This window comes from Spermophilus citellus (genome assembly GCF_964194105.1).
Source record: "Spermophilus citellus genome assembly, chromosome: 8".
NCBI classification, from domain to species: domain Eukaryota; kingdom Metazoa; phylum Chordata; class Mammalia; order Rodentia; family Sciuridae; genus Spermophilus; species Spermophilus citellus.
This window is the reverse complement of record NC_138189.1, coordinates 80,693,057-80,837,235: the sequence shown is the minus strand read 5'-3', so window position 1 is coordinate 80,837,235 and position 144,179 is coordinate 80,693,057.

The window sequence follows — 144,179 nt, the reverse complement described above, 5'->3', positions numbered from 1 at the left end:
TTTTCACCCAAAATGGATGATACTTTCAGATAATGATCAGTACACTAAGGAGACTTGGTTTTCCAAATTTCGTTCTTAAATGTTGAAGCGTTCGTTTCCAGTAACAGTTTGAATTTTTAGGTTTCACTCTGTTTACTCCTATATTGATAGATGTATTTGGAACTCTAAATCCAACACGGTTTGTGCTAGCTTCTTGAAACTTGACACAGTACTGTAGTTTCACGTTCTCTCTCTATGTTTTGTTTCCTCTTGATGTAGCCCTAAGCAGTGACTGGCGAGAAACACTTTCATGGAAAGGGGTTGCCAAGCTTCCAAAAATTACGAATCTCCAGAAATCTCAGCAAATACTTTTTCACCCAAACTGGATGATACTTTCAGGTAATGATCAGTACACTAATGCGACTTGGTTTCCCAAATTTCATTCTTCTATGTTGAAGCGTTCGTTTCAAGTAACAGTTTGAATTTTTAGGTTTCACTCTGTTTACTCCTATATTGATAGATGTATTTGGAACTCTAAATCCAACACGGTTTGTGCTAGCTTCTTGAAACTTGACACAGTACAGTAGTTTCACGTTCTATCTCTATGTTTTGTTTCCTCTTGATGTAGCCCTAAGCAGTGACTGGCGAGAAACACTTTCATGGAAAGGGGTTGCCAAGCTTCCAAAAATTACGAATCTCCAGAAATCTCAGCAAATACTTTTTCACCCAAACTGGATGATACTTTCAGGTAATGATCAGTACACTAAGGCGACTTGGTTTCCCAAATTTCGTTATTCTATGTTGAAGCGTTCGTTTCCAGTAACAGTTTGAATTTTTAGGTTTCACTCTGTTTTCTCCTATATTGATAGATGTATTTGGAACTCTAAATCCAACACGGTTTGTGCTAGCTTCTTGAAACGTGACACAATAAAGTAGTTTCACGTTCTTTCTCTATGATTTGTTTCCTCTTGCTGTAGCCCTAAGCAGTGACTGGCGAGAAACACTTTCATGGAAAGGGGTTGCCAAGCTTCCAAAAATTACGAGTCTCCAGAAATCTCAGCAAATATTTTTTCACCCAAACTGGATGATACTTTCAGGTAATGATCAGAACACTAAGGCGACTTGGTTCCCCACATTTCGTTCTTCTACGTTGAAGCGTTCGTTTCCAGTAACAGTTTGAATTTTTAGGTTTCACTCTGTTTACTCCTATATTGATAGATGTATTTGGAACTCTAAATCCAACACGGTTTGTGCTAGCTTCTTGAAACTTGACACAGTACAGTAGTTTCACGTTCTATCTCTATGTTTTGTTTCCTCTTGATGTAGCCCTAAGCAGTGACTGGCGAGAAACACTTTCATGGAAAGGGGTTGCCAAGCTTCCAAAAATTACGAATCTCCAGAAATCTCAGCAAATACTTTTTCACCCAAACTGGATGATACTTTCAGGTAATGATCAGTACACTAAGGCGACTTGGTTCCCAAAATTTCGTTCTTCTATGTTGAAGCATTCGTTTCCAGTAACAGTTTGAATTTTTAGGTTTCACTCTGTTTTCTCCTATATTGATAGATGTATTTGGAACTCTAAATCCAAAACGGTTTGTGCTAGCTTCTTGAAACTTGACACAATAAAGTAGTTTCACGTTCTATCACTATGTTTTGTTTCCTCTTGATGTAGCCCTAAGCAGTGACTGGCGAGAAACACTTTCATGGAAAGGGGTTGCCAAGCTTCCAAAAATTACGTATCTCCAGAAATCTCAGCAAATACTTTTTCACCCAAAATGGATGATACTTTCAGGTAATGATCAGTACACTAAGGCGACTTGGTTCCCAAAATTTCGTTCTTCTATGTTGAAGCATTCGTTTCCAGTAACAGTTTGAATTTTTAGGTTTCACTCTGTTTTCTCCTATATTGATAGATGTATTTGGAACTCTAAATCCAACACGGTTTGTGCTAGCTTCTTGAAACTTGACACAATAAAGTAGTTTCACGTTCTATCTCTATGTTTTGTTTCCTCTTGCTGTAGCCCTAAGCAGTGACTGGCGAGAAACACTTTCATGGAAAGGGGTTGCCAAGCTTCCAAAAATTACGAATCTCCAGAAATCTCAGCAAATACTTTTTCACCCAAACTGGATGATACTTTCAGGTAATGATCAGTACACTAAGGCGACTTGGTTTCCCAAATTTCGTTCTTCTATGTTGAAGCGTTCGTTTCCAGTAACAGTTTGAATTTTTAGGTTTCACTCTGTTTACTCCTATATTGATAGATGTATTTGGAACTCTAAATCCATCACGGTTTGTGCTAGCTTCTTGAAACTTGACACAGTACAGTAGTTTCACGTTCTATCTCTATGTTTTGTTTCCTCTTGATGTAGCCCTAAGCAGTGACTGGCGAGAAACACTTTCATGGAAAGGGGTTGCCAAGCTTCCAAAAATTACGAATCTCCAGAAATCTCAGCAAATACTTTTTCATCCAAAATGGATGATACTTTCAGGTAATGATCAGTACACTAAAGCGACTTGGTTTCCCAAATTTCGTTCTTCTATGTTGAAGCGTTCGTTTCAAGTAACAGTTTGAATTTTTAGGTTTCACTCTGTTTACTCCTATATTGATAGATGTATTTGGAACTCTAAATCCAACACGGTTTGTGCTAGCTTCTTGAAACTTGACACAGTACAGTAGTTTCACGTTCTATCTCTATGTTTTGTTTCCTCTTGATGTAGCCCTAAGCAGTGACTGGCGAGAAACACTTTCATGGAAAGGGGTTGCCAAGGTTCCAAAAATTACGAATCTCCAGAAATCTCAGCAAATACTTTTTCATCCAAACTGGATGATACTTTCAGGTAATGATCAGTACACTAAGCCCACTTGCTTCACAAAATTTCGTTCTTCTACGTTGAAGCGATCGTTTCCAGTAACAGTTTGAATTTTTCGGTTTCACTCTGTTTTCTCCTATTTTGATTGATGTATTTGGAACTCTAAATCCAACACGGTTTGTGCTAGCTTCTTGAAACTTGACACAGTACAGTAGTTTCACGTTCTATCTCTATGTTTTGTTTCCTCTTGATGTAGCCCTAAGCAGTGACTGGCGAGAAACACTTTCATGGAAAGGGGTTGCCAAGCTTCCAAAAATTACGAATCTCCAGAAATCTCAGCAAATACTTTTTCACCCAAAATGGATGATACTTTCAGGTAATGATCAGTACACTAAGGCGACTTGGTTCCCAAAATTTCGTTCTTCTATGTTGAAGCATTCGTTTCCAGTAACAGTTTGAATTTTTAGGTTTCACTCTGTTTTCTCCTATATTGATAGATGTATTTGGAACTCTAAATCCAAAACGGTTTGTGCTAGCTTCTTGAAACTTGACACAATAAAGTAGTTTCACGTTCTATCACTATGTTTTGTTTCCTCTTGATGTAGCCCTAAGCAGTGACTGGCGAGAAACACTTTCATGGAAAGGGGTTGCCAAGCTTCCAAAAATTACGAATCTCCAGAAATCTCAGCAAATACTTTTTCACCCAAACTGGTTGATACTTTCAGGTAATGATCAGTACACTAAGGCGACTTGGTTTCCCAAATTTCGTTCTTCTATGTTGAAGCGTTCGTTTCCAGTAACAGTTTGAATTTTTAGGTTTCACTCTGTTTACTCCTATATTGACAGATGTATTTGGAACTCTAAATCCAACACGGTTTGTGCTAGCTTCTTGAAACTTGACACAGTACAGTAGTTTCACGTTCTATCTCTATGTTTTGTTTCCTCTTGATGTAGCCCTAAGCAGTGACTGGCGAGAAACACTTTCATGGAAAGGGGTTGCCAAGCTTCCAAAAATTACGAATCTCCAGAAATCTCAGCAAATACTTTTTCACCCAAACTGGATGATACTTTCAGGTAATGATCAGTACACTAAGGCGACTTGGTTTCCCAAATTTCGTTCTTCTATGTTGAAGCGTTCGTTTCAAGTAACAGTTTGAATTTTTAGGTTTCACTCTGTTTACTCCTATATTGATAGATGTATTTGGAACTCTAAATCCAACACGGTTTGTGCTAGCTTCTTGAAACTTGACACAGTACAGTAGTTTCACGTTCTATCTCTATGTTTTGTTTCCTCTTGATGTAGCCCTAAGCAGTGACTGGCGAGAAACACTTTCATGGAAAGGGGTTGCCAAGCTTCCAAAAATTACGAATCTCCAGAAATCTCAGCAAATACTTTTTCACCCAAACTGGATGATACTTTCAGGTAATGATCAGTACACTAAGGCGACTTGGTTTCCCAAATTTCGTTATTCTATGTTGAAGCGTTCGTTTCCAGTAACAGTTTGAATTTTTAGGTTTCACTCTGTTTTCTCCTATATTGATAGATGTATTTGGAACTCTAAATCCAACACGGTTTGTGCTAGCTTCTTGAAACGTGACACAATAAAGTAGTTTCACGTTCTTTCTCTATGATTTGTTTCCTCTTGCTGTAGCCCTAAGCAGTGACTGGCGAGAAACACTTTCATGGAAAGGGGTTGCCAAGCTTCCAAAAATTACGAGTCTCCAGAAATCTCAGCAAATATTTTTTCACCCAAACTGGATGATACTTTCAGGTAATGATCAGAACACTAAGGCGACTTGGTTCCCCACATTTCGTTCTTCTACGTTGAAGCGTTCGTTTCCAGTAACAGTTTGAATTTTTAGGTTTCACTCTGTTTACTCCTATATTGATAGATGTATTTGGAACTCTAAATCCAACACGGTTTGTGCTAGCTTCTTGAAACTTGACACAGTACAGTAGTTTCACGTTCTATCTCTATGTTTTGTTTCCTCTTGATGTAGCCCTAAGCAGTGACTGGCGAGAAACACTTTCATGGAAAGGGGTTGCCAAGCTTCCAAAAATTACGAATCTCCAGAAATCTCAGGAAATACTTTTTCACCCAAACTGGATGATACTTTCAGGTAATGATCAGTACACTAAGGCGACTTGGTTCCCAAAATTTCGTTCTTCTATGTTGAAGCATTCGTTTCCAGTAACAGTTTGAATTTTTAGGTTTCACTCTGTTTTCTCCTATATTGATAGATGTATTTGGAACTCTAAATCCAAAACGGTTTGTGCTAGCTTCTTGAAACTTGACACAATAAAGTAGTTTCACGTTCTATCACTATGTTTTGTTTCCTCTTGATGTAGCCCTAAGCAGTGACTGGCGAGAAACACTTTCATGGAAAGGGGTTGCCAAGCTTCCAAAAATTACGTATCTCCAGAAATCTCAGCAAATACTTTTTCACCCAAAATGGATGATACTTTCAGGTAATGATCAGTACACTAAGGCGACTTGGTTCCCAAAATTTCGTTCTTCTATGTTGAAGCATTCGTTTCCAGTAACAGTTTGAATTTTTAGGTTTCACTCTGTTTTCTCCTATATTGATAGATGTATTTGGAACTCTAAATCCAACACGGTTTGTGCTAGCTTCTTGAAACTTGACACAATAAAGTAGTTTCACGTTCTATCTCTATGTTTTGTTTCCTCTTGCTGTAGCCCTAAGCAGTGACTGGCGAGAAACACTTTCATGGAAAGGGGTTGCCAAGCTTCCAAAAATTACGAATCTCCAGAAATCTCAGCAAATACTTTTTCACCCAAACTGGATGATACTTTCAGGTAATGATCAGTACACTAAGGCGACTTGGTTTCCCAAATTTCGTTCTTCTATGTTGAAGCGTTCGTTTCCAGTAACAGTTTGAATTTTTAGGTTTCACTCTGTTTACTCCTATATTGATAGATGTATTTGGAACTCTAAATCCATCACGGTTTGTGCTAGCTTCTTGAAACTTGACACAGTACAGTAGTTTCACGTTCTATCTCTATGTTTTGTTTCCTCTTGATGTAGCCCTAAGCAGTGACTGGCGAGAAACACTTTCATGGAAAGGGGTTGCCAAGCTTCCAAAAATTACGAATCTCCAGAAATCTCAGCAAATACTTTTTCATCCAAAATGGATGATACTTTCAGGTAATGATCAGTACACTAAAGCGACTTGGTTTCCCAAATTTCGTTCTTCTATGTTGAAGCGTTCGTTTCAAGTAACAGTTTGAATTTTTAGGTTTCACTCTGTTTACTCCTATATTGATAGATGTATTTGGAACTCTAAATCCAACACGGTTTGTGCTAGCTTCTTGAAACTTGACACAATAAAGTAGTTTCACGTTCTATCACTATGTTTTGTTTCCTCTTGATGTAGCCCTAAGCAGTGACTGGCGAGAAACACTTTCATGGAAAGGGGTTGCCAAGCTTCCAAAAATTACGAATCTCCAGAAATCTCAGCAAATACTTTTTCATCCAAACTTGATGATACTTTCAGGTAATGATCAGTACACTAAGCCCACTTGCTTCACAAAATTTCGTTCTTCTACGTTGAAGCGATCGTTTCCAGTAACAGTTTGAATTTTTCGGTTTCACTCTGTTTTCTCCTATATTGATAGATGTATTTGGAACTCTAAATCCAACACGGTTTGTGCTAGCTTCTTGAAACTTGACACAATAAAGTAGGTTCACGTTCTATCTCTATGTTTTGTTTCCTCTTGATGTAGCCCTAAGCAGTGACTGGCGAGAAACATTTTCATGGAAAGGGGTTGCCAAGCTTCCAAAAAATACGAATCTCCAGAAATCTCAGCAAATACTTTTTCACCCAAACTGGATGATACTTTCAGGTAATGATCAGTACACTAAGGCGACTTCGTTTCCCAAATTTCGTTCTTCTATGTTGAAGCGTTCGTTTCCAGTAACAGTTTGAATTTTTAGGTTTCACTCTGTTTACTCCTATATTGATAGATGTATTTGGAACTCTAAATCCAACACGGTTTGTGCTAGCTTCTTGAAACTTGACACAGTACAGTAGTTTCACGTTCTATCTCTATGTTTTGTTTCCTCTTGATGTAGCCCTAAGCAGTGACTGGCGAGAAACACTTTCATGGAAAGGGGTTGCCAAGCTTCCAAAAATTACGAATCTCCAGAAATCTCAGCAAATACTTTTTCACCCAAAATGGATGATACTTTCAGGTAATGATCAGTACACTAAGGCGACTTGGTTCCCAAAATTTCGTTCTTCTATGTTGAAGCATTCGTTTCCAGTAACAGTTTGAATTTTAAGTTTCACTCTGTTTTCTCCTATATTGATAGATGTATTTGGAACTCTAAATCCAAAACGGTTTGTGCTAGCTTCTTGAAACTTGACACAATAAAGTAGTTTCACGTTCTATCACTATGTTTTGTTTCCTCTTGATGTAGCCCTAAGCAGTGACTGGCGAGAAACACTTTCATGGAAAGGGGTTGCCAAGCTTCCAAAAATTACGAATCTCCAGAAATCTCAGCAAATACTTTTTCATCCAAACTTGATGATACTTTCAGGTAATGATCAGTACACTAAGCCCACTTGCTTCACAAAATTTCGTTCTTCTACGTTGAAGCGATCGTTTCCAGTAACAGTTTGAATTTTTCGGTTTCACTCTGTTTTCTCCTATATTGATAGATGTATTTGGAACTCTAAATCCAACACGGTTTGTGCTAGCTTCTTGAAACTTGACACAGTACAGTAGTTTCACGTTCTCTCTCTATGTTTTGTTTCCTCTTGATGTAGCCCTAAGCAGTGACTGGCGAGAAACACTTTCATGAAAAGGGGTTGCCAAGCTTCCAAAAATTACGAATCTCCAGAAATCTCAGCAAATACTTTTTCACCCAAACTGGATGATACTTTCAGGTAATGATCAGTACACTAAGGCGACTTGGTTCCCAAAATTTCGTTCTTCTATGTTGAAGCATTCGTTTCCAGTAACAGTTTGAATTTTTAGGTTTCACTCTGTTTTCTCCTATATTGATAGATGTATTTGGAACTCTAAATCCAAAACGGTTTGTGCTAGCTTCTTGAAACTTGACACAATAAAGTAGTTTCACGTTCTATCACTATGTTTTGTTTCCTCTTGATGTAGCCCGAAGCAGTGACTGGCGAGAAACACTTTCATGGAAAGGGGTTGCCAAGCTTCCAAAAATTACGAATCTCCAGAAATCTCAGCAAATACTTTTTCACCCAAAATGGATGATACTTTCAGATAATGATCAGTACACTAAGGAGACTTGGTTTTCCAAATTTCGTTCTTAAATGTTGAAGCGTTCGTTTCCAGTAACAGTTTGAATTTTTAGGTTTCACTCTGTTTACTCCTATATTGATAGATGTATTTGGAACTCTAAATCCAACACGGTTTGTGCTAGCTTCTTGAAACTTGACACAGTACTGTAGTTTCACGTTCTCTCTCTATGTTTTGTTTCCTCTTGATGTAGCCCTAAGCAGTGACTGGCGAGAAACACTTTCATGGAAAGGGGTTGCCAAGCTTCCAAAAATTACGAATCTCCAGAAATCTCAGCAAATACTTTTTCACCCAAACTGGATGATACTTTCAGGTAATGATCAGTACACTAATGCGACTTGGTTTCCCAAATTTCATTCTTCTATGTTGAAGCGTTCGTTTCAAGTAACAGTTTGAATTTTTAGGTTTCACTCTGTTTACTCCTATATTGATAGATGTATTTGGAACTCTAAATCCAACACGGTTTGTGCTAGCTTCTTGAAACTTGACACAGTACAGTAGTTTCACGTTCTATCTCTATGTTTTGTTTCCTCTTGATGTAGCCCTAAGCAGTGACTGGCGAGAAACACTTTCATGGAAAGGGGTTGCCAAGCTTCCAAAAATTACGAATCTCCAGAAATCTCAGCAAATACTTTTTCACCCAAACTGGATGATACTTTCAGGTAATGATCAGTACACTAAGGCGACTTGGTTTCCCAAATTTCGTTATTCTATGTTGAAGCGTTCGTTTCCAGTAACAGTTTGAATTTTTAGGTTTCACTCTGTTTTCTCCTATATTGATAGATGTATTTGGAACTCTAAATCCAACACGGTTTGTGCTAGCTTCTTGAAACGTGACACAATAAAGTAGTTTCACGTTCTTTCTCTATGATTTGTTTCCTCTTGCTGTAGCCCTAAGCAGTGACTGGCGAGAAACACTTTCATGGAAAGGGGTTGCCAAGCTTCCAAAAATTACGAGTCTCCAGAAATCTCAGCAAATATTTTTTCACCCAAACTGGATGATACTTTCAGGTAATGATCAGTACACTAAGGAGACTTGGTTCCCCACATTTCGTTCTTCTACATTGAAGCGTTCGTTTCCAGTAACAGTTTGAATTTTTAGGTTTCACTCTGTTTACTCCTATATTGATAGATGTATTTGGAACTCTAAATCCAACACGGTTTGTGCTAGCTTCTTGAAACTTGACACAGTACAGTAGTTTCACGTTCTATCTCTATGTTTTGTTTCCTCTTGATGTAGCCCTAAGCAGTGACTGGCGAGAAACACTTTCATGGAAAGGGGTTGCCAAGCTTCCAAAAATTACGAATCTCCAGAAATCTCAGCAAATACTTTTTCACCCAAACTGGATGATACTTTCAGGTAATGATCAGTACACTAAGGCGACTTGGTTCCCAAAATTTCGTTCTTCTATGTTGAAGCATTCGTTTCCAGTAACAGTTTGAATTTTTAGGTTTCACTCTGTTTTCTCCTATATTGATAGATGTATTTGGAACTCTAAATCCAAAACGGTTTGTGCTAGCTTCTTGAAACTTGACACAATAAAGTAGTTTCACGTTCTATCACTATGTTTTGTTTCCTCTTGATGTAGCCCTAAGCAGTGACTGGCGAGAAACACTTTCATGGAAAGGGGTTGCCAAGCTTCCAAAAATTACGTATCTCCAGAAATCTCAGCAAATACTTTTTCACCCAAAATGGATGATACTTTCAGGTAATGATCAGTACACTAAGGCGACTTGGTTCCCAAAATTTCGTTCTTCTATGTTGAAGCATTCGTTTCCAGTAACAGTTTGAATTTTTAGGTTTCACTCTGTTTTCTCCTATATTGATAGATGTATTTGGAACTCTAAATCCAACACGGTTTGTGCTAGCTTCTTGAAACTTGACACAATAAAGTAGTTTCACGTTCTATCTCTATGTTTTGTTTCCTCTTGCTGTAGCCCTAAGCAGTGACTGGCGAGAAACACTTTCATGGAAAGGGGTTGCCAAGCTTCCAAAAATTACGAATCTCCAGAAATCTCAGCAAATACTTTTTCACCCAAACTGGATGATACTTTCAGGTAATGATCAGTACACTAAGGCGACTTGGTTTCCCAAATTTCGTTCTTCTATGTTGAAGCGTTCGTTTCCAGTAACAGTTTGAATTTTTAGGTTTCACTCTGTTTACTCCTATATTGATAGATGTATTTGGAACTCTAAATCCATCACGGTTTGTGCTAGCTTCTTGAAACTTGACACAGTACAGTAGTTTCACGTTCTATCTCTATGTTTTGTTTCCTCTTGATGTAGCCCTAAGCAGTGACTGGCGAGAAACACTTTCATGGAAAGGGGTTGCCAAGCTTCCAAAAATTACGAATCTCCAGAAATCTCAGCAAATACTTTTTCATCCAAAATGGATGATACTTTCAGGTAATGATCAGTACACTAAAGCGACTTGGTTTCCCAAATTTCGTTCTTCTATGTTGAAGCGTTCGTTTCAAGTAACAGTTTGAATTTTTAGGTTTCACTCTGTTTACTCCTATATTGATAGATGTATTTGGAACTCTAAATCCAACACGGTTTGTGCTAGCTTCTTGAAACTTGACACAGTACAGTAGTTTCACGTTCTATCTCTATGTTTTGTTTCCTCTTGATGTAGCCCTAAGCAGTGACTGGCGAGAAACACTTTCATGGAAAGGGGTTGCCAAGGTTCCAAAAATTACGAATCTCCAGAAATCTCAGCAAATACTTTTTCATCCAAACTGGATGATACTTTCAGGTAATGATCAGTACACTAAGCCCACTTGCTTCACAAAATTTCGTTCTTCTACGTTGAAGCGATCGTTTCCAGTAACAGTTTGAATTTTTCGGTTTCACTCTGTTTTCTCCTATTTTGATTGATGTATTTGGAACTCTAAATCCAACACGGTTTGTGCTAGCTTCTTGAAACTTGACACAGTACAGTAGTTTCACGTTCTATCTCTATGTTTTGTTTCCTCTTGATGTAGCCCTAAGCAGTGACTGGCGAGAAACACTTTCATGGAAAGGGGTTGCCAAGCTTCCAAAAATTACGAATCTCCAGAAATCTCAGCAAATACTTTTTCACCCAAAATGGATGATACTTTCAGGTAATGATCAGTACACTAAGGCGACTTGGTTCCCAAAATTTCGTTCTTCTATGTTGAAGCATTCGTTTCCAGTAACAGTTTGAATTTTTAGGTTTCACTCTGTTTTCTCCTATATTGATAGATGTATTTGGAACTCTAAATCCAAAACGGTTTGTGCTAGCTTCTTGAAACTTGACACAATAAAGTAGTTTCACGTTCTATCACTATGTTTTGTTTCCTCTTGATGTAGCCCTAAGCAGTGACTGGCGAGAAACACTTTCATGGAAAGGGGTTGCCAAGCTTCCAAAAATTACGAATCTCCAGAAATCTCAGCAAATACTTTTTCACCCAAACTGGTTGATACTTTCAGGTAATGATCAGTACACTAAGGCGACTTGGTTTCCCAAATTTCGTTCTTCTATGTTGAAGCGTTCGTTTCCAGTAACAGTTTGAATTTTTAGGTTTCACTCTGTTTACTCCTATATTGACAGATGTATTTGGAACTCTAAATCCAACACGGTTTGTGCTAGCTTCTTGAAACTTGACACAGTACAGTAGTTTCACGTTCTATCTCTATGTTTTGTTTCCTCTTGATGTAGCCCTAAGCAGTGACTGGCGAGAAACACTTTCATGGAAAGGGGTTGCCAAGCTTCCAAAAATTACGAATCTCCAGAAATCTCAGCAAATACTTTTTCACCCAAACTGGATGATACTTTCAGGTAATGATCAGTACACTAAGGCGACTTGGTTTCCCAAATTTCGTTCTTCTATGTTGAAGCGTTCGTTTCAAGTAACAGTTTGAATTTTTAGGTTTCACTCTGTTTACTCCTATATTGATAGATGTATTTGGAACTCTAAATCCAACACGGTTTGTGCTAGCTTCTTGAAACTTGACACAGTACAGTAGTTTCACGTTCTATCTCTATGTTTTGTTTCCTCTTGATGTAGCCCTAAGCAGTGACTGGCGAGAAACACTTTCATGGAAAGGGGTTGCCAAGCTTCCAAAAATTACGAATCTCCAGAAATCTCAGCAAATACTTTTTCACCCAAACTGGATGATACTTTCAGGTAATGATCAGTACACTAAGGCGACTTGGTTTCCCAAATTTCGTTATTCTATGTTGAAGCGTTCGTTTCCAGTAACAGTTTGAATTTTTAGGTTTCACTCTGTTTTCTCCTATATTGATAGATGTATTTGGAACTCTAAATCCAACACGGTTTGTGCTAGCTTCTTGAAACGTGACACAATAAAGTAGTTTCACGTTCTTTCTCTATGATTTGTTTCCTCTTGCTGTAGCCCTAAGCAGTGACTGGCGAGAAACACTTTCATGGAAAGGGGTTGCCAAGCTTCCAAAAATTACGAGTCTCCAGAAATCTCAGCAAATATTTTTTCACCCAAACTGGATGATACTTTCAGGTAATGATCAGAACACTAAGGCGACTTGGTTCCCCACATTTCGTTCTTCTACGTTGAAGCGTTCGTTTCCAGTAACAGTTTGAATTTTTAGGTTTCACTCTGTTTACTCCTATATTGATAGATGTATTTGGAACTCTAAATCCAACACGGTTTGTGCTAGCTTCTTGAAACTTGACACAGTACAGTAGTTTCACGTTCTATCTCTATGTTTTGTTTCCTCTTGATGTAGCCCTAAGCAGTGACTGGCGAGAAACACTTTCATGGAAAGGGGTTGCCAAGCTTCCAAAAATTACGAATCTCCAGAAATCTCAGGAAATACTTTTTCACCCAAACTGGATGATACTTTCAGGTAATGATCAGTACACTAAGGCGACTTGGTTCCCAAAATTTCGTTCTTCTATGTTGAAGCATTCGTTTCCAGTAACAGTTTGAATTTTTAGGTTTCACTCTGTTTTCTCCTATATTGATAGATGTATTTGGAACTCTAAATCCAAAACGGTTTGTGCTAGCTTCTTGAAACTTGACACAATAAAGTAGTTTCACGTTCTATCACTATGTTTTGTTTCCTCTTGATGTAGCCCTAAGCAGTGACTGGCGAGAAACACTTTCATGGAAAGGGGTTGCCAAGCTTCCAAAAATTACGTATCTCCAGAAATCTCAGCAAATACTTTTTCACCCAAAATGGATGATACTTTCAGGTAATGATCAGTACACTAAGGCGACTTGGTTCCCAAAATTTCGTTCTTCTATGTTGAAGCATTCGTTTCCAGTAACAGTTTGAATTTTTAGGTTTCACTCTGTTTTCTCCTATATTGATAGATGTATTTGGAACTCTAAATCCAACACGGTTTGTGCTAGCTTCTTGAAACTTGACACAATAAAGTAGTTTCACGTTCTATCTCTATGTTTTGTTTCCTCTTGCTGTAGCCCTAAGCAGTGACTGGCGAGAAACACTTTCATGGAAAGGGGTTGCCAAGCTTCCAAAAATTACGAATCTCCAGAAATCTCAGCAAATACTTTTTCACCCAAACTGGATGATACTTTCAGGTAATGATCAGTACACTAAGGCGACTTGGTTTCCCAAATTTCGTTCTTCTATGTTGAAGCGTTCGTTTCCAGTAACAGTTTGAATTTTTAGGTTTCACTCTGTTTACTCCTATATTGATAGATGTATTTGGAACTCTAAATCCATCACGGTTTGTGCTAGCTTCTTGAAACTTGACACAGTACAGTAGTTTCACGTTCTATCTCTATGTTTTGTTTCCTCTTGATGTAGCCCTAAGCAGTGACTGGCGAGAAACACTTTCATGGAAAGGGGTTGCCAAGCTTCCAAAAATTACGAATCTCCAGAAATCTCAGCAAATACTTTTTCATCCAAAATGGATGATACTTTCAGGTAATGATCAGTACACTAAAGCGACTTGGTTTCCCAAATTTCGTTCTTCTATGTTGAAGCGTTCGTTTCAAGTAACAGTTTGAATTTTTAGGTTTCACTCTGTTTACTCCTATATTGATAGATGTATTTGGAACTCTAAATCCAACACGGTTTGTGCTAGCTTCTTGAAACTTGACACAATAAAGTAGTTTCACGTTCTATCACTATGTTTTGTTTCCTCTTGATGTAGCCCTAAGCAGTGACTGGCGAGAAACACTTTCATGGAAAGGGGTTGCCAAGCTTCCAAAAATTACGAATCTCCAGAAATCTCAGCAAATACTTTTTCATCCAAACTTGATGATACTTTCAGGTAATGATCAGTACACTAAGCCCACTTGCTTCACAAAATTTCGTTCTTCTACGTTGAAGCGATCGTTTCCAGTAACAGTTTGAATTTTTCGGTTTCACTCTGTTTTCTCCTATATTGATAGATGTATTTGGAACTCTAAATCCAACACGGTTTGTGCTAGCTTCTTGAAACTTGACACAATAAAGTAGGTTCACGTTCTATCTCTATGTTTTGTTTCCTCTTGATGTAGCCCTAAGCAGTGACTGGCGAGAAACATTTTCATGGAAAGGGGTTGCCAAGCTTCCAAAAAATACGAATCTCCAGAAATCTCAGCAAATACTTTTTCACCCAAACTGGATGATACTTTCAGGTAATGATCAGTACACTAAGGCGACTTCGTTTCCCAAATTTCGTTCTTCTATGTTGAAGCGTTCGTTTCCAGTAACAGTTTGAATTTTTAGGTTTCACTCTGTTTACTCCTATATTGATAGATGTATTTGGAACTCTAAATCCAACACGGTTTGTGCTAGCTTCTTGAAACTTGACACAGTACAGTAGTTTCACGTTCTATCTCTATGTTTTGTTTCCTCTTGATGTAGCCCTAAGCAGTGACTGGCGAGAAACACTTTCATGGAAAGGGGTTGCCAAGCTTCCAAAAATTACGAATCTCCAGAAATCTCAGCAAATACTTTTTCACCCAAAATGGATGATACTTTCAGGTAATGATCAGTACACTAAGGCGACTTGGTTCCCAAAATTTCGTTCTTCTATGTTGAAGCATTCGTTTCCAGTAACAGTTTGAATTTTTAGGTTTCACTCTGTTTTCTCCTATATTGATAGATGTATTTGGAACTCTAAATCCAAAACGGTTTGTGCTAGCTTCTTGAAACTTGACACAATAAAGTAGTTTCACGTTCTATCACTATGTTTTGTTTCCTCTTGATGTAGCCCTAAGCAGTGACTGGCGAGAAACACTTTCATGGAAAGGGGTTGCCAAGCTTCCAAAAATTACGAATCTCCAGAAATCTCAGCAAATACTTTTTCATCCAAACTTGATGATACTTTCAGGTAATGATCAGTACACTAAGCCCACTTGCTTCACAAAATTTCGTTCTTCTACGTTGAAGCGATCGTTTCCAGTAACAGTTTGAATTTTTCGGTTTCACTCTGTTTTCTCCTATATTGATAGATGTATTTGGAACTCTAAATCCAACACGGTTTGTGCTAGCTTCTTGAAACTTGACACAATAAAGTAGGTTCACGTTCTATCTCTATGTTTTGTTTCCTCTGATGTAGCCCTAAGCAGTGACTGGCGAGAAACACTTTCATGGAAAGGGGTTGCCAAGCTTCCAAAAACTACAAATCTCCAGAAATCTCAGCAAAGAGTTTTTCGCCCAAACTGGATGATACTTTCAGGTAATGATCAGTACACTAAGGCGACTTGGATTCCCAAATTTCGTTCTTCTATGTTGAAGCGTTCGTTTCCAGTAACAGTTTGAATTTTTAGGTTTCACTCTGTTTACTCCTATATTGATAGAGGTATTTGGAACTCTAAATCCAACACGGTTTATGCTAGCTTCTTGAAACTTGACACAGTACAGTAGTTTCACGTTCTATCTCTATGTTTTGTTTCCTCTTGATGTAGCCCTAAGCAGTGACTGGCGAGAAACACTTTCATGGAAAGGGGTTGCCAAGCTTCCAAAAATTACGAATCTCCAGAAATCTCAGCAAATACTTTTTCACCCAAACTGGATGATACTTTCAGGTAATGATCAGTACACTAAGGCGACTTGGTTTCCCAAATTTCGTTCTTCTATGTTGAAGCGTTCGTTTCAAGTAACAGTTTGAATTTTTAGGTTTCACTCTGTTTACTCCTATATTGATAGATGTATTTGGAACTCTAAATCCAACACGGTTTGTGCTAGCTTCTTGAAACTTGACACAGTACAGTAGTTTCACGTTCTCTCTCTATGTTTTGTTTCCTCTTGATGTAGCCCTAAGCAGTGACTGGCGAGAAACACTTTCATGGAAAGGGGTTGCCAAGCTTCCAAAAATTACGAATCTCCAGAAATCTCAGCAAATACTTTTTCACCCAAACTGGATGATACTTTCAGGTAATGATCAGTACACTAAGGCGACTTGGTTCCCAAAATTTCGTTCTTCTATGTTGAAGCATTCGTTTCCAGTAACAGTTTGAATTTTTAGGTTTCACTCTGTTTTCTCCTATATTGATAGATGTATTTGGAACTCTAAATCCAAAACGGTTTGTGCTAGCTTCTTGAAACTTGACACAATAAAGTAGTTTCACGTTCTATCACTATGTTTTGTTTCCTCTTGATGTAGCCCGAAGCAGTGACTGGCGAGAAACACTTTCATGGAAAGGGGTTGCCAAGCTTCCAAAAATTACGAATCTCCAGAAATCTCAGCAAATACTTTTTCACCCAAAATGGATGATACTTTCAGATAATGATCAGTACACTAAGGAGACTTGGTTTTCCAAATTTCGTTCTTAAATGTTGAAGCGTTCGTTTCCAGTAACAGTTTGAATTTTTAGGTTTCACTCTGTTTACTCCTATATTGATAGATGTATTTGGAACTCTAAATCCAACACGGTTTGTGCTAGCTTCTTGAAACTTGACACAGTACTGTAGTTTCACGTTCTCTCTCTATGTTTTGTTTCCTCTTGATGTAGCCCTAAGCAGTGACTGGCGAGAAACACTTTCATGGAAAGGGGTTGCCAAGCTTCCAAAAATTACGAATCTCCAGAAATCTCAGCAAATATTATTTCAACCAAACTGGATGATACTTTCAGGTAATGATCAGTAAACTAAAGCGACTTGGTTCCCCACATTTCGTTCTTCTACGTTGAAGCGTTCGTTTCCAGTAACAGTTTGAATTTTTAGGTTTCACTCTGTTTTCTCCTATATTGATAGATGTATTTGGAACTCTAAATCCAAAACGGTTTGTGCTAGCTTCTTGAAACTTGACACAATAAAGTAGTTTCACGTTCTATCACTATGTTTTGTTTCCTCTTGATTTAGCCCGAAGCAGTGACTGGCGAGAAACACTTTCATGGAAAGGGGTTGCCAAGCTTCCAAAAATTACGAATCTCCAGAAATCTCAGCAAATACTTTTTCACCCAAACTGGATGATACTTTCAGATAATGATCAGTACACTAAGGAGACTTGGTTTTCCAAATTTCGTTCTTAAATGTTGAAGCGTTCGTTTCCAGTAACAGTTTGAATTTTTAGGTTTCACTCTGTTTACTCCTATATTGATAGATGTATTTGGAACTCTATCCAACACGGTTTGTGCTAGCTTCTTGAAACTTGGCACAATAAAGTAGTTTCACGTTCTATCTCTATGTTTTGTTTCCTCTTGATGTAGAGCTAAGCAGTGACTGGCGAGAAACACTTTCATGGAAAGGGGTTGCCAAGCTTCCAAAAATTACGAATCTCCAGAAATCTCAGCAAACATTTTTTCACCCAAACTGGATGATACTTTCAGGTAATGATCAGAACACTAAGGCGACTTGGTTCCCCACATTTCGTTCTTCTACGTTGAGGCGTTCGTTTCCAGTAACAGTTTGAATTTTTAGGTTTCACTCTGTTTTCTCCTATATTGATAGATGTATTTGGAACTCTAAATCCAACACGGTTTGTGCTAGCTTCTTGAAACTTGACACAATAAAGTAGTTTCACGTTCTCTCTCTATGTTTTGTTTCCTCTTGATGTAGAGCTAAGCAGTGACTGGCGAGAAACACTTTCATGGAAAGGGGTTGCCAAGCTTCCAAAAATTACGAATTTCCAGAAATCTCAGCAAATACTTTTTCACCCAAACTGGATGATACTTTCAGGTAATGATCAGTACACTAAGGCGACTTGGTTTCCCAAATTTCGTTCTTCTATGTTGAAGCATTCGTTTCCAGTAACAGTTTGAATTTTTAGGTTTCACTCTGTTTACTCCTATATTGATAGATGTATTTGGAACTCTAAATCCAACACGGTTTGTGCTAGCTTCTTGAAACTTGACACAATAAAGTAGTTTCACGTTCTATCTCTATGTTTTGTTTCCTCTTGATGTAGCCCTAAGCAGTGACTGGCGAGAAACACTTTCATGGAAAGGGGTTGCCAAGGTTCCAAAAATTACGAATCTCCAGAAATCTCAGCAAATACTTTTTCATCCAAACTGGATGATACTTTCAGGTAATGATCAGTACACTAAGCCCACTTGCTTCACAAAATTTCGTTCTTCTACGTTGAAGCGATCGTTTCCAGTAACAGTTTGAATTTTTCGGTTTCACTCTGTTTTCTCCTATTTTGATAGATGTATTTGGAACTCTAAATCCAACACGGTTTGTGCTAGCTTCTTGAAACTTGACACAGTACAGTAGTTTCACGTTCTATCTCTATGTTTTGTTTCCTCTTGATGTAGCCCTAAGCAGTGACTGGCGAGAAACACTTTCATGGAAAGGGGTTGCCAAGCTTCCAAAAATTACGAATCTCCAGAAATCTCAGCAAATACTTTTTCACCCAAAATGGATGATACTTTCAGGTAATGATCAGTACACTAAGGCGACTTGGTTCCCAAAATTTCGTTCTTTTATGTTGAAGCATTCGTTTCCAGTAACAGTTTGAATTTTTAGGTTTCACTCTGTTTTCTCCTATATTGATAGATGTATTTGGAACTCTAAATCCAAAACGGTTTGTGCTAGCTTCTTGAAACTTGACACAATAAAGTAGTTTCACGTTCTATCACTATGTTTTGTTTCCTCTTGATGTAGCCCTAAGCAGTGACTGGCGAGAAACACTTTCATGGAAAGGGGTTGCCAAGCTTCCAAAAATTACGAATCTCCAGAAATCTCAGCAAATACTTTTTCATCCAAACTGGATGATACTTTCAGGTAATGATCAGTACACTAAGCCCACTTGCTTCACAAAATTTCGTTCTTCTACGTTGAAGCGATCGTTTCCAGTAACAGTTTGAATTTTTCGGTTTCACTCTGTTTTCTCCTATATTGATAGATGTATTTGGAACTCTAAATCCAACACGGTTTGTGCTAGCTTCTTGAAACTTGACACAATAAAGTAGGTTCACGTTCTATCTCTATGTTTTGTTTCCTCTGATGTAGCCCTAAGCAGTGACTGGCGAGAAACACTTTCATGGAAAGGGGTTGCCAAGCTTCCAAAAACTACAAATCTCCAGAAATCTCAGCAAAGAGTTTTTCGCCCAAACTGGATGATACTTTCAGGTAATGATCAGTACACTAAGGCGACTTGGATTCCCAAATTTCGTTCTTCTATGTTGAAGCGTTCGTTTCCAGTAACAGTTTGAATTTTTAGGTTTCACTCTGTTTACTCCTATATTGATAGATGTATTTGGAACTCTAAATCCAACACGGTTTATGCTAGCTTCTTGAAACTTGACACAGTACAGTAGTTTCACGTTCTATCTCTATGTTTTGTTTCCTCTTGATGTAGCCCTAAGCAGTGACTGGCGAGAAACACTTTCATGGAAAGGGGTTGCCAAGCTTCCAAAAATTACGAATCTCCAGAAATCTCAGCAAATACTTTTTCACCCAAACTGGATGATACTTTCAGGTAATGATCAGTACACTAAGGCGACTTGGTTTCCCAAATTTCGTTCTTCTATGTTGAAGCGTTCGTTTCCTTTAACAGTTTGAATTTTTAGGTTTCACTCTGTTTACTCCTATATTGATAGATGTATTTGGAACTCTAAATCCAACACGGTTTGTGCTAGCTTCTTGAAACTTGACACAGTACAGTAGTTTCACGTTCTCTCTCTATGTTTTGTTTCCTCTTGATGTAGCCCTAAGCAGTGACTGGCGAGAAACACTTTCATGGAAAGGGGTTGCCAAGCTTCCAAAAATTACGAATCTCCAGAAATCTCAGCAAATACTTTTTCACCCAAACTGGATGATACTTTCAGGTAATGATCAGTACACTAAGGCGACTTGGTTCCCAAAATTTCGTTCTTCTATGTTGAAGCATTCGTTTCCAGTAACAGTTTGAATTTTTAGGTTTCACTCTGTTTTCTCCTATATTGATAGATGTATTTGGAACTCTAAATCCAAAACGGTTTGTGCTAGCTTCTTGAAACTTGACACAATAAAGTAGTTTCACGTTCTATCACTATGTTTTGTTTCCTCTTGATGTAGCCCGAAGCAGTGACTGGCGAGAAACACTTTCATGGAAAGGGGTTGCCAAGCTTCCAAAAATTACGAATCTCCAGAAATCTCAGCAAATACTTTTTCACCCAAAATGGATGATACTTTCAGATAATGATCAGTACACTAAGGAGACTTGGTTTTCCAAATTTCGTTCTTAAATGTTGAAGCGTTCGTTTCCAGTAACAGTTTGAATTTTTAGGTTTCACTCTGTTTACTCCTATATTGATAGATGTATTTGGAACTCTAAATCCAACACGGTTTGTGCTAGCTTCTTGAAACTTGACACAGTACTGTAGTTTCACGTTCTCTCTCTATGTTTTGTTTCCTCTTGATGTAGCCCTAAGCAGTGACTGGCGAGAAACACTTTCATGGAAAGGGGTTGCCAAGCTTCCAAAAATTACGAATCTCCAGAAATCTCAGCAAATATTATTTCAACCAAACTGGATGATACTTTCAGGTAATGATCAGTACACTAAAGCGACTTGGTTCCCCACATTTCGTTCTTCTACGTTGAAGCGTTCGTTTCCAGTAACAGTTTGAATTTTTAGGTTTCACTCTGTTTTCTCCTATATTGATAGATGTATTTGGAACTCTAAATCCAAAACGGTTTGTGCTAGCTTCTTGAAACTTGACACAATAAAGTAGTTTCACGTTCTATCACTATGTTTTGTTTCCTCTTGATTTAGCCCGAAGCAGTGACTGGCGAGAAACACTTTCATGGAAAGGGGTTGCCAAGCTTCCAAAAATTACGAATCTCCAGAAATCTCAGCAAATACTTTTTCACCCAAACTGGATGATACTTTCAGATAATGATCAGTACACTAAGGAGACTTGGTTTTCCAAATTTCGTTCTTAAATGTTGAAGCGTTCGTTTCCAGTAACAGTTTGAATTTTTAGGTTTCACTCTGTTTACTCCTATATTGATAGATGTATTTGGAACTCTATCCAACACGGTTTGTGCTAGCTTCTTGAAACTTGGCACAATAAAGTAGTTTCACGTTCTATCTCTATGTTTTGTTTCCTCTTGATGTAGAGCTAAGCAGTGACTGGCGAGAAACACTTTCATGGAAAGGGGTTGCCAAGCTTCCAAAAATTACGAATCTCCAGAAATCTCAGCAAATATTTTTTCACCCAAACTGGATGATACTTTCAGGTAATGATCAGAACACTAAGGCGACTTGGTTCCCCACATTTCGTTCTTCTACGTTGAGGCGTTCGTTTCCAGTAACAGTTTGAATTTTTAGGTTTCACTCTGTTTTCTCCTATATTGATAGATGTATTTGGAACTCTAAATCCAACACGGTTTGTGCTAGCTTCTTGAAACTTGACACAATAAAGTAGTTTCACGTTCTCTCTCTATGTTTTGTTTCCTCTTGATGTAGAGCTAAGCAGTGACTGGCGAGAAACACTTTCATGGAAAGGGGTTGCCAAGCTTCCAAAAATTACGAATCTCCAGAAATCTCAGCAAATACTTTTTCACCCAAACTGGATGATACTTTCAGGTAATGATCAGTACACTAAGGCGACTTGGTTTCCCAAATTTCGTTCTTCTATGTTGAAGCATTCGTTTCCAGTAACAGTTTGAATTTTTAGGTTTCACTCTGTTTACTCCTATATTGATAGATGTATTTGGAACTCTAAATCCAACACGGTTTGTGCTAGCTTCTTGAAACTTGACACAATAAAGTAGTTTCACGTTCTATCTCTATGTTTTGTTTCCTCTTGATGTAGCCCTAAGCAGTGACTGGCGAGAAACACTTTCATGGAAAGGGGTTGCCAAGGTTCCAAAAATTACGAATCTCCAGAAATCTCAGCAAATACTTTTTCATCCAAACTGGATGATACTTTCAGGTAATGATCAGTACACTAAGCCCACTTGCTTCACAAAATTTCGTTCTTCTACGTTGAAGCGATCGTTTCCAGTAACAGTTTGAATTTTTCGGTTTCACTCTGTTTTCTCCTATTTTGATAGATGTATTTGGAACTCTAAATCCAACACGGTTTGTGCTAGCTTCTTGAAACTTGACACAGTACAGTAGTTTCACGTTCTATCTCTATGTTTTGTTTCCTCTTGATGTAGCCCTAAGCAGTGACTGGCGAGAAACACTTTCATGGAAAGGGGTTGCCAAGCTTCCAAAAATTATGAATCTCCAGAAATCTCAGCAAATACTTTTTCACCCAAAATGGATGATACTTTCAGGTAATGATCAGTACACTAAGGCGACTTCGTTTCCCAAATTTCGTTATTCTATGTTGAAGCGTTCGTTTCCAGTAACAGTTTGAATTTTTAGGTTTCACTCTGTTTTCTCCTATATTGATAGATGTATTTGGAACTCTAAATCCAACACGGTTTGTGCTAGCTTCTTGAAACGTGACACAATAAAGTAGTTTCACGTTCTTTCTCTATGTTTTGTTTCCTCTTGCTGTAGCCCTAAGCAGTGACTGCCGAGAAACACTTTCATGGAAAGGGGTTGCCAAGCTTCCAAAAATTACGAATCTCCAGAAATCTCAGCAAATATTTTTTCACCCAAACTGGATGATACTTTCAGGTAATGATCAGTACACTAAGGCGACTTGGTTCCCCACATTTCGTTCTTCTACGTTGAAGCGTTCGTTTCCAGTAACAGTTTGAATTTTTAGGTTTCACTCTGTTTACTCCTATATTGATAGATGTATTTGGAACTCTAAATCCAACACGGTTTGTGCTAGCTTCTTGAAACTTGACACAGTACAGTAGTTTCACGTTCTATCTCTATGTTTTGTTTCCTCTTGATGTAGCCCTAAGCAGTGACTGGCGAGAAACACTTTCATGGAAAGGGGTTGCCAAGCTTCCAAAAATTACGAATCTCCAGAAATCTCAGCAAATACTTTTTCACCCAAAATGGATGATACTTTCAGGTAATGATCAGTACACTAAGGCGACTTCTTTTCCCAAATTTTGTTCTTCTATGTTGAAGCGTTCGTTTCCAGTAACAGTTTGAATTTTTAGGTTTCACTCTGTTTACTCCTATATTGATAGATGTATTTGGAACTCTAAATCCAACACGGTTTGTGCTAGCTTCTTGAAACTTGACACAGTACAGTAGTTTCACGTTCTATCTCTATGTTTTGTTTCCTCTTGATGTAGCCCTAAGCAGTGACTGGCGAGAAACACTTTCATGGAAAGGGGTTGCCAAGCTTCCAAAAATTACGAATCTCCAGAAATCTCAGCAAATACTTTTTCACTCAAAATGGATGATACTTTCAGGTAATGATCAGTACACTAAGGCGACTTGGTTCCCCACATTTCGTTCTTCTACGTTGAAGCGTTCGTTTCCAGTAACAGTTTGAATTTTTAGGTTTCACTCTGTTTTCTCCTATATTGATAGATGTATTTGGAACTCTAAATCCAACACGGTTTGTGCTAGCTTCTTGAAACTTGACACAATAATGTAGTTTCACGTTCTATCTCTATGTTTTGTTTCCTCTTGATGTAGCCCTAAGCAGTGACTGGCGAGAAACATTTTCATGGAAAGGGGTTGCCAAGCTTCCAAAAATTACGAATCTCCAGAAATCTCAGCAAATACTTTTTCACCCAAACTGGATGATACTTTCAGGTAATGATCAGTACACTAAGGCGACTTCGTTTCCCAAATTTCGTTCTTCTATGTTGAAGCGTTCGTTTCCAGTAACAGTTTGAATTTTTAGGTTTCACTCTGTTTACTCCTATATTGATAGATGTATTTGGAACTCTAAATCCAACACGGTTTGTGCTAGCTTCTTGAAACTTGACACAGTACAGTAGTTTCACGTTCTATCTCTATGTTTTGTTTCCTCTTGATGTAGCCCTAAGCAGTGACTGGCGAGAAACACTTTCATGGAAAGGGGTTGCCAAGCTTCCAAAAATTACGAATCTCCAGAAATCTCAGGAAATACTTTTTCATCCAAACTGGATGATACTTTCAGGTAATGATCAGTACACTAAGGCGACTTGGTTTCCCAAATTTCGTTCTTCTATGTTGAAGCGTTCGTTTCAAGTAACAGTTTGAATTTTTAGGTTTCACTCTGTTTACTCCTATATTGATAGATGTATTTGGAACTCTAAATCCAACACGGTTTGTGCTAGCTTCTTGAAACTTGACACAGTACAGTAGTTTCACGTTATATCTCTATGTTTTGTTTCCTCTTGATGTAGCCCTAAGCAGTGACTGGCGAGAAACACTTTCATGGAAAGGGGTTGCCAAGCTTCCAAAAATTACGAATCTCCAGAAATCTCAGCAAATACTTTTTCACCCAAACTGGATGATACTTTCAGGTAATGATCAGTACACTAAGGCGACTTGGTTTCCCAAATTTCGTTATTCTATGTTGAAGCGTTCGTTTCCAGTAACAGTTTGAATTTTTAGGTTTCACTCTGTTTTCTCCTATATTGATAGATGTATTTGGAACTCTAAATCCAACACGGTTTGTGCTAGCTTCTTGAAACGTGACACAATAAAGTAGTTTCACGTTCTTTCTCTATGATTTGTTTCCTCTTGCTGTAGCCCTAAGCAGTGACTGGCGAGAAACACTTTCATGGAAAGGGGTTGCCAAGCTTCCAAAAATTACGAGTCTCCAGAAATCTCAGCAAATATTTTTTCACCCAAACTGGATGATACTTTCAGGTAATGATCAGTACACTAAGGAGACTTGGTTCCCCACATTTCGTTCTTCTACATTGAAGCGTTCGTTTCCAGTAACAGTTTGAATTTTTAGGTTTCACTCTGTTTACTCCTATATTGATAGATGTATTTGGAACTCTAAATCCAACACGGTTTGTGCTAGCTTCTTGAAACTTGACACAGTACAGTAGTTTCTCGTTCTATCTCTATGTTTTGTTTCCTCTTGATGTAGCCCTAAGCAGTGACTGGCGAGAAACACTTTCATGGAAAGGGGTTGCCAAGCTTCCAAAAATTACGAATCTCCAGAAATCTCAGGAAATACTTTTTCACCCAAACTGGATGATACTTTCAGGTAATGATCAGTACACTAAGGCGACTTGGTTCCCAAAATTTCGTTCTTCTATGTTGAAGCATTCGTTTCCAGTAACAGTTTGAATTTTTAGGTTTCACTCTGTTTTCTCCTATATTGATAGATGTATTTGGAACTCTAAATCCAAAACGGTTTGTGCTAGCTTCTTGAAACTTGACACAATAAAGTAGTTTCACGTTCTATCACTATGTTTTGTTTCCTCTTGATGTAGCCCTAAGCAGTGACTGGCGAGAAACACTTTCATGGAAAGGGGTTGCCAAGCTTCCAAAAATTACGAATCTCCAGAAATCTCAGCAAATACTTTTTCACCCAAACTGGATGATACTTTCAGATAATGATCAGTACACTAAGGCGACTTGGTTTCCCGAATTTCGTTCTTCTATGTTGAAGCGTTCGTTTCCAGTAACAGTTTGAATTTTTAGGTTTCACTCTGTTTACTCCTATATTGATAGATGTATTTGGAACTCTAAATCCAACACGGTTTGTGCTAGCTTCTTGAAACTTGACACAGTACAGTAGTTTCACGTTCTATCTCTATGTTTTGTTTCCTCTTGATGTAGCCCTAAGCAGTGACTGGCGAGAAACACTGTCATGGAAAGGGGTTGCCAAGCTTCCAAAAATTACGAATCTCCAGAAATCTCAGGAAATACTTTTTCACCCAAACTGGATGATACTTTCAGGTAATGATCAGTACACTAAGGCGACTTGGTTTCCCAAATTTCGTTCTTCTATGTTGAAGCGTTCGTTTCAAGTAACAGTTTGAATTTTTAGGTTTCACTCTGTTTACTCCTATATTGATAGATGTATTTGGAACTCTAAATCCAACACGGTTTGTGCTAGCTTCTTGAAACTTGACACAGTACAGTAGTTTCACGTTCTATCTCTATGTTTTGTTTCCTCTTGATGTAGCCCTAAGCAGTGACTGGCGAGAAACACTTTCATGGAAAGGGGTTGCCAAGCTTCCAAAAATTACGAATCTCCAGAAATCTCAGCAAATACTTTTTCACCCAAAATGGATGATACTTTCAGGTAATGATCAGTACACTAAGGCGACTTGGTTCCCCACATTTCGTTCTTCTACGTTGAAGCGTTCGTTTCCAGTAACAGTTTGAATTTTTAGGTTTCACTCTGTTTTCTCCTATATTGATAGATGTATTTGGAACTCTAAATCCAACACGGTTTGTGCTAGCTTCTTGAAATTTGACACAATAATGTAGTTTCACGTTCTATCTCTATGTTTTGTTTCCTCTTGATGTAGCCCTAAGCAGTGACTGGCGAGAAACATTTTCATGGAAAGGGGTTGCCAAGCTTCCAAAAATTACGAATCTCCAGAAATCTCAGCAAATACTTTTTCACCCAAACTGGATGATACTTTCAGGTAATGATCAGTACACTAAGGCGACTTCGTTTCCCAAATTTCGTTATTCTATGTTGAAGCGTTCGTTTCCAGTAACAGTTTGAATTTTTAGGTTTCACTCTGTTTACTCCTATATTGATAGATGTATTTGGAACTCTAAATCCAACACGGTTTGTGCTAGCTTCTTGAAACTTGACACAGTACAGTAGTTTCACGTTCTATCTCTATGTTTTCTTTCCTCTTGATGTAGCCCTAAGCAGTGACTGGCGAGAAACACTTTCATGGAAAGGGGTTGCCAAGCTTCCAAAAATTACGAATCTCCAGAAATCTCAGCAAATACTTTTTCACCCAAACTGGATGATACTTTCAGGTAATGATCAGTACACTAAGGCGACTTGGTTTCCCAAATTTCGTTTTCTATGTTGAAGCGTTCGTTTCAAGTAACAGTTTGAATTTTTAGGTTTCACTCTGTTTACTCCTATATTGATAGATGTATTTGGAACTCTAAATCCAACACGGTTTGTGCTAGCTTCTTGAAACTTGACACAGTACAGTAGTTTCACGTTCTATCTCTATTTTTTGTTTCCTCTTGATGTAGCCCTAAGCAGTGACTGGCGAGAAACACTTTCATGGAAAGGGGTTGCCAAGCTTCCAAAAATTACGAATCTCCAGAAATCTCAGCAAATACTTTTTCACCCAAAATGGATGATACTTTCAGGTAATGATCAGTACACTAAGGCGAGTTGGTTCCCCACATTTCGTTCTTCTACGTTGAAGCGTTCGTTTCCAGTAACAGTTTGAATTTTTAGGTTTCACTCTGTTTTCTCCTATATTGATAGATGTATTTGGAACTCTAAATCCAACACGGTTTGTGCTAGCTTCTTGAAACGTGACACAATAATGTAGTTTCACGTTCTATCTCTATGTTTTGTTTCCTCTTGATGTAGCCCTAAGCAGTGACTGGCGAGAAACACTTTCATGGAAAGGGGTTGCCAAGCTTCCAAAAATTACGAATCTCCAGAAATCTCAGCAAATACTTTTTCACCCAAACTGGATGATACTTTCAGGTAATGATCAGTACACTAAGGCGACTTCGTTTCCCAAATTTCGTTATTCTATGTTGAAGCGTTCGTTTCCAGTAACAGTTTGAATTTTTAGGTTTCACTCTGTTTTCTCCTATATTGATAGATGTATTTGGAACTCTAAATCCAACACGGTTTGTGCTAGCTTCTTGTAACGTGACACAATAAAGTAGTTTCACGTTCTTTCTCTATGTTTTGTTTCCTCTTGCTGTAGCCCTAAGCAGTGACTGCCGAGAAACACTTTCATGGAAAGGGGTTGCCAAGCTTCCAAAAATTACGAATCTCCAGAAATCTCAGCAAATATTTTTTCACCCAAACTGGATGATACTTTCAGGTAATGATCAGTACACTAAGGCGACTTGGTTCCCCACATTTCGTTCTTCTACGTTGAAGCGTTCGTTTCCAGTAACAGTTTGAATTTTTAGGTTTCACTCTGTTTACTCCTATATTGATAGATGTATTTGGAACTCTAAATCCAACACGGTTTGTGCTAGCTTCTTGAAACTTGACACAGTACAGTAGTTTCACGTTCTATCTCTATGTTTTGTTTCCTCTTGATGTAGCCCTAAGCAGTGACTGGCGAGAAACACTTTCATGGAAAGGGGTTGCCAAGCTTCCAAAAATTACGAATCTCCAGAAATCTCAGCAAATACTTTTTCACCCAAAATGGATGATACTTTCAGGTAATGATCAGTACACTAAGGCGACTTCTTTTCCCAAATTTTGTTCTTCTATGTTGAAGCGTTCGTTTCCAGTAACAGTTTGAATTTTTAGGTTTCACTCTGTTTACTCCTATATTGATAGATGTATTTGGAACTCTAAATCCAACACGGTTTGTGCTAGCTTCTTGAAACTTGACACAGTACAGTAGTTTCACGTTCTATCTCTATGTTTTGTTTCCTCTTGATGTAGCCCTAAGCAGTGACTGGCGAGAAACACTTTCATGGAAAGGGGTTGCCAAGCTTCCAAAAATTACGAATCTCCAGAAATCTCAGCAAATACTTTTTCACCCAAAATGGATGATACTTTCAGGTAATGATCAGTACACTAAGGCGACTTGGTTCCCCACATTTCGTTCTTCTACGTTGAAGCGTTCGTTTCCAGTAACAGTTTGAATTTTTAGGTTTCACTCTGTTTTCTCCTATATTGATAGATGTATTTGGAACTCTAAATCCAACACGGTTTGTGCTAGCTTCTTGAAACTTGACACAATAAAGTAATTTCACGTTCTATCTCTATGTTCTGTTTCCTCTTGATGTAGCCCTAAGCAGTGACTGGCGAGAAACACTTTCAATGAAAGGGGTTGCCAAGCTTCCAAAAATTACGAATCTCCAGAAATCTCAGCAAATACTTTTTCACCCAAACTGGATGATACTTTCAGGTAATGATCAGTACACTAAGGCGACTTGGTTTCCCAAATTTTGTTCTTCTATGTTGAAGCGTTCGTTTCCTTTAACAGTTTGAATTTTTAGGTTTCACTCTGTTTACTCCTATATTGATAGATGTATTTGGAACTCTAAATCCAACACGGTTTGTGCTAGCTTCTTGAAACTTGACACAGTACAGTAGTTTCACGTTCTATCTCTATGTTTTGTTTCCTCTTGATGTAGCCCTAAGCAGTGACTGGCGAGAAACACTTTCATGGAAAGGGGTTGCCAAGCTTCCAAAAATTACGAATCTCCAGAAATCTCAGCAAATACTTTTTCACCCAAAATGGATGATACTTTCAGGTAATGATCAGTACACTAAGGCGACTTGGTTCCCAAAATTTCGTTCTTCTATGTTGAAGCATTCGTTTCCAGTAACAGTTTGAATTTTTAGGTTTCACTCTGTTTTCTCCTATATTGATAGATGTATTTGGAACTCTAAATCCAACACGGTTTGTGCTAGCTTCTTGAAACTTGACAAAATAAAGTAGTTTCACGTTCTATCTCTATGTTTTGTTTCCTCTTGCTGTAGCCCTAAGCAGTGACTGGCGAGAAACACTTTCATGCAAAGGGGTTGCCAAGCTTCCAAAAATTACGAATCTCCAGAAATCTCAGCAAATACTTTTTCACCCAAACTGGATGATACTTTCAGGTAATGATCAGTACACTAAGGCGACTTGGTTCCCCACATTTCGTTCTTCTACGTTGAAGCGTTCGTTTCCAGTAACAGTTTGAATTTTTAGGTTTCACTCTGTTTTCTCCTATATTGATAGATGTATTTGGAACTCTAAATCCAACACGGTTTGTGCTAGCTTCTTGAAACTTGACACAATAAAGTAGTTTCACGTTCTATCTCTATGTTTTGTTTCCTCTTGATGTAGCCCTAAGCAGTGACTGGCGAGAAACACTTTCATGGAAAGGGGTTGCCAAGCTTCCAAAAATTACGAATCTCCAGAAATCTCAGCAAATATTTTTTCAACCAAACTGGATGATACTTTCAGGTAATGATCAGTACACTAAGGCGACTTGGTTCCCCACATTTCGTTCTTCTACGTTGAAGCGTTCGTTTCCAGTAACAGTTTTAATTTTTAGGTTTCACTCTGTTTTCTCCTATATTGATATATGTATTTGGAACTCTAAATCCAACACGGTTTGTGCTAGCTTCTTGAAACTTGACACAATAAAGTAGTTTCACGTTCTCTCTCTATGTTTTGTTTCCTCTTGATGTAGCCCTAAGCAGTGACTGGCGAGAAACACTTTCATGGAAAGGGGTTGCCAAGCTTAAAAATTACGAATCTCCAGAAATCTCAGCAAATATTTTTTCACCCAAACTGGATGATACTTTCAGGTAACGATCAGTACACTAAGGCGACTTGGTTCCCCACATTTCGTTCTTCTACGTTGAAGCGTTCGTTTCCGGTAACAGTTTGAATTTTTAGGTTTCACTCTGTTTACTCCTATATTGATAGATGTATTTGGAACTCTAAATCCAACACGGTTTGTGCTAGCTTCTTGAAACTTGACACAGTACAGTAGTTTCACGTTCTATCTCTATGTTTTGTTTCCTCTTGATGTAGCCCTAAGCAGTGACTGGCGAGAAACACTTTCATTGAAAGGGGTTGCCAAGTTTCCAAAAATTACGCATCTCCAGAAATCTCAGCAAATACTTTTTCACCAAAACTGGATGATACTTTCAGGTAATGATCAGTACACTAAGGCGACTTGGTTCCCCACATTTCGTTCTTCTACGTTGAAGCGTTCGTTTCCAGTAACAGTTTGAATTTTTAGGTTTCACTCTGTTTTCTCCTATATTGATAGATGTATTTGGAACTCTAAATCCAACACGGTTTGTGCTAGCTTCTTGAAACTTGACACAATAAAGTAGTTTCACGTTCTATCTCTATGTTTTGTTTCCTCTTGATGTAGCCCTAAGCAGTGACTGGCGATAAACACTTTCATGGAAAGGGGTTGCCAAGCTTCCAAAAATTACGAATCTCCAGAAATCTCAGCAAATACTTTTTCACCCAAAATGGATGATACTTTCAGGTAATGATCAGTACACTAAGGCGACTTGGTTCCCAAAATTTCGTTCTTCTATGTTGTAGCATTCGTTTCCAGTAACAGTTTGAATTTTTAGGTTTCACTCTGTTTTCTCCTATATTGATAGATGTATTTGGAACTCTAAATCCAACACGGTTTGTGCTAGCTTCTTGAAACTTGACACAATAAAGTAGTTTCACGTTCTATCTCTATGCTTTGTTTCCTCTTGATGTAGAGCTAAGCAGTGACTGGCGAGAAACACTTTCATGGAAAGGGGTTGCCAAGCTTCCAAAAATTACGAATCTCCAGATATCTCAGCAAATACTTTTTCACCCAAACTAGATGATACTTTCAGGTAATGATCAGTACACTAAGGCGACTTGGTTCCCCACATTTCGTTCTTCTACGTTGAAGCGTTCGTTTCCAGTAACAGTTTGAATTTTTAGGTTTCACTCTGTTTACTCCTATTTTGATAGATGTATTTGGAACTCTAAATCCAACACGGTTTGTGCTAGCTTCTTGAAACTTGACACAATAAATTAGTTTCACGTTCTATCTCTATGTTTTGTTTCCTCTTGATGTAGCCCTAAGCAGTGACTGGCGAGAAACACTGTCATGGAAAGGGGTTGCCAAGCTTCCAAAAATTACGAATCTCCAGAAATCTCAGCAAATACTTTTTCACCCAAACTGGATGATACTTTCAGGTAATGATCAGTACACTAAGCCCACTTGCTTCACCAAATTTCGTTCTTCTACGTTGAAGCGTTTGTTTCCAGTAACAGTTTGAATTTTTAGGTTTCACTCTGTTTACTCCTATATTGATAGATGTATTTGGAACTCTAAATCCAACACGGTTTGTGCTAGCTTCTTGAAACTTGACACAATGAAGTAGTTTTATGTTCTATCTCTATGTTTTGTTTCCTCTTGATGTAGCCCTAAGCAGTGACTGGCGAGAAACACTTTCATGGAAAGGGGTTGCCAAGCTTAAAAATTACGAATCTCCAGAAATCTCAGCAAATACTTTTTCACCCAAACTGGATGATACTTTCAGGTAATGATCAGTACACTAAGCCCACTTGCTTCACCAAATTTCGTTCTTCTATGTTGAAGCGTTCGTTTCCAGTAACAGTTTGAATTTTTAGGTTTCACTCTGTTTACTCCTATATTGATAGATGTATTTGGAACTCTAATTCCAACACGGTTTCTGCTAGCTTCTTGAAACTTGACACAATAAAGTAGTTTTACGTTCTCTCTCTATGTTTTGTTTCCTCTTGATGTAGCCCTAAGCAGTGACTGGCGAGAAACACTTTCATGGAAAGGGGTTGCCAAGATTCCAAAAATTACGAATCTCCAGAAATCTCAGCAAATATTTTTTCACCCAAACTGGATGATACTTTCAGGTAATCATCAGTACACTAAGGCGACTTGGTTTCCCAAATTTCGTTCTTCTATGTTGAAGCGTTCGTTTCCAGTAATAGTTTGAATTTTTAGGTTTCACTCTGTTTACTCCTATATTGATAGATGTATTTGGAACTCTATATCCAACATGGTTTGTGCTAGCTTCTTGAAACTTGACACAATAAATTAGTTTCACGTTCTATCTCTATGTTTTGTTTCCTCTTGATGTAGCCCTAAGGAGTGACTGGCGAGAAACACTTTCATGGAAAGGGGTTGCCAAGCTTCCAAAAATTAAGAATCTCCAGAAATCTCAGCAAATACTTTTTCACCCAAACTGGATACTTTCAGGTAATGATCAGTACACTAAGCCCACTTGCTTCACCAAATTTCGTTCTTCTACGTTGAAGCGTTCGTTTCCAGTAACTGTTTGAATTTTTAGGTTTCACTCTGTTTACTCCTATATTGATAGATGTATTTGGAACTCTATCCAACACGGTTTGTGTTAGCTTCTTGAAACTTGACACAGTACAGTAGTTTCACGTTCTATCTCTATGTTTTGTTTCCTCTTGATGTAGCCCTAAGCAGTGACTGGCGAGAAACACTTTCATGGAAAGGGGTTGCCAAGCTTCCAAAAATTACGAATCTCCAGAAATCTCAGCCAATATTTTTTCACCCAAACTGGATGATATTTTCAGGTAATGATCAGTACACTAAGGCGACTTGGTTCCCCAAATTTCATTCTTCTACGTTGAAGCGTTCGTTTCCAGTAACAGTTTGAATTTTTAGGTTTCACTCTGTTTTCTCCTATATTGATAGATGTATTTGGAACTCTAAATCCAACACGGTTTGTGCTAGCTTCTTGAAACTTGACACAATAAATTAGTTTCACATTCTATCTCTATGTTTTGTTTCCTCTTGATGTACCCCTAAGCAGTGACTGGCGAGAAACACTTTCAAGGAAAGGGGTTGCCAAGCTTCCAAAAATTACGAATCTCCAGAAATCTCAGCAAATACTTTTTCACCCAAACTGGATGATACTTTCAGGTAATGATCAGTACACTAAGCCCACTTGCTTCACCAAATTTCGTTCTTCTACGTTGAAGCGTTCGTTTCCAGTAACAGTTTGAATTTTTAGGTTTCACTCTGTTTAGTCCTATATTGATAGATGTATTTGGAACTCTAAATCCAACACGGTTTGTGCTAGCTTCTTGAAACTTGACACAATGAAGTAGTTTTACGTTCTATCTCTATGTTTTGTTTCCTCTTGATGTAGCCCTAAGCAGTGACTGGCGAGAAACACTTTCATGGAAAGGGGTTGCCAAGCTTCCAAAAATTACGAATCTCCAGAAATCTCAGCAAATACTTTTTCACCCAAAATGGATGATACTTTCAGGTAATGATCAGTACACTAAGGCGACTTGGTTCCCAAAATTTCGTTCTTCTATGTTGAAGCATTCGTTTCCAGTAACAGTTTGAATTTTTAGGTTTCACTCTGTTTTCTCCTATATTGATAGATGTATTTGGAACTCTAAATCCAACACGGTTTGTGCTAGCTTCTTGAAACTTGACACAATAAAGTAGTTTCACGTTCTATCTCTATGTTTTGTTTCCTCTTGATGTAGCCCTAAGCAGTGACTGGCGAGAAACACTTTCATGGAAAGGGGTTGCCAAGCTTCCAAAAATTACGAATCTCCAGAAATCTCAGCAAATATTTTTTGAACCAAACTGGATGATACTTTCAGGTAATGATCAGTACACTAAGGCGACTTGGTTCCCCACATTTCGTTCTTCTACGTTGAAGCGTTCGTTTCCAGTAACAGTTTTAATTTTTAGGTTTCACTCTGTTTTCTCCTATATTGATAGATGTATTTGGAACTCTAAATCCAACACGGTTTGTGCTAGCTTCTTGAAACTTGACACAATAAAGTACTTTCACGTTCTATCTCTATGTTTTGTTTCCTCTTGATGTAGCCCTAAGCAGTGACTGGCGAGAAACACTTACATGGAAAGGGGTTGCCAAGCTTCCAAAAATTACGAATCTCCAGAAATCTCAGCAAATACTTTTTCACCCAAACTGGATGATACTTTCAGGTAATGATCAGTACACTAAGGCGACTTGGTTTCCCAAATTTCGTTCTTCTATGTTGAAGCGTTCGTTTCCAGTAACAGTTTGAATTTTTAGGTTTCACTCTGTTTACTCCTATATTGATAGATGTATTTGGAACTCTAAATCCAACACGGTTTGTGCTAGCTTCTTGAAACTTGACACAGTACAGTAGTTTCACGTTCTATCTCTATGTTTTGTTTCCTCTTGATGTAGCCCTAAGCAGTGACTGGCGAGAAACACTTTCATGGAAAGGGGTTGCCAAGTTTCCAAAAATTACGCATCTCCAGAAATCTAAGCAAATACTTTTTCACCCAAACTGGATGATACTTTCAGGTAACGATCAGTACACTAAGGCGACTTGGTTCCCCACATTTCGTTCTTCTACGTTGAAGCGTTCGTTTCCAGTAACAGTTTGAATTTTTAGGTTTCACTCTGTTTACTCCTATATTGATAGATGTATTTGGAACTCTAAATCCAACACGGTTTGTGCTAGCTTCTTGAAACTTGACACAGTACAGTAGTTTCACGTTCTATCTCTATGTTTTGTTTCCTCTTGATGTAGCCCTAAGCAGTGACTGGCGAGAAACACTTTCATGGAAAGGGGTTGCCAAGTTTCCAAAAATTACGCATCTCCAGAAATCTCAGCAAATGCTTTTTCACCAAAACTGGATGATACTTTCAGGTAATGATCAGTACACTAAGGCGACTTGGTTCCCCACATTTCGTTCTTCTACGTTGAAGCGTTCGTTTCCAGTAACAGTTTGAATTTTTAGGTTTCACTCTGTTTTCTCCTATATTGATAGATGTATTTGGAACTCTAAATCCAACACGGTTTGTGCTAGCTTCTTGAAACTTGACACAATAAAGTAGTTTCACGTTCTATCTCTATGTTTTGTTTCCTCTTGATGTAGCCCTAAGCAGTGACTGGCGATAAACACTTTCATGGAAAGGGGTTGCCAAGCTTCCAAAAATTACGAATCTCCAGAAATCTCAGCAAATACTTTTTCACCCAAAATGGATGATTCTTTCAGATAATGATCAGTACACTAAGGCGACTTGGTTCCCAAAATTTCGTTCTTCTATGTTGAAGCATTCGTTTCCAGTAACAGTTTGAATTTTTAGGTTTCACTCTGTTTTCTCCTATATTGATAGATGTATTTGGAACTCTAAATCCAACACGGTTTGTGCTAGCTTCTTGAAACTTGACACAATAAAGTAGTTTCACGTTCTATCTCTATGCTTTGTTTCCTCTTGATGTAGAGCTAAGCAGTGACTGGCGAGAAACACTTTCATGGAAAGGGGTTGCCAAGCTTCCAAAAATTACGAATCTCCAGATATCTCAGCAAATACTTTTTCACCCAAACTGGATGATACTTTCAGGTAATGATCAGTACACTAAGGCGACTTGGTTCCCCACATTTCGTTCTTCTACGTTGAAGCGTTCGTTTCCAGTAACAGTTTGAATTTTTAGGTTTCACTCTGTTTACTCCTATTTTGATAGATGTATTTGGAACTCTAAATCTAACACGGTTTGTGCTAGCTTCTTGAAACTTGACACAATAAATTAGTTTCACGTTCTATCTCTATGTTTTGTTTCCTCTTGATGTAGCCCTAAGCAGTGACTGGCGAGAAACACTTTCATGGAAAGGGGTTGCCAAGCTTCCAAAAATTACGAATCTCCAGAAATCTCAGCAAATACTTTTTCACCCAAACTGGATGATACTTTCAGGTAATGATCAGTACACTAAGCCCACTTGCTTCACCAAATTTCGTTCTTCTACGTTGAAGCGTTTGTTTCCAGTAACAGTTTGAATTTTTAGGTTTCACTCTGTTTACTCCTATATTGATAGATGTATTTGGAACTCTAAATCCAACACGGTTTGTGCTAGCTTCTTGAAACTTGACACAATGAAGTAGTTTTATGTTCTATCTCTATGTTTTGTTTCCTCTTGATGTAGCCCTAAGCAGTGACTGGCGAGAAACACTTTCATGGAAAGGGGTTGCCAAGCTTCCAAAAATTACGAATCTCCAGAAATCTCAGCAAATATTTTTTCACCCAAACTGGATGATACTTTCAGGTAATCATCAGTACACTAAGGCGACTTGGTTTCCCAAATTTCGTTCTTCTATGTTGAAGCGTTCGTTTCCAGTAATAGTTTGAATTTTTAGGTTTCACTCTGTTTACTCCTATATTGATAGATGTATTTGGAACTCTATATCCAACACGGTTTGTGCTAGCTTCTTGAAACTTGACACAATAAATTAGTTTCACGTTCTATCTCTATGTTTTGTTTCCTCTTGATGTAGCCCTAAGGAGTGACTGGCGAGAAACACTTTCATGGAAAGGGGTTGCCAAGCTTCCAAAAATTAAGAATCTCCAGAAATCTCAGCAAATACTTTTTCACCCAAACTGGATACTTTCAGGTAATGATCAGTACACTAAGCCCACTTGCTTCACCAAATTTCGTTCTTCTACGTTGAAGCGTTCGTTTCCAGTAACTGTTTGAATTTTTAGGTTTCACTCTGTTTACTCCTATATTGATAGATGTATTTGGAACTCTATCCAACACGGTTTGTGTTAGCTTCTTGAAACTTGACACAGTACAGTAGTTTCACGTTCTATCTCTATGTTTTGTTTCCTCTTGATGTAGCCCTAAGCAGTGACTGGCGAGAAACACTTTCATGGAAAGGGGTTGCCAAGCTTCCAAAAATTACGAATCTCCAGAAATCTCAGCCAATATTTTTTCACCCAAACTGGATGATATTTTCAGGTAATGATCAGTACACTAAGGCGACTTGGTTCCCCAAATTTCATTCTTCTACGTTGAAGCGTTCGTTTCCAGTAACAGTTTGAATTTTTAGGTTTCACTCTGTTTTCTCCTATATTGATAGATGTATTTGGAACTCTAAATCCAACACGGTTTGTGCTAGCTTCTTGAAACTTGACACAATAAATTAGTTTCACATTCTATCTCTATGTTTTGTTTCCTCTTGATGTACCCGTAAGCAGTGACTGGCGAGAAACACTTTCAAGGAAAGGGGTTGCCAAGCTTCCAAAAATTACGAATCTCCAGAAATCTCAGCAAATACTTTTTCACCCAAACTGGATGATACTTTCAGGTAATGATCAGTACACTAAGCCCACTTGCTTCACCAAATTTCGTTCTTCTACGTTGAAGCGTTCGTTTCCAGTAACAGTTTGAATTTTTAGGTTTCACTCTGTTTAGTCCTATATTGATAGATGTATTTGGAACTCTAAATCCAACACGGTTTGTGCTAGCTTCTTGAAACTTGACACAATGAAGTAGTTTTACGTTCTATCTCTATGTTTTGTTTCCTCTTGATGTAGCCCTAAGCAGTGACTGGCGAGAAACACTTTCATGGAAAGGGGTTGCCAAGCTTAAAAATTACGAATCTCCAGAAATCTCAGCAAATATTTTTTCACCCAAACTGGATGATACTTTCAGGTAATGATCAGTACACTAAGGCGACTTGGTTTCCCAAATTTCGTTCTTCTATGTTGAAGCGTTCGTTTCCAGTAACAGTTTGAATTTTTAGGTTTCACTCTGTTTACTCCTATATTGATAGATGTATTTGGAACTCTAAATCCAACACGGTTTGTGCTAGCTTCTTGAAACTTGACAAAATAAAGTAGTTTCACGTTCTATCTCTATGTTTTGTTTCCTCTTGATGTAGCCCTAAGCAGTGACTGGCGAGAAACACTTTCATGGAAAGGGGTTGCCAAGCTTAAAAATTACGAATCTCCAGAAATCTCAGCAAATACTTTTTCACCCAAACTGGATGATACTTTCAGGTAATGATCAGTACACTAAGCCCACTTGCTTCACCAAATTTCGTTCTTCTACGTTGAAGCGTTCGTTTCCAGTAACAGTTTGAATTTTTAGGTTTCACTCTGTTTACTCCTATATTGATAGATGTATTTGGAACTCTAATTCCAACACGGTTTCTGCTAGCTTCTTGAAACTTGACACAATAAAGTAGTTTTACGTTCTCTCTCTATGTTTTGTTTCCTCTTGATGTAGCCCTAAGCAGTGACTGGCGAGAAACACTTTCATGGAAAGGGGTTGCCAAGCTTCCAAAAATTACGAATCTCCAGAAATCTCAGCAAATATTTTTTCACCCAAACTGGATGATACTTTCAGGTAATCATCAGTACACTAAGGCGACTTGGTTTCCCAAATTTCATTCTTCTATGTTGAAGCGTTCGTTTCCAGTAATAGTTTGAATTTTTAGGTTTCACTCTGTTTACTCCTATATTGATAGATGTATTTGGAACTCTATATCCAACACGGTTTGTGCTAGCTTCTTGAAACTTGACACAATAAATTAGTTTCACGTTCTATCTCTATGTTTTGTTTCCTCTTGATGTAGCCCTAAGGAGTGACTGGCGAGAAACACTTTCATGGAAAGGGGTTGCCAAGCTTCCAAAAATTAAGAATCTCCAGAAATCTCAGCAAATACTTTTTCACCCAAACTGGATACTTTCAGGTAATGATCAGTACACTAAGCCCACTTGCTTCACCAAATTTCGTTCTTCTACGTTGAAGCGTTCGTTTCCAGTAACTGTTTGAATTTTTAGGTTTCACTCTGTTTACTCCTATATTGATAGATGTATTTGGAACTCTATCCAACACGGTTTGTGTTAGCTTCTTGAAACTTGACACAGTACAGTAGTTTCACGTTCTATCTCTATGTTTTGTTTCCTCTTGATGTAGCCCTAAGCAGTGACTGGCGAGAAACACTTTCATGGAAATGGGTTGCCAAGCTTCCAAAAATTACGAATCTCCAGAAATCTCAGCCAATATTTTTTCACCCAAACTGGATGATATTTTCAGGTAATGATCAGTACACTAAGGCGACTTGGTTCCCCAAATTTCATTCTTCTACGTTGAAGCGTTCGTTTCCAGTAACAGTTTGAATTTTTAGGTTTCACTCTGTTTTCTCCTATATTGATAGATGTATTTGGAACTCTAAATCCAACACGGTTTGTGCTAGCTTCTTGAAACTTGACACAATAAATTAGTTTCACATTCTATCTCTATGTTTTGTTTCCTCTTGATGTACCCGTAAGCAGTGACTGGCGAGAAACACTTTCAAGGAAAGGGGTTGCCAAGCTTCCAAAAATTACGAATCTCCAGAAATCTCAGCAAATACTTTTTCACCCAAACTGGATGATACTTTCAGGTAATGATCAGTACACTAAGCCCACTTGCTTCACCAAATTTCGTTCTTCTACGTTGAAGCGTTCGTTTCCAGTAACAGTTTGAATTTTTAGGTTTCACTCTGTTTAGTCCTATATTGATAGATGTATTTGGAACTCTAAATCCAACACGGTTTGTGCTAGCTTCTTGAAACTTGACACAATGAAGTAGTTTTACGTTCTATCTCTATGTTTTGTTTCCTCTTGATGTAGCCCTAAGCAGTGACTGGCGAGAAACACTTTCATGGAAAGGGGTTGCCAAGCTTAAAAATTACGAATCTCCAGAAATCTCAGCAAATATTTTTTCACCCAAACTGGATGATACTTTCAGGTAATGATCAGTACACTAAGGCGACTTGGTTTCCCAAATTTCGTTCTTCTATGTTGAAGCGTTCGTTTCCAGTAACAGTTTGAATTTTTAGGTTTCACTCTGTTTACTCCTATATTGATAGATGTATTTGGAACTCTAAATCCAACACGGTTTGTGCTAGCTTCTTGAAACTTGACAAAATAAAGTAGTTTCACGTTCTATCTCTATGTTTTGTTTCCTCTTGATGTAGCCCTAAGCAGTGACTGGCGAGAAACACTTTCATGGAAAGGGGTTGCCAAGCTTAAAAATTACGAATCTCCAGAAATCTCAGCAAATACTTTTTCACCCAAACTGGATGATACTTTCAGGTAATGATCAGTACACTAAGCCCACTTGCTTCACCAAATTTCGTTCTTCTACGTTGAAGCGTTCGTTTCCAGTAACAGTTTGAATTTTTAGGTTTCACTCTGTTTACTCCTATATTGATAGATGTATTTGGAACTCTAATTCCAACACGGTTTCTGCTAGCTTCTTGAAACTTGACACAATAAAGTAGTTTTACGTTCTCTCTCTATGTTTTGTTTCCTCTTGATGTAGCCCTAAGCAGTGACTGGCGAGAAACACTTTCATGGAAAGGGGTTGCCAAGCTTCCAAAAATTACGAATCTCCAGAAATCTCAGCAAATATTTTTTCACCCAAACTGGATGATACTTTCAGGTAATCATCAGTACACTAAGGCGACTTGGTTTCCCAAATTTCGTTCTTCTATGTTGAAGCGTTCGTTTCTAGAAACAGTTTGAATTTTTAGGTTTCACACTGTTTACTCCTATATTGATAGATGTATTTGGAACTCTAAATCCAACATGGTTTATGCTAGCTTCTTGAAACTTGACACAGTACAGTAGTTTCACGTTCTATCTCTATGTATTGTTTCCTCTTGATGTAGCCCTAAGCAGTGACTGGCGAGAAACACTTTCATGGAAAGGGGTTGCCAAGCTTCCAAAAATTACGAATCTCCAGAAATCTCAGCAAATACTTTTTCACCCAAACTGGATGATACTTTCAGGTAATGATCAGTACACTAAGCCCACTTGCTTCACCAAATTTCGTTCTTCTACGTTGAAGCGTTCGTTTCCAGTAACAGTTTGAATTTTTAGGTTTCACTCTGTTTACTCCTATATTGATAGATGTATTTGGAACTCTAAATCCAACACGGTTTGTGCTAGCTTCTTGAAACTTGACACAATGAAGTAGTTTTATGTTCTATCTCTATGTTTTGTTTCCTCTTGATGTAGCCCTAAGCAGTGACTGGCGAGAAACACTTTCATGGAAAGGGGTTGCCAAGCTTAAAAATTACGAATCTCCAGAAATCTCAGCAAATATTTTTTCACCCAAACTGGATGATACTTTCAGGTAATGATCAGTACACTAAGGCGACTTGGTTTCCCAAATTTCGTTCTTCTATGTTGAAGCGTTCGTTTCCAGTAACAGTTTGAATTTTTAGGTTTCACTCTGTTTACTCCTATATTGATAGATGTATTTGGAACTCTAAATCCAACATGGTTTGTGCTAGCTTCTTGAAACTTGACACAATAAAGTAGTTTCACGTTCTCTCTCTATGTTTTGTTTCCTCTTGATGTAGCCCTAAGCAGTTACTGGTGAGAAACACTTTCATGGAAAGGGGTTGCCAAGCTTCCAAAAATTACGAATCTCCAGAAATCTCAGCAAATACTTTTTTACCAAAACTGGATGATACTTTCAGGTAATGATCAGTACACTAAGCCCACTTGCTTCACCAAATTTCGTTCTTCTACGTTGAAGCGTTCGTTTCCAGTAACACTTTGAATTTTTAGGTTTCACTATGTTTACTCCTATATTGATAGATGTATTTGGAACTCTAATTCCAACACGGTTTCTGCTAGCTTCTTGAAACTTGACACAATAAAGTAGTTTTACGTTCTCTCTCTATGTTTTGTTTCCTCTTGATGTAGCCCTAAGCAGTGACTGGCGAGAAACACTTTCATGGAAAGGGGTTGCCAAGCTTCCAAATATTACGAATCTCCAGAAATCTCAGCAAATACTTTTTCACCCAAACTGGATGATACTTTCAGGTAATGATCAGTACACTAAGGCGACTTGGTTTCCCAAATTTCGTTCTTCTATGTTGAAGCGTTCGTTTCCAGTAACAGTTTGAATTTTTAGGTTTCACGCTGTTTACTCCTATATTGATAGATGTATTTGGAACTCTAAATCCAACACGGTTTGTGCTAGCTTCTTGAAACGTGACACAATAAAGTAGTTTCACGTTCTCTCTCTATGTTTTGTTTCCTCTTTATGTAGCCCTAAGCAGTGACTGGCGAGAAACACTTTCATGGAAAGGGGTTGCCAAGCTTCCAAAAATTTCGAATCTCCAGAAATCTCAGCAAATACTTTTTCACCCAAACTGGATGCTACTTTCAGGTAATGATCAGTACACTAAGGCGACTTGGTTTCCCAAATTTCGTTCTTCTATGTTGAAGCGTTCGTTTCCAGTAACAGTTTGAATTTTTAGGTTTCACTCTGTTTACTCCTATATTGATAGATGTATTTGGAACTCTAAATCCAACACGGTTTGTGCTAGCTTCTTGAAACTTGACACAATAAATTAGTTTCACGTTCTATCACTATGTTTTGTTTCCTCTTGATGTAGCCCTAAGCAGTGACTGGCGAGAAACACTTTCATGGAAAGGGGTTGCCAAGCTTCCAAAAATTACGAATCTCCAGAAATCTCAGCAAATACTTTTTCACCCAAACTGGATGATACTTTCAGGTAATGATCAGTACACTAAGGCGACTTGGTTTCCCAAATTTCGTTCTTCTATATTAAAGCGTTCGTTTCTAGAAACAGTTTGAATTTTTAGGTTTCACACTGTTTACTCCTATATTGATAGATGTATTTGGAACTCTAAATCCAACATGGTTTATGCTAGCTTCTTGAAACTTGACACAGTACAGTAGTTTCACGTTCTATCTCTATGTATTGTTTCCTCTTGATGTAGCCCTAAGCAGTGACTGGCGAGAAACACTTTCATGGAAAGGGGTTGCCAAGCTTCCAAAAATTACGAATCTCCAGAAATCTCAGCAAATACTTTTTCACCCAAACTGGATGATACTTTCAGGTAATGATCAGTACACTAAGCCCACTTGCTTCACCAAATTTCGTTCTTCTACGTTGAAGCGTTCGTTTCCAGTAACAGTTTGAATTTTTAGGTTTCACTCTGTTTACTCCTATATTGATAGATGTATTTGGAACTCTAAATCCAACACGGTTTGTGCTAGCTTCTTGAAACTTGACACAATGAAGTAGTTTTATGTTCTATCTCTATGTTTTGTTTCCTCTTGATGTAGCCCTAAGCAGTGACTGGCGAGAAACACTTTCATGGAAAGGGGTTGCCAAGCTTAAAAATTACGAATCTCCAGAAATCTCAGCAAATATTTTTTCACCCAAACTGGATGATACTTTCAGGTAATGATCAGTACACTAAGGCGACTTGGTTTCCCAAATTTCGTTCTTCTATGTTGAAGCGTTCGTTTCCAGTAACAGTTTGAATTTTTAGGTTTCACTCTGTTTACTCCTATATTGATAGATGTATTTGGAACTCTAAATCCAACACGGTTTGTGCTAGCTTCTTGAAACTTGACACAATAAAGTAGTTTCACGTTCTCTCTCTATGTTTTGTTTCCTCTTGATGTAGCCCTAAGCAGTTACTGGTGAGAAACACTTTCATGGAAAGGGGTTGCCAAGCTTCCAAAAATTACGAATCTCCAGAAATCTCAGCAAATACTTTTTTACCAAAACTGGATGATACTTTCAGGTAATGATCAGTACACTAAGGCGACTTGGTTCCCCACATTTCGTTCTTCTACGTTGAAGCGTTCGTTTCCAGTAACACTTTGAATTTTTAGGTTTCACTATGTTTACTCCTATATTGATAGATGTATTTGGAACTCTAATTCCAACACGGTTTCTGCTAGCTTCTTGAAACTTGACACAATAAAGTAGTTTTACGTTCTCTCTCTATGTTTTGTTTCCTCTTGATGTAGCCCTAAGCAGTGACTGGCGAGAAACACTTTCATGGAAAGGGGTTGCCAAGCTTCCAAATATTACGAATCTCCAGAAATCTCAGCAAATACTTTTTCACCCAAACTGGATGATACTTTCAGGTAATGATCAGTACACTAAGGTGACTTGGTTTCCCAAATTTCGTTCTTCTATGTTGAAGCGTTCGTTTCCAGTAACAGTTTGAATTTTTAGGTTTCACGCTGTTTACTCCTATATTGATAGATGTATTTGGAACTCTAAATCCAACACGGTTTGTGCTAGCTTCTTGAAACGTGACACAATAAAGTAGTTTCACGTTCTCTCTCTATGTTTTGTTTCCTCTTTATGTAGCCCTAAGCAGTGACTGGCGAGAAACACTTTCATGGAAAGGGGTTGCCAAGCTTCCAAAAATTTCGAATCTCCAGAAATCTCAGCAAATACTTTTTCACCCAAACTGGATGCTACTTTCAGGTAATGATCAGTACACTAATGCGACTTGGTTTCCCAAATTTCGTTCTTCTATGTTGAAGCGTTCGTTTCCAGTAATAGTTTGAATTTTTAGGTTTCACTCTGTTTACTCCTACATTGATAGATGTATTTGGAACTCTAAATCCAACACGGTTTGTGCTAGCTTCTTGAAACTTGACACAATAAATTAGTTTCACGTTCTATCTCTATGTTTTGTTTCCTCTTGATGTAGCCCTAAGCAGTGACTGGCGAGAAACACTTTCATGGAAAGGGGTTGCCAAGCTTCCAAAAATTAAGAATCTCCAGAAATCTCAGCAAATACTTTTTCACCCAAACTGGATGATACTTTCAGGTAATGATCAGTACACTAAGCCCACTTGCTTCACCAAATTTCGTTCTTCTACGTTGAAGCGTTCGTTTCCAGTAACAGTTTGAATTTTTAGGTTTCACTCTGTTTACTCCTATATTGATAGATGTATTTGGAACTCTAAATCCAACACGGTTTGTGCTAGCTTCTTGAAACTTGACACAATAAAGTAGTTTCACGTTCTATCTCTATGTTTTGTTTCCTCTTGATGTAGCCCTAAGCAGTGACTGGCGAGAAACACTTTCATGGAAAGGGGTTGCCAAGCTTCCAAAAATTACGAATCTCCAGAAATCTCAGCAAATATTTTTTCACCCAAACTGGATGATACTTTCAGGTAATGATCAGTACACTAAGGCGACTTGGTTCCCCAAATTTAGTTCTTCTATGTTGAAGCATTCGTTTCCAGTAACAGTTTGAATTTTTAGGTTTCACTCTGTTTTCTCCTATATTGATAGATGTATTTGGAACTCTAATTCCAACACTGTTTGTGCTAGCTTCTTGAAACTTGACACAATGAAGTAGTTTTACGTTCTATCTCTATGTTTTGTTTCCTCTTGATGTAGCCCTAATCAGTGACTGGCGAGAAACACTTTCATGGAAAGGGGTTGCCAAGCTTAAAAATTACGAATCTCCAGAAATCTCAGCAAATATTTTTTCACCCAAACTGGATGATACTTTCAGGTAATGATCAGTACACTAAGGCGACTTGGTTTCCCAAATTTCGTTCTTCTATGTTGAAGCGTTCGTTTCCAGTAACAGTTTGAAATTTTAGGTTTCACTCTGTTTACTCCTATATTGATAGATGTATTTGGAACTCTAAATCCAACACGGTTTGTGCTAGCTTCTTGAAACTTGACACAATAAATTAGTTTCACGTTCTATCTCTATGTTTTGTTTCCTCTTGATGTAGCCCTAAGCAGTGACTGGCGAGAAACACTTTCATGGAAAGGGGTTGCCAAGCTTCCAAAAATTACGAATCTCCAGAAATCTCAGCAAATACTTTTTCACCCAAACTGGATGATACTTTCAGGTAATGATCAGTACACTAAGGCGACTTGGTTTCCCAAATTTCGTTCTTCTATGTTAAAGCGTTCGTTTCCAGAAACAGTTTGAATTTTTAGGTTTCACACTGTTTACTCCTATATTGATAGATGTATTTGGAACAATAAATCCAACATGGTTTATGCTAGCTTCTTGAAACTTGACACAGTACAGTAGTTTCACGTTCTATCTCTATGTATTGTTTCCTCTTCATGTAGCCCTAAGCAGTGACTGGCGAGAAACACTTTCATGGAAAGGGGTTGCCAAGCTTCCAAAAATTACGAATCTCCAGAAATCTCAGCAAATACTTTTTCACCCAAACTGGATGATACTTTCAGGTAATGATCAGTACACTAAGGCGACTTGGTTCCCCAAATTTCGTTCTTCTACGTTGAATCGTTCGTTTCCAGTAACAGTTTGAATTTTTAGGTTTCACTCTGTTTACTCCTATTTTGATAGATGTATTTGGAACTCTAAATCCAACACGGTTTGTGCTAGCTTCTTGAAACTTGACACAATAAATTAGTTTCACATTCTATCTCTATGTTTTGTTTCCTCTTGATGTAGCCCTAAGCAGTGACTGGCGAGAAACACTTTCATGGAAAGGGGTTGCCAAGCTTCCAAAAATTACGAATCTCCAGAAATCTCAGCAAATACTTTTTCACCCAAACTGGATGATACTTTCAGGTAATGATCAGTACACTAAGCCCACTTGCTTCACCAAATTTCGTTCTTCTACGTTGAAGCGTTCGTTTCCAGTAACAGTTTGAATTTTTAGGTTTCATTCTGTTTACTCCTATATTGATAGATGTATTTGGAACTCTAAATCCAACACGGTTTGTGCTAGCTTCTTGAAACTTGACACAATGAAGTAGTTTTATGTTCTATCTCTATGTTTTGTTTCCTCTTGATGTAGCCCTAAGCAGTGACTGGCGAGAAACACTTTCATGGAAAGGGGTTGCCAAGCTTAAAAATTACGAATCTCCAGAAATCTCAGCAAATATTTTTTCACCCAAACTGGATGATACTTTCAGGTAATGATCAGTACACTAAGGCGACTTGGTTTCCCAAATTTCGTTCTTCTATGTTGAAGCGTTCGTTTCCAGTAACAGTTTGAATTTTTAGGTTTCACTCTGTTTACTCCTATATTGATAGATGTATTTGGAACTCTAAATCCAACACGGTTTATGCTAGCTTCTTGAAACTTGACACAGTACAGTAGTTTCACGTTCTATCTCTATGTTTTGTTTCCTCTTGATGTAGCCCTAAGCAGTGACTGGCGAGAAACACTTTCATGGAAAGGGGTTGCCAAGCTTCCAAAAATTACGAATCTCCAGAAATCTCAGCAAATATTTTTTCACCCAAACTGGATGATACTTTCAGGTTATGATCAGTACACTAAGGTGACTTGGTTCCCCAAATTTAGTTCTTCTATGTTGAAGCATTCGTTTCCAGTAACAGTTTGAATTTTTAGGTTTCACTCTGTTTTCTCCTATATTGATAGATGTATTTGGAACTCTAATTCCAACACTGTTTGTGCTAGCTTCTTGAAACTTGACACAATGAAGTAGTTTTACGTTCTATCTCTATGTTTTGTTTCCTCTTGATGTAGCCCTAAGCAGTGACTGGCGAGAAACACTTTCATGGAAAGGGGTTGCCAAGCTTAAAAATTACGAATCTCCAGAAATCTCAGCAAATATTTTTTCACCCAAACTGGATGATACTTTCAGGTAATGATCAGTACACTAAGGCGACTTGGTTTCCCAAATTTCGTTCTTCTATGTTGAAGCGTTCGTTTCCAGTAACAGTTTGAATTTTTAGGTTTCACTCTGTTTACTCCTATATTGATAGATGTATTTGGAACTCTAAATCCAACACGGTTTATGCTAGCTTCTTGAAACTTGACACAATAAATTAGTTTCACGTTCTATCTCTATGTTTTGTTTCCTCTTGATGTAGCCCTAAGCAGTGACTGGCGAGAAACACTTTCATGGAAAGGGGTTGCCAAGCTTCCAAAAATTACGAATCTCCAGAAATCTCAGCAAATACTTTTTCACCCAAACTGGATGATACTTTCAGGTAATGATCAGTACACTAAGGCGACTTGATTTCCCAAATTTAGTTCTTCTATGTTAAAGCGTTCGTTTCCAGAAACAGTTTGAATTTTTAGGTTTCACACTGTTTACTCCTATATTGATAGATGTATTTGGAACTCTAAATCCAACACGGTTTGTGCTAGCTTCTTGAAACTTGACACAATAAATTAGTTTCACGTTCTATCTCTATGTTTTGTTTCCTCTTGCTGTAGCCCTAAGCAGTGACTGGCGAGAAACACTTTCATGGAAAGGGGTTGCCAAGCTTCCAAAAATTACGAATCTCCAGAAATCTCAGCAAATATTTTTTCACCCAAACTGGATGATACTTTCAGGTTATGATCAGTACACTAAGGCGACTTGGTTCCCCAAATTTAGTTCTTCTATGTTGAAGCATTCGTTTCCAGTAACAGTTTGAATTTTTAGGTTTCACTCTGTTTTCTCCTATATTGATAGATGTATTTGGAACTCTAATTCCAACACTGTTTGTGCTAGCTTCTTGAAACTTGACACAATGAAGTAGTTTTACGTTCTATCTCTATGTTTTGTTTCCTCTTGATGTAGCCCTAAGCAGTGACTGGCGAGAAACACTTTCATGGAAAGGGTTTGCCAAGCTTAAAAATTACGAATCTCCAGAAATCTCAGCAAATATTTTTTCACCCAAACTGGATGATACTTTCAGGTAATGATCAGTACACTAAGGCGACTTGGTTTCCCAAATTTCGTTCTTCTATGTTGAAGCGTTCGTTTCCAGTAACAGTTTGAATTTTTAGGTTTCACTCTGTTTACTCCTATATTGATAGATGTATTTGGAACTCTAAATCCAACACGGTTTATGCTAGCTTCTTGAAACTTGACACAATAAATTAGTTTCACGTACTACCTCTATGTTTTGTTTCCTCTTGATGTAGCCCTAAGCAGTGACTGGCGAGAAACACTTTAATGGAAAGGGGTTGCCAAGCTTCCAAAAATTACGAATCTCCAGAAATCTCAGCAAATACTTTTTCACCCAAACTGGATGATACTTTCAGGTAATGATCAGTACACTAAGGCGACTTGATTTCCCAAATTTCGTTCTTCTATGTTAAAGCGTTCGTTTCCAGAAACAGTTTGAATTTTTAGGTTTCACACTGTTTACTCCTATATTGATAGATGTATTTGGAACTCTAAATCCAACACGGTTTATGCTAGCTTCTTGAAACTTGACACAGTACAGTAGTTTCACGTTCTATCTCTATGTATTGTTTCCTCTTGATGTAGCCCTAAGCAGTGACTGGCGAGAAACACTTTCATGGAAAGGGGTTGCCAAGCTTCCAAAAATTACGAATCTCCAGAAATCTCAGCAAATACTTTTTCACCCAAACTGGATGATACTTTCAGTAATGATCAGTACACTAAGGCGACTTGGTTCCCCAAATTTCGTTCTTCTACGTTGAATCGTTCGATTCCAGTAACAGTTTGAATTTTTAGGTTTCACTCTGTTTACTCCTATTTTGATAGATGTATTTGGAACTCTAAATCCAACACGGTTTGTGCTAGCTTCTTGAAACTTGACACAATAAAGTAGTTTCACGTTCTATCTCTATGTTTTGTTTCCTCTTGATGTAGCCCTAAGCAGTGACTGGCGAGAAACACTTTCATGGAAAGGGGTTGCCAAGCTTCCAAAAATTACGAATCTCCAGAAATCTCAGCAAATATTTTTTCAACCAAACTGGATGATACTTTCAGGTAATGATCAGTACACTAAGGCGACTTGGTTCCCCACATTTCGTTCTTCTACGTTGAAGCGTTCGTTTCCAGTAACAGTTTTAATTTTTAGGTTTCACTCTGTTTTCTCCTATATTGATAGATGTATTTGGAACTCTAAATCCAACACGGTTTGTGCTAGCTTCTTGAAACTTGACACAATAAAGTACTTTCACGTTCTATCTCTATGTTTTGTTTCCTCTTGATGTAGCCCTAAGCAGTGACTGGCGAGAAACACTTACATGGAAAGGGGTTGCCAAGCTTCCAAAAATTACGAATCTCCAGAAATCTCAGCAAATACTTTTTCACCCAAACTGGATGATACTTTCAGGTAATGATCAGTACACTAAGGCGACTTGGTTTCCCAAATTTCGTTCTTCTATGTTGAAGCGTTCGTTTCCAGTAACAGTTTGAATTTTTAGGTTTCACTCTGTTTACTCCTATATTGATAGATGTATTTGGAACTCTAAATCCAACACGGTTTGTGCTAGCTTCTTGAAACTTGACACAGTACAGTAGTTTCACGTTCTATCTCTATGTTTTGTTTCCTCTTGATGTAGCCCTAAGCAGTGACTGGCGAGAAACACTTTCATGGAAAGGGGTTGCCAAGTTTCCAAAAATTACGCATCTCCAGAAATCTAAGCAAATACTTTTTCACCCAAACTGGATGATACTTTCAGGTAACGATCAGTACACTAAGGCGACTTGGTTCCCCACATTTCGTTCTTCTACGTTGAAGCGTTCGTTTCCAGTAACAGTTTGAATTTTTAGGTTTCACTCTGTTTACTCCTATATTGATAGATGTATTTGGAACTCTAAATCCAACACGGTTTGTGCTAGCTTCTTGAAACTTGACACAGTACAGTAGTTTCACGTTCTATCTCTATGTTTTGTTTCCTCTTGATGTAGCCCTAAGCAGTGACTGGCGAGAAACACTTTCATGGAAAGGGGTTGCCAAGTTTCCAAAAATTACGCATCTCCAGAAATCTCAGCAAATGCTTTTTCACCAAAACTGGATGATACTTTCAGGTAATGATCAGTACACTAAGGCGACTTGGTTCCCCACATTTCGTTCTTCTACGTTGAAGCGTTCGTTTCCAGTAACAGTTTGAATTTTTAGGTTTCACTCTGTTTTCTCCTATATTGATAGATGTATTTGGAACTCTAAATCCAACACGGTTTGTGCTAGCTTCTTGAAACTTGACACAATAAAGTAGTTTCACGTTCTATCTCTATGTTTTGTTTCCTCTTGATGTAGCCCTAAGCAGTGACTGGCGATAAACACTTTCATGGAAAGGGGTTGCCAAGCTTCCAAAAATTACGAATCTCCAGAAATCTCAGCAAATACTTTTTCACCCAAAATGGATGATTCTTTCAGATAATGATCAGTACACTAAGGCGACTTGGTTCCCAAAATTTCGTTCTTCTATGTTGAAGCATTCGTTTCCAGTAACAGTTTGAATTTTTAGGTTTCACTCTGTTTTCTCCTATATTGATAGATGTATTTGGAACTCTAAATCCAACACGGTTTGTGCTAGCTTCTTGAAACTTGACACAATAAAGTAGTTTCACGTTCTATCTCTATGCTTTGTTTCCTCTTGATGTAGAGCTAAGCAGTGACTGGCGAGAAACACTTTCATGGAAAGGGGTTGCCAAGCTTCCAAAAATTACGAATCTCCAGATATCTCAGCAAATACTTTTTCACCCAAACTGGATGATACTTTCAGGTAATGATCAGTACACTAAGGCGACTTGGTTCCCCACATTTCGTTCTTCTACGTTGAAGCGTTCGTTTCCAGTAACAGTTTGAATTTTTAGGTTTCACTCTGTTTACTCCTATTTTGATAGATGTATTTGGAACTCTAAATCTAACACGGTTTGTGCTAGCTTCTTGAAACTTGACACAATAAATTAGTTTCACGTTCTATCTCTATGTTTTGTTTCCTCTTGATGTAGCCCTAAGCAGTGACTGGCGAGAAACACTTTCATGGAAAGGGGTTGCCAAGCTTCCAAAAATTACGAATCTCCAGAAATCTCAGCAAATACTTTTTCACCCAAACTGGATGATACTTTCAGGTAATGATCAGTACACTAAGCCCACTTGCTTCACCAAATTTCGTTCTTCTACGTTGAAGCGTTTGTTTCCAGTAACAGTTTGAATTTTTAGGTTTCACTCTGTTTACTCCTATATTGATAGATGTATTTGGAACTCTAAATCCAACACGGTTTGTGCTAGCTTCTTGAAACTTGACACAATGAAGTAGTTTTATGTTCTATCTCTATGTTTTGTTTCCTCTTGATGTAGCCCTAAGCAGTGACTGGCGAGAAACACTTTCATGGAAAGGGGTTGCCAAGCTTCCAAAAATTACGAATCTCCAGAAATCTCAGCAAATATTTTTTCACCCAAACTGGATGATACTTTCAGGTAATCATCAGTACACTAAGGCGACTTGGTTTCCCAAATTTCGTTCTTCTATGTTGAAGCGTTCGTTTCCAGTAATAGTTTGAATTTTTAGGTTTCACTCTGTTTACTCCTATATTGATAGATGTATTTGGAACTCTATATCCAACACGGTTTGTGCTAGCTTCTTGAAACTTGACACAATAAATTAGTTTCACGTTCTATCTCTATGTTTTGTTTCCTCTTGATGTAGCCCTAAGGAGTGACTGGCGAGAAACACTTTCATGGAAAGGGGTTGCCAAGCTTCCAAAAATTAAGAATCTCCAGAAATCTCAGCAAATACTTTTTCACCCAAACTGGATACTTTCAGGTAATGATCAGTACACTAAGCCCACTTGCTTCACCAAATTTCGTTCTTCTACGTTGAAGCGTTCGTTTCCAGTAACTGTTTGAATTTTTAGGTTTCACTCTGTTTACTCCTATATTGATAGATGTATTTGGAACTCTATCCAACACGGTTTGTGTTAGCTTCTTGAAACTTGACACAGTACAGTAGTTTCACGTTCTATCTCTATGTTTTGTTTCCTCTTGATGTAGCCCTAAGCAGTGACTGGCGAGAAACACTTTCATGGAAAGGGGTTGCCAAGCTTCCAAAAATTACGAATCTCCAGAAATCTCAGCCAATATTTTTTCACCCAAACTGGATGATATTTTCAGGTAATGATCAGTACACTAAGGCGACTTGGTTCCCCAAATTTCATTCTTCTACGTTGAAGCGTTCATTTCCAGTAACAGTTTGAATTTTTAGGTTTCACTCTGTTTTCTCCTATATTGATAGATGTATTTGGAACTCTAAATCCAACACGGTTTGTGCTAGCTTCTTGAAACTTGACACAATAAATTAGTTTCACATTCTATCTCTATGTTTTGTTTCCTCTTGATGTACCCGTAAGCAGTGACTGGCGAGAAACACTTTCAAGGAAAGGGGTTGCCAAGCTTCCAAAAATTACGAATCTCCAGAAATCTCAGCAAATACTTTTTCACCCAAACTGGATGATACTTTCAGGTAATGATCAGTACACTAAGCCCACTTGCTTCACCAAATTTCGTTCTTCTACGTTGAAGCGTTCGTTTCCAGTAACAGTTTGAATTTTTAGGTTTCACTCTGTTTAGTCCTATATTGATAGATGTATTTGGAACTCTAAATCCAACACGGTTTGTGCTAGCTTCTTGAAACTTGACACAATGAAGTAGTTTTACGTTCTATCTCTATGTTTTGTTTCCTCTTGATGTAGCCCTAAGCAGTGACTGGCGAGAAACACTTTCATGGAAAGGGGTTGCCAAGCTTAAAAATTACGAATCTCCAGAAATCTCAGCAAATATTTTTTCACCCAAACTGGATGATACTTTCAGGTAATGATCAGTACACTAAGGCGACTTGGTTTCCCAAATTTCGTTCTTCTATGTTGAAGCGTTCGTTTCCAGTAACAGTTTGAATTTTTAGGTTTCACTCTGTTTACTCCTATATTGATAGATGTATTTGGAACTCTAAATCCAACACGGTTTGTGCTAGCTTCTTGAAACTTGACAAAATAAAGTAGTTTCACGTTCTATCTCTATGTTTTGTTTCCTCTTGATGTAGCCCTAAGCAGTGACTGGCGAGAAACACTTTCATGGAAAGGGGTTGCCAAGCTTAAAAATTACGAATCTCCAGAAATCTCAGCAAATACTTTTTCACCCAAACTGGATGATACTTTCAGGTAATGATCAGTACACTAAGCCCACTTGCTTCACCAAATTTCGTTCTTCTACGTTGAAGCGTTCGTTTCCAGTAACAGTTTGAATTTTTAGGTTTCACTCTGTTTACTCCTATATTGATAGATGTATTTGGAACTCTAATTCCAACACGGTTTCTGCTAGCTTCTTGAAACTTGACACAATAAAGTAGTTTTACGTTCTCTCTCTATGTTTTGTTTCCTCTTGATGTAGCCCTAAGCAGTGACTGGCGAGAAACACTTTCATGGAAAGGGGTTGCCAAGCTTCCAAAAATTACGAATCTCCAGAAATCTCAGCAAATATTTTTTCACCCAAACTGGATGATACTTTCAGGTAATCATCAGTACACTAAGGCGACTTGGTTTCCCAAATTTCATTCTTCTATGTTGAAGCGTTCGTTTCCAGTAATAGTTTGAATTTTTAGGTTTCACTCTGTTTACTCCTATATTGATAGATGTATTTGGAACTCTATATCCAACACGGTTTGTGCTAGCTTCTTGAAACTTGACACAATAAATTAGTTTCACGTTCTATCTCTATGTTTTGTTTCCTCTTGATGTAGCCCTAAGGAGTGACTGGCGAGAAACACTTTCATGGAAAGGGGTTGCCAAGCTTCCAAAAATTAAGAATCTCCAGAAATCTCAGCAAATACTTTTTCACCCAAACTGGATACTTTCAGGTAATGATCAGTACACTAAGCCCACTTGCTTCACCAAATTTCGTTCTTCTACGTTGAAGCGTTCGTTTCCAGTAACTGTTTGAATTTTTAGGTTTCACTCTGTTTACTCCTATATTGATAGATGTATTTGGAACTCTATCCAACACGGTTTGTGTTAGCTTCTTGAAACTTGACACAGTACAGTAGTTTCACGTTCTATCTCTATGTTTTGTTTCCTCTTGATGTAGCCCTAAGCAGTGACTGGCGAGAAACACTTTCATGGAAATGGGTTGCCAAGCTTCCAAAAATTACGAATCTCCAGAAATCTCAGCCAATATTTTTTCACCCAAACTGGATGATATTTTCAGGTAATGATCAGTACACTAAGGCGACTTGGTTCCCCAAATTTCATTCTTCTACGTTGAAGCGTTCGTTTCCAGTAACAGTTTGAATTTTTAGGTTTCACTCTGTTTTCTCTTATATTGATAGATGTATTTGGAACTCTAAATCCAACACGGTTTGTGCTAGCTTCTTGAAACTTGACACAATAAATTAGTTTCACATTCTATCTCTATGTTTTGTTTCCTCTTGATGTACCCGTAAGCAGTGACTGGCGAGAAACACTTTCAAGGAAAGGGGTTGCCAAGCTTCCAAAAATTACGAATCTCCAGAAATCTCAGCAAATACTTTTTCACCCAAACTGGATGATACTTTCAGGTAATGATCAGTACACTAAGCCCACTTGCTTCACCAAATTTCGTTCTTCTACGTTGAAGCGTTCGTTTCCAGTAACAGTTTGAATTTTTAGGTTTCACTCTGTTTAGTCCTATATTGATAGATGTATTTGGAACTCTAAATCCAACACGGTTTGTGCTAGCTTCTTGAAACTTGACACAATGAAGTAGTTTTACGTTCTATCTCTATGTTTTGTTTCCTCTTGATGTAGCCCTAAGCAGTGACTGGCGAGAAACACTTTCATGGAAAGGGGTTGCCAAGCTTAAAAATTACGAATCTCCAGAAATCTCAGCAAATATTTTTTCACCCAAACTGGATGATACTTTCAGGTAATGATCAGTACACTAAGGCGACTTGGTTTCCCAAATTTCGTTCTTCTATGTTGAAGCGTTCGTTTCCAGTAACAGTTTGAATTTTTAGGTTTCACTCTGTTTACTCCTATATTGATAGATGTATTTGGAACTCTAAATCCAACACGGTTTGTGCTAGCTTCTTGAAACTTGACAAAATAAAGTAGTTTCACGTTCTATCTCTATGTTTTGTTTCCTCTTGATGTAGCCCTAAGCAGTGACTGGCGAGAAACACTTTCATGGAAAGGGGTTGCCAAGCTTAAAAATTACGAATCTCCAGAAATCTCAGCAAATACTTTTTCACCCAAACTGGATGATACTTTCAGGTAATGATCAGTACACTAAGCCCACTTGCTTCACCAAATTTCGTTCTTCTACGTTGAAGCGTTCGTTTCCAGTAACAGTTTGAATTTTTAGGTTTCACTCTGTTTACTCCTATATTGATAGATGTATTTGGAACTCTAATTCCAACACGGTTTCTGCTAGCTTCTTGAAACTTGACACAATAAAGTAGTTTTACGTTCTCTCTCTATGTTTTGTTTCCTCTTGATGTAGCCCTAAGCAGTGACTGGCGAGAAACACTTTCATGGAAAGGGGTTGCCAAGCTTCCAAAAATTACGAATCTCCAGAAATCTCAGCAAATATTTTTTCACCCAAACTGGATGATACTTTCAGGTAATCATCAGTACACTAAGGCGACTTGGTTTCCCAAATTTCGTTCTTCTATGTTGAAGCGTTCGTTTCTAGAAACAGTTTGAATTTTTAGGTTTCACACTGTTTACTCCTATATTGATAGATGTATTTGGAACTCTAAATCCAACATGGTTTATGCTAGCTTCTTGAAACTTGACACAGTACAGTAGTTTCACGTTCTATCTCTATGTATTGTTTCCTCTTGATGTAGCCCTAAGCAGTGACTGGCGAGAAACACTTTCATGGAAAGGGGTTGCCAAGCTTCCAAAAATTACGAATCTCCAGAAATCTCAGCAAATACTTTTTCACCCAAACTGGATGATACTTTCAGGTAATGATCAGTACACTAAGCCCACTTGCTTCACCAAATTTCGTTCTTCTACGTTGAAGCGTTCGTTTCCAGTAACAGTTTGAATTTTTAGGTTTCACTCTGTTTACTCCTATATTGATAGATGTATTTGGAACTCTAAATCCAACACGGTTTGTGCTAGCTTCTTGAAACTTGACACAATGAAGTAGTTTTATGTTCTATCTCTATGTTTTGTTTCCTCTTGATGTAGCCCTAAGCAGTGACTGGCGAGAAACACTTTCATGGAAAGGGGTTGCCAAGCTTAAAAATTACGAATCTCCAGAAATCTCAGCAAATATTTTTTCACCCAAACTGGATGATACTTTCAGGTAATGATCAGTACACTAAGGCGACTTGGTTTCCCAAATTTCGTTCTTCTATGTTGAAGCGTTCGTTTCCAGTAACAGTTTGAATTTTTAGGTTTCACTCTGTTTACTCCTATATTGATAGATGTATTTGGAACTCTAAATCCAACACGGTTTGTGCTAGCTTCTTGAAACTTGACACAATAAAGTAGTTTCACGTTCTCTCTCTATGTTTTGTTTCCTCTTGATGTAGCCCTAAGCAGTTACTGGTGAGAAACACTTTCATGGAAAGGGGTTGCCAAGCTTCCAAAAATTACGAATCTCCAGAAATCTCAGCAAATACTTTTTTACCAAAACTGGATGATACTTTCAGGTAATGATCAGTACACTAAGCCCACTTGCTTCACCAAATTTCGTTCTTCTACGTTGAAGCGTTCGTTTCCAGTAACACTTTGAATTTTTAGGTTTCACTATGTTTACTCCTATATTGATAGATGTATTTGGAACTCTAATTCCAACACGGTTTCTGCTAGCTTCTTGAAACTTGACACAATAAAGTAGTTTTACGTTCTCTCTCTATGTTTTGTTTCCTCTTGATGTAGCCCTAAGCAGTGACTGGCGAGAAACACTTTCATGGAAAGGGGTTGCCAAGCTTCCAAATATTACGAATCTCCAGAAATCTCAGCAAATACTTTTTCACCCAAACTGGATGATACTTTCAGGTAATGATCAGTACACTAAGGCGACTTGGTTTCCCAAATTTCGTTCTTCTATGTTGAAGCGTTCGTTTCCAGTAACAGTTTGAATTTTTAGGTTTCACGCTGTTTACTCCTATATTGATAGATGTATTTGGAACTCTAAATCCAACACGGTTTGTGCTAGCTTCTTGAAACGTGACACAATAAAGTAGTTTCACGTTCTCTCTCTATGTTTTGTTTCCTCTTTATGTAGCCCTAAGCAGTGACTGGCGAGAAACACTTTCATGGAAAGGGGTTGCCAAGCTTCCAAAAATTTCGAATCTCCAGAAATCTCAGCAAATACTTTTTCACCCAAACTGGATGCTACTTTCAGGTAATGATCAGTACACTAAGGCGACTTGGTTTCCCAAATTTCGTTCTTCTATGTTGAAGCGTTCGTTTCCAGTAACAGTTTGAATTTTTAGGTTTCACTCTGTTTACTCCTATATTGATAGATGTATTTGGAACTCTAAATCCAACACGGTTTGTGCTAGCTTCTTGAAACTTGACACAATAAATTAGTTTCACGTTCTATCACTATGTTTTGTTTCCTCTTGATGTAGCCCTAAGCAGTGACTGGCGAGAAACACTTTCATGGAAAGGGGTTGCCAAGCTTCCAAAAATTACGAATCTCCAGAAATCTCAGCAAATACTTTTTCACCCAAACTGGATGATACTTTCAGGTAATGATCAGTACACTAAGGCGACTTGGTTTCCCAAATTTCGTTCTTCTATATTAAAGCGTTCGTTTCTAGAAACAGTTTGAATTTTTAGGTTTCACACTGTTTACTCCTATATTGATAGATGTATTTGGAACTCTAAATCCAACATGGTTTATGCTAGCTTCTTGAAACTTGACACAGTACAGTAGTTTCACGTTCTATCTCTATGTATTGTTTCCTCTTGATGTAGCCCTAAGCAGTGACTGGCGAGAAACACTTTCATGGAAAGGGGTTGCCAAGCTTCCAAAAATTACGAATCTCCAGAAATCTCAGCAAATACTTTTTCACCCAAACTGGATGATACTTTCAGGTAATGATCAGTACACTAAGCCCACTTGCTTCACCAAATTTCGTTCTTCTACGTTGAAGCGTTCGTTTCCAGTAACAGTTTGAATTTTTAGGTTTCACTCTGTTTACTCCTATATTGATAGATGTATTTGGAACTCTAAATCCAACACGGTTTGTGCTAGCTTCTTGAAACTTGACACAATGAAGTAGTTTTATGTTCTATCTCTATGTTTTGTTTCCTCTTGATGTAGCCCTAAGCAGTGACTGGCGAGAAACACTTTCATGGAAAGGGGTTGCCAAGCTTAAAAATTACGAATCTCCAGAAATCTCAGCAAATATTTTTTCACCCAAACTGGATGATACTTTCAGGTAATGATCAGTACACTAAGGCGACTTGGTTTCCCAAATTTCGTTCTTCTATGTTGAAGCGTTCGTTTCCAGTAACAGTTTGAATTTTTAGGTTTCACTCTGTTTACTCCTATATTGATAGATGTATTTGGAACTCTAAATCCAACACGGTTTGTGCTAGCTTCTTGAAACTTGACACAATAAAGTAGTTTCACGTTCTCTCTCTATGTTTTGTTTCCTCTTGATGTAGCCCTAAGCAGTTACTGGTGAGAAACACTTTCATGGAAAGGGGTTGCCAAGCTTCCAAAAATTACGAATCTCCAGAAATCTCAGCAAATACTTTTTTACCAAAACTGGATGATACTTTCAGGTAATGATCAGTACACTAAGGCGACTTGGTTCCCCACATTTCGTTCTTCTACGTTGAAGCGTTCGTTTCCAGTAACACTTTGAATTTTTAGGTTTCACTATGTTTACTCCTATATTGATAGATGTATTTGGAACTCTAATTCCAACACGGTTTCTGCTAGCTTCTTGAAACTTGACACAATAAAGTAGTTTTACGTTCTCTCTCTATGTTTTGTTTCCTCTTGATGTAGCCCTAAGCAGTGACTGGCGAGAAACACTTTCATGGAAAGGGGTTGCCAAGCTTCCAAATATTACGAATCTCCAGAAATCTCAGCAAATACTTTTTCACCCAAACTGGATGATACTTTCAGGTAATGATCAGTACACTAAGGTGACTTGGTTTCCCAAATTTCGTTCTTCTATGTTGAAGCGTTCGTTTCCAGTAACAGTTTGAATTTTTAGGTTTCACGCTGTTTACTCCTATATTGATAGATGTATTTGGAACTCTAAATCCAACACGGTTTGTGCTAGCTTCTTGAAACGTGACACAATAAAGTAGTTTCACGTTCTCTCTCTATGTTTTGTTTCCTCTTTATGTAGCCCTAAGCAGTGACTGGCGAGAAACACTTTCATGGAAAGGGGTTGCCAAGCTTCCAAAAATTTCGAATCTCCAGAAATCTCAGCAAATACTTTTTCACCCAAACTGGATGCTACTTTCAGGTAATGATCAGTACACTAATGCGACTTGGTTTCCCAAATTTCGTTCTTCTATGTTGAAGCGTTCGTTTCCAGTAATAGTTTGAATTTTTAGGTTTCACTCTGTTTACTCCTACATTGATAGATGTATTTGGAACTCTAAATCCAACACGGTTTGTGCTAGCTTCTTGAAACTTGACACAATAAATTAGTTTCACGTTCTATCTCTATGTTTTGTTTCCTCTTGATGTAGCCCTAAGCAGTGACTGGCGAGAAACACTTTCATGGAAAGGGGTTGCCAAGCTTCCAAAAATTAAGAATCTCCAGAAATCTCAGCAAATACTTTTTCACCCAAACTGGATGATACTTTCAGGTAATGATCAGTACACTAAGCCCACTTGCTTCACCAAATTTCGTTCTTCTACGTTGAAGCGTTCGTTTCCAGTAACAGTTTGAATTTTTAGGTTTCACTCTGTTTACTCCTATATTGATAGATGTATTTGGAACTCTAAATCCAACACGGTTTGTGCTAGCTTCTTGAAACTTGACACAATAAAGTAGTTTCACGTTCTATCTCTATGTTTTGTTTCCTCTTGATGTAGCCCTAAGCAGTGACTGGCGAGAAACACTTTCATGGAAAGGGGTTGCCAAGCTTCCAAAAATTACGAATCTCCAGAAATCTCAGCAAATATTTTTTCACCCAAACTGGATGATACTTTCAGGTAATGATCAGTACACTAAGGCGACTTGGTTCCCCAAATTTAGTTCTTCTATGTTGAAGCATTCGTTTCCAGTAACAGTTTGAATTTTTAGGTTTCACTCTGTTTTCTCCTATATTGATAGATGTATTTGGAACTCTAATTCCAACACTGTTTGTGCTAGCTTCTTGAAACTTGACACAATGAAGTAGTTTTACGTTCTATCTCTATGTTTTGTTTCCTCTTGATGTAGCCCTAATCAGTGACTGGCGAGAAACACTTTCATGGAAAGGGGTTGCCAAGCTTAAAAATTACGAATCTCCAGAAATCTCAGCAAATATTTTTTCACCCAAACTGGATGATACTTTCAGGTAATGATCAGTACACTAAGGCGACTTGGTTTCCCAAATTTCGTTCTTCTATGTTGAAGCGTTCGTTTCCAGTAACAGTTTGAAATTTTAGGTTTCACTCTGTTTACTCCTATATTGATAGATGTATTTGGAACTCTAAATCCAACACGGTTTGTGCTAGCTTCTTGAAACTTGACACAATAAATTAGTTTCACGTTCTATCTCTATGTTTTGTTTCCTCTTGATGTAGCCCTAAGCAGTGACTGGCGAGAAACACTTTCATGGAAAGGGGTTGCCAAGCTTCCAAAAATTACGAATCTCCAGAAATCTCAGCAAATACTTTTTCACCCAAACTGGATGATACTTTCAGGTAATGATCAGTACACTAAGGCGACTTGGTTTCCCAAATTTCGTTCTTCTATGTTAAAGCGTTCGTTTCCAGAAACAGTTTGAATTTTTAGGTTTCACACTGTTTACTCCTATATTGATAGATGTATTTGGAACAATAAATCCAACATGGTTTATGCTAGCTTCTTGAAACTTGACACAGTACAGTAGTTTCACGTTCTATCTCTATGTATTGTTTCCTCTTCATGTAGCCCTAAGCAGTGACTGGCGAGAAACACTTTCATGGAAAGGGGTTGCCAAGCTTCCAAAAATTACGAATCTCCAGAAATCTCAGCAAATACTTTTTCACCCAAACTGGATGATACTTTCAGGTAATGATCAGTACACTAAGGCGACTTGGTTCCCCAAATTTCGTTCTTCTACGTTGAATCGTTCGTTTCCAGTAACAGTTTGAATTTTTAGGTTTCACTCTGTTTACTCCTATTTTGATAGATGTATTTGGAACTCTAAATCCAACACGGTTTGTGCTAGCTTCTTGAAACTTGACACAATAAATTAGTTTCACATTCTATCTCTATGTTTTGTTTCCTCTTGATGTAGCCCTAAGCAGTGACTGGCGAGAAACACTTTCATGGAAAGGGGTTGCCAAGCTTCCAAAAATTACGAATCTCCAGAAATCTCAGCAAATACTTTTTCACCCAAACTGGATGATACTTTCAGGTAATGATCAGTACACTAAGCCCACTTGCTTCACCAAATTTCGTTCTTCTACGTTGAAGCGTTCGTTTCCAGTAACAGTTTGAATTTTTAGGTTTCATTCTGTTTACTCCTATATTGATAGATGTATTTGGAACTCTAAATCCAACACGGTTTGTGCTAGCTTCTTGAAACTTGACACAATGAAGTAGTTTTATGTTCTATCTCTATGTTTTGTTTCCTCTTGATGTAGCCCTAAGCAGTGACTGGCGAGAAACACTTTCATGGAAAGGGGTTGCCAAGCTTAAAAATTACGAATCTCCAGAAATCTCAGCAAATATTTTTTCACCCAAACTGGATGATACTTTCAGGTAATGATCAGTACACTAAGGCGACTTGGTTTCCCAAATTTCGTTCTTCTATGTTGAAGCGTTCGTTTCCAGTAACAGTTTGAATTTTTAGGTTTCACTCTGTTTACTCCTATATTGATAGATGTATTTGGAACTCTAAATCCAACACGGTTTATGCTAGCTTCTTGAAACTTGACACAGTACAGTAGTTTCACGTTCTATCTCTATGTTTTGTTTCCTCTTGATGTAGCCCTAAGCAGTGACTGGCGAGAAACACTTTCATGGAAAGGGGTTGCCAAGCTTCCAAAAATTACGAATCTCCAGAAATCTCAGCAAATATTTTTTCACCCAAACTGGATGATACTTTCAGGTTATGATCAGTACACTAAGGTGACTTGGTTCCCCAAATTTAGTTCTTCTATGTTGAAGCATTCGTTTCCAGTAACAGTTTGAATTTTTAGGTTTCACTCTGTTTTCTCCTATATTGATAGATGTATTTGGAACTCTAATTCCAACACTGTTTGTGCTAGCTTCTTGAAACTTGACACAATGAAGTAGTTTTACGTTCTATCTCTATGTTTTGTTTCCTCTTGATGTAGCCCTAAGCAGTGACTGGCGAGAAACACTTTCATGGAAAGGGGTTGCCAAGCTTAAAAATTACGAATCTCCAGAAATCTCAGCAAATATTTTTTCACCCAAACTGGATGATACTTTCAGGTAATGATCAGTACACTAAGGCGACTTGGTTTCCCAAATTTCGTTCTTCTATGTTGAAGCGTTCGTTTCCAGTAACAGTTTGAATTTTTAGGTTTCACTCTGTTTACTCCTATATTGATAGATGTATTTGGAACTCTAAATCCAACACGGTTTATGCTAGCTTCTTGAAACTTGACACAATAAATTAGTTTCACGTTCTATCTCTATGTTTTGTTTCCTCTTGATGTAGCCCTAAGCAGTGACTGGCGAGAAACACTTTCATGGAAAGGGGTTGCCAAGCTTCCAAAAATTACGAATCTCCAGAAATCTCAGCAAATACTTTTTCACCCAAACTGGATGATACTTTCAGGTAATGATCAGTACACTAAGGCGACTTGATTTCCCAAATTTAGTTCTTCTATGTTAAAGCGTTCGTTTCCAGAAACAGTTTGAATTTTTAGGTTTCACACTGTTTACTCCTATATTGATAGATGTATTTGGAACTCTAAATCCAACACGGTTTGTGCTAGCTTCTTGAAACTTGACACAATAAATTAGTTTCACGTTCTATCTCTATGTTTTGTTTCCTCTTGCTGTAGCCCTAAGCAGTGACTGGCGAGAAACACTTTCATGGAAAGGGGTTGCCAAGCTTCCAAAAATTACGAATCTCCAGAAATCTCAGCAAATATTTTTTCACCCAAACTGGATGATACTTTCAGGTTATGATCAGTACACTAAGGCGACTTGGTTCCCCAAATTTAGTTCTTCTATGTTGAAGCATTCGTTTCCAGTAACAGTTTGAATTTTTAGGTTTCACTCTGTTTTCTCCTATATTGATAGATGTATTTGGAACTCTAATTCCAACACTGTTTGTGCTAGCTTCTTGAAACTTGACACAATGAAGTAGTTTTACGTTCTATCTCTATGTTTTGTTTCCTCTTGATGTAGCCCTAAGCAGTGACTGGCGAGAAACACTTTCATGGAAAGGGTTTGCCAAGCTTAAAAATTACGAATCTCCAGAAATCTCAGCAAATATTTTTTCACCCAAACTGGATGATACTTTCAGGTAATGATCAGTACACTAAGGCGACTTGGTTTCCCAAATTTCGTTCTTCTATGTTGAAGCGTTCGTTTCCAGTAACAGTTTGAATTTTTAGGTTTCACTCTGTTTACTCCTATATTGATAGATGTATTTGGAACTCTAAATCCAACACGGTTTATGCTAGCTTCTTGAAACTTGACACAATAAATTAGTTTCACGTACTACCTCTATGTTTTGTTTCCTCTTGATGTAGCCCTAAGCAGTGACTGGCGAGAAACACTTTAATGGAAAGGGGTTGCCAAGCTTCCAAAAATTACGAATCTCCAGAAATCTCAGCAAATACTTTTTCACCCAAACTGGATGATACTTTCAGGTAATGATCAGTACACTAAGGCGACTTGATTTCCCAAATTTCGTTCTTCTATGTTAAAGCGTTCGTTTCCAGAAACAGTTTGAATTTTTAGGTTTCACACTGTTTACTCCTATATTGATAGATGTATTTGGAACTCTAAATCCAACACGGTTTATGCTAGCTTCTTGAAACTTGACACAGTACAGTAGTTTCACGTTCTATCTCTATGTATTGTTTCCTCTTGATGTAGCCCTAAGCAGTGACTGGCGAGAAACACTTTCATGGAAAGGGGTTGCCAAGCTTCCAAAAATTACGAATCTCCAGAAATCTCAGCAAATACTTTTTCACCCAAACTGGATGATACTTTCAGGTAATGATCAGTACACTAAGCCCACTTGCTTCACCAAATTTCGTTCTTCTACGTTGAAGCGTTCGTTTCCAGTAACAGTTTGAATTTTTAGGTTTCACTCTGTTTTCTCCTATATTGATAGATGTATTTGGAACTCTAAATCCCACACGGTTTGTGCTAGCTTCTTGAAACTTGACACAATAAAGTAGTTTCACGTTCTATCTCTATGTTTTGTTTCCTCTTGATGTAGCCCTAAGCAGTGACTGGCGAGAAACACTTTCATGGAAAGGGGTTGCCAAGCTTAAAAATTACGAAACTCCCGAAATCTCAGCAAATATTTTTTCACCCAAACTGGATGATACTTTCAGGTAATGATCGGTACACTAAGGCGACTTGGTTTCCCAAATTTCGTTCTTCTATGTTGAAGCATTCGTTTCCAGTAACAGTTTGAATTTTTAGGTTTCACTCTGTTTTCTCCTATATTGATAGATGTATTTGGAACTCTAATTCCAACACTGTTTGTGCTAGCTTCTTGAAACTTGACACAATGAAGTAGTTTTACGTTCTATCTCTATGTTTTGTTTCCTCTTGATGTAGCCCTAATCAGTGACTGGCGAGAAACACTTTCATGGAAAGGGGTTGCCAAGCTTAAAAATTACGAATCTCCAGAAATCTCAGCAAATATTTTTTCACCCAAACTGGATGATACTTTCAGGTAATGATCAGTACACTAAGGCGACTTGGTTTCCCAAATTTCGTTCTTCTATGTTGAAGCGTTCGTTTCCAGTAACAGTTTGAAATTTTAGGTTTCACTCTGTTTACTCCTATATTGATAGATGTATTTGGAACTCTAAATCCAACACGGTTTGTGCTAGCTTCTTGAAACTTGACACAATAAATTAGTTTCACGTTCTATCTCTATGTTTTGTTTCCTCTTGATGTAGCCCTAAGCAGTGACTGGCGAGAAACACTTTCATGGAAAGGGGTTGCCAAGCTTCCAAAAATTACGAATCTCCAGAAATCTCAGCAAATACTTTTTCACCCAAACTGGATGATACTTTCAGGTAATGATCAGTACACTAAGGCGACTTGGTTTCCCAAATTTCGTTCTTCTATGTTAAAGCGTTCGTTTCCAGAAACAGTTTGAATTTTTAGGTTTCACACTGTTTACTCCTATATTGATAGATGTATTTGGAACAATAAATCCAACATGGTTTATGCTAGCTTCTTGAAACTTGACACAGTACAGTAGTTTCACGTTCTATCTCTATGTATTGTTTCCTCTTCATGTAGCCCTAAGCAGTGACTGGCGAGAAACACTTTCATGGAAAGGGGTTGCCAAGCTTCCAAAAATTACGAATCTCCAGAAATCTCAGCAAATACTTTTTCACCCAAACTGGATGATACTTTCAGGTAATGATCAGTACACTAAGGCGACTTGGTTCCCCAAATTTCGTTCTTCTACGTTGAATCGTTCGTTTCCAGTAACAGTTTGAATTTTTAGGTTTCACTCTGTTTACTCCTATTTTGATAGATGTATTTGGAACTCTAAATCCAACACGGTTTGTGCTAGCTTCTTGAAACTTGACACAATAAATTAGTTTCACATTCTATCTCTATGTTTTGTTTCCTCTTGATGTAGCCCTAAGCAGTGACTGGCGAGAAACACTTTCATGGAAAGGGGTTGCCAAGCTTCCAAAAATTACGAATCTCCAGAAATCTCAGCAAATACTTTTTCACCCAAACTGGATGATACTTTCAGGTAATGATCAGTACACTAAGCCCACTTGCTTCACCAAATTTCGTTCTTCTACGTTGAAGCGTTCGTTTCCAGTAACAGTTTGAATTTTTAGGTTTCATTCTGTTTACTCCTATATTGATAGATGTATTTGGAACTCTAAATCCAACACGGTTTGTGCTAGCTTCTTGAAACTTGACACAATGAAGTAGTTTTATGTTCTATCTCTATGTTTTGTTTCCTCTTGATGTAGCCCTAAGCAGTGACTGGCGAGAAACACTTTCATGGAAAGGGGTTGCCAAGCTTAAAAATTACGAATCTCCAGAAATCTCAGCAAATATTTTTTCACCCAAACTGGATGATACTTTCAGGTAATGATCAGTACACTAAGGCGACTTGGTTTCCCAAATTTCGTTCTTCTATGTTGAAGCGTTCGTTTCCAGTAACAGTTTGAATTTTTAGGTTTCACTCTGTTTACTCCTATATTGATAGATGTATTTGGAACTCTAAATCCAACACGGTTTATGCTAGCTTCTTGAAACTTGACACAGTACAGTAGTTTCACGTTCTATCTCTATGTTTTGTTTCCTCTTGATGTAGCCCTAAGCAGTGACTGGCGAGAAACACTTTCATGGAAAGGGGTTGCCAAGCTTCCAAAAATTACGAATCTCCAGAAATCTCAGCAAATATTTTTTCACCCAAACTGGATGATACTTTCAGGTTATGATCAGTACACTAAGGTGACTTGGTTCCCCAAATTTAGTTCTTCTATGTTGAAGCATTCGTTTCCAGTAACAGTTTGAATTTTTAGGTTTCACTCTGTTTTCTCCTATATTGATAGATGTATTTGGAACTCTAATTCCAACACTGTTTGTGCTAGCTTCTTGAAACTTGACACAATGAAGTAGTTTTACGTTCTATCTCTATGTTTTGTTTCCTCTTGATGTAGCCCTAAGCAGTGACTGGCGAGAAACACTTTCATGGAAAGGGGTTGCCAAGCTTAAAAATTACGAATCTCCAGAAATCTCAGCAAATATTTTTTCACCCAAACTGGATGATACTTTCAGGTAATGATCAGTACACTAAGGCGACTTGGTTTCCCAAATTTCGTTCTTCTATGTTGAAGCGTTCGTTTCCAGTAACAGTTTGAATTTTTAGGTTTCACTCTGTTTACTCCTATATTGATAGATGTATTTGGAACTCTAAATCCAACACGGTTTATGCTAGCTTCTTGAAACTTGACACAATAAATTAGTTTCACGTTCTATCTCTATGTTTTGTTTCCTCTTGATGTAGCCCTAAGCAGTGACTGGCGAGAAACACTTTCATGGAAAGGGGTTGCCAAGCTTCCAAAAACTACGAATCTCCAGAAATCTCAGCAAATACTTTTTCACCCAAACTGGATGATACTTTCAGGTAATGATCAGTACACTAAGGCGACTTGATTTCCCAAATTTAGTTCTTCTATGTTAAAGCGTTCGTTTCCAGAAACAGTTTGAATTTTTAGGTTTCACACTGTTTACTCCTATATTGATAGATGTATTTGGAACTCTAAATCCAACACGGTTTGTGCTAGCTTCTTGAAACTTGACACAATAAATTAGTTTCACGTTCTATCTCTATGTTTTGTTTCCTCTTGCTGTAGCCCTAAGCAGTGACTGGCGAGAAACACTTTCATGGAAAGGGGTTGCCAAGCTTCCAAAAATTACGAATCTCCAGAAATCTCAGCAAATATTTTTTCACCCAAACTGGATGATACTTTCAGGTTATGATCAGTACACTAAGGCGACTTGGTTCCCCAAATTTAGTTCTTCTATGTTGAAGCATTCGTTTCCAGTAACAGTTTGAATTTTTAGGTTTCACTCTGTTTTCTCCTATATTGATAGATGTATTTGGAACTCTAATTCCAACACTGTTTGTGCTAGCTTCTTGAAACTTGACACAATGAAGTAGTTTTACGTTCTATCTCTATGTTTTGTTTCCTCTTGATGTAGCCCTAAGCAGTGACTGGCGAGAAACACTTTCATGGAAAGGGTTTGCCAAGCTTAAAAATTACGAATCTCCAGAAATCTCAGCAAATATTTTTTCACCCAAACTGGATGATACTTTCAGGTAATGATCAGTACACTAAGGCGACTTGGTTTCCCAAATTTCGTTCTTCTATGTTGAAGCGTTCGTTTCCAGTAACAGTTTGAATTTTTAGGTTTCACTCTGTTTACTCCTATATTGATAGATGTATTTGGAACTCTAAATCCAACACGGTTTATGCTAGCTTCTTGAAACTTGACACAATAAATTAGTTTCACGTACTACCTCTATGTTTTGTTTCCTCTTGATGTAGCCCTAAGCAGTGACTGGCGAGAAACACTTTAATGGAAAGGGGTTGCCAAGCTTCCAAAAATTACGAATCTCCAGAAATCTCAGCAAATACTTTTTCACCCAAACTGGATGATACTTTCAGGTAATGATCAGTACACTAAGGCGACTTGATTTCCCAAATTTCGTTCTTCTATGTTAAAGCGTTCGTTTCCAGAAACAGTTTGAATTTTTAGGTTTCACACTGTTTACTCCTATATTGATAGATGTATTTGGAACTCTAAATCCAACACGGTTTATGCTAGCTTCTTGAAACTTGACACAGTACAGTAGTTTCACGTTCTATCTCTATGTATTGTTTCCTCTTGATGTAGCCCTAAGCAGTGACTGGCGAGAAACACTTTCATGGAAAGGGGTTGCCAAGCTTCCAAAAATTACGAATCTCCAGAAATCTCAGCAAATACTTTTTCACCCAAACTGGATGATACTTTCAGTAATGATCAGTACACTAAGGCGACTTGGTTCCCCAAATTTCGTTCTTCTACGTTGAATCGTTCGATTCCAGTAACAGTTTGAATTTTTAGGTTTCACTCTGTTTACTCCTATTTTGATAGATGTATTTGGAACTCTAAATCCAACACGGTTTGTGCTAGCTTCTTGAAACTTGACACAATAATGTAGTTTCATGTTCTATCTCTATGTTTTGTTTCCTCTTGATGTAGCCCTAAGCAGTGACTGGCGAGAAACACTTTCATGGAAAGGGGTTGCCAAGCTTCCAAAAATTAAGAATCTCCAGAAATCTCAGCAAATACTTTTTCACCCAAACTGGATGATACTTTCAGGAAATGATCAGTACACTAAGGCGACTTGGTTTCCCAAATTTCGTTCTTCTACGTTGAAGCGTTCGTTTCCAGTAACAGTTTGAATTTTTAGGTTTCACTCTGTTTTCTCCTATATTGATAGATGTATTTGGAACTCTAAATCCCACACGGTTTGTGCTAGCTTCTTGAAACTTGACACAATAAAGTAGTTTCACGTTCTATCTCTATGTTTTGTTTCCTCTTGATGTAGCCCTAAGCAGTGACTGGCGAGAAACACTTTCATGGAAAGGGGTTGCCAAGCTTAAAAATTACGAATCTCCCGAAATCTCAGCAAATATTTTTTCACCCAAACTGGATGATACTTTCAGGTAATGATCGGTACACTAAGGCGACTTGGTTTCCCAAATTTCGTTCTTCTATGTTGAAGCATTCGTTTCCAGTAACAGTTTGAATTTTTAGGTTTCACTCTGTTTACTCCTATATTGATAGATGTATTTGGAACTCTAAATCCAACACGGTTTGTGCTAGCTTCTTGAAACTTGACACAATAAAGTAGTTTCACGTTCTCTCTCTATGTTTTGTTTCCTCTTGATGTAGCCCTAAGCAGTGACTGGCGAGAAACACTTTCATGGAAAGGGGTTGCCAAGCTTCCAAAAATTACGAATCTCCAGAAATCTCAGCAAATACTTTTTCACCCAAACTGGATGATACTTTCAGGTAATGATCAGTACACTAAGCCCACTTGCTTCACCAAATTTCGTTCTTCTACGTTGAAGCGTTCGTTTCCAGTAACAGTTTGAATTTTTAGGTTTCACTCTGTTTTCTCCTATATTGATAGATGTATTTGGAACTCTAAATCCCACACGGTTTGTGCTAGCTTCTTGAAACTTGACACAATAAAGTAGTTTCACGTTCTATCTCTATGTTTTGTTTCCTCTTGATGTAGCCCTAAGCAGTGACTGGCGAGAAACACTTTCATGGAAAGGGGTTGCCAAGCTTAAAAATTACGAAACTCCCGAAATCTCAGCAAATATTTTTTCACCCAAACTGGATGATACTTTCAGGTAATGATCGGTACACTAAGGCGACTTGGTTTCCCAAATTTCGTTCTTCTATGTTGAAGCATTCGTTTCCAGTAACAGTTTGAATTTTTAGGTTTCACTCTGTTTACTCCTATATTGATAGATGTATTTGGAACTCTAAATCCAACACGGTTTGTGCTAGCTTCTTGAAACTTGACACAATAAAGTAGTTTCACGTTCTCTCTCTATGTTTTGTTTCCTCTTGATGTAGCCCTAAGCAGTGACTGGCGAGAAACACTTTCATGGAAAGGGGTTGCCAAGCTTCCAAAAATTACGAATCTCCAGAAATCTCAGCAAATACTTTTTCACCCAAACTGGATGATACTTTCAGGTAATGATCAGTACACTAAGCCCACTTGCTTCACCAAATTTCATTCTTCTACGTTGAAGCGTTCGTTTCCAGTAACAGTTTGAATTTTTAGGTTTCACTCTGTTTACTCCTATATTGATAGATGTATTTGGAACTCTAATTCCAACACGGTTTCTACTAGCTTCTTGAAACTTGACACAATAAAGTAGTTTTACGTTCTCTCTCTATGTTTTGTTTCCTCTTGATGTAGCCCTAAGCAGTGACTGGCGAGAAACACTTTCATGGAAATTGGTTGCCAAGCTTCCAAAAATTACGAATCTCCAGAAATCTCAGCAAATATTTTTTCACCCAAACTGGATGATACTTTCAGGTAATCATCAGTACACTAAGGCGACTTGGTTTCCCAAATTTCGTTCTTCTATGTTGAAGCGTTCGTTTCCAGTAACAGTGTGAATTTTTAGGTTTCACTCTGTTTACTCCTATATTGATAGATGTATTTGGAACTCTAAATCCAACACGGTTTGTGCTAGCGTCTTGAAACTTGACACAGTACAGTAGTTTCACGTTCTATTTCTATGTTTTGTTTCCTCTTGATGTAGCCCTAAGCAGTGACTGGCGAGAAACACTTTCATGGAAAGGGGTTGCCAAGCTTCCAAAAATTACGAATCTCCAGAAATCTCAGCAAATACTTTTTCACCGAAACTGGATGATACTTTCAGGTAATGATCAGTACACTAAGGCGACTTGGTTCCCCACATTTCGTTCTTCTACGCTGAAGCGTTCGTTTCCAGTAAGAGTTTGAATTTTTAGGTTTCACTCTGTTTTCTCCTATATTGATGGATGTATTTGGAACTCTAAATCCAACACGGTTTGTGCTAGCGTCTTGAAACTTGACACAATAAAGTAGTTTCACGTTCTATCTCTACGTTTTGTTTCCTCTTGATGTAGCCCTAAGTAGTGACTTGCGAGAAACACTTTCATGGAAAGGGGTTGCCAAGCTTCCAAAAATTACGAATCTCCAGAAATCTCAGCAAATACTTTTTCACCCAAACGGGATGATACTTTCACGTAATGATCAGTACACTAAGGCGACTTGGTTTCCCAAATTTCATTCTTCTATGTTGAAACGTTCGTTTCCAGTAACAGTTTGAATTTTTAGGTTTCACTCTGTTTACTCCTATATTGATAGATGTATTTGGAACTCTAAATCCAACACGGTTTGTGCTAGCTTCTTGAAACTTGACACAATAAATTAGTTTCAAGTTCTATCTCTATGTTTTGTTTCCTCTTGATGTAGCCCTAAGCAGTGACTGGCGAGAAACACTTTCATGGAAAGGGGTTGCCAAGCTTCCAAAAATTACGAATCTCCAGAAATCTCAGCAAATACTTTTTCACCCAAACTGGATGATACTTTCAGGTAATGATCAGTACACTAAGGCGACTTGGTTTCCCAAATTTCGTTCTTCTATGTTGAAGCGTTCGTTTCCAGTAACAGTTTGAATTTTTAGGTTTCACGCTGTTTACTCCTATATTGATAGATGTATTTGGAACTCTAAATCCAACACGGTTTGTGCTAGCTTCATGAAACGTGACACAATAAAGTAGTTTCACGTTCTCTCTCTATGTTTTGTTTCCTCTTTATGTAGCCCTAAGCAGTGACTGGCGAGAAACACTTTCATGGAAAGGGGTTGCCAAGCTTCCAAAAATTTCGAATCTCCAGAAATCTCAGCAAATACTTTTTCACCCAAACTGGATGCTACTTTCAGGTAATGATCAGTACACTAATGCGACTTGGTTTCCCAAATTTCGTTCTTCTATGTTGAAGCGTTCGTTTCCAGTAATAGTTTGAATTTTTAGGTTTCACTCTGTTTACTCCTATATTGATAGATGTATTTGGAACTCTAAATCCAACACGGTTTGTGCTAGCTTCTTTAAACTTGACACAATAAATTGGTTTCACGTTCTATCTCTATGTTTTGTTTCCTCTTGATGTAGCCCTAAGAAGTGACTGGCGAGAAACACTTTCATGGAAAGGGGTTGCCAAGCTTCCAAAAATTACGAATCTCCAGAAATCTCAGCAAATACTTTTTCACCCAAACTGGATGATACTTTCAGGTAATGATCAGTACACTAAGCCCACTTGCTTCACCAAATTTCGTTCTTCTACGTTGAAGCGTTCGTTTCCAGTAACAGTTTGAATTTTTAGGTTTCACTCTGTTTACTCCTATATTGATAGATGTATTTGGAACTCTAATTCCAACACGGTTTCTGCTAGCACTTGAAACTTGACACAATAAAGTAGTTTTATGTTCTCTCTCTATGTTTTGTTTCCTCTTGATGTAGCCCTAAGCAGTGACTGGCGAGAAACACTTTCATGGAAAGGGGTTGCCAAGCTTCCAAAAATTACGAATCTCCAGAAATCTCAGCAAATACTTTTTCACCGAAACTGGATGATACTTTCAGGTAATGATCAGTACACTAAGGCGACTTGGTTCCCCACATTTTGTTCTTCTACGTTGAAGCGTTCGTTTCCAGTAAGAGTTTGAATTTTTAGGTTTCACTCTGTTTTCTCCTATATTGATAGATGTATTTGGAACTCTAAATCCAACACGGTTTGTGCTAGCTTCTTGAAACTTGACACAATGAAGTAGTTTTACGTTCTATCTCTATGTTTTGTTTCCTCTTGATGTAGCCCTAAGCAGTGACTGGCGAGAAACACTTTCATGGAAAGGGGTTGCCAAGCTTAAAAATTACGAATCTCCAGAAATCTCAGCAAATATTTTTTCACCCAAACTGGATGATACTTTCAGGTAATGATCAGTACACTAAGGCGACTTGGTTTCCCAAATTTCGTTTCTATGTTGAAGCGTTCGTTTCCAGTAACAGTTTGAATTTTTAGGTTTCACTCTGTTTACTCCTATATTGATAGATGTATTTGGAACTCTAAATCCAACACGGTTTGTGCTAGCTTCTTGAAACGTGACACAATAAAGTAGTTTCACGTTCTCTCTCTATGTTTTGTTTCCTCTTGATGTAGCCCTAAGCAGTGACTGGCGAGAAACACTTTCATGGAAAGGGGTTGCCAAGCTTCCAAAAATTACGAATCTCCAGAAATCTCAGCAAATACTTTTTCACCCAAACTGGATGCTACTTTCAGGTAATGATCAGTACACTAATGCGACTGGGTTTCCCAAATTTCGTTCTTCTATGTTGAAGCGTTCGTTTCCAGTAATAGTTTGAATTTTTAGGTTTCACTCTGTTTACTCCTATATGATAGATGTATTTGGAACTCTATATCCAACACGGTTTGTGCTAGCTTCTTGAAACTTGACACAATAAATTAGTTTCACGTTCTATCTCTATGTTTTGTTTCCTCTTGATGTAGCCCTAAGCAGTGACTGGCGAGAAACACTTTCATGCAAAGGGGTTGCCAAGCTTCCAAAAATTAAGAATCTCCAGAAATCTCAGCAAATACTTTTTCACCCAAACTGGATACTTTCAGGTAATGATCAGTACACTAAGCCCACTTGCTTCACCAAATTTCGTTCTTCTACGTTGAAGCGTTCGTTTCCAGTAACTGTTTGAATTTTTAGGTTTCACTCTGTTTACTCCTATATTGATAGATGTATTTGGAACTCTATCCAACACGGTTTGTGTTAGCTTCTTGAAACTTGACACAGTACAGTAGTTTCACGTTCTATCTCTATGTTTTGTTTCCTCTTGATGTAGCCCTAAGCAGTGACTGGCGAGAAACACTTTCATGGAAAGGGGTTGCCAAGCTTCCAAAAATTACGAATCTCCAGAAATCTAGGCCAATATTTTTTCACCCAAACTGGATGATATTTTCAGGTAATGATCAGTACACTAAGGCGACTTGGTTCCCCAAATTTCATTCTTCTACGTTGAAGCGTTCGTTTCCAGTAACAGTTTGAATTTTTAGGTTTCACTCTGTTTTCTCCTATATTGATAGATGTATTTGGAACTCTAAATCCAACACGGTTTGTGCTAGCTTCTTGAAACTTGACACAATAAATTAGTTTCACATTCTATCTCTATGTTTTGTTTCCTCTTGATGTAGCCCTAAGCAGTGACTGGCGAGAAACACTTTCATGGAAAGGGGTTGCCAAGCTTCCAAAAATTACGAATCTCCAGAAATCTCAGCAAATACTTTTTCACCCAAACTGGATGATACTTTCAGGTAATGATCAGTACACTAAGCCCACTTGCTTCACCAAATTTCGTTCTTCTACGTTGAAGCGTTCGTTTCCAGTAACAGTTTGAATTTTTAGGTTTCACTCTGTTTACTCCTATATTGATAGATGTATTTGGAACTCTAAATCCAACACGGTTTGTGGTAGCTTCTTGAAACTTGACACAATGAAGTAGTTTTACGTTCTATCTCTATGTTTTGTTTCCTCTTGATGTAGCCCTAAGCAGTGACTGGCGAGAAACACTTTCATGGAAAGGGGTTGCCAAGCTTAAAAATTACGAATCTCCAGAAATCTCAGCAAATATTTTTTCACCCAAACTGGATGATACTTTCAGGTAATGATCAGTACACTAAGGCGACTTGGTTTCCCAAATTTCGTTCTTCTATGTTGAAGCGTTCGTTTCAAGTAACAGTTTGAATTTTTAGGTTTCACTCTGTTTACTCCTATATTGATAGATGTATTTGGAACTCTAAATCCAACACGGTTTGTGCTAGCTTCTTGAAACTTGACAAAATAAAGTAGTTTCACGTTCTATCTCTATGTTTTGTTTCCTCTTGATGTAGCCCTAAGCAATGACTGGCGAGAAACACTTTCATGGAAAGGGGTTGCCAAGCTTAAAAATTACGAATCTCCAGAAATCTCAGCAAATACTTTTTCACCCAAACTGGATGATACTTTCAGGTAATGATCAGTACACTAAGCCCACTTGCTTCACCAAATTTCGTTCTTCTACGTTGAAGCGTTCGTTTCCAGTAACAGTTTGAATTTTTAGGTTTCACTCTGTTTACTCCTATATTGATAGATGTATTTGGAACTCTAATTCCAACACGGTTTCTGCTAGCTTCTTGAAACTTGACACAATAAAGTAGTTTTACGTTCTCTCTCTATGTTTTGTTTCCTCTTGATGTAGCCCTAAGCAGTGACTGGCGAGAAACACTTTCATGGAAAGGGGTTGCCAAGCTTCCAAAAATTACGAATCTCCAGAAATCTCAGCAAATACTTTTTCACCAAACTGGATGATACTTTCAGGTAATGATCAGTACACTAAGGCGACTTGGTTTCCCAAATTTCGTTCTTCTATGTTGAAGCGTTCGTTTCCAGTAACAGTTTGAATTTTTAGGTTTCACGCTGTTTACTCCTATATTGATAGATGTATTTGGAACTCTAAATCCAACACGGTTTGTGCTAGCTTCTTGAAACGTGACACAATAAAGTAGTTTCACATTCTCTCTCTATGTTTTGTTTCCTCTTTATGTAGCCCTAAGCAGTGACTGGCGAGAAACACTTTCATGGAAAGGGGTTGCCAAGCTTCCAAAAATTTCGAATCTCCAGAAATCTCAGCAAATACTTTTTCACCCAAACTGGATGCCACTTTCAGGTAATGATCAGTACACTAATGCGACTTGGTTTCCCAAATTTCGTTCTTCTATGTTGAAGCGTTCGTTTCCAGTAATAGTTTGAATTTTTAGGTTTCACTCTGTTTACTCCTATATTGATAGATGTATTTGGAACTCTAAATCCAACACGGTTTGTGCTAGCTTCTTGAAACTTGACACAATAAAGTAGTTTCACGTTCTATCTCTATGTTTTGTTTCCTCTTGATGTAGCCCTAAGCAGTGACTGGCGAGAAACACTTTCATGGAAAGGGGTTGCCAAGCTTCCAAAAATTACGAATCTCCAGAAATCTCAGCAAATATTTTTTCACCCAAACTGGATGATACTTTCAGGTAATGATCAGTACACTAAGGCGACTTGGTTCCCCAAATTTAATTCTTCTATGTTGAAGCATTCGTTTCCAGTAACAGTTTGAATTTTTAGGTTTCACTCTGTTTTCTCCTATATTGATAGATGTATTTGGAACTCTAAATCCAACACGGTTTGTGCTAGCTTCTTGAAACTTGACACAGTACTGTAGTTTCACGTTCTATCTCTATGTTTTGTTTCCTCTTGATGTAGCCCTAAGCAGTGACTGGCGAGAAACACTTTCATGGAAAGGGGTAGCCAAGCTTCCAAAAATTACGAATCTCCAGAAATCTCAGCAAATATTATTTCAACCAAACTGGATGATACTTTCAGGTAATGATCAGTACACTAAAGCGACTTGGTTCCCCACATTTCGTTCTTCTACGTTGAAGCGTTCGTTTCCAGTAACAGTTTGAATTTTTAGGTTTCACTCTGTTTTCTCCTATATTGATAGATGTATTTGGAACTCTAAATCCAAAACGGTTTGTGCTAGCTTCTTGAAACTTGACACAATAAAGTAGTTTCACGTTCTATCACTATGTTTTGTTTCCTCTTGATTTAGCCCGAAGCAGTGACTGGCGAGAAACACTTTCATGGAAAGGGGTTGCCAAGCTTCCAAAAATTACGAATCTCCAGAAATCTCAGCAAATACTTTTTCACCCAAACTGGATGATACTTTCAGATAATGATCAGTACACTAAGGAGACTTGGTTTTCCAAATTTCGTTCTTAAATGTTGAAGCGTTCGTTTCCAGTAACAGTTTGAATTTTTAGGTTTCACTCTGTTTACTCCTATATTGATAGATGTATTTGGAACTCTATCCAACACGGTATGTGCTAGCTTCTTGAAACTTGGCACAATAAAGTAGTTTCACGTTCTATCTCTATGTTTTGTTTCCTCTTGATGTAGAGCTAAGCAGTGACTGGCGAGAAACACTTTCATGGAAAGGGGTTGCCAAGCTTCCAAAAATTACGAATCTCCAGAAATCTCAGCAAATATTTTTTCACCCAAACTGGATGATACTTTCAGGTAATGATCAGAACACTAAGGCGACTTGGTTCCCCACATTTCGTTCTTCTACGTTGAGGCGTTCGTTTCCAGTAACAGTTTGAATTTTTAGGTTTCACTCTGTTTTCTCCTATATTGATAGATGTATTTGGAACTCTAAATCCAACACGGTTTGTGCTAGCTTCTTGAAACTTGACACAATAAAGTAGTTTCACGTTCTCTCTCTATGTTTTGTTTCCTCTTGATGTAGTGCTAAGCAGTGACTGGCGAGAAACACTTTCATGGAAAGGGGTTGCCAAGCTTCCAAAAATTACGAATCTCCAGAAATCTCAGCAAATACTTTTTCAACCAAACTGGATGATACTTTCAGGTAATGATCAGTACACTAAGGCGACTGGGTTTCCCAAATTTCGTTCTTCTATGTTGAAGCATTCGTTTCCAGTAACAGTTTGAATTTTTAGGTTTCACTCTGTTTACTCCTATATTGATAGATGTATTTGGAACTCTAAATCCAACACGGTTTGTGTTAGCTTCTTGAAACTTGACACAATAAAGTAGTTTCACGTTCTATCTCTATGTTTTGTTTCCTCTTGATGTAGCCCTAAGCAGTGACTGGCGAGAAACACTTTCATGGAAAGGGGTTGCCAAGGTTCCAAAAATTACGAATCTCCAGAAATCTCAGCAAATACTTTTTCATCCAAACTGGATGATACTTTCAGGTAATGATCAGTACACTAAGCCCACTTGCTTCACAAAATTTCGTTCTTCTACGTTGAAGCGATCGTTTCCAGTAACAGTTTGAATTTTTCGGTTTCACTCTGTTTTCTCCTATTTTGATAGATGTATTTGGAACTCTAAATCCAACACGGTTTGTGCTAGCTTCTTGAAACTTGACACAGTACAGTAGTTTCACGTTCTATCTCTATGTTTTGTTTCCTCTTGATGTAGCCCTAAGCAGTGACTGGCGAGAAACACTTTCATGGAAAGGGGTTGCCAAGCTTCCAAAAATTACGAATCTCCAGAAATCTCAGCAAATATTTTTTCACCCAAACTGGATGATACTTTTAGGTAATGATCAGTACACTAAGGCGACTTGGTTTCCCAAATTTCGTTCTTCTATGTTGAAGCGTTCGTTTCAAGTAACAGTTTGAATTTTTAGGTTTCACTCTGTTTACTCCTATATTGATAGATGTATTTGGAACTCTAAATCCAACACGGTTTGTGCTAGCTTCTTGAAACTTGACACAGTACAGTAGTTTCACGTTCTATCTCTATGTTTTGTTTCCTCTTGATGTAGCCCTAAGCAGTGACTGGCGAGAAACACTTTCATGGAAAGGGGTTGCCAAGCTTCCAAAAATTACGAATCTCCAGAAATCTCAGCAAATACTTTTTCACCCAAACTGGATGATACTTTCAGGTAATGATCAGTACACTAAGGCGACTTGGTTTCCCAAATTTCGTTCTTCTAGGTTAAACCGTTCGTTGGCAGTAACAGTTTTAATTTTTAGGTTTCACGCTGTTTACTCCTATATTGATAGATGTATTTGGAACTCTAAATCCAACACGGTTTGTGCTAGCTTCTTGAAACGTGACAAAATAAAGTAGTTTCACGTTCTCTCTCTATGTTTTGTTTCCTCTTTATGTAGCCCTAAGCAGTGACTGGCGAGAAACACTTTCATGGAAAGGGGTTGCCAAGCTTCCAAAAATTTCGAATCTCCAGAAATCTCAGCAAATACTTTTTCACCCAAACTGGATGCCACTTTCAGGTAATGATCAGTACACTAATGCGACTTGGTTTCCCAAATTTCGTTCTTCTATGTTGAAGCGTTCGTTTCCAGTAATAGTTTGAATTTTTAGGTTTCACTCTGTTTACTCCTATATTGATAGATGTATTTGGAACTCTAAATCCAACACGGTTTGTGCTAGCTTCTTGAAACTTGACACAATAAAGTAGTTTCACGTTCTATCTCTATGTTTTGTTTCCTCTTGATGTAGCCCTAAGCAGTGACTGGCGAGAAACACTTTCATGGAAAGGGGTTGCCAAGCTTCCAAAAATTACGAATCTCCAGAAATCTCAGCAAATATTTTTTCACCCAAACTGGATGATACTTTCAGGTAATGATCAGTACACTAAGGCGACTTGGTTCCCCAAATTTAATTCTTCTATGTTGAAGCATTCGTTTCCAGTAACAGTTTGAATTTTTAGGTTTCACTCTGTTTTCTCCTATATTGATAGATGTATTTGGAACTCTAAATCCAACACGGTTTGTGCTAGCTCCTTGAAACTTGACACAGTACTGTAGTTTCACGTTCTATCTCTATGTTTTGTTTCCTCTTGATGTAGCCCTAAGCAGTGACTGGCGAGAAACACTTTCATGGAAAGGGGTTGCCAAGCTTCCAAAAATTACGAATCTCCAGAAATCTCAGCAAATATTATTTCAACCAAACTGGATGATACTTTCAGGTAATGATCAGTACACTAAAGCGACTTGGTTCCCCACATTTCGTTCTTCTACGTTGAAGCGTTCGTTTCCAGTAACAGTTTGAATTTTTAGGTTTCACTCTGTTTTCTCCTATATTGATAGATGTATTTGGAACTCTAAATCCAAAACGGTTTGTGCTAGCTTCTTGAAACTTGACACAATAAAGTAGTTTCACGTTCTATCACTATGTTTTGTTTCCTCTTGATTTAGCCCGAAGCAGTGACTGGCGAGAAACACTTTCATGGAAAGGGGTTGCCAAGCTTCCAAAAATTACGAATCTCCAGAAATCTCAGCAAATACTTTTTCACCCAAACTGGATGATACTTTCAGATAATGATCAGTACACTAAGGAGACTTGGTTTTCCAAATTTCGTTCTTAAATGTTGAAGCGTTCGTTTCCAGTAACAGTTTGAATTTTTAGGTTTCACTCTGTTTACTCCTATATTGATAGATGTATTTGGAACTCTATCCAACACGGTTTGTGCTAGCTTCTTGAAACTTGGCACAATAAAGTAGTTTCACGTTCTATCTCTATGTTTTGTTTCCTCTTGATGTAGAGCTAAGCAGTGACTGGCGAGAAACACTTTCATGGAAAGGGGTTGCCAAGCTTCCAAAAATTACGAATCTCCAGAAATCTCAGCAAATATTTTTTCACCCAAACTGGATGATACTTTCAGGTAATGATCAGAACACTAAGGCGACTTGGTTCCCCACATTTCGTTCTTCTACGTTGAGGCGTTCGTTTCCAGTAACAGTTTGAATTTTTAGGTTTCACTCTGTTTTCTCCTATATTGATAGATGTATTTGGAACTCTAAATCCAACACGGTTTGTGCTAGCTTCTTGAAACTTGACACAATAAAGTAGTTTCACGTTCTCTCTCTATGTTTTGTTTCCTCTTGATGTAGAGCTAAGCAGTGACTGGCGAGAAACACTTTCATGGAAAGGGGTTGCCAAGCTTCCAAAAATTACGAATCTCCAGAAATCTCAGCAAATACTTTTTCACCCAAACTGGATGATACTTTCAGGTAATGATCAGTACACTAAGGCGACTTGGTTTCCCAAATTTCGTTCTTCTATGTTGAAGCATTCGTTTCCAGTAACAGTTTGAATTTTTAGGTTTCACTCTGTTTACTCCTATATTGATAGATGTATTTGGAACTCTAAATCCAACACGGTTTGTGTTAGCTTCTTGAAACTTGACACAATAAAGTAGTTTCACGTTCTATCTCTATGTTTTGTTTCCTCTTGATGTAGCCCTAAGCAGTGACTGGCGAGAAACACTTTCATGGAAAGGGGTTGCCAAGGTTCCAAAAATTACGAATCTCCAGAAATCTCAGCAAATACTTTTTCATCCAAACTGGATGATACTTTCAGGTAATGATCAGTACACTAAGCCCACTTGCTTCACAAAATTTCGTTCTTCTACGTTGAAGCGATCGTTTCCAGTAACAGTTTGAATTTTTCGGTTTCACTCTGTTTTCTCCTATTTTGATAGATGTATTTGGAACTCTAAATCCAACACGGTTTGTGCTAGCTTCTTGAAACTTGACACAGTACAGTAGTTTCACGTTCTATCTCTATGTTTTGTTTCCTCTTGATGTAGCCCTAAGCAGTGACTGGCGAGAAACACTTTCATGGAAAGGGGTTGCCAAGCTTCCAAAAATTACGAATCTCCAGAAATCTCAGCAAATACTTTTTCACCCAAAATGGATGATACTTTCAGGTAATGATCAGTACACTAAGGCGACTTGGTTCCCAAAATTTCGTTCTTCTATGTTGAAGCATTCGTTTCCAGTAACAGTTTGAATTTTTAGGTTTCACTCTGTTTTCTCCTATATTGATAGATGTATTTGGAACTCTAAATCCAAAACGGTTTGTGCTAGCTTCTTGAAACTTGACACAATAAAGTAGTTTCACGTTCTATCACTATGTTTTGTTTCCTCTTGATGTAGCCCTAAGCAGTGACTGGCGAGAAACACTTTCATGGAAAGGGGTTGCCAAGCTTCCAAAAATTACGAATCTCCAGAAATCTCAGCAAATATTTTTTCACCCAAACTGGTTGATACTTTCAGGTAATGATCAGTACACTAAGGCGACTTGGTTTCCCAAATTTCGTTCTTCTATGTTGAAGCGTTCGTTTCCAGTAACAGTTTGAATTTTTAGGTTTCACTCTGTTTACTCCTATATTGATAGATGTATTTGGAACTCTAAATCCAACACGGTTTGTGCTAGCTTCTTGAAACTTGACACAGTACAGTAGTTTCACGTTCTATCTCTATGTTTTGTTTCCTCTTGATGTAGCCCTAAGCAGTGACTGGCGAGAAACACTTTCATGGAAAGGGGTTGCCAAGCTTCCAAAAATTACGAATCTCCAGAAATCTCAGCAAATACTTTTTCACCCAAACTGGATGATACTTTCAGGTAATGATCAGTACACTAAGGCGACTTGGTTTCCCAAATTTCGTTCTTCTATGTTGAAGCGTTCGTTTCAAGTAACAGTTTGAATTTTTAGGTTTCACTCTGTTTACTCCTATATTGATAGATGTATTTGGAACTCTAAATCCAACACGGTTTGTGCTAGCTTCTTGAAACTTGACACAGTACAGTAGTTTCACGTTCTATCTCTATGTTTTGTTTCCTCTTGATGTAGCCCTAAGCAGTGACTGGCGAGAAACACTTTCATGGAAAGGGGTTGCCAAGCTTCCAAAAATTACGAATCTCCAGAAATCTCAGCAAATACTTTTTCACCCAAACTGGATGATACTTTCAGGTAATGATCAGTACACTAAGGCGACTTGGTTTCCCAAATTTCGTTATTCTATGTTGAAGCGTTCGTTTCCAGTAACAGTTTGAATTTTTAGGTTTCACTCTGTTTTCTCCTATATTGATAGATGTATTTGGAACTCTAAATCCAACACGGTTTGTGCTAGCTTCTTGAAACGTGACACAATAAAGTAGTTTCACGTTCTTTCTCTATGATTTGTTTCCTCTTGCTGTAGCCCTAAGCAGTGACTGGCGAGAAACACTTTCATGGAAAGGGGTTGCCAAGCTTCCAAAAATTACGAGTCTCCAGAAATCTCAGCAAATATTTTTTCACCCAAACTGGATGATACTTTCAGGTAATGATCAGAACACTAAGGCGACTTGGTTCCCCACATTTCGTTCTTCTACGTTGAAGCGTTCGTTTCCAGTAACAGTTTGAATTTTTAGGTTTCACTCTGTTTACTCCTATATTGATAGATGTATTTGGAACTCTAAATCCAACACGGTTTGTGCTAGCTTCTTGAAACTTGACACAGTACAGTAGTTTCACGTTCTATCTCTATGTTTTGTTTCCTCTTGATGTAGCCCTAAGCAGTGACTGGCGAGAAACACTTTCATGGAAAGGGGTTGCCAAGCTTCCAAAAATTACGAATCTCCAGAAATCTCAGGAAATACTTTTTCACCCAAACTGGATGATACTTTCAGGTAATGATCAGTACACTAAGGCGACTTGGTTCCCAAAATTTCGTTCTTCTATGTTGAAGCATTCGTTTCCAGTAACAGTTTGAATTTTTAGGTTTCACTCTGTTTTCTCCTATATTGATAGATGTATTTGGAACTCTAAATCCAAAACGGTTTGTGCTAGCTTCTTGAAACTTGAAACAATAAAGTAGTTTCACGTTCTATCACTATGTTTTGTTTCCTCTTGATGTAGCCCTAAGCAGTGACTGGCGAGAAACACTTTCATGGAAAGGGGTTGCCAAGCTTCCAAAAATTACGTATCTCCAGAAATCTCAGCAAATACTTTTTCACCCAAAATGGATGATACTTTCAGGTAATGATCAGTACACTAAGGCGACTTGGTTCCCAAAATTTCGTTCTTCTATGTTGAAGCATTCGTTTCCAGTAACAGTTTGAATTTTTAGGTTTCACTCTGTTTTCTCCTATATTGATAGATGTATTTGGAACTCTAAATCCAACACGGTTTGTGCTAGCTTCTTGAAACTTGACACAATAAAGTAGTTTCACGTTCTATCTCTATGTTTTGTTTCCTCTTGCTGTAGCCCTAAGCAGTGACTGGCGAGAAACACTTTCATGGAAAGGGGTTGCCAAGCTTCCAAAAATTACGAATCTCCAGAAATCTCAGCAAATACTTTTTCACCCAAACTGGATGATACTTTCAGGTAATGATCAGTACACTAAGGCGACTTGGTTTCCCAAATTTCGTTCTTCTATGTTGAAGCGTTCGTTTCCAGTAACAGTTTGAATTTTTAGGTTTCACTCTGTTTACTCCTATATTGATAGATGTATTTGGAACTCTAAATCCATCACGGTTTGTGCTAGCTTCTTGAAACTTGACACAGTACAGTAGTTTCACGTTCTATCTCTATGTTTTGTTTCCTCTTGATGTAGCCCTAAGCAGTGACTGGCGAGAAACACTTTCATGGAAAGGGGTTGCCAAGCTTCCAAAAATTACGAATCTCCAGAAATCTCAGCAAATACTTTTTCATCCAAACTGGATGATACTTTCAGGTAATGATCAGTACACTAAGGCGACTTGGTTTCCCAAATTTCGTTCTTCTATGTTGAAGCGTTCGTTTCAAGTAACAGTTTGAATTTTTAGGTTTCACTCTGTTTACTCCTATATTGATAGATGTATTTGGAACTCTAAATCCAACACGGTTTGTGCTAGCTTCTTGAAACTTGACACAGTACAGTAGTTTCACGTTCTATCTCTATGTTTTGTTTCCTCTTGATGTAGCCCTAAGCAGTGACTGGCGAGAAACACTTTCATGGAAAGGGGTTGCCAAGCTTCCAAAAATTACGAATCTCCAGAAATCTCAGCAAATACTTTTTCACCCAAACTGGATGATACTTTCAGGTAATGATCAGTACACTAAGGCGACTTGGTTTCCCAAATTTCGTTATTCTATGTTGAAGCGTTCGTTTCCAGTAACAGTTTGAATTTTTAGGTTTCACTCTGTTTTCTCCTATATTGATAGATGTATTTGGAACTCTAAATCCAACACGGTTTGTGCTAGCTTCTTGAAACGTGACACAATAAAGTAGTTTCACGTTCTTTCTCTATGATTTGTTTCCTCTTGCTGTAGCCCTAAGCAGTGACTGGCGAGAAACACTTTCATGGAAAGGGGTTGCCAAGCTTCCAAAAATTACGAGTCTCCAGAAATCTCAGCAAATATTTTTTCACCCAACCTGGATGATACTTTCAGGTAATGATCAGTACACTAAGGCGACTTGGTTCCCCACATTTCGTTCTTCTACGTTGAAGCGTTCGTTTCCAGTAACAGTTTGAATTTTTAGGTTTCACTCTGTTTACTCCTATATTGATAGATGTATTTGGAACTCTAAATCCAACACGGTTTGTGCTAGCTTCTTGAAACTTGACACAGTACAGTAGTTTCACGTTCTATCTCTATGTTTTGTTTCCTCTTGATGTAGCCCTAAGCAGTGACTGGCGAGAAACACTTTCATGGAAAGGGGTTGCCAAGCTTCCAAAAATTACGAATCTCCAGAAATCTCAGGAAATACTTTTTCACCCAAACTGGATGATACTTTCAGGTAATGATCAGTACACTAAGGCGACTTGGTTCCCAAAATTTCGTTCTTCTATGTTGAAGCATTCGTTTCCAGTAACAGTTTGAATTTTTAGGTTTCACTCTGTTTTCTCCTATATTGATAGATGTATTTGGAACTCTAAATCCAAAACGGTTTGTGCTAGCTTCTTGAAACTTGACACAATAAAGTAGTTTCACGTTCTATCTCTATGTTTTGTTTCCTCTTGATGTAGCCCTAAGCAGTGACTGGCGAGAAACACTTTCATGGAAAGGGGTTGCCAAGCTTCCAAAAATTACGAATCTCCAGAAATCTCAGCAAATACTTTTTCACCCAAACTGGATGATACTTTCAGATAATGATCAGTACACTAAGGCGACTTGGTTTCCCGAATTTCGTTCTTCTATGTTGAAGCGTTCGTTTCCAGTAACAGTTTGAATTTTTAGGTTTCACTCTGTTTACTCCTATATTGATAGATGTATTTGGAACTCTAAATCCAACACGGTTTGTGCTAGCTTCTTGAAACTTGACACAGTACAGTAGTTTCACGTTCTATCTCTATGTTTTGTTTCCTCTTGATGTAGCCCTAAGCAGTGACTGGCGAGAAACACTGTCATGGAAAGGGGTTGCCAAGCTTCCAAAAATTACGAATCTCCAGAAATCTCAGGAAATACTTTTTAACCCAAACTGGATGATACTTTCAGGTAATGATCAGTACACTAAGGCGACTTGGTTTCCCAAATTTCGTTCTTCTATGTTGAAGCGTTCGTTTCAAGTAACAGTTTGAATTTTTAGGTTTCACTCTGTTTACTCCTATATTGATAGATGTATTTGGAACTCTAAATCCAACACGGTTTGTGCTAGCTTCTTGAAACTTGACACAGTACAGTAGTTTCACGTTCTATCTCTATGTTTTGTTTCCTCTTGATGTAGCCCTAAGCAGTGACTGGCGAGAAACACTTTCATGGAAAGGGGTTGCCAAGCTTCCAAAAATTACGAATCTCCAGAAATCTCAGCAAATACTTTTTCACCCAAACTGGATGATACTTTCAGGTAATGATCAGTACACTAAGGCGACTTGGTTTCCCAAATTTCGTTATTCTATGTTGAAGCGTTCGTTTCCAGTAACAGTTTGAATTTTTAGGTTTCACTCTGTTTTCTCCTATATTGATAGATGTATTTGGAACTCTAAATCCAACACGGTTTGTGCTAGCTTCTTGAAACGTGACACAATAAAGTAGTTTCACGTTCTTTCTCTATGATTTGTTTCCTCTTGCTGTAGCCCTAAGCAGTGACTGGCGAGAAACACTTTCATGGAAAGGGGTTGCCAAGCTTCCAAAAATTACGAGTCTCCAGAAATCTCAGCAAATATTTTTTCACCCAAACTGGATGATACTTTCAGGTAATGATCAGAACACTAAGGCGACTTGGTTCCCCACATTTCGTTCTTCTACGTTGAAGCGTTCGTTTCCAGTAACAGTTTGAATTTTTAGGTTTCACTCTGTTTACTCCTATATTGATAGATGTATTTGGAACTCTAAATCCAACACGGTTTGTGCTAGCTTCTTGAAACTTGACACAGTACAGTAGTTTCACGTTCTATCTCTATGTTTTGTTTCCTCTTGATGTAGCCCTAAGCAGTGACTGGCGAGAAACACTTTCATGGAAAGGGGTTGCCAAGCTTCCAAAAATTACGAATCTCCAGAAATCTCAGGAAATACTTTTTCACCCAAACTGGATGATACTTTCAGGTAATGATCAGTACACTAAGGCGACTTGGTTCCCAAAATTTCGTTCTTCTATGTTGAAGCATTCGTTTCCAGTAACAGTTTGAATTTTTAGGTTTCACTCTGTTTTCTCCTATATTGATAGATGTATTTGGAACTCTAAATCCAAAACGGTTTGTGCTAGCTTCTTGAAACTTGAAACAATAAAGTAGTTTCACGTTCTATCACTATGTTTTGTTTCCTCTTGATGTAGCCCTAAGCAGTGACTGGCGAGAAACACTTTCATGGAAAGGGGTTGCCAAGCTTCCAAAAATTACGTATCTCCAGAAATCTCAGCAAATACTTTTTCACCCAAAATGGATGATACTTTCAGGTAATGATCAGTACACTAAGGCGACTTGGTTCCCAAAATTTCGTTCTTCTATGTTGAAGCATTCGTTTCCAGTAACAGTTTGAATTTTTAGGTTTCACTCTGTTTTCTCCTATATTGATAGATGTATTTGGAACTCTAAATCCAACACGGTTTGTGCTAGCTTCTTGAAACTTGACACAATAAAGTAGTTTCACGTTCTATCTCTATGTTTTGTTTCCTCTTGCTGTAGCCCTAAGCAGTGACTGGCGAGAAACACTTTCATGGAAAGGGGTTGCCAAGCTTCCAAAAATTACGAATCTCCAGAAATCTCAGCAAATACTTTTTCACCCAAACTGGATGATACTTTCAGGTAATGATCAGTACACTAAGGCGACTTGGTTTCCCAAATTTCGTTCTTCTATGTTGAAGCGTTCGTTTCCAGTAACAGTTTGAATTTTTAGGTTTCACTCTGTTTACTCCTATATTGATAGATGTATTTGGAACTCTAAATCCATCACGGTTTGTGCTAGCTTCTTGAAACTTGACACAGTACAGTAGTTTCACGTTCTATCTCTATGTTTTGTTTCCTCTTGATGTAGCCCTAAGCAGTGACTGGCGAGAAACACTTTCATGGAAAGGGGTTGCCAAGCTTCCAAAAATTACGAATCTCCAGAAATCTCAGCAAATACTTTTTCATCCAAACTGGATGATACTTTCAGGTAATGATCAGTACACTAAGGCGACTTGGTTTCCCAAATTTCGTTCTTCTATGTTGAAGCGTTCGTTTCAAGTAACAGTTTGAATTTTTAGGTTTCACTCTGTTTACTCCTATATTGATAGATGTATTTGGAACTCTAAATCCAACACGGTTTGTGCTAGCTTCTTGAAACTTGACACAGTACAGTAGTTTCACGTTCTATCTCTATGTTTTGTTTCCTCTTGATGTAGCCCTAAGCAGTGACTGGCGAGAAACACTTTCATGGAAAGGGGTTGCCAAGCTTCCAAAAATTACGAATCTCCAGAAATCTCAGCAAATACTTTTTCACCCAAACTGGATGATACTTTCAGGTAATGATCAGTACACTAAGGCGACTTGGTTTCCCAAATTTCGTTATTCTATGTTGAAGCGTTCGTTTCCAGTAACAGTTTGAATTTTTAGGTTTCACTCTGTTTTCTCCTATATTGATAGATGTATTTGGAACTCTAAATCCAACACGGTTTGTGCTAGCTTCTTGAAACGTGACACAATAAAGTAGTTTCACGTTCTTTCTCTATGATTTGTTTCCTCTTGCTGTAGCCCTAAGCAGTGACTGGCGAGAAACACTTTCATGGAAAGGGGTTGCCAAGCTTCCAAAAATTACGAGTCTCCAGAAATCTCAGCAAATATTTTTTCACCCAACCTGGATGATACTTTCAGGTAATGATCAGTACACTAAGGCGACTTGGTTCCCCACATTTCGTTCTTCTACGTTGAAGCGTTCGTTTCCAGTAACAGTTTGAATTTTTAGGTTTCACTCTGTTTACTCCTATATTGATAGATGTATTTGGAACTCTAAATCCAACACGGTTTGTGCTAGCTTCTTGAAACTTGACACAGTACAGTAGTTTCACGTTCTATCTCTATGTTTTGTTTCCTCTTGATGTAGCCCTAAGCAGTGACTGGCGAGAAACACTTTCATGGAAAGGGGTTGCCAAGCTTCCAAAAATTACGAATCTCCAGAAATCTCAGGAAATACTTTTTCACCCAAACTGGATGATACTTTCAGGTAATGATCAGTACACTAAGGCGACTTGGTTCCCAAAATTTCGTTCTTCTATGTTGAAGCATTCGTTTCCAGTAACAGTTTGAATTTTTAGGTTTCACTCTGTTTTCTCCTATATTGATAGATGTATTTGGAACTCTAAATCCAAAACGGTTTGTGCTAGCTTCTTGAAACTTGACACAATAAAGTAGTTTCACGTTCTATCTCTATGTTTTGTTTCCTCTTGATGTAGCCCTAAGCAGTGACTGGCGAGAAACACTTTCATGGAAAGGGGTTGCCAAGCTTCCAAAAATTACGAATCTCCAGAAATCTCAGCAAATACTTTTTCACCCAAACTGGATGATACTTTCAGATAATGATCAGTACACTAAGGCGACTTGGTTTCCCGAATTTCGTTCTTCTATGTTGAAGCGTTCGTTTCCAGTAACAGTTTGAATTTTTAGGTTTCACTCTGTTTACTCCTATATTGATAGATGTATTTGGAACTCTAAATCCAACACGGTTTGTGCTAGCTTCTTGAAACTTGACACAGTACAGTAGTTTCACGTTCTATCTCTATGTTTTGTTTCCTCTTGATGTAGCCCTAAGCAGTGACTGGCGAGAAACACTGTCATGGAAAGGGGTTGCCAAGCTTCCAAAAATTACGAATCTCCAGAAATCTCAGGAAATACTTTTTAACCCAAACTGGATGATACTTTCAGGTAATGATCAGTACACTAAGGCGACTTGGTTTCCCAAATTTCGTTCTTCTATGTTGAAGCGTTCGTTTCAAGTAACAGTTTGAATTTTTAGGTTTCACTCTGTTTACTCCTATATTGATAGATGTTTTTGGAACTCTAAATCCAACACGGTTTGTGCTAGCTTCTTGAAACTTGACACAGTACAGTAGTTTCACGTTCTATCTCTATGTTTTGTTTCCTCTTGATGTAGCCCTAAGCAGTGACTGGCGAGAAACACTTTCATGGAAAGGGGTTGCCAAGCTTCCAAAAATTACGAATCTCCAGAAATCTCAGCAAATACTTTTTCACCCAAAATGGATGATACTTTCAGGTAATGATCAGTACACTAAGGCGACTTGGTTCCCCACATTTCGTTCTTCTACGTTGAAGCGTTCGTTTCCAGTAACAGTTTGAATTTTTAGGTTTCACTCTGTTTTCTCCTATATTGATAGATGTATTTGGAACTCTAAATCCAACACGGTTTGTGCTAGCTTCTTGAAACTTGACACAATAATGTAGTTTCACGTTCTATCTCTATGTTTTGTTTCCTCTTGATGTAGCCCTAAGCAGTGACTGGCGAGAAACATTTTCATGGAAAGGGGTTGCCAAGCTTCCAAAAAATACGAATCTCCAGAAATCTCAGCAAATACTTTTTCACCCAAACTGGATGATACTTTCAGGTAATGATCAGTACACTAAGGCGACTTCGTTTCCCAAATTTCGTTCTTCTATGTTGAAGCGTTCGTTTCCAGTAACAGTTTGAATTTTTAGGTTTCACTCTGTTTACTCCTATATTGATAGATGTATTTGGAACTCTAAATCCAACACGGTTTGTGCTAGCTTCTTGAAACTTGACACAGTACAGTAGTTTCACGTTCTATCTCTATGTTTTGTTTCCTCTTGATGTAGCCCTAAGCAGTGACTGGCGAGAAACACTTTCATGGAAATGGGTTGCCAAGCTTCCAAAAATTACGAATCTCCAGAAATCTCAGCAAATACTTTTTCATCCAAACTGGATGATACTTTCAGGTAATGATCAGTACACTAAGGCAACTTGGTTTCCCAAATTTCGTTCTTCTATGTTGAAGCGTTCGTTTCAAGTAACAGTTTGAATTTTTAGGTTTCACTCTGTTTACTCCTATATTGATAGATGTATTTGGAACTCTAAATCCAACACGGTTTGTGCTAGCTTCTTGAAACTTGACACAGTACAGTAGTTTCACGTTCTATCTCTATGTTTTGTTTCCTCTTGATGTAGCCCTAAGCAGTGACTGGCGAGAAACACTTTCATGGAAAGGGGTTGCCAAGCTTCCAAAAATTACGAATCTCCAGAAATCTCAGCAAATACTTTTTCACCCAAACTGGATGATACTTTCAGGTAATGATCAGTACACTAAGGCGACTTGGTTTCCCAAATTTCGTTATTCTATGTTGAAGCGTTCGTTTCCAGTAACAGTTTGAATTTTTAGGTTTCACTCTGTTTTCTCCTATATTGATAGATGTATTTGGAACTCTAAATCCAACACGGTTTGTGCTAGCTTCTTGAAACGTGACACAATAAAGTAGTTTCACGTTCTTTCTCTATGATTTGTTTCCTCTTGCTGTAGCCCTAAGCAGTGACTGGCGAGAAACACTTTCATGGAAAGGGGTTGCCAAGCTTCCAAAAATTACGAGTCTCCAGAAATCTCAGCAAATATTTTTTCACCCAAACTGGATGATACTTTCAGGTAATGATCAGTACACTAAGGTGACTTGGTTCCCCACATTTCGTTCTTCTACGTTGAAGCGTTCGTTTCCAGTAACAGTTTGAATTTTTAGGTTTCACTCTGTTTACTCCTATATTGATAGATGTATTTGGAACTCTAAATCCAACACGGTTTGTGCTAGCTTCTTGAAACTTGACACAGTACAGTAGTATCACGTTCTATCTCTATGTTTTGTTTCCTCTTGATGTAGCCCTAAGCAGTGACTGGCGAGAAACACTTTCATGGAAAGGGGTTGCCAAGCTTCCAAAAATTACGAATCTCCAGAAATCTCAGGAAATACTTTTTCACCCAAACTGGATGATACTTTCAGGTAATGATCAGTACACTAAGGCGACTTGGTTCCCAAAATTTCGTTCTTCTATGTTGAAGCATTCGTTTCCAGTAACAGTTTGAATTTTTAGGTTTCACTCTGTTTTCTCCTATATTGATAGATGTATTTGGAACTCTAAATCCAAAACGGTTTGTGCTAGCTTCTTGAAACTTGACACAATAAAGTAGTTTCACGTTCTATCACTATGTTTTGTTTCCTCTTGATGTAGCCCTAAGCAGTGACTGGCGAGAAACACTTTCATGGAAAGGGGTTGCCAAGCTTCCAAAAATTACGAATCTCCAGAAATCTCAGCAAATACTTTTTCACCCAAACTGGATGATACTTTCAGATAATGATCAGTACACTAAGGCGACTTGGTTTCCCGAATTTCGTTCTTCTATGTTGAAGCGTTCGTTTCCAGTAACAGTTTGAATTTTTAGGTTTCACTCTGTTTACTCCTATATTGATAGATGTATTTGGAACTCTAAATCCAACACGGTTTGTGCTAGCTTCTTGAAAATTGACACAGTACAGTAGTTTCACGTTCTATCTCTATGTTTTGTTTCCTCTGGATGTAGCCCTAAGCAGTGACTGGCGAGAAACACTGTCATGGAAAGGGGTTGCCAAGCTTCCAAAAATTACGAATCTCCAGAAATCTCAGGAAATACTTTTTCACCCAAACTGGATGATACTTTCAGGTAATGATCAGTACACTAAGGCGACTTGGTTTCCCAAATTTCGTTCTTCTATGTTGAAGCGTTCGTTTCAAGTAACAGTTTGAATTTTTAGGTTTCACTCTGTTTACTCCTATATTGATAGATGTATTTGGAACTCTAAATCCAACACGGTTTGTGCTAGCTTCTTGAAACTTGACACAGTACAGTAGTTTCACGTTCTATCTCTATGTTTTGTTTCCTCTTGATGTAGCCCTAAGCAGTGACTGGCGAGAAACACTTTCATGGAAAGGGGTTGCCAAGCTTCCAAAAATTACGAATCTCCAGAAATCTCAGCAAATACTTTTTCACCCAAAATGGATGATACTTTCAGGTAATGATCAGTACACTAAGGCGACTTGGTTCCCCACATTTCGTTCTTCTACGTTGAAGCGATCGTTTCCAGTAACAGTTTGAATTTTTCGGTTTCACTCTGTTTTCTCCTATTTTGATAGATGTATTTGGAACTCTAAATCCAACACGGTTTGTGCTAGCTTCTTGAAACTTGACACAGTACAGTAGTTTCACGTTCTATCTCTATGTTTTGTTTCCTCTTGATGTAGCCCTAAGCAGTGACTGGCGAGAAACACTTTCATGGAAAGGGGTTGCCAAGCTTCCAAAAATTACGAATCTCCAGAAATCTCAGCAAATACTTTTTCACCCAAAATGGATGATACTTTCAGGTAATGATCAGTACACTAAGGCGACTTGGTTCCCAAAATTTCGTTCTTCTATGTTGAAGCATTCGTTTCCAGTAACAGTTTGAATTTTTAGGTTTCACTCTGTTTTCTCCTATATTGATAGATGTATTTGGAACTCTAAATCCAAAACGGTTTGTGCTAGCTTCTTGAAACTTGACACAATAAAGTAGTTTCACGTTCTATCACTATGTTTTGTTTCCTCTTGATGTAGCCCTAAGCAGTGACTGGCGAGAAACACTTTCATGGAAAGGGGTTGCCAAGCTTCCAAAAATTACGAATCTCCAGAAATCTCAGCAAATACTTTTTCACCCAAACTGGTTGATACTTTCAGGTAATGATCAGTACACTAAGGCGACTTGGTTTCCCAAATTTCGTTCTTCTATGTTGAAGCGTTCGTTTCCAGTAACAGTTTGAATTTTTAGGTTTCACTCTGTTTACTCCTATATTGATAGATGTATTTGGAACTCTAAATCCAACACGGTTTGTGCTAGCTTCTTGAAACTTGACACAGTACAGTAGTTTCACGTTCTATCTCTATGTTTTGTTTCCTCTTGATGTAGCCCTAAGCAGTGACTGGCGAGAAACACTTTCATGGAAAGGGGTTGCCAAGCTTCCAAAAATTACGAATCTCCAGAAATCTCAGCAAATACTTTTTCACCCAAACTGGATGATACTTTCAGGTAATGATCAGTACACTAAGGCGACTTGGTTTCCCAAATTTCGTTCTTCTATGTTGAAGCGTTCGTTTCAAGTAACAGTTTGAATTTTTAGGTTTCACTCTGTTTACTCCTATATTGATAGATGTATTTGGAACTCTAAATCCAACACGGTTTGTGCTAGCTTCTTGAAACTTGACACAGTACAGTAGTTTCACGTTCTATCTCTATGTTTTGTTTCCTCTTGATGTAGCCCTAAGCAGTGACTGGCGAGAAACACTTTCATGGAAAGGGGTTGCCAAGCTTCCAAAAATTACGAATCTCCAGAAATCTCAGCAAATACTTTTTCACCCAAACTGGATGATACTTTCAGGTAATGATCAGTACACTAAGGCGACTTGGTTTCCCAAATTTCGTTCTTCTAGGTTAAACCGTTCGTTGGCAGTAACAGTTTTAATTTTTAGGTTTCACTCTGTTTTCTCCTATATGGATACATGTAGTTGGAACTCTAAATCAAAGACGGTTTGAGGTAGCTCTTTGAAACTTGACACCATAAAGTAGTTCCAAGTTCTATCTCTATGGTTTGTTTCCTATTGATGTAGCCCTAAGCAGAGACTGGCGCAAATCGCTTTCATGGAAAGGGGTTGCCAATCTTCCAGAAACTACCAGTTTCCTGAAATGTCAGCACACATTTTTTCACCCAATCTTCATGACACTTTCCGGTAATGATCAGTACCACAATCCCACTTGGCTCACCAAATTTCGTTCTTCTAGGTTAAACCGTTCGTTGGCAGTAACAGTTTTAAATTTAGGTTTCACTCTGTTTTCTCCTATATGGATACATGTTGTTGGACCTCTAAATCAAACACATTTTGTGCTAGCTCTTTGAAACTTGACACAATCAAGTAGTTCCAAGTTCTGTCTCTATGGTTTGTTTCCTATAGATGTAGCCCTAAGCAGAGACTGGCGCGAATCACTTTCATGGAAAGGGGTTGCCAATCTTCCAAGAAACTACGAGTTTCCTGAAATCTCAGCACACATTTTTTCACCCAATTTGATGACACTTTCAGGTAATGATCAGTACCCCAATCCCACTTGGCTCACCAAATTTCATTCTTCTAGGTTAAACCGTTCGTTGGCAGTAACAGTCTTAATTTTTAGGTTTCACTCTGTTTTCTCCTATATGGATACATGTAGTTGGAACTCTAAATCAAACACGGTTTGTGCTAGCTCTTTGAAACTTGACAAAATAAAGTAGTTCCAAGTTCTGTCTCTATGGTTTGTTTCCTATAGATGTAGCCCTAAGCAGAGACTGGCGCGAATCACTTTCATGGAAAGGGGTTGCCAATCTTCCAAGAAACTACGAGTTTCCTGAAATCTCAGCACACATTTTTTCACCCAATTTGATGACACTTTCAGGTAATGATCAGTACCCCAATCCCACTTGGCTCACCAAATTTCATTCTTCTAGGTTAAACCGTTCGTTGGCAGTAACAGTCTTAATTTTTAGGTTTCACTCTGTTTTCTCCTATATGGATACATGTAGTTGGAACTCTAAGTCAAACACCGTTTGTGCTAGCTTTTTGAAACTTGACAAAATAAAGTAGTTCCAAGTTCTGTCTCTATGGTTTGTTTCCTATTGATGTAGCCCTAAGCAGAGACTGGCGCGAATCACTTTCATGGAAAGGGGTTGCCAAGCTTCCAAAAAACTACGAGTTTCCTGAAATGTCAGCACACATTTTTTCACCCAATCTTGATGACACTTTCAGGTAATGATCAGTACCTCAATCCCACTTGGCTCACCAAATTTTGTTCTTCTAGGTTAAACCGTTCGTTGGCAGTAACAGTTTTAATTTTTAGGTTTCACTCTGTTTTCTCCTATATGGATACATGTAGTTGGAACTCTAAATCAAAGACGGTTTGAGGTAGCTCTTTGAAACTTGACAACATAAAGTAGTTCCAAGTTCTATCTCTATGGTTTGTATCCTATTGATGTAGCCCTAAGCAGAGACTGGCGCAAATCGCTTTCATGGAAAGGGGTTGCCAATCTTCCAGAAACTACCAGTTTCCTGAAATGTCAGCACACATTTTTTCACCCAATCTTGATGACACTTTCCGGTAATGATCAGTACCACAATCCCACTTGGCTCACCAAATTTCGTTCTTCTAGGTTAAACCATTCGTTGGCAGTAACAGTTTTAAATTTAGGTTTCACTCTGTTTTCTCCTATATGGATACATGTAGTTGGACCTCTAAATCAAACACATTTTGTGCTAGCTCTTTGAAACTTGACACAATCAAGTAGTTTCAAGTTCTGTCTCTATGGTTTGTTTCCTATAGATGTAGCCCTAAGCAGAGACTGGCGCGAATCACTTTCATGGAAAGGGGTTGCCAATCTTCCAAGAAACTACGAGTTTCCTGAAATCTCAGCACACATTTTTTCACCCAATTTGATGACACTTTCAGGTAATGATCAGTACCCCAATCCCACTTGGCTCACCAAATTTCATTCTTCTAGGTTAAACCGTTCGTTGGCAGTAACAGTCTTAATTTTTAGGTTTCACTCTGTTTTCTCCTATATGGATACATGTAGTTGGAACTCTAAATCAAACACGGTTTGTGCTAGCTCTTTGAAACTTGACAAAATAAAGTAGTTTCAAGTTCTGTCTCTATGGTTTGTTTCCTATAGATGTAGCCCTAAGCAGAGACTGGCTCGAATCACTTTCATGGAAAGGGGTTGCCAAGCTTCCAAAAAACTACGAGTTTCCTGAAATGTCAGCACACATTTTTTCACCCAATCTTGATGACACTTTCAGGTAATGATCAGTACCCCAATCCCACTTGGCTCACCAAATTTTGTTCTTCTAGGTTAAACCGTTCGTTGGCAGTAACAGTTTTAATTTTTAGGTTTCACTCTGTTTTCTCCTATATGGATACATGTAGTTGGAACTCTAAATCAAAGACGGTTTGAGGTAGCTCTTTGAAACTTGACACCATAAAGTAGTTCCAAGTTCTATCTCTATGGTTTGTTTCCTATTGATGTAGCCCTAAGCAGAGACTGGCACAAATCGCTTTCATGGAAAGGGGTTGCCAATCTTCCAGAAACTACCAGTTTCCTGAAATGTCAGCACACATTTTTTCACCCAATCTTGATGACACTTTCCGGTAATGATCAGTACCACAATCCCACTTGGCTCACTAAATTTCGTTCTTCTAGGTTAAACTGTTCGTTGGCAGTAACTGTTTTAATTTTTAGGTTTCACTCTGTTCCTATATGGATACATGTAAATGGAACTCTAAAACAAACACGGTTTGTGCTAGCTCTTTGAAACTTGACACAATAAAATAGTTCCAAGTTCTATCTCTATGGTTTTTTTCCTATTGATGTAGCCCTAATCAGAGACTGGCGCTAATCTCATTCATGAAAAGGGGTTGCCAAGCTTCCAAAAAACTACGACTTTCCTGAAATTTCAGCACACATTTCTTCAACCAGTCTTGGTGACACTGTCCAGTAAAGATCAGTACAACAATCCCACTTGGCTCACCAAATTTCGTTCTTCTAGGTTAAACCGTTCGTTGGCAGTAACAGTTTTAATTTTTAGGTTTCACTCTCTTTTCTCCTATATGGATATATGTATTTGAAACTGTAAATCAAACACGGTTTGTGCTAGCTCTTTGAAACTTCACACAATAAAGTAGTTCCAAGTTCTATCTCTATGGTTTTTTTCATATTGATGTAGCCCTAAGCAGAGACTGGCAGAAATCACTTTCATGGAAAGGGGTTGCCAAACTTCTTAAAAACTACGAGTTTCCTGAAATCTCAGCACACATTTTTTCACCCAATCTTCATGACACTTTCAGGTAATGATCAATACCCCAATCCCATTTGGCTCACCAAATTTCGTTCTTCTAGGTTAAACGGTTCGTTGGCAGTAACCGTTTTAATTTTTAGGTTTCACTCTCTTTTCTCCTATATGGATACATGTATTTGGGACTCTAAATCAAACACGGTTTGTGCTAGCTCTTTGAAACTTGACACAATAAAGTAGTTCCAAGTTCTATCTCTATGGTTTGTTTCCTATTGATGTAGCCATAAGCAGAGACTGGCTCAAATCACTTTCCTGGAAAGGGGTTGCCAAGATTCCAAAAAACTACGAGTTTCCTGAAATCTCAGCACACATTTTTTCACCCAATCTTGATGACATTTGCAGGTAATGATCAGTACCACAATCCCACTTGGCTCACCAAATTTCCTTCTTCTAGGTTAAACCGTTCGTTGGCAGTAACAGTCTTAATTTTTAGGTTTCACTCTGTTTTCTCCTATATGGATACATGTAGTTGGAACTCTAAATCAAACACGGTCTGTGCTAGCTCGTTGAAACTTGACACAATAAAGTAGTTCCAAGTTGTATCTCTATGGTTTGTTTCCTATTGATGTAGCCCTAAGCAGAGACTGGCACAAATCCCTTTCATGGAAAGGGGTTGGCAAGCTTCCAAAAAACTATGAGTTTCCTGAATCTCAGAACACATTTTTTCAACCATTCTTGATAACACTTTCAGGTAATGATCAGTACCCTAATTCCACTTGGCTCACCAAATTAAATTCTTCTACGTTAAACCGTTCGTTTGCAGTAACAGTTTTAATTTTTAGGTTTCACTCTGATTTCTCCTATATGGATACATGTAGTTGGAACGCTAAATCAAACATGGTTTGTGCTACCTCTTTGAAAATTGACACAATAAAGGAGTTCCACGTTCTATCGCTATGGTTTGCTTCCTCTTGATGTAGGCCTAAGCAGAGACTGGCGCAAATCACTTCCATGGAAAGGGGTTGCCAAGCTTCCAAAAAACTATGAGTTCCCTGAAACCTCTGCACATATTTTTTCACCCAATCTTGATGACAGTTTCAGGTAATGATCAGTACCCAAATCCACTTGCCTCACCAAATTTTATTCTTCTAGGTTAAACCGTTAGTTAGCAGTAACAGTTTTAATTTTTAGGTTTCACTCTGTTTTCTCCTATATGTATACCTGTAGTTGGAACTCTAAATCAAACACGGTTTGTGCTAACTCTTTGAAACTGACACAATAAAGTAATTCCAAGTTCTGTCTCTATGGATCTATGGTTTGTTCCTATTGATGTAGCCGTAAGCAGAGACTGGTGCAAATCACTTTCATGGAAAGTGGTTGCCAATCTCCAAAAAAACTACGAGTTTCTTGAAATCTCAGCGCATATTTTTTCACCCAATCTTGATGACGCTTTCAGGTCATGATCAGTACCCCAATCCCACTTGGTCACCAAATTTCGTTCTTCTAGGTTAAACCGTTCGTTGGCAGTAACTGTTTTAATTTTTAGGGTTCACTGTGTTTTATCCTATATGGATACATGTAGTTGGAACTCCAAACCAAACACGGTTTGTGCTATCTCTTTGAAGCTTGACACAATAAAGTAGTTCCACGTTCTATCTCTATGGTTTTTTTCCTATTGATGTAGCCCTAAGCAGAGACTGGCGTAAATCACTTTCATGGAAAGGGGTTGCCAAGCTTCCAAAAATTACGAATCTCCAGAAATCTCAGCAAATACATTTTCACCCAAACTGGATGATAATTTCAGGTAATGATCAGTACACTAAGGCGACTTGGTTTCCCAAATTTCGTTCTTCTACGTTGAAGCGTTCGTTTCCAGTAACAGTTTGAATTTTTAGGTTTCACTCTGTTTACTCCTATATTGATAGATGCATTTGGAACTCTATCCAACACGGTTTGTGCTAGCTTCTTGAAACTTGGCACAATAAATTAGTTTCACGTTCTATCTCTATGTTTTGTTTCCTCTTGATGTAGAGCTAAGCAGTGACTGGCGAGAAACACTTTCATGGAAAGGGGTTGCCAAACTTCCAAAAATTACGAATCTCCAGAAATCTCAGCAAATATTTTTTCACCCAAACTGGATGATACTTTCAGGTAATGATCAGAACACTAAGGCGACTTGGTTCCCCACATTTCGTTCTTCTACGTTGAGGCTTTCGTTTCCAGTAACAGTTTGAATTTTTAGGTTTCACTCTGTTTTCTCCTATTTTGATAGATGTATTTGGAACTCTAAATCCAACACGGTTTGGGCTAGCTTCTTGAAACTTGACACAATAAAGTAGTTTCACGTTCTCTCTCTATGTTTTGTTTCCTCTTGATGTAGAGCTAAGCAGTGACTGGCGAGAAACACTTTCATGGAAAGGGGTTGCCAAGCTTCCAAAAATTACGAATCTCCAGAAATCTCAGCAAATACTTTTTCACCCAAAATGGATGATACTTTCAGGTAATGATCAGTACACTAAGGCGACTTGGTTCCCCACATTTCGTTCTTCTACGTTGAAGCGATCGATTCCAGTAACAGTTTGAATTTTTCGGTTTCACTCTGTTTTCTCCTATTTTGATAGATGTATTTGGAACTCTAAATCCAACACGGTTTGTGCTAGCTTCTTGAAACTTGACACAGTACAGTAGTTTCACGTTCTATCTCTATGTTTTGTTTCCTCTTGATGTAGCCCTAAGCAGTGACTGGCGAGAAACACTTTCATGGAAAGGGGTTGCCAAGCTTCCAAAAATTACGAATCTCCAGAAATCTCAGCAAATACTTTTTCACCCAAAATGGATGATACTTTCAGGTAATGATCAGTACACTAAGGCGACTTGGTTCCCAAAATTTCGTTCTTCTATGTTGAAGCATTCGTTTCCAGTAACAGTTTGAATTTTTAGGTTTCACTCTGTTTTCTCCTATATTGATAGATGTATTTGGAACTCTAAATCCAAAACGGTTTGTGCTAGCTTCTTGAAACTTGACACAATAAAGTAGTTTCACGTTCTATCACTATGTTTTGTTTCCTCTTGATGTAGCCCTAAGCAGTGACTGGCGAGAAACACTTTCATGGAAAGGGGTTGCCAAGCTTCCAAAAATTACGAATCTCCAGAAATCTCAGCAAATACTTTTTCACCCAAACTGGTTGATACTTTCAGGTAATGATCAGTACACTAAGGCGACTTGGTTTCCCAAATTTCGTTCTTCTATGTTGAAGCGTTCGTTTCCAGTAACAGTTTGAATTTTTAGGTTTCACTCTGTTTACTCCTATATTGATAGATGTATTTGGAACTCTAAATCCAACACGGTTTGTGCTAGCTTCTTGAAACTTGACACAGTACAGTAGTTTCACGTTCTATCTCTATGTTTTGTTTCCTCTTGATGTAGCCCTAAGCAGTGACTGGCGAGAAACACTTTCATGGAAAGGGGTTGCCAAGCTTCCAAAAATTACGAATCTCCAGAAATCTCAGCAAATACTTTTTCACCCAAACTGGATGATACTTTCAGGTAATGATCAGTACACTAAGGCGACTTGGTTTCCCAAATTTCGTTCTTCTATGTTGAAGCGTTCGTTTCAAGTAACAGTTTGAATTTTTAGGTTTCACTCTGTTTACTCCTATATTGATAGATGTATTTGGAACTCTAAATCCAACACGGTTTGTGCTAGCTTCTTGAAACTTGACACAGTACAGTAGTTTCACGTTCTATCTCTATGTTTTGTTTCCTCTTGATGTAGCCCTAAGCAGTGACTGGCGAGAAACACTTTCATGGAAAGGGGTTGCCAAGCTTCCAAAAATTACGAATCTCCAGAAATCTCAGCAAATACTTTTTCACCCAAACTGGATGATACTTTCAGGTAATGATCAGTACACTAAGGCGACTTGGTTTCCCAAATTTCGTTCTTCTAGGTTAAACCGTTCGTTGGCAGTAACAGTTTTAATTTTTAGGTTTCACTCTGTTTTCTCCTATATGGATACATGTAGTTGGAACTCTAAATCAAAGACGGTTTGAGGTAGCTCTTTGAAACTTGACACCATAAAGTAGTTCCAAGTTCTATCTCTATGGTTTGTTTCCTATTGATGTAGCCCTAAGCAGAGACTGGCGCAAATCGCTTTCATGGAAAGGGGTTGCCAATCTTCCAGAAACTACCAGTTTCCTGAAATGTCAGCACACATTTTTTCACCCAATCTTGATGACACTTTCCGGTAATGATCAGTACCACAATCCCACTTGGCTCACCAAATTTCGTTCTTCTAGGTTAAACCGTTCGTTGGCAGTAACAGTTTTAAATTTAGGTTTCACTCTGTTTTCTCCTATATGGATACATGTTGTTGGACCTCTAAATCAAACACATTTTGTGCTAGCTCTTTGAAACTTGACACAATCAAGTAGTTCCAAGTTCTGTCTCTATGGTTTGTTTCCTATAGATATAGCCCTAAGCAGAGACTGGCGCGAATCACTTTCATGGAAAGGGGTTGCCAATCTTCCAAGAAACTACGAGTTTCCTGAAATCTCAGCACACATTTTTTCACCCAATTTGATGACACTTTCAGGTAATGATCAGTACCCCAATCCCACTTGGCTCACCAAATTTCATTCTTCTAGGTTAAACCGTTCGTTGGCAGTAACAGTCTTAATTTTTAGGTTTCACTCTGTTTTCTCCTATATGGATACATGTAGTTGGAACTCTAAATCAAACACGGTTTGTGCTAGCTCTTTGAAACTTGACAAAATAAAGTAGTTCCAAGTTCTGTCTCTATGGTTTGTTTCCTATAGATGTAGCCCTAAGCAGAGACTGGCGCGAATCACTTTCATGGAAAGGGGTTGCCAATCTTCCAAGAAACTACGAGTTTCCTGAAATCTCAGCACACATTTTTTCACCCAATTTGATGACACTTTCAGGTAATGATCAGTACCCCAATCCCACTTGGCTCACCAAATTTCATTCTTCTAGGTTAAACCGTTCGTTGGCAGTAACAGTCTTAATTTTTAGGTTTCACTCTGTTTTCTCCTATATGGATACATGTAGTTGGAACTCTAAGTCAAACACCGTTTGTGCTAGCTTTTTGAAACTTGACAAAATAAAGTAGTTCCAAGTTCTGTCTCTATGGTTTGTTTCCTATTGATGTAGCCCTAAGCAGAGACTGGCGCGAATCACTTTCATGGAAAGGGGTTGCCAAGCTTCCAAAAAACTACGAGTTTCCTGAAATGTCAGCACACATTTTTTCACCCAATCTTGATGACACTTTCAGGTAATGATCAGTACCTCAATCCCACTTGGCTCACCAAATTTTGTTCTTCTAGGTTAAACCGTTCGTTGGCAGTAACAGTTTTAATTTTTAGGTTTCACTCTGTTTTCTCCTATATGGATACATGTAGTTGGAACTCTAAATCAAAGACGGTTTGAGGTAGCTCTTTGAAACTTGACAACATAAAGTAGTTCCAAGTTCTATCTCTATGGTTTGTATCCTATTGATGTAGCCCTAAGCAGAGACTGGCGCAAATCGCTTTCATGGAAAGGGGTTGCCAATCTTCCAGAAACTACCAGTTTCCTGAAATGTCAGCACACATTTTTTCACCCAATCTTGATGACACTTTCCGGTAATGATCAGTACCACAATCCCACTTGGCTCACCAAATTTCGTTCTACTAGGTTAAACCATTCGTTGGCAGTAACAGTTTTAAATTTAGGTTTCACTCTGTTTTCTCCTATATGGATACATGTAGTTGGACCTCTAAATCAAACACATTTTGTGCTAGCTCTTTGAAACTTGACACCATCAAGTAGTTTCAAGTTCTGTCTCTATGGTTTGTTTCCTATTGATGTAGCCCTAAGCAGAGACTGGCACAAATCGCTTTCATGGAAAGGGGTTGCCAATCTTCCAGAAACTACCAGTTTCCTGAAATGTCAGCACACATTTTTTCACCCAATCTTGATGACACTTTCAGGTAATGATCAGTACCACAATCCCACTTGGCTCACTAAATTTCGTTCTTCTAGGTTAAACTGTTCGTTGGCAGTAACTGTTTTAATTTTTAGGTTTCACTCTATTCCTATATGGATACATGTAAATGGAACTCTAAAACAAACACGGTTTGTGCTAGCTCTTTGAAACTTGACACAATAAAATAGTTCCAAGTTCTATCTCTATGGTTTTTTTCCTATTGATGTAGCCCTAATCAGAGACTGGCGCTAATCTCATTCATGAAAAGGGGTTGCCAAGCTTCCAAAAAACTACGACTTTCCTGAAATTTCAGCACACATTTCTTCAACCAGTCTTGGTGACACTGTCCAGTAAAGATCAGTACAACAATCCCACTTGGCTCACCAAATTTCGTTCTTCTAGGTTAAACCGTTCGTTGGCAGTAACAGTTTTAATTTTTAGGTTTCACTCTCTTTTCTCCTATATGGATATATGTATTTGAAACTGTAAATCAAACACGGTTTGTGCTAGCTCTTTGAAACTTCACACAATAAAGTGGTTCCAAGTTCTATCTCTATGGTTTTTTTCATATTGATGTAGCCCTAAGCAGAGACTGGCAGAAATCACTTTCATGGAAAGGGGTTGCCAAACTTCTTAAAAACTACGAGTTTCCTGAAATCTCAGCACACATTTTTTCACCCAATCTTCATGACACTTTCAGGTAATGATCAATACCCCAATCCCATTTGGCTCACCAAATTTCGTTCTTCTAGGTTAAACGGTTCGTTGGCAGTAACCGTTTTAATTTTTAGGTTTCACTCTCTTTTCTCCTATATGGATACATGTATTTGGGACTCTAAATCAAACACGGTTTGTGCTAGCTCTTTGAAACTTGACACAATAAAGTAGTTCCAAGTTCTATCTCTATGGTTTGTTTCCTATTGATGTAGCCATAAGCAGAGACTGGCTCAAATCACTTTCCTGGAAAGGGGTTGCCAAGATTCCAAAAAACTACGAGTTTCCTGAAATCTCAGCACACATTTTTTCACCCAATCTTGATGACATTTGCAGGTAATGATCAGTACCACAATCCCACTTGGCTCACCAAATTTCCTTCTTCTAGGTTAAACCGTTCGTTGGCAGTAACAGTCTTAATTTTTAGGTTTCACTCTGTTTTCTCCTATATGGATACATGTAGTTGGAACTCTAAATCAAACACGGTCTGTGCTAGCTCGTTGAAATTTGACACAATAAAGTAGTTCCAAGTTGTATCTCTATGGTTTGTTTCCTATTGATGTAGCCCTAAGCAGAGACTGGCACAAATCCCTTTCATGGAAAGGGGTTGGCAAGCTTCCAAAAAACTATGAGTTTCCTGAATCTCAGAACACATTTTTTCAACCAGTCTTGATAACACTTTCAGGTAATGATCAGTACCCTAATTCCACTTGGCTCACCAAATTAAATTCTTCTACGTTAAACCGTTCGTTTGCAGTAACAGTTTTAATTTTTAGGTTTCACTCTGATTTTTCCTATATGGATACATGTAGTTGGAACGCTAAATCAAACATGGTTTGTGCTACCTCTTTGAAAATTGACACAATAAAGGAGTTCCACGTTCTATCGCTATGGTTTGCTTCCTCTTGATGTAGGCCTAAGCAGAGACTGGCGCAAATCACTTCCATGGAAAGGGGTTGCCAAGCTTCCAAAAAACTATGAGTTCCCTGAAACCTCTGCACATATTTTTTCACCCAATCTTGATGACAGTTTCAGGTAATGATCAGTACCCAAATCCACTTGCCTCACCAAATTTTATTCTTCTAGGTTAAACCGTTAGTTAGCAGTAACAGTTTTAATTTTTAGGTTTCACTCTGTTTTCTCCTATATGTATACCTGTAGTTGGAACTCTAAATCAAACACGGTTTGTGCTAACTCTTTGAAACTGACACAATAAAGTAATTCCAAGTTCTGTCTCTATGGATCTATGGTTTGTTCCTATTGATGTAGCCGTAAGCAGAGACTGGTGCAAATCACTTTCATGGAAAGTGGTTGCCAATCTCCAAAAAAACTACGAGTTTCTTGAAATCTCAGCGCATATTTTTTCACCCAATCTTGATGACGCTTTCAGGTCATGATCAGTAGCCCAATCCCACTTGGTCACCAAATTTCGTTCTTCTAGGTTAAACCGTTCGTTGGCAGTAACTGTTTTAATTTTTAGGGTTCACTCTGTTTTATCCTATATGGATACATGTAGTTGGAACTCCAAACCAAACACGGTTTGTGCTATCTCTTTGAAGCTTGACACAATAAAGTAGTTCCACGTTCTATCTCTATGGTTTTTTTCCTATTGATGTAGCCCTAAGCAGAGACTGGCGTAAATCACTTTCATGGAAAGGGGTTGCCAAGCTTCCAAAAATTACGAATCTCCAGAAATCTCAGCAAATACATTTTCACCCAAACTGGATGATAATTTCAGGTAATGATCAGTACACTAAGGCGACTTGGTTTCCCAAATTTCGTTCTTCTACGTTGAAGCGTTCGTTTCCAGTAACAGTTTGAATTTTTAGGTTTCACTCTGTTTACTCCTATATTGATAGATGCATTTGGAACTCTATCCAACACGGTTTGTGCTAGCTTCTTGAAACTTGGCACAATAAAGTAGTTTCACGTTCTATCTCTATGTTTTGTTTCCTCTTGATGTAGAGCTAAGCAGTGACTGGCGAGAAACACTTTCATGGAAAGGGGTTGCCAAGCTTCCAAAAATTACGAATCTCCAGAAATCTCAGCAAATATTTTTTCACCCAAACTGGATGATACTTTCAGGTAATGATCAGAACACTAAGGCGACTTGGTTCCCCACATTTCGTTCTTCTACGTTGAGGCTTTCGTTTCCAGTAACAGTTTGAATTTTTAGGTTTCACTCTGTTTTCTCCTATTTTGATAGATGTATTTGGAACTCTAAATCCAACACGGTTTGGGCTAGCTTCTTGAAACTTGACACAATAAAGTAGTTTCACGTTCTCTCTCTATGTTTTGTTTCCTCTTGATGTAGAGCTAAGCAGTGACTGGCGAGAAACACTTTCATGGAAAGGGGTTGCCAAGCTTCCAAAAATTACGAATCTCCAGAAATCTCAGCAAATACTTTTTCACCCAAAATGGATGATACTTTCAGGTAATGATCAGTACACTAAGGCGACTTGGTTTCCCAAATTTCGTTCTTCTATGTTGAAGCATTCGTTTCCAGTAACAGTTTGAATTTTTAGGTTTCACTCTGTTTACTCCTATATTGATAGATGTATTTGGAACTCTAAATCCAACACGGTTTGTGTTAGCTTCTTGAAACTTGACACAATAAAGTAGTTTCACGTTCTATCTCTATGTTTTGTTTCCTCTTGATGTAGCCCTAAGCAGTGACTGGCGAGAAACACTTTCATGGAAAGGGGTTGCCAAGGTTCCAAAAATTACGAATCTCCAGAAATCTCAGCAAATACTTTTTCATCCAAACTGGATGATACTTTCAGGTAATGATCAGTACACTAAGCCCACTTGCTTCACAAAATTTCGTTCTTCTACGTTGAAGCGATCGTTTCCAGTAACAGTTTGAATTTTTCGGTTTCACTCTGTTTTCTCCTATATTGATAGATGTATTTGGAACTCTAAATCCAACACGGTTTGTGCTAGCTTCTTGAAACTTGACACAATAAAGTAGGTTCACGTTCTATCTCTATGTTTTGTTTCCTCTGATGTAGCCCTAAGCAGTGACTGGCGAGAAACACTTTCATGGAAAGGGGTTGCCAAGCTTCCAAAAACTACAAATCTCCAGAAATCTCAGCAAAGAGTTTTTCGCCCAAACTGGATGATACTTTCAGGTAATGATCAGTACACTAAGGCGACTTGGATTCACAAATTTCGTTCTTCTATGTTGAAGCGTTCGTTTCCAGTAACAGTTTGAATTTTTAGGTTTCACTCTGTTTACTCCTATATTGATAGATGTATTTGGAACTCTAAATCCAACACGGTTTATGCTAGCTTCTTGAAACTTGACACAGTACAGTAGTTTCACGTTCTATCTCTATGTTTTGTTTCCTCTTGATGTAGCCCTAAGCAGTGACTGGCGAGAAACACTTTCATGGAAAGGGGTTGCCAAGCTTCCAAAAATTACGAATCTCCAGAAATCTCAGCAAATACTTTTTCACCCAAACTGGATGATACTTTCAGGTAACGATCAGTACACTAAGGCGACTTGGTTTCCCAAATTTCGTTCTTCTATGTTGAAGCGTTCGTTTCCTTTAACAGTTTGAATTTTTAGGTTTCACTCTGTTTACTCCTATATTGATAGATGTATTTGGAACTCTAAATCCAACACGGTTTGTGCTAGCTTCTTGAAACTTGACACAGTACAGTAGTTTCACGTTCTCTCTCTATGTTTTGTTTCCTCTTGATGTAGCCCTAAGCAGTGACTGGTGAGAAACACTTTCATGGAAAGGGGTTGCCAAGCTTCCAAAAATTACGAATCTCCAGAAATCTCAGCAAATACTTTTTCACCCAAACTGGATGATACTTTCAGGTAATGATCAGTACACTAAGGCGACTTGGTTCCCAAAATTTCGTTCTTCTATGTTGAAGCATTCGTTTCCAGTAACAGTTTGAATTTTTAGGTTTCACTCTGTTTTCTCCTATATTGATAGATGTATTTGGAACTCTAAATCCAAAACGGTTTGTGCTAGCTTCTTGAAACTTGACACAATAAAGTAGTTTCACGTTCTATCACTATGTTTTGTTTCCTCTTGATGTAGCCCGAAGCAGTGACTGGCGAGAAACACTTTCATGGAAAGGGGTTGCCAAGCTTCCAAAAATTACGAATCTCCAGAAATCTCAGCAAATACTTTTTCACCCAAAATGGATGATACTTTCAGATAATGATCAGTACACTAAGGAGACTTGGTTTTCCAAATTTCGTTCTTAAATGTTGAAGCGTTCGTTTCCAGTAACAGTTTGAATTTTTAGGTTTCACTCTGTTTACTCCTATATTGATAGATGTATTTGGAACTCTAAATCCAACACGGTATGTGCTAGCTTCTTGAAACTTGACACAGTACTGTAGTTTCACGTTCTCTCTCTATGTTTTGTTTCCTCTTGATGTAGCCCTAAGCAGTGACTGGCGAGAAACACTTTCATGGAAAGGGGTTGCCAAGCTTCCAAAAATTACGAATCTCCAGAAATCTCAGCAAATACTTTTTCACCCAAACTGGATGATACTTTCAGGTAATGATCAGTACACTAAGGCGACTTGGTTTCCCAAATTTCGTTATTCTATGTTGAAGCGTTCGTTTCCAGTAACAGTTTGAATTTTTAGGTTTCACTCTGTTTTCTCCTATATTGATAGATGTATTTGGAACTCTAAATCCAACACGGTTTGTGCTAGCTTCTTGAAACGTGACACAATAAAGTAGTTTCACGTTCTTTCTCTATGATTTGTTTCCTCTTGCTGTAGCCCTAAGCAGTGACTGGCGAGAAACACTTTCATGGAAAGGGGTTGCCAAGCTTCCAAAAATTACGAGTCTCCAGAAATCTCAGCAAATATTTTTTCACCCAAACTGGATGATACTTTCAGGTAATGATCAGAACACTAAGGCGACTTGGTTCCCCACATTTCGTTCTTCTACGTTGAAGCGTTCGTTTCCAGTAACAGTTTGAATTTTTAGGTTTCACTCTGTTTACTCCTATATTGATAGATGTATTTGGAACTCTAAATCCAACACGGTTTGTGCTAGCTTCTTGAAACTTGACACAGTACAGTAGTTTCACGTTCTATCTCTATGTTTTGTTTCCTCTTGATGTACCCCTAAGCAGTGACTGGCGAGAAACACTTTCATGGAAAGGGGTTGCCAAGCTTCCAAAAATTACGAATCTCCAGAAATCTCAGCAAATACTTTTTCACCCAAACTGGATGATACTTTCAGGTAATGATCAGTACACTAAGGCGACTTGGTTTCCCAAATTTCGTTCTTCTATGTTGAAGCGTTCGTTTCAAGTAACAGTTTGAATTTTTAGGTTTCACTCTGTTTACTCCTATATTGATAGATGTATTTGGAACTCTAAATCCAACACGGTTTGTGCTAGCTTCTTGAAACTTGACACAGTACAGTAGTTTCACGTTCTATCTCTATGTTTTGTTTCCTCTTGATGTAGCCCTAAGCAGTGACTGGCGAGAAACACTTTCATGGAAAGGGGTTGCCAAGCTTCCAAAAATTACGAATCTCCAGAAATCTCAGCAAATACTTTTTCACCCAAACTGGATGATACTTTCAGGTAATGATCAGTACACTAAGGCGACTTGGTTTCCCAAATTTCGTTATTCTATGTTGAAGCGTTCGTTTCCAGTAACAGTTTGAATTTTTAGGTTTCACTCTGTTTTCTCCTATATTGATAGATGTATTTGGAACTCTAAATCCAACACGGTTTGTGCTAGCTTCTTGAAACGTGACACAATAAAGTAGTTTCACGTTCTTTCTCTATGATTTGTTTCCTCTTGCTGTAGCCCTAAGCAGTGACTGGCGAGAAACACTTTCATGGAAAGGGGTTGCCAAGCTTCCAAAAATTACGAGTCTCCAGAAATCTCAGCAAATATTTTTTCACCCAAACTGGATGATACTTTCAGGTAATGATCAGAACACTAAGGCGACTTGGTTCCCCACATTTCGTTCTTCTACGTTGAAGCGTTCGTTTCCAGTAACAGTTTGAATTTTTAGGTTTCACTCTGTTTACTCCTATATTGATAGATGTATTTGGAACTCTAAATCCAACACGGTTTGTGCTAGCTTCTTGAAACTTGACACAGTACAGTAGTTTCACGTTCTATCTCTATGTTTTGTTTCCTCTTGATGTAGCCCTAAGCAGTGACTGGCGAGAAACACTTTCATGGAAAGGGGTTGCCAAGCTTCCAAAAATTACGAATCTCCAGAAATCTCAGGAAATACTTTTTCACCCAAACTGGATGATACTTTCAGGTAATGATCAGTACACTAAGGCGACTTGGTTTCCCAAATTTCGTTCTTCTATGTTGAAGCATTCGTTTCCAGTAACAGTTTGAATTTTTAGGTTTCACTCTGTTTACTCCTATATTGATAGATGTATTTGGAACTCTAAATCCAACACGGTTTGTGCTAGCTTCTTGAAACTTGACACAGTACAGTAGTTTCACGTTCTATCTCTATGTTTTGTTTCCTCTTGATGTAGCCCTAAGCAGTGACTGGCGAGAAACACTTTCATGGAAAGGGGTTGCCAAGCTTCCAAAAATTACGAATCTCCAGAAATCTCAGCAAATACTTTTTCACCCAAACTGGATGATACTTTCAGGTAATGATCAGTACACTAAGGCGACTTGGTTTCCCAAATTTCGTTATTCTATGTTGAAGCGTTCGTTTCCAGTAACAGTTTGAATTTTTAGGTTTCACTCTGTTTTCTCCTATATTGATAGATGTATTTGGAACTCTAAATCCAACACGTTTGTGCTAGCTTCTTGAAACGTGACACAATAAAGTAGTTTCACGTTCTTTCTCTATGATTTGTTTCCTCTTGCTGTAGCCCTAAGCAGTGACTGGCGAGAAACACTTTCATGGAAAGGGGTTGCCAAGCTTCCAAAAATTACGAGTCTCCAGAAATCTCAGCAAATATTTTTTCACCCAACCTGGATGATACTTTCAGGTAATGATCAGTACACTAAGGCGACTTGGTTCCCCACATTTCGTTCTTCTACGTTGAAGCGTTCGTTTCCAGTAACAGTTTGAATTTTTAGGTTTCACTCTGTTTACTCCTATATTGATAGATGTATTTGGAACTCTAAATCCAACACGGTTTGTGCTAGCTTCTTGAAACTTGACACAGTACAGTAGTTTCACGTTCTATCTCTATGTTTTGTTTCCTCTTGATGTAGCCCTAAGCAGTGACTGGCGAGAAACACTTTCATGGAAAGGGGTTGCCAAGCTTCCAAAAATTACGAATCTCCAGAAATCTCAGCAAATACTTTTTCACCCAAACTGGATGATACTTTCAGGTAATGATCAGTACACTAAGGCGACTTGGTTTCCCAAATTTCGTTATTCTATGTTGAAGCGTTCGTTTCCAGTAACAGTTTGAATTTTTAGGTTTCACTCTGTTTTCTCCTATATTGATAGATGTATTTGGAACTCTAAATCCAACACGGTTTGTGCTAGCTTCTTGAAACGTGACACAATAAAGTAGTTTCACGTTCTTTCTCTATGATTTGTTTCCTCTTGCTGTAGCCCTAAGCAGTGACTGGCGAGAAACACTTTCATGGAAAGGGGTTGCCAAGCTTCCAAAAATTACGAGTCTCCAGAAATCTCAGCAAATATTTTTTCACCCAAACTGGATGATACTTTCAGGTAATGATCAGAACACTAAGGCGACTTGGTTCCCCACATTTCGTTCTTCTACGTTGAAGCGTTCGTTTCCAGTAACAGTTTGAATTTTTAGGTTTCACTCTGTTTACTCCTATATTGATAGATGTATTTGGAACTCTAAATCCAACACGGTTTGTGCTAGCTTCTTGAAACTTGACACAGTACAGTAGTTTCACGTTCTATCTCTATGTTTTGTTTCCTCTTGATGTAGCCCTAAGCAGTGACTGGCGAGAAACACTTTCATGGAAAGGGGTTGCCAAGCTTCCAAAAATTACGAATCTCCAGAAATCTCAGGAAATACTTTTTCACCCAAACTGGATGATACTTTCAGGTAATGATCAGTACACTAAGGCGACTTGGTTTCCCAAATTTCGTTCTTCTATGTTGAAGCATTCGTTTCCAGTAACAGTTTGAATTTTTAGGTTTCACTCTGTTTACTCCTATATTGATAGATGTATTTGGAACTCTAAATCCAACACGGTTTGTGCTAGCTTCTTGAAACTTGACACAGTACAGTAGTTTCACGTTCTATCTCTATGTTTTGTTTCCTCTTGATGTAGCCCTAAGCAGTGACTGGCGAGAAACACTTTCATGGAAAGGGGTTGCCAAGCTTCCAAAAATTACGAATCTCCAGAAATCTCAGCAAATACTTTTTCACCCAAACTGGATGATACTTTCAGGTAATGATCAGTACACTAAGGCGACTTGGTTTCCCAAATTTCGTTATTCTATGTTGAAGCGTTCGTTTCCAGTAACAGTTGAATTTTTAGGTTTCACTCTGTTTTCTCCTATATTGATAGATGTATTTGGAACTCTAAATCCAACACGGTTTGTGCTAGCTTCTTGAAACGTGACACAATAAAGTAGTTTCACGTTCTTTCTCTATGATTTGTTTCCTCTTGCTGTAGCCCTAAGCAGTGACTGGCGAGAAACACTTTCATGGAAAGGGGTTGCCAAGCTTCCAAAAATTACGAGTCTCCAGAAATCTCAGCAAATATTTTTTCACCCAACCTGGATGATACTTTCAGGTAATGATCAGTACACTAAGGCGACTTGGTTCCCCACATTTCGTTCTTCTACGTTGAAGCGTTCGTTTCCAGTAACAGTTTGAATTTTTAGGTTTCACTCTGTTTACTCCTATATTGATAGATGTATTTGGAACTCTAAATCCAACACGGTTTGTGCTAGCTTCTTGAAACTTGACACAGTACAGTAGTTTCACGTTCTATCTCTATGTTTTGTTTCCTCTTGATGTAGCCCTAAGCAGTGACTGGCGAGAAACACTTTCATGGAAAGGGGTTGCCAAGCTTCCAAAAATTACGAATCTCCAGAAATCTCAGGAAATACTTTTTCACCCAAACTGGATGATACTTTCAGGTAATGATCAGTACACTAAGGCGACTTGGTTCCCAAAATTTCGTTCTTCTATGTTGAAGCGTTCGTTTCCAGTAACAGTTTGAATTTTTAGGTTTCACTCTCTTTTCTCCTATATTGATAGATGTATTTGGAACTCTAAATCCAAAACGGTTTGTGCTAGCTTCTTGAAACTTGACACAATAAAGTAGTTTCACGTTCTATCACTATGTTTTGTTTCCTCTTGATGTAGCCCTAAGCAGTGACTGGCGAGAAACACTTTCATGGAAAGGGGTTGCCAAGCTTCCAAAAATTACGAATCTCCAGAAATCTCAGCAAATACTTTTTCACCCAAACTGGATGATACTTTCAGATAATGATCAGTACACTAAGGCGACTTGGTTTCCCGAATTTCGTTCTTCTATGTTGAAGCGTTCGTTTCCAGTAACAGTTTGAATTTTTAGGTTTCACTCTGTTTACTCCAATATTGATAGATGTATTTGGAACTCTAAATCCAACACGGTTTGTGCTAGCTTCTTGAAACTTGACACAGTACAGTAGTTTCACGTTCTATCTCTATGTTTTGTTTCCTCTTGATGTAGCCCTAAGCAGTGACTGGCGAGAAACACTGTCATGGAAAGGGGTTGCCAAGCTTCCAAAAATTACGAATCTCCAGAAATCTCAGGAAATACTTTTTAACCCAAACTGGATGATACTTTCAGGTAATGATCAGTACACTAAGGCGACTTGGTTTCCCAAATTTCGTTCTTCTATGTTGAAGCGTTCGTTTCAAGTAACAGTTTGAATTTTTAGGTTTCACTCTGTTTACTCCTATATTGATAGATGTATTTGGAACTCTAAATCCAACACGGTTTGTGCTAGCTTCTTGAAACTTGACACAGTACAGTAGTTTCACGTTCTATCTCTATGTTTTGTTTCCTCTTGATGTAGCCCTAAGCAGTGACTGGCGAGAAACACTTTCATGGAAAGGGGTTGCCAAGCTTCCAAAAATTACGAATCTCCAGAAATCTCAGCAAATACTTTTTCACCCAAAATGGATGATACTTTCAGGTAATGATCAGTACACTAAGGCGACTTGGTTCCCCACATTTCGTTCTTCTACGTTGAAGCGTTCGTTTCCAGTAACAGTTTGAATTTTTAGGTTTCACTCTGTTTTCTCCTATATTGATAGATGTATTTGGAACTCTAAATCCAACACGGTTTGTGCTAGCTTCTTGAAACTTGACACAATAATATAGTTTCACGTTCTATCTCTATGTTTTGTTTCCTCTTGATGTAGCCCTAAGCAGTGACTGGCGAGAAACATTTTCATGGAAAGGGGTTGCCAAGCTTCCAAAAAATACGAATCTCCAGAAATCTCAGCAAATACTTTTTCACCCAAACTGGATGATACTTTCAGGTAATGATCAGTACACTAAGGCGACTTCGTTTCCCAAATTTCGTTCTTCTATGTTGAAGCGTTCGTTTCCAGTAACAGTTTGAATTTTTAGGTTTCACTCTGTTTACTCCTATATTGATAGATGTATTTGGAACTCTAAATCCAACACGGTTTGTGCTAGCTTCTTGAAACTTGACACAGTACAGTAGTTTCACGTTCTATCTCTATGTTTTGTTTCCTCTTGATGTAGCCCTAAGCAGTGACTGGCGAGAAACACTTTCATGGAAAGGGGTTGCCAAGCTTCCAAAAATTACGAATCTCCAGAAATCTCAGCAAATACTTTTTCATCCAAACTGGATGATACTTTCAGGTAATGATCAGTACACTAAGGCGACTTGGTTTCCCAAATTTCGTTCTTCTATGTTGAAGCGTTCGTTTCAAGTAACAGTTTGAATTTTTAGGTTTCACTCTGTTTACTCCTATATTGATAGATGTATTTGGAACTCTAAATCCAACACGGTTTGTGCTAGCTTCTTGAAACTTGACACAGTACAGTAGTTTCACGTTCTATCTCTATGTTTTGTTTCCTCTTGATGTAGCCCTAAGCAGTGACTGGCGAGAAACACTTTCATGGAAAGGGGTTGCCAAGCTTCCAAAAATTACGAATCTCCAGAAATCTCAGCAAATACTTTTTCACCCAAACTGGATGATACTTTCAGGTAATGATCAGTACACTAAGGCGACTTGGTTTCCCAAATTTCGTTATTCTATGTTGAAGCGTTCGTTTCCAGTAACAGTTTGAATTTTTAGGTTTCACTCTGTTTTCTCCTATATTGATAGATGTATTTGGAACTCTAAATCCAACACGGTTTGTGCTAGCTTCTTGAAACGTGACACAATAAAGTAGTTTCACGTTCTTTCTCTATGATTTGTTTCCTCTTGCTGTAGCCCTAAGCAGTGACTGGCGAGAAACACTTTCATGGAAAGGGGTTGCCAAGCTTCCAAAAATTACGAGTCTCCAGAAATCTCAGCAAATATTTTTTCACCCAAACTGGATGATACTTTCAGGTAATGATCAGTACACTAAGGCGACTTGGTTCCCCACATTTCGTTCTTCTACGTTGAAGCGTTCGTTTCCAGTAACAGTTTGAATTTTTAGGTTTCACTCTGTTTACTCCTATATTGATAGATGTATTTGGAACTCTAAATCCAACACGGTTTGTGCTAGCTTCTTGAAACTTGACACAGTACAGTAGTTTCACGTTCTATCTCTATGTTTTGTTTCCTCTTGATGTAGCCCTAAGCAGTGACTGGCGAGAAACACTTTCATGGAAAGGGGTTGCCAAGCTTCCAAAAATTACGAATCTCCAGAAATCTCAGGAAATACTTTTTCACCCAAACTGGATGATACTTTCAGGTAATGATCAGTACACTAAGGCGACTTGGTTCCCAAAATTTCGTTCTTCTATGTTGAAGCATTCGTTTCCAGTAACAGTTTGAATTTTTAGGTTTCACTCTGTTTTCTCCTATATTGATAGATGTATTTGGAACTCTAAATCCAAAACGGTTTGTGCTAGCTTCTTGAAACTTGACACAATAAAGTAGTTTCACGTTCTATCACTATGTTTTGTTTCCTCTTGATGTAGCCCTAAGCAGTGACTGGCGAGAAACACTTTCATGGAAAGGGGTTGCCAAGCTTCCAAAAATTACGAATCTCCAGAAATCTCAGCAAATACTTTTTCACCCAAACTGGATGATACTTTCAGATAATGATCAGTACACTAAGGCGACTTGGTTTCCCGAATTTCGTTCTTCTATGTTGAAGCGTTCGTTTCCAGTAACAGTTTGAATTTTTAGGTTTCACTCTGTTTACTCCTATATTGATAGATGTATTTGGAACTCTAAATCCAACACGGTTTGTGCTAGCTTCTTGAAACTTGACACAGTACAGTAGTTTCACGTTCTATCTCTATGTTTTGTTTCCTCTTGATGTAGCCCTAAGCAGTGACTGGCGAGAAACACTGTCATGGAAAGGGGTTGCCAAGCTTCCAAAAATTACGAATCTCCAGAAATCTCAGGAAATACTTTTTCACCCAAACTGGATGATACTTTCAGGTAATGATCAGTACACTAAGGCGACTTGGTTTCCCAAATTTCGTTCTTCTATGTTGAAGCGTTCGTTTCAAGTAACAGTTTGAATTTTTAGGTTTCACTCTGTTTACTCCTATATTGATAGATGTATTTGGAACTCTAAATCCAACACGGTTTGTGCTAGCTTCTTGAAACTTGACACAGTACAGTAGTTTCACGTTCTATCTCTATGTTTTGTTTCCTCTTGATGTAGCCCTAAGCAGTGACTGGCGAGAAACACTTTCATGGAAAGGGGTTGCCAAGCTTCCAAAAATTACGAATCTCCAGAAATCTCAGCAAATACTTTTTCACCCAAAATGGATGATACTTTCAGGTAATGATCAGTACACTAAGGCGACTTGGTTCCCCACATTTCGTTCTTCTACGTTGAAGCGTTCGTTTCCAGTAACAGTTTGAATTTTTAGGTTTCACTCTGTTTTCTCCTATATTGATAGATGTATTTGGAACTCTAAATCCAACACGGTTTGTGCTAGCTTCTTGAAATTTGACACAATAATGTAGTTTCACGTTCTATCTCTATGTTTTGTTTCCTCTTGATGTAGCCCTAAGCAGTGACTGGCGAGAAACATTTTCATGGAAAGGGGTTGCCAAGCTTCCAAAAATTACGAATCTCCAGAAATCTCAGCAAATACTTTTTCACCGAAACTGGATGATACTTTCAGGTAATGATCAGTACACTAAGGCGACTTCGTTTCCCAAATTTCGTTATTCTATGTTGAAGCGTTCGTTTCCAGTAACAGTTTGAATTTTTAGGTTTCACTCTGTTTACTCCTATATTGATAGATGTATTTGGAACTCTAAATCCAACACGGTTTGTGCTAGCTTCTTGAAACTTGACACAGTACAGTAGTTTCACGTTCTATCTCTATGTTTTCTTTCCTCTTGATGTAGCCCTAAGCAGTGACTGGCGAGAAACACTTTCATGGAAAGGGGTTGCCAAGCTTCCAAAAATTACGAATCTCCAGAAATCTCAGCAAATACTTTTTCACCCAAACTGGATGATACTTTCAGGTAATGATCAGTACACTAAGGCGACTTGGTTTCCCAAATTTCGTTCTTCTATGTTGAAGCGTTCGTTTCAAGTAACAGTTTGAATTTTTAGGTTTCACTCTGTTTACTCCTATATTGATAGATGTATTTGGAACTCTAAATCCAACACGGTTTGTGCTAGCTTCTTGAAACTTGACACAGTACAGTAGTTTCACGTTCTATCTCTATTTTTTGTTTCCTCTTGATGTAGCCCTAAGCAGTGACTGGCGAGAAACACTTTCATGGAAAGGGGTTGCCAAGCTTCCAAAAATTACGAATCTCCAGAAATCTCAGCAAATACTTTTTCACCCAAAATGGATGATACTTTCAGGTAATGATCAGTACACTAAGGCGACTTGGTTCCCCACATTTCGTTCTTCTACGTTGAAGCGTTCGTTTCCAGTAACAGTTTGAATTTTTAGGTTTCACTCTGTTTTCTCCTATATTGATAGATGTATTTGGAACTCTAAATCCAACACGGTTTGTGCTAGCTTCTTGAAACTTGACACAATAATGTAGTTTCACGTTCTATCTCTATGTTTTGTTTCCTCTTGATGTAGCCCTAAGCAGTGACTGGCGAGAAACACTTTCATGGAAAGGGGTTGCCAAGCTTCCAAAAATTACGAATCTCCAGAAATCTCAGCAAATACTTTTTCACCCAAACTGGATGATACTTTCAGGTAATGATCAGTACACTAAGGCGACTTCGTTTCCCAAATTTCGTTATTCTATGTTGAAGCGTTCGTTTCCAGTAACAGTTTGAATTTTTAGGTTTCACTCTGTTTTCTCCTATATTGATAGATGTATTTGGAACTCTAAATCCAACACGGTTTGTGCTAGCTTCTTGAAACGTGACACAATAAAGTAGTTTCACGTTCTTTCTCTATGTTTTGTTTCCTCTTGCTGTAGCCCTAAGCAGTGACTGGCGAGAAACACTTTCATGGAAAGGGGTTGCCAAGCTTCCAAAAATTACGAATCTCCAGAAATCTCAGCAAATATTTTTTCACCCAAACTGGATGATACTTTCAGGTAATGATCAATACACTAAGGCGACTTGGTTCCCCACATTTCGTTCTTCTACGTTGAAGCGTTCGTTTCCAGTAACAGTTTGAATTTTTAGGTTTCACTCTGTTTACTCCTATATTGATAGATGTATTTGGAACTCTAAATCCAACACGGTTTGTGCTAGCTTCTTGAAACTTGACACAGTACAGTAGTTTCACGTTCTATCTCTATGTTTTGTTTCCTCTTGATGTAGCCCTAAGCAGTGACTGGCGAGAAACACTTTCATGGAAAGGGGTTGCCAAGCTTCCAAAAATTACGAATCTCCAGAAATCTCAGCAAATACTTTTTCACCCAAACTGGATGATACTTTCAGGTAATGATCAGTACACTAAGGCGACTTGGTTTCCCAAATTTCGTTCTTCTATGTTGAAGCGTTCGTTTCAAGTAACAGTTTGAATTTTTAGGTTTCACTCTGTTTACTCCTATATTGATAGATGTATTTGGAACTCTAAATCCAACACGGTTTGTGCTAGCTTCTTGAAACTTGACACAGTACAGTAGTTTCACGTTCTATCTCTATGTTTTGTTTCCTCTTGATGTAGCCCTAAGCAGTGACTGGCGAGAAACACTTTCATGGAAAGGGGTTGCCAAGCTTCCAAAAATTACGAATCTCCAGAAATCTCAGCAAATACTTTTTCACCCAAAATGGATGATACTTTCAGGTAATGATCAGTACACTAAGGTGACTTGGTTCCCCACATTTCGTTCTTCTACGTTGAAGCGTTCGTTTCCAGTAACAGTTTGAATTTTTAGGTTTCACTCTGTTTTCTCCTATATTGATAGATGTATTTGGAACTCTAAATCCAACACGGTTTGTGCTAGCTTCTTGAAACTTGACACAATAATGTAGTTTCACGTTCTATCTCTATGTTTTGTTTCCTCTTGATGTAGCCCTAAGCAGTGACTGGCGAGAAACACTTTCATGGAAAGGGGTTGCCAAGCTTCCAAAAATTACGAATCTCCAGAAATCTCAGCAAATACTTTTTCACCCAAACTGGATGATACTTTCAGGTAATGATCAGTACACTAAGGCGACTTCGTTTCCCAAATTTCGTTATTCTATGTTGAAGCGTTCGTTTCCAGTAACAGTTTGAATTTTTAGGTTTCACTCTGTTTTCTCCTATATTGATAGATGTATTTGGAACTCTAAATCCAACACGGTTTGTGCTAGCTTCTTGAAACGTGACACAATAAAGTAGTTTCACGTTCTTTCTCTATGTTTTGTTTCCTCTTGCTGTAGCCCTAAGCAGTGACTGGCGAGAAACACTTTCATGGAAAGGGGTTGCCAAGCTTCCAAAAATTACGAATCTCCAGAAATCTCAGCAAATATTTTTTCACCCAAACTGGATGATACTTTCAGGTAATGATCAGTACACTAAGGCGACTTGGTTCCCCACATTTCGTTCTTCTACGTTGAAGCGTTCGTTTCCAGTAACAGTTTGAATTTTTAGGTTTCACTCTGTTTACTCCTATATTGATAGATGTATTTGGAACTCTAAATCCAACACGGTTTGTGCTAGCTTCTTGAAACTTGACACAGTACAGTAGTTTCACGTTCTATCTCTATGTTTTGTTTCCTCTTGATGTAGCCCTAAGCAGTGACTGGCGAGAAACATTTTCATGGAAAGGGGTTGCCAAGCTTCCAAAAATTACGAATCTCCAGAAATCTCAGCAAATACTTTTTCACCCAAACTGGATGATACTTTCAGGTAATGATCAGTACACTAAGGCGACTTCGTTTCCCAAATTTCGTTATTCTATGTTGAAGCGTTCGTTTCCAGTAACAGTTTGAATTTTTAGGTTTCACTCTGTTTACTCCTATATTGATAGATGTATTTGGAACTCTAAATCCAACACGGTTTGTGCTAGCTTCTTGAAACTTGACACAGTACAGTAGTTTCACGTTCTATCTCTATGTTTTCTTTCCTCTTGATGTAGCCCTAAGCAGTGACTGGCGAGATACACTTTCATGGAAAGGGGTTGCCAAGCTTCCAAAAATTACGAATCTCCAGAAATCTCAGCAAATACTTTTTCACCCAAACTGGATGATACTTTCAGGTAATGATCAGTACACTAAGGCGACTTGGTTTCCCAAATTTCGTTCTTCTATGTTGAAGCGTTCGTTTCAAGTAACAGTTTGAATTTTTAGGTTTCACTCTGTTTACTCCTATATTGATAGATGTATTTGGAACTCTAAATCCAACACGGTTTGTGCTAGCTTCTTGAAACTTGACACAGTACAGTAGTTTCACGTTCTATCTCTATTTTTTGTTTCCTCTTGATGTAGCCCTAAGCAGTGACTGGCGAGAAACACTTTCATGGAAAGGGGTTGCCAAGCTTCCAAAAATTACGAATCTCCAGAAATCTCAGCAAATACTTTTTCACCCAAAATGGATGATACTTTCAGGTAATGATCAGTACACTAAGGCGACTTGGTTCCCCACATTTCGTTCTTCTACGTTGAAGCGTTCGTTTCCAGTAACAGTTTGAATTTTTAGGTTTCACTCTGTTTTCTCCTATATTGATAGATGTATTTGGAACTCTAAATCCAACACGGTTTGTGCTAGCTTCTTGAAACTTGACACAATAATGTAGTTTCACGTTCTATCTCTATGTTTTGTTTCCTCTTGATGTAGCCCTAAGCAGTGACTGGCGAGAAACACTTTCATGGAAAGGGGTTGCCAAGCTTCCAAAAATTACGAATCTCCAGAAATCTCAGCAAATACTTTTTCACCCAAACTGGATGATACTTTCAGGTAATGATCAGTACACTAAGGCGACTTCGTTTCCCAAATTTCGTTATTCTATGTTGAAGCGTTCGTTTCCAGTAACAGTTTGAATTTTTAGGTTTCACTCTGTTTTCTCCTATATTGATAGATGTATTTGGAACTCTAAATCCAACACGGTTTGTGCTAGCTTCTTGAAACGTGACACAATAAAGTAGTTTCACGTTCTTTCTCTATGTTTTGTTTCCTCTTGCTGTAGCCCTAAGCAGTGACTGGCGAGAAACACTTTCATGGAAAGGGGTTGCCAAGCTTCCAAAAATTACGAATCTCCAGAAATCTCAGCAAATATTTTTTCACCCAAACTGGATGATACTTTCAGGTAATGATCAGTACACTAAGGCGACTTGGTTCCCCACATTTCGTTCTTCTACGTTGAAGCGTTCGTTTCCAGTAACAGTTTGAATTTTTAGGTTTCACTCTGTTTACTCCTATATTGATAGATGTATTTGGAACTCTAAATCCAACACGGTTTGTGCTAGCTTCTTGAAACTTGACACAGTACAGTAGTTTCACGTTCTATCTCTATGTTTTGTTTCCTCTTGATGTAGCCCTAAGCAGTGACTGGCGAGAAACACTTTCATGGAAAGGGGTTGCCAAGCTTCCAAAAATTACGAATCTCCAGAAATCTCAGCAAATACTTTTTCACCCAAACTGGATGATACTTTCAGGTAATGATCAGTACACTAAGGCGACTTGGTTTCCCAAATTTCGTTCTTCTATGTTGAAGCGTTCGTTTCAAGTAACAGTTTGAATTTTTAGGTTTCACTCTGTTTACTCCTATATTGATAGATGTATTTGGAACTCTAAATCCAACACGGTTTGTGCTAGCTTCTTGAAACTTGACACAGTACAGTAGTTTCACGTTCTATCTCTATGTTTTGTTTCCTCTTGATGTAGCCCTAAGCAGTGACTGGCGAGAAACACTTTCATGGAAAGGGGTTGCCAAGCTTCCAAAAATTACGAATCTCCAGAAATCTCAGCAAATACTTTTTCACCCAAAATGGATGATACTTTCAGGTAATGATCAGTACACTAAGGTGACTTGGTTCCCCACATTTCGTTCTTCTACGTTGAAGCGTTCGTTTCCAGTAACAGTTTGAATTTTTAGGTTTCACTCTGTTTTCTCCTATATTGATAGATGTATTTGGAACTCTAAATCCAACACGGTTTGTGCTAGCTTCTTGAAACTTGACACAATAATGTAGTTTCACGTTCTATCTCTATGTTTTGTTTCCTCTTGATGTAGCCCTAAGCAGTGACTGGCGAGAAACACTTTCATGGAAAGGGGTTGCCAAGCTTCCAAAAATTACGAATCTCAAGAAATCTCAGCAAATACTTTTTCACCCAAACTGGATGATACTTTCAGGTAATGATCAGTACACTAAGGCGACTTCGTTTCCCAAATTTCGTTATTCTATGTTGAAGCGTTCGTTTCCAGTAACAGTTTGAATTTTTAGGTTTCACTCTGTTTTCTCCTATATTGATAGATGTATTTGGAACTCTAAATCCAACACGGTTTGTGCTAGCTTCTTGAAACGTGACACAATAAAGTAGTTTCACGTTCTTTCTCTATGTTTTGTTTCCTCTTGCTGTAGCCCTAAGCAGTGACTGGCGAGAAACACTTTCATGGAAAGGGGTTGCCAAGCTTCCAAAAATTACGAATCTCCAGAAATCTCAGCAAATATTTTTTCACCCAAACTGGATGATACTTTCAGGTAATGATCAGTACACTAAGGCGACTTGGTTCCCCACATTTCGTTCTTCTACGTTGAAGCGTTCGTTTCCAGTAACAGTTTGAATTTTTAGGTTTCACTCTGTTTACTCCTATATTGATAGATGTATTTGGAACTCTAAATCCAACACGGTTTGTGCTAGCTTCTTGAAACGTGACACAGTACAGTAGTTTCACGTTCTATCTCTATGTTTTGTTTCCTCTTGATGTAGCCCTAAGCAGTGACTGGCGAGAAACATTTTCATGGAAAGGGGTTGCCAAGCTTCCAAAAATTACGAATCTCCAGAAATCTCAGCAAATACTTTTTCACCCAAACTGGATGATACTTTCAGGTAATGATCAGTACACTAAGGCGACTTCGTTTCCCAAATTTCGTTATTCTATGTTGAAGCGTTCGTTTCCAGTAACAGTTTGAATTTTTAGGTTTCACTCTGTTTACTCCTATATTGATAGATGTATTTGGAACTCTAAATCCAACACGGTTTGTGCTAGCTTCTTGAAACTTGACACAGTACAGTAGTTTCACGTTCTATCTCTATGTTTTCTTTCCTCTTGATGTAGCCCTAAGCAGTGACTGGCGAGATACACTTTCATGGAAAGGGGTTGCCAAGCTTCCAAAAATTACGAATCTCCAGAAATCTCAGCAAATACTTTTTCACCCAAACTGGATGATACTTTCAGGTAATGATCAGTACACTAAGGCGACTTGGTTTCCCAAATTTCGTTCTTCTATGTTGAAGCGTTCGTTTCAAGTAACAGTTTGAATTTTTAGGTTTCACTCTGTTTACTCCTATATTGATAGATGTATTTGGAACTCTAAATCCAACACGGTTTGTGCTAGCTTCTTGAAACTTGACACAGTACAGTAGTTTCACGTTCTATCTCTATTTTTTGTTTCCTCTTGATGTAGCCCTAAGCAGTGACTGGCGAGAAACACTTTCATGGAAAGGGGTTGCCAAGCTTCCAAAAATTACGAATCTCCAGAAATCTCAGCAAATACTTTTTCACCCAAAATGGATGATACTTTCAGGTAATGATCAGTACACTAAGGCGACTTGGTTCCCCACATTTCGTTCTTCTACGTTGAAGCGTTCGTTTCCAGTAACAGTTTGAATTTTTAGGTTTCACTCTGTTTTCTCCTATATTGATAGATGTATTTGGAACTCTAAATCCAACACGGTTTGTGCTAGCTTCTTGAAACTTGACACAATAATGTAGTTTCACGTTCTATCTCTATGTTTTGTTTCCTCTTGATGTAGCCCTAAGCAGTGACTGGCGAGAAACACTTTCATGGAAAGGGGTTGCCAAGCTTCCAAAAATTACGAATCTCCAGAAATCTCAGCAAATACTTTTTCACCCAAACTGGATGATACTTTCAGGTAATTATCAGTACACTAAGGCGACTTCGTTTCCCAAATTTCGTTATTCTATGTTGAAGCGTTCGTTTCCAGTAACAGTTTGAATTTTTAGGTTTCACTCTGTTTTCTCCTATATTGATAGATGTATTTGGAACTCTAAATCCAACACGGTTTGTGCTAGCTTCTTGAAACGTGACACAATAAAGTAGTTTCACGTTCTTTCTCTATGTTTTGTTTCCTCTTGCTGTAGCCCTAAGCAGTGACTGGCGAGAAACACTTTCATGGAAAGGGGTTGCCAAGCTTCCAAAAATTACGAATCTCCAGAAATCTCAGCAAATATTTTTTCACCCAAACTGGATGATACTTTCAGGTAATGATCAGTACACTAAGGCGACTTGGTTCCCCACATTTCGTTCTTCTACGTTGAAGCGTTCGTTTCCAGTAACAGTTTGAATTTTTAGGTTTCACTCTGTTTACTCCTATATTGATAGATGTATTTGGAACTCTAAATCCAACACGGTTTGTGCTAGCTTCTTGAAACTTGACACAGTACAGTAGTTTCACGTTCTATCTCTATGTTTTGTTTCCTCTTGATGTAGCCCTAAGCAGTGACTGGCGAGAAACACTTTCATGGAAAGGGGTTGCCAAGCTTCCAAAAATTACGAATCTCCAGAAATCTCAGCAAATACTTTTTCACCCAAAATGGATGATACTTTCAGGTAATGATCAGTACACTAAGGCGACTTCTTTTCCCAAATTTCGTTCTTCTATGTTGAAGCGTTCGTTTCCAGTAACAGTTTGAATTTTTAGGTTTCACTCTGTTTACTCCTATATTGATAGATGTATTTGGAACTCTAAATCCAACACGGTTTGTGCTAGCTTCTTGAAACTTGACACAGTACAGTAGTTTCACGTTCTATCTCTATGTTTTGTTTCCTCTTGATGTAGCCCTAAGCAGTGACTGGCGAGAAACACTTTCATGGAAAGGGGTTGCCAAGCTTACAAAAATTACGAATCTCCAGAAATCTCAGCAAATACTTTTTCACCCAAAATGGATGATACTTTCAGGTAATGATCAGTACACTAAGGCGACTTGGTTCCCCACATTTCGTTCTTCTACGTTGAAGCGTTCGTTTCCAGTAACAGTTTGAATTTTTAGGTTTCACTCTGTTTTCTCCTATATTGATAGATGTATTTGGAACTCTAAATCCAACACGGTTTGTGCTAGCTTCTTGAAACTTGACACAATAAAGTAATTTCACGTTCTATCTCTATGTTCTGTTTCCTCTTGATGTAGCCCTAAGCAGTGACTGGCGAGAAACACTTTCAATGAAAGGGGTTGCCAAGCTTCCAAAAATTACGAATCTCCAGAAATCTCAGCAAATACTTTTTCACCCAAACTGGATGATACTTTCAGGTAATGATCAGTACACTAAGGCGACTTGGTTTCCCAAATTTCGTTCTTCTATGTTGAAGCGTTCGTTTCCTTTAACAGTTTGAATTTTTAGGTTTCACTCTGTTTACTCCTATATTGATAGATGTATTTGGAACTCTAAATCCAACACGGTTTGTGCTAGCTTCTTGAAACTTGACACAGTACAGTAGTTTCACGTTCTATCTCTATGTTTTGTTTCCTCTTGATGTAGCCCTAAGCAGTGACTGGCGAGAAACACTTTCATGGAAAGGGGTTGCCAAGCTTCCAAAAATTACGAATCTCCAGAAATCTCAGCAAATACTTTTTCACCCAAAATGGATGATACTTTCAGGTAATGATCAGTACACTAAGGCGACTTGGTTCCCAAAATTTCGTTCTTCTATGTTGAAGCATTCGTTTCCAGTAACAGTTTGAATTTTTAGGTTTCACTCTGTTTTCTCCTATATTGATAGATGTATTTGGAACTCTAAATCCAACACGGTTTGTGCTAGCTTCTTGAAACTTGACACAATAAAGTAGTTTCACGTTCTATCTCTATGTTTTGTTTCCTCTTGCTGTAGCCCTAAGCAGTGACTGGCGAGAAACACTTTCATGCAAAGGGGTTGCCAAGCTTCCAAAAATTACGAATCTCCAGAAATCTCAGCAAATACTTTTTCACCCAAACTGGATGATACTTTCAGGTAATGATCAGTACACTAAGGCGACTTGGTTCCCCACATTTCGTTCTTCTACGTTGAAGCGTTCGTTTCCAGTAACAGTTTGAATTTTTAGGTTTCACTCTGTTTTCTCCTATATTGATAGATGTATTTGGAACTCTAAATCCAACACGGTTTGTGCTAGCTTCTTGAAACTTGACACAATAAAGTAGTTTCACGTTCTATCTCTATGTTTTGTTTCCTCTTGATGTAGCCCTAAGCAGTGACTGGCGAGAAACACTTTCATGGAAAGGGGTTGCCAAGCTTCCAAAAATTACGAATCTCCAGAAATCTCAGCAAATACTTTTTCACCCAAAATGGATGATACTTTCAGGTAATGATCAGTACACTAAGGCGACTTGGTTCCCAAAATTTCGTTCTTCTATGTTGAAGCGTTCGTTTCCAGTAACAGTTTGAATTTTTAGGTTTCACTCTGTTTTCTCCTATATTGATAGATGTATTTGGAACTCTAAATCAAACACGGTTTGTGCTAGCTTCTTGAAACTTGACACAATAAAGTAGTTTCACGTTCTATCTCTATGTTTTGTTTCCTCTTGATGTAGCCCTAAGCAGTGACTGGCGAGAAACACTTTCATGGAAAGGGGTTGCCAAGCTTCCAAAAATTACGAATCTCCAGAAATCTCAGCAAATATTTTTTCAACCAAACTGGATGATACTTTCAGGTAATGATCAGTACACTAAGGCGACTTGGTTCCCCACATTTCGTTCTTCTACGTTGAAGCGTTCGTTTCCAGTAACAGTTTTAATTTTTAGGTTTCACTCTGTTTTCTCCTATATTGATAGATGTATTTGGAACTCTAAATCCAACACGGTTTGTGCTAGCTTCTTGAAACTTGACACAATAAAGTAGTTTCACGTTCTATCTCTATGTTTTGTTTCCTCTTGATGTAGCCCTAAGCAGTGACTGGCGAGAAACACTTACATGGAAAGGGGTTGCCAAGCTTCCAAAAATTACGAATCTCCAGAAATCTCAGCAAATACTTTTTCACCCAAACTGGATGATACTTTCAGGTAATGATCAGTACACTAAGGCGACTTGGTTTCCCAAATTTCGTTCTTCTATGTTGAAGCGTTCGTTTCCAGTAACAGTTTGAATTTTTAGGTTTCACTCTGTTTACTCCTATATTGATAGATGTATTTGGAACTCTAAATCCAACACGGTTTGTGCTAGCTTCTTGAAACTTGACACAGTACAGTAGTTTCACGTTCTATCTCTATGTTTTGTTTCCTCTTGATGTAGCCCTAAGCAGTGACTGGCGAGAAACACTTTCATGGAAAGGGGTTGCCAAGTTTCCAAAAATTACGCATCTCCAGAAATCTAAGCAAATACTTTTTCACCCAAACTGGATGATACTTTCAGGTAACGATCAGTACACTAAGGCGACTTGGTTCCCCACATTTCGTTCTTCTACGTTGAAGCGTTCGTTTTCAGTAACAGTTTGAATTTTTAGGTTTCACTCTGTTTACTCCTATATTGATAGATGTATTTGGAACTCTAAATCCAACACGGTTTGTGCTAGCTTCTTGAAACTTGACACAGTACAGTAGTTTCACGTTCTATCTCTATGTTTTGTTTCCTCTTAATGTAGCCCTAAGCAGTGACTGGCGAGAAACACTTTCATGGAAAGGGGTTGCCAAGTTTCCAAAAATTACGCATCTCCAGAAATCTCAGCAAATACTTTTTCACCCAAACTGGATGATACTTTCAGGTAATGATCAGTACGCTAAGGCGACTTGGTTCCCCACATTTCGTTCTTCTACGTTGAAGCGTTCGTTTCCAGTAACAGTTTGAATTTTTAGGTTTCACTCTGTTTTCTCCTATATTGATAGATGTATTTGGAACTCTAAATCCAACACGGTTTGTGCTAGCTTCTTGAAACTTGACACAATAAAGTAGTTTCACGTTCTATCTCTATGTTTTGTTTCCTCTTGATGTAGCCCTAAGCAGTGACTGGCGAGAAACACTTTCATGGAAAGGGGTTGCCAAGCTTCCAAAAATTACGAATCTCCAGAAATCTCAGCAAATACTTTTTCACCCAAAATGGATGATACTTTCAGGTAATGATCAGTACACTAAGGCGACTTGGTTCCCAAAATTTCGTTCTTCTATGTTGAAGCGTTCGTTTCCAGTAACAGTTTTAATTTTTAGGTTTCACTCTGTTTTCTCCTATATTGATAGATGTATTTGGAACTCTAAATCCAACACGGTTTGTGCTAGCTTCTTGAAACTTGACACAATAAAGTAGTTTCACGTTCTATCTCTATGCTTTGTTTCCTCTTGATGTAGAGCTAAGCAGTGACTGGCGAGAAACACTTTCATGGAAAGGGGTTGCCAAGCTTCCAAAAATTACGAATCTCCAGATATCTCAGCAAATACTTTTTCACCCAAACTGGATGATACTTTCAGGTAATGATCAGTACACTAAGGCGACTTGGTTCCCCACATTTCGTTCTTCTACGTTGAAGCGTTCGTTTCCAGTAACAGTTTGAATTTTTAGGTTTCACTCTGTTTACTCCTATATTGATAGATGTATTTGGAACTCTAAATCCAACACGGTTTGTGCTAGCTTCTTGAAACTTGACACAGTACAGTAGTTTCACGTTCTATCTCTATGTTTTGTTTCCTCTTGATGTAGCCCTAAGCAGTGACTGGCGAGAAACACTTTCATGGAAAGGGGTTGCCAAGCTTCCAAAAATTACGAATCTCCAGAAATCTCAGCAAATACTTTTTCACCCAAACTGGATGATACTTTCAGGTAATGATCAGTACACTAAGCCCACTTGCTTCACCAAATTTCGTTCTTCTACATTGAAGCGTTTGTTTCCAGTAACAGTTTGAATTTTTAGGTTTCACTCTGTTTACTCCTATATTGATAGATGTATTTGGAACTCTAAATCCAACACGGTTTGTGCTAGCTTCTTGAAACTTGACACAATGAAGTAGTTTTATGTTCTATCTCTATGTTTTGTTTCCTCTTGATGTAGCCCTAAGGAGTGACTGGCGAGAAACACTTTCATGGAAAGGGGTTGCCAAGCTTCCAAAAATTAAGAATCTCCAGAAATCTCAGCAAATACTTTTTCACCCAAACTGGATACTTTCAGGTAATGATCAGTACACTAAGCCCACTTGCTTCACCAAATTTCGTTCTTCTACGTTGAAGCGTTCGTTTCCAGTAACTGTTTGAATTTTTAGGTTTCACTCTGTTTACTCCTATATTGATAGATGTATTTGGAACTCTATCCAACACGGTTTGTGTTAGCTTCTTGAAACTTGACACAGTACAGTAGTTTCACGTTCTATCTCTATGTTTTGTTTCCTCTTGATGTAGCCCTAAGCAGTGACTGGCGAGAAACACTTTCATGGAAAGGGGTTGCCAAGCTTCCAAAAATTACGAATCTCCAGAAATCTCAGCCAATATTTTTTCACCCAAACTGGATGATATTTTCAGGTAATGATCAGTACACTAAGGCGACTTGGTTCCCCAAATTTCATTCTTCTACGTTGAAGCGTTCGTTTCCAGTAACAGTTTGAATTTTTAGGTTTCACTCTGTTTTCTCCTATATTGATAGATGTATTTGGAACTCTAAATCCAACACGGTTTGTGCTAGCTTCTTGAAACTTGACACAATAAATTAGTTTCACATTCTATCTCTATGTTTTGTTTCCTCTTGATGTACCCCTAAGCAGTGACTGGCGAGAAACACTTTCAAGGAAAGGGGTTGCCAAGCTTCCAAAAATTACGAATCTCCAGAAATCTCAGCAAATACTTTTTCACCCAAACTGGATGATACTTTCAGGTAATGATCAGTACACTAAGCCCACTTGCTTCACCAAATTTCGTTCTTCTACGTTGAAGCGTTCGTTTCCAGTAACAGTTTGAATTTTTAGGTTTCACTCTGTTTAGTCCTATATTGATAGATGTATTTGGAACTCTAAATCCAACACGGTTTGTGCTAGCTTCTTGAAACTTGACACAATGAAGTAGTTTTACGTTCTATCTCTATGTTTTGTTTCCTCTTGATGTAGCCCTAAGCAGTGACTGGCGAGAAACACTTTCATGGAAAGGGGTTGCCAAGCTTAAAAATTACGAATCTCCAGAAATCTCAGCAAATATTTTTTCACCCAAACTGGATGATACTTTCAGGTAATGATCAGTACACTAAGGCGACTTGGTTTCCCAAATTTCGTTCTTCTATGTTGAAGCGTTCGTTTCCAGTAACAGTTTGAATTTTTAGGTTTCACTCTGTTTACTCCTATATTGATAGATGTATTTGGAACTCTAAATCCAACACGGTTTGTGCTAGCTTCTTGAAACTTGACACAATAAAGTAGTTTCACGTTCTATCTCTATGTTTTGTTTCCTCTTGATGTAGCCCTAAGCAGTGACTGGCGAGAAACACTTTCATGGAAAGGGGTTGCCAAGCTTAAAAATTACGAATCTCCAGAAATCTCAGCAAATACTTTTTCACCCAAACTGGATGATACTTTCAGGTAATGATCAGTACACTAAGCCCACTTGCTTCACCAAATTTCGTTCTTCTACGTTGAAGCGTTCCTTTCCAGTAACAGTTTGAATTTTTAGGTTTCACTCTGTTTACTCCTATATTGATAGATGTATTTGGAACTCTAATTCCAACACGGTTTCTGCTAGCTTCTTGAAACTTGACACAATAAAGTAGTTTTACGTTCTCTCTCTATGTTTTGTTTCCTCTTGATGTAGCCCTAAGCAGTGACTGGCGAGAAACACTTTCATGGAAAGGGGTTGCCAAGCTTCCAAAAATTACGAATCTCCAGAAATCTCAGCAAATATTTTTTTACCCAAACTGGATGATACTTTCAGGTAATCATCAGTACACTAAGGCGACTTGGTTTCCCAAATTTCGTTCTTCTATGTTGAAGCGTTCGTTTCCAGTAACAGTGTGAATTTTTAGGTTTCACTCTGTTTACTCCTATATTGATAGATGTATTTGGAACTCTAAATCCAACACGGTTTGTGCTAGCGTCTTGAAACTTGACACAGTACAGTAGTTTCACGTTCTATTTCTATGTTTTGTTTCCTCTTGATGTAGCCCTAAGCAGTGACTGGCGAGAAACACTTTCATGGAAAGGGGTTGCCAAGCTTCCAAAAATTACGAATCTCCAGAAATCTCAGCAAATACTTTTTCACCCAAACTGGATGATACTTTCAGGTAATGATCAGTACACTAAGGCGACTTGGTTCCCAAAATTTCGTTCTTCTATGTTGAAGCATTCGTTTCCAGTAACAGTTTGAATTTTTAGGTTTCACTCTGTTTTCTCCTATATTGATAGATGTATTTGGAACTCTAAATCCAACACGGTTTGTGCTAGCTTCTTGAAACTTGACAGAATAAAGTAGTTTCACGTTCTATCTCTATGTTTTGTTTCCTCTTGTTGTAGCCCTAAGCAGTGACTGGCGAGAAACACTTTCATGGAAAGGGGTTGCCAAACTTCCAAAAATTACGAATCTCCAGAAATCTCAGCAAATACTTTTTCACCGAAACTGGATGATACTTTCAGGTAATGATCAGTACACTAAGGCGACTTGGTTCCCCACATTTAGTTCTTCTACGTTGAAGCGTTCGTTTCCAGTAAGAGTTTGAATTTTTAGGTTTCACTCTGTTTTCTCCTATATTGATAGATGTATTTGGAACTCTAAATCCAACACGGTTTGTGCTAGCTTCTTGAAACTTGACACAATAAAGTAGTTTCACGTTCTATCTCTACGTTTTGTTTCCTCTTGATGTAGCCCTAAGTAGTGACTTGCTAGAAACACTTTCATGGAAAGGGGTTGCCAAGCTTCCAAAAATTACGAATCTCCAGAAATCTCAGCAAATACTTTTTCACCCAAACTGGATGATACTTTCAGGTAATGATCAGTACACTAAGGCGACTTGGTTTCCCAAATTTCGTTCTTCTATGTTGAAGCGTTCGTTTCCAGTAACAGTTTGAATTTTTAGGTTTCACGCTGTTTACTCCTATATTGATAGATGTATTTGGAACTCTAAATCCAACACGGTTTGTGCTAGCTTCTTGAAACGTGACACAATAAAGTAGTTTCACGTTCTCTCTCTATGTTTTGTTTCCTCTTTATGTAGCCCTAAGCAGTGACTGGCGAGAAACACTTTCATGGAAAGGGGTTGCCAACCTTCCAAAAATTTCGAATCTCCAGAAATCTCAGCAAATACTTTTTCACCCAAACTGGATGCTACTTTCAGGTAATGATCAGTACACTAATGCGACTTGGTTTCCCAAATTTCGTTCTTCTATGTTGAAGCGTTCGTTTCCAGTAATAGTTTGAATTTTTAGGTTTCACTCTGTTTACTCCTATATTGATAGATGTATTTGGAACTCTAAATCCAACACGGTTTGTGCTAGCTTCTTGAAACTTGACACAATAAAGTAGTTTTACGTTCTATCTCTATGTTTTGTTTCCTCTTGATGTAGCCCTAAGCAGTGACTGGCGAGAAACACTTTCATGGAAAGGGGTTGCCAAGCTTAAAAATTACGAATCTCCAGAAATCTCAGCAAATATTTTTTCACCCAAACTGGATGATACTTTCAGGTAATGATCAGTACACTAAGGCGACTTGGTTTCCCAAATTTCGTTCTTCTATGTTGAAGCGTTCGTTTCCAGTAACAGTTTGAATTTTTAGGTTTCACTCTGTTTACTCCTATATTGATAGATGTATTTGGAACTCTAAATCCAACACGGTTTGTGCTAGCTTCTTGAAACTTGACACAATAAATTAGTTTCACGTTCTATCTCTATGTTTTGTTTCCTCTTCATGTAGCCCTAAGGAGTGACTGGCGAGAAACACTTTCATGGAAAGGGGTTGCCAAGCTTCCAAAAATTAAGAATCTCCAGAAATCTCAGCAAATACTTTTTCACCCAAACTGGATACTTTCAGGTAATGATCAGTACACTAAGCCCACTTGCTTCACCAAATTTTGTTCTTCTACGTTGAAGCGTTCGTTTCCAGTAACTGTTTGAATTTTTAGGTTTCACTCTGTTTACTCCTATATTGATAGATGTATTTGGAACTCTATCCAACACGGTTTGTGTTAGCTTCTTGAAACTTGACACAGTACAGTAGTTTCACGTTCTATCTCTATGTTTTGTTTCCTCTTGATGTAGCCCTAAGCAGTGACTGGCGAGAAACACTTTCATGGAAAGGGGTTGCCAAGCTTCCAAAAATTACGAATCTCCAGAAATCTCAGCCAATATTTTTTCACCCAAACTGAATGATATTTTCAGGTAATGATCAGTACACTAAGGCGACTTGGTTCCCCAAATTTCATTCTTCTACGTTGAAGCGTTCGTTTCCAGTAACAGTTTGAATTTTTAGGTTTCACTCTGTTTTCTCCTATATTGATAGATGTATTTGGAACTCTAATTCCAACACGGTTTCTGCTAGCTTCTTGAAACTTGACACAATAAAGTAGTTTTACGTTCTCTCTCTATGTTTTGTTTCCTCTTGATGTAGCCCTAAGCAGTGACTGGCGAGAAACACTTTCATGGAAAGGGGTTGCCAAGCTTCCAAAAATTACGAATCTCCAGAAATCTCAGCAAATATTTTTTTACCCAAACTGGATGATACTTTCAGGTAATCATCAGTACACTAAGGCGACTTCGTTTCCCAAATTTCGTTCTTCTATGTTGAAGCGTTCGTTTCCAGTAACAGTGTGAATTTTTAGGTTTCACTCTGTTTACTCCTATATTGATAGATGTATTTGGAACTCTAAATCCAACACGGTTTGTGCTAGCGTCTTGAAACTTGACACAGTACAGTAGTTTCACGTTCTATTTCTATGTTTTGTTTCCTCTTGATGTAGCCCTAAGCAGTGACTGGCGAGAAACACTTTCATGGAAAGGGGTTGCCAAGCTTCCAAAAATTACGAATCTCCAGAAATCTCAGCAAATACTTTTTCACCCAAACTGGATGATACTTTCAGGTAATGATCAGTACACTAAGGCGACTTGGTTCCCAAAATTTCGTTCTTCTATGTTGAAGCATTCGTTTCCAGTAACAGTTTGAATTTTTAGGTTTCACTCTGTTTTCTCCTATATTGATAGATGTATTTGGAACTCTAAATCCAACACGGTTTGTGCTAGCTTCTTGAAACTTGACACAATAAAGTAGTTTCACGTTCTATCTCTATGTTTTGTTTCCTCTTGCTGTAGCCCTAAGCAGTGACTGGCGAGAAACACTTTCATGGAAAGGGGTTGCCAAACTTCCAAAAATTACGAATCTCCAGAAATCTCAGCAAATACTTTTTCACCGAAACTGGATGATACTTTCAGGTAATGATCAGTACACTAAGGCGACTTGGTTCCCCACATTTAGTTCTTCTACGTTGAAGCGTTCGTTTCCAGTAAGAGTTTGAATTTTTAGGTTTCACTCTGTTTTCTCCTATATTGATAGATGTATTTGGAACTCTAAATCCAACACGGTTTGTGCTAGCTTCTTGAAACTTGACACAATAAAGTAGTTTCACGTTCTATCTCTACGTTTTGTTTCCTCTTGATGTAGCCCTAAGTAGTGACTTGCTAGAAACACTTTCATGGAAAGGGGTTGCCAAGCTTCCAAAAATTACGAATCTCCAGAAATCTCAGCAAATACTTTTTCACCCAAACTGGATGATACTTTCAGGTAATGATCAGTACACTAAGGCGACTTGGTTTCCCAAATTTCGTTCTTCTATGTTGAAGCGTTCGTTTCCAGTAACAGTTTGAATTTTTAGGTTTCACGCTGTTTACTCCTATATTGATAGATGTATTTGGAACTCTAAATCCAACACGGTTTGTGCTAGCTTCTTGAAACGTGACACAATAAAGTAGTTTCACGTTCTCTCTCTATGTTTTGTTTCCTCTTTATGTAGCCCTAAGCAGTGACTGGCGAGAAACACTTTCATGGAAAGGGGTTGCCAACCTTCCAAAAATTTCGAATCTCCAGAAATCTCAGCAAATACTTTTTCACCCAAACTGGATGCTACTTTCAGGTAATGATCAGTACACTAATGCGACTTGGTTTCCCAAATTTCGTTCTTCTATGTTGAAGCGTTCGTTTCCAGTAATAGTTTGAATTTTTAGGTTTCACTCTGTTTACTCCTATATTGATAGATGTATTTGGAACTCTAAATCCAACACGGTTTGTGCTAGCTTCTTGAAACTTGACACAATAAAGTAGTTTTACGTTCTATCTCTATGTTTTGTTTCCTCTTGATGTAGCCCTAAGCAGTGACTGGCGAGAAACACTTTCATGGAAAGGGGTTGCCAAGCTTAAAAATTACGAATCTCCAGAAATCTCAGCAAATATTTTTTCACCCAAACTGGATGATACTTTCAGGTAATGATCAGTACACTAAGGCGACTTGGTTTCCCAAATTTCGTTCTTCTATGTTGAAGCGTTCGTTTCCAGTAACAGTTTGAATTTTTAGGTTTCACTCTGTTTACTCCTATATTGATAGATGTATTTGGAACTCTAAATCCAACACGGTTTGTGCTAGCTTCTTGAAACTTGACACAATAAATTAGTTTCACGTTCTATCTCTATGTTTTGTTTCCTCTTGATGTAGCCCTAAGCAGTGACTGGCGAGAAACACTTTCATGGAAAGGGGTTGCCAAGCTTCCAAAAATTACGAATCTCCAGAAATCTCAGCAAATACTTTTTCACCCAAACTGGATGATACTTTCAGGTAATGATCAGTACACTAAGGCGACTTGGTTTCCCAAATTTCGTTCTTCTATGTTAAAGCGTTCGTTTCTAGAAACAGTTTGAATTTTTAGGTTTCACACTGTTTACTCCTATATTGATAGATGTATTTGGAACTCTAAATCCAACATGGTTTATGCTAGCTTCTTGAAACTTGACACAGTACAGTAGTTTCACGTTCTATCTCTATGTATTGTTTCCTCTTGATGTAGCCCTAAGCAGTGACTGGCGAGAAACACTTTCATGGAAAGGGGTTGCCAAGCTTCCAAAAATTACGAATCTCCAGAAATCTCAGCAAATACTTTTTCACCCAAACTGGATGATACTTTCAGGTAATGATCAGTACACTAAGCCCACTTGCTTCACCAAATTTCGTTCTTCTACGTTGAAGCGTTCGTTTCCAGTAACAGTTTGAATTTTTAGGTTTCACTCTGTTTACTCCTATATTGATAGATGTATTTGGAACTCTAAATCCAACACGGTCTGTGCTAGCTTCTTGAAACTTGACACAATAAAGTAGTTTCACGTTCTCTCTCTATGTTTTGTTTCCTCTTGATGTAGCCCTAAGCAGTTACTGGTGAGAAACACTTTCATGGAAAGGGGTTGCCAAGCTTCCAAAAATTACGAATCTCCAGAAATCTCAGCAAATACTTTTTTACCCAAACTGGATGATACTTTCAGGTAATGATCAGTACACTAAGCCCACTTGCTTCACCAAATTTCGTTCTTCTACGTTGAAGCATTCGTTTCCAGTAACACTTTGAATTTTTAGGTTTCACTATGTTTACTCCTATATTGATAGATGTATTTGGAACTCTAATTCCAACACGGTTTCTGCTAGCTTCTTGAAACTTGACACAATAAAGTAGTTTTACGTTCTCTCTCTATGTTTTGTTTCCTCTTGATGTAGCCCTAAGCAGTGACTGGCGAGAAACACTTTCATGGAAAGGGGTTGCCAAGCTTCCAAAAATTACGAATCTCCAGAAATCTCAGCAAATATTTTTTCACCCAAACTGGATGATACTTTCAGGTAATCATCAGTACACTAAGGCGACTTGGTTTCCCAAATTTCGTTCTTCTATGTTGAAGCGTTCGTTTCCAGTAACAGTATGAATTTTTAGGTTTCACTCTGTTTACTCCTATATTGATAGATGTATTTGGAACTCTAAATCCAACACGGTTTGTGCTAGCGTCTTGAAACTTGACACAGTACAGTAGTTTCACGTTCTATTTCTATGTTTTGTTTACTCTTGATGTAGCCCTAAGCAGTGACTGGCGAGAAACACTTTCATGGAAAGGGGTTGCCAAGCTTCCAAAAATTACGAATCTCCAGAAGTCTCAGCAAATACTTTTTCACCCAAACTGGATGATACTTTCAGGTAATGATCAGTACACTAAGGCGACTTGGTTTCCCAAATTTCATTCTTCTATGTTGAAACGTTCGTTTCCAGTAACAGTTTGAATTTTTAGGTTTCACTCTGTTTACTCCTATATTGATAGATGTATTTGGAACTCTAAATCCAACACGGTTTGTGCTAGCTTCTTGAAACTTGACAGAATAAAGTAGTTTCATGTTCTATCTCTATGTTTTGTTTCCTCTTGATGTAGCCCTAAGCAGTGACTGGCGAGAAACACTTTCATGGAAAGGGGTTGCCAAGCTTCCAAATATTACGAATCTCCAGAAATCTCAGCAAATACTTTTTCACCCAAAGTGGATGATACTTTCAGGTAATGATCAGTACACTAAGGCGACTTGGTTTCCCAAATTTCGTTCTTCTATGTTGAAGCGTTCGTTTCCAGTAACAGTTTGAATTTTTAGGTTTCACGCTGTTTACTCCTATATTGATAGATGTATTTGAACTCTAAATCCAACACGGTTTGTGCTAGCTTCTTGAAACGTGACACAATAAAGTAGTTTCACGTTCTCTCTCTATGTTTTGTTTCCTCTTTATGTAGCCCTAAGCAGTGACTGGCGAGAAACACTTTCATGGAAAGGGGTTGCCAAGCTTCCAAAAATTTCGAATCTCCAGAAATCTCAGCAAATACTTTTTCACCCAAACTGGATGCTACTTTCAGGTAATGATCAGTACACTAATGCGACTTGGTTTCCCAAATTTCGTTCTTCTATGTTGAAGCGTTCGTTTCCAGTAATAGTTTGAATTTTTAGGTTTCACTCTGTTTACTCCTACATTGATAGATGTATTTGGAACTCTAAATCCAACACGGTTTGTGCTAGCTTCTTGAAACTTGACACAATAAATTAGTTTCACGTTCTATCTCTATGTTTTGTTTCCTCTTGATGTAGCCCTAAGCAGTGACTGGCGAGAAACACTTTCATGGAAAGGGGTTGCCAAGCTTCCAAAAATTAAGAATCTCCAGAAATCTCAGCAAATACTTTTTCACCCAAACTGGATGATACTTTCAGGTAATGATCAGTACACTAATCCCACTTGCTTCACCAAATTTCGTTCTTCTACGTTGAAGCGTTCGTTTCCAGTAACAGTTTGAATTTTTAGGTTTCACTCTGTTTACTCCTATATTGATAGATGTATTTGGAACTCTAAATCCAACACGGTTTGTGCTAGCTTCTTGAAACTTGACACAATAAAGTAGTTTCACGTTCTATCTCTATGTTTTGTTTCCTCTTGATGTAGCCCTAAGCAGTGACTGGCGAGAAACACTTTCATGGAAAGGGGTTGCCAAGCTTCCAAAAGTTACGAATCTCCAGAAATCTCAGCAAATATTTTTTCACCCAAACTGGATGATACTTTCAGGTAATGATCAGTACACTAAGGCGACTTGGTTCCCCAAATTTAGTTCTTCTATGTTGAAGCATTCGTTTCCAGTAACAGTTTGAATTTTTAGGTTTCACTCTGTTTTCTCCTATATTGATAGATGTATTTGGAACTCTAATTCCAACACTGTTTGTGCTAGCTTCTTGAAACTTGACACAATGAAGTAGTTTTACGTTCTATCTCTATGTTTTGTTTCCTCTTGATGTAGCCCTAATCAGTGACTGGCGAGAAACACTTTCATGGAAACGGGTTGCCAAGCTTAAAAATTACGAATCTCCAGAAATCTCAGCAAATATTTTTTCACCCAAACTGGATGATACTTTCAGGTAATGATCAGTACACTAAGGCGACTTGGTTTCCCAAATTTCGTTCTTCTATGTTGAAGCGTTCGTTTCCAGTAACAGTTTGAATTTTTAGGTTTCACTCTGTTTACTCCTATATTGATAGATGTATTTGGAACTCTAAATCCAACACGGTTTGTGCTAGCTTCTTGAAACTTGACACAATAAATTAGTTTCACGTTCTATCTCTATGTTTTGTTTCCTCTTGATGTAGCCCTAAGCAGTGACTGGCGAGAAACACTTTCATGGAAAGGGGTTGCCAAGCTTCCAAAAATTACGAATCTCCAGAAATCTCAGCAAATACTTTTTCACCCAAACTGGATGATACTTTCAGGTAATGATCAGTACACTAAGGCGACTTGGTTTCCCAAATTTCGTTCTTCTATGTTAAAGCGTTCGTTTCCAGAAACAGTTTGAATTTTTAGGTTTCACACTGTTTACTCCTATATTGATAGATGTATTTGGAACTCTAAATCCAACACGGTTTGTGCTAGCTTCTTGAAACTTGACACAGTACAGTAGTTTCACGTTCTATCTCTATGTATTGTTTCCTCTTCATGTAGCCCTAAGCAGTGACTGGCGAGAAACACTTTCATGGAAAGGGGTTGCCAAGCTTCCAAAAATTACGAATCTCCAGAAATCTCAGCAAATACTTTTTCACCCAAACTGGATGATACTTTCAGGTAATGATCAGTACACTAAGGCGACTTGGTTCCCCAAATTTCGTTCTTCTACGTTGAATCGTTCGTTTCCAGTAACAGTTTGAATTTTTAGGTTTCACTCTGTTTACTCCTATTTTGATAGATGTATTTGGAACTCTAAATCCAACACGGTTTGTGCTAGCTTCTTGAAACTTGACACAATAAATTAGTTTCACGTTCTATCTCTATGTTTTGTTTCCTCTTGATGTAGCCCTAAGCAGTGACTGGCGAGAAACACTTTCATGGAAAGGGGTTGCCAAGCTTCCAAAAATTACGAATCTCCAGAAATCTCAGCAAATACTTTTTCACCCAAACTGGATGATACTTTCAGGTAATGATCAGTACACTAAGCCCACTTTCTTCACCAAATTTCGTTCTTCTACGTTGAAGCGTTCGTTTCCAGTAACAGTTTGAAATTTTAGGTTTCATTCTGTTTACTCCTATATTGATAGATGTATTTGGAACTCTAAATCCAACACGGTTTGTGCTAGCTTCTTGAAACTTGACACAATGAAGTAGTTTTATGTTCTATCTCTATGTTTTGTTTCCTCTTGATGTAGCCCTAAGCAGTGACTGGCGAGAAACACTTTCATGGAAAGGGGTTGCCAAGCTTAAAAATTACGAATCTCCAGAAATCTCAGCAAATATTTTTTCACCCAAACTGGATGATACTTTCAGGTAATGATCAGTACACTAAGGCGACTTGGTTTCCCAAATTTCGTTCTTCTATGTTGAAGCGTTCGTTTCCAGTAACAGTTTGAATTTTTAGGTTTCACTCTGTTTAGTCCTATATTGATAGATGTATTTGGAACTCTAAATCCAACACGGTTTATGCTAGCTTCTTGAAACTTGACACAAAAAAGTAGTTTCACGTTCTCTCTCTATGTTTTGTTTCCTCTTGATGTAGCCCTAAGCAGTGACTGGCGAGAAACACTTTCATGGAAAGGGGTTGCCAAGCTTCCAAAATTTACGAATCTCCAGAAATCTCAGCAAATATTTTTTCACTCAAACTGGATGATACTTTCAGGTTATGATCAGTACACTAAGGTGACTTGGTTCCCCAAATTTAGTTCTTCTATGTTGAAGCATTCGTTTCCAGTAACAGTTTGAATTTTTAGGTTTCACTCTGTTTTCTCCTATATTGATAGATGTATTTGGAACTCTAATTCCAACACTGTTTGTGCTAGCTTCTTGAAACTTGACACAATGAAGTAGTTTTACGTTCTATCTCTATGTTTTGTTTCCTCTTGATGTAGCCCTAAGCAGTGACTGGCGAGAAACACTTTCATGGAAAGGGGTTGCCAAGCTTAAAAATTACGAATCTCCAGAAATCTCAGCAAATATTTTTTCACCCAAACTGGATGATACTTTCAGGTAATGATCAGTACACTAAGGCGACTTGGTTTCCCAAATTTCGTTCTTCTATGTTGAAGCGTTCGTTTCCAGTAACAGTTTGAATTTTTAGGTTTCACTCTGTTTACTCCTATATTGATAGATGTATTTGGAACTCTAAATCCAACACGGTTTATGCTAGCTTCTTGAAACTTGACAAAATAAATTAGTTTCACGTTCTATCTCTATGTTTTGTTTCCTCTTGATGTAGCCCTAAGCAGTGACTGGCGAGAAACACTTTCATGGAAAGGGGTTGCCAAGCTTCCAAAAATTACGAATCTCCAGAAATCTCAGCAAATACTTTTTCACCCAAACTGGATGATACTTTCAGGTAATGATCAGTACACTAAGGCGACTTGATTTCCCAAATTTCGTTCTTCTATGTTAAAGCGTTCGTTTCCAGAAACAGTTTGAATTTTTAGGTTTCACACTGTTTACTCCTATATTGATAGATGTATTTGGAACTCTAAATCCAACACG